The sequence below is a fragment of the Camelus dromedarius genome, chromosome 7 (genome assembly GCF_036321535.1).
Source record: "Camelus dromedarius isolate mCamDro1 chromosome 7, mCamDro1.pat, whole genome shotgun sequence".
NCBI lineage: Eukaryota > Metazoa > Chordata > Mammalia > Artiodactyla > Camelidae > Camelus > Camelus dromedarius.
Window position 1 is genome coordinate 3,864,709 of NC_087442.1, and position 136,367 is coordinate 4,001,075.

Below are 136,367 nucleotides of genomic sequence, written 5' to 3' on the forward strand. Positions count from 1 at the left end.
CCATCTTAATGACTAGAAACCAAGGGAAGGGATGCTGTGAGCTTGCCAAGCTATCAGAAAAGACAATTCTCTCTCTCTTCTTCTCCCTGCCTGCCCTTGGGACCCAGCCACAATATTTGTAGGAAGCTTGGACCACATGGAGCATGTTCCAACCAAGAGTTCCACTCAAGATCTCAGTCAAAATCCAGCATCAATGAACAGATACATGAATGAGTCAGTGAGCGAGTCCTCAGAAGAACCCAGCCCTGGGCTTCAAGCCCCACCAGCCGTTGCCTCACGGGGTGAACGCCAGCTACCCCGCTGAGTCCCTGCACCCACTGCAGATTTATGAGCCAAATATATGTGCATTTTTTAAGCCACTTAAGTTTGGGGGTAATTTGTTCCATGCCCAGAGTAAATGGAATAATATGGAAGCTGGAGACCAAGACTGGCAAAAGTAGTTCAAATGGGCGGGGCCAAGGGGCCACACAGAACAAGCTGGAGGGCAAACCAGTTATGAAGCCAATCCCGATTCTGAAAGATCGCAAGGTCATGAAGACCCTCCTGTCTCTCCAGCTGTAGGAAAAATCGTTCTCATGATGGAAATCCACTTTCATAATCAATGGCTGCCTCTACTGTGGTCAAGAACACTGTATGTCTCCAATGTTAAGTTCTTCTTTAAGGATTAAATATTCAGGTTATTCCCAAGGCAAGGATTACAGAATTAGGTCATCACTGTACCACAGTTCTCTCTCTTAAGTTCCCAGTGACAGCTCCATCTGCCTGACCCACAGTAGCTCAAATTCAACCTGTAAGAACAAGCTCATCTTCCTACTCTGTAACTGTTATGTCAAGATGCTTCTGTAGCCTCACAGTAATCACAAAATTAACAGACCCAAAAGTTAAAGAGAAAGGAATTACAGCCTACCACTACAAAAAAAATTATCACCAAATAACAATGGTAGACAGCAAAAAAGAAAGAATAAAATTTAAAAACTATAAAATAACAAAAAACGACAACATAACGCCATTTGCAGCAACATGGATGTCCCTGGAGAATGTCATTGTAAGTGAAGTAAGCCAGAAAGAGAAAGAAAAATACCATATGAGATCGCTCATATGTGGAATCTAAAAAAAAAGAACATAAATACAAAACAGAAACAGACTCATAGACATAGAATACAAACTTGTGGTTGCCAAGGGGGAGGAGGGTGGGGGTGGGAAGGGACAGACTGAGAGTTCAAAATTTGTAGATACTGACAGACAAATGCAGAATAGATAAACAAGATTATACTGTATAGCACAGGGAAATATATATAAGATCTTGTGGTAGCTCACAGCAAAAAAGATATGACAATGAATATATATATGTTCATGTATAACTGAAAAATTGTTCTCTACACTGGAATTTGACACAACATAGTAAACTGACAACAACTCAATGAAAAAATGTTAAAAAATAAATTAATTTTAAAAAACTATAAAATAATCAGAAAACAATTAACAAAATGGTAATAATAAGGCCTTACCTATAAATAATTACTTTAAATATAAATGGATTAATTCTCCAATCAAAAGACATAGAGCAGCTGAATGGATTAAAAAAAAAAAAAAAACAGATCCAAATATACGCTCCCTGTAAGAGACTCACTTTAACATTAGGGAGTTTCTACATGAAAGTAAAGGGATGGGAAAGGTGTTCCATGCAAATGGAAACCACAAGAGAGCAGAGGTGGCTGTACTTATATCAGACAAAATAGACTTTAAGTCCAAAACTGTCACAAGGACAGAGAAGGTCATTATTTAATGACAAAGAGGTCAATTTACCAAAAAGGTATAAAATGGTTAATATATCAGCACCCAACATTGGCACATACTTCTACCAAAAGATATATCCAAGAATACATCACAGCTTAATTTATAAAGTCCAAAAACTGGAAACAATTCAACTGTCCACTAACAGTAGAGTGGATTTTAAATACTGTGGTATAATTATCCACTGGAACAGTACACAGCAATGAAAAATGAACTACTCCACATCTGTGGACTTACTGCACTGACATGATGATGGGTCAAAGATGGCAACACACAAAAGTTGCACACAGAATGACACAACTTATAGGAGCTTCGACCACAGGTGTAGCTGATCAGCGTTGATGGACTTCGGAAAGCTGGTTACCCCTGGTTCACGGATGTGCAGGAAGGAGCCAAACTGACCTAGGAAGCAGCAGCTGGGCACCTGCTGGGAGCTGGAAGCATTCGCTATCCCCACCTCAGAGTGGTGCTGCCCACATGTAAAACAGGGTGAAAATTCATCAGCTTGTCCACCAAAGGTTTGTGCCCTTTCTGTATGTATGTTATACCTCAATATACATTTCTAACACTTAAATCTTGTCAATTTAGAACATCACTTGGGCTTAATAATAGCACAAACTCAAATTCAGACAAATCTAGGTACCAAAATTGCACAGCCGTACATGTTTGTAAAGTGTGACTCAGATGATGCAGGACAGATTCACATTTTTTAAAAATTGCATTGAAACCACAACAAAAAATTTAATTGTTTTATACAATTCATGGCGCCCCGAGAATATAACACACGCTACCAGGATCTGTGTTCTCCAGTTTAGAAATGTTTAATATATTACGGGGAAATTTGAGTGTAATGAGAATTTTGCATTTGTTTGTTTGCAATTTTGTCCACAAGAAACATTCAGTGAGTACAGAAATCCGCTCCCAGCTTAAACAAGCCCCACAGGAACACACACACACACACACACACCACGAGGCTCCCCCAGCTCCTGTAGGCACTGTGTGTGATAAGCCCCACTCATCCACATCAGGTGAACTTTCCTTCAACTTCAGACAAACCTCTTTTCATCACTTCACCGTGATTCACAAGCGGCAATCTTTCTGACATTCATATCCGCAAGCCAAACCCCGAGCTTTTCCACAGTAAAGTGCCATCTTTATTGCGGTGTTTATGTATTTCTTACCCATTTAACGTGTGTACAACTGAGCTACTGTTTTTTATTAGATGCCGGTATTTGTTTTATAATGTCGCTGATGAAATTCTTCAGCGTTGTTCCCCTAACCCATTTTTCATCTGTGCCCCATGGCTCTTACTGCATGGTTTTGCATAGTAGGGTAGTTTTTAGGAACACACAGATCACCTTATAGCAGAACTGACTCTGTGGATTCTGGGGATGAACTGGGGGTGTGAGGTGAATGGAGCTTCCACTTTTTATTATATGCATCTGTGTTATACGGGTAAAATAAAAAACAAGCCAAAAGAAGCTGAGAAGTAAGGGGCAAAGGAGCAGAGCCTCCAAGAAACACGGATCATCAGACTGTGAAGTCACCAGCATCCCTGAGGGGTGCATCGTGACAGCCCTGTGATTTTGGAGAACTCCCATGGGTTCAGAAAATGGTGTGTAAGATCCTCCACTTAAGGTGGGGAGGGCACAGCTCAGTGGTAGAGCATGTGCTTAGCACGCACGAGGTCCTGGGTTCAATCCCTGCTACCTCCATTAAAAAAAACAATTAAATAAATAAAACTAATTACCTCCTCCCCCCAAAAAAAAACTAAAATAAAAAATCCTCCTCTTAGAAACTAACACCCATCAGTGTATCACAGGGTCTGTGACACCTCCAGCAAAAACTCACGTTGGAGTTTCTAAAACACACACGACCGCGGGCCTTCTTCCTGGTGTGGCACCCCTTATACCCCTGGGATAGAATACAGCCAACCCGAAAATAAAATCTGCCCTCTTGCTATCAGAGCAATGAATGAAACAAAGAGGCTAAAAATATAAGGAGAATATACTTCGATGGAATTACGAGGAGAAGAGGGAAGTGGCCAAGGAAGTGAAACCTCGTAGGGATGTTTCCAAACGGGGATCTTCACCTTTGACCTTCCAGAAGTTACTTGTTGGCTCCACTGGACCACACATGGAGGAAGTTTCCCCCGAATCCGACTCAGGCTGGTGCCCCTTCACCTGGAGCACCTCTTGGCACATTCGTGACTTGAGATCGCCTTACACTTGCTGTCAAATCAAAACGTCTTTCCCACTGACCTGAGGATTCTTTGTCACATCTGTGCTCACTGAATTGACATGCATTTTTCCTAGACAAATGTCCTCCAGGATCTCGGTCTCAGACCGTGTCACAAACCGATGCTCCGCGATTCTTCCTAACGCTTAATGAAATGATCAGCCTTGATAAGGAAACAGTAAACAGAATATTTTAAATGAAGCCTGCAGACTGAGCGGCATTCAGCCTGGTTGGTGTGACTCACCAAGGCCTGTCCTCACCGAGAGCAAAGTAGGCAGTGGCTCTCAGCGCAGCCAGACCAGCCGGTAATGTGGTCCGCCTCTCCTGGGGGTGCCCTTCCTCTGCCTCGAGGGGTGAACTAGCCAGAGGCTCCAGCCTTTCCAGAAGCTGAAGATATGCTTTAAACCCCACTATTAAAGCACGCGGGAATCTTCCTCTATGCTCTTAGCTTAAGGACTTAGGGGTCTGGTTGAACCTTCCCTGAGGGGGAAAAGGTGTTCGTGGGTGGGAAATCTCACCATCGGCAACCTCAGGCCACCTTAAACGGTTCCTTTTAAGAGAACACACCCAACCGGCAACAAATGCTATTCATTCCCAAACCTAACAATTAAAAGGGAAAGAAATTCTGTACCCAGAGGCCCGATGGGAAATGGGCTCTCTAGCTGTGCCAAGCAATTCTGGGGAAACCTGGCTTAGGTGGTGGCACTTCCGGAAGCTATGCCCAAAACCCTTACCTCCCAAGGTCACCAGAACCTGGTCTCCATCGCAGACCTTTTGCACACGTGGTGAGTCCCACCATGAGGGTCCACAGGAGGGACAACTTTATCCTCCTCCGCCTACACCTGTCGACCCAAGGCCACAGGTCGTGCTCAGCAGGCGTCAAGTCAATGTTTACAAAATAAATGAACAAAGAAAGCTTCATAAGCCCGCCACCATGTTCTTTCCAATGGTACCATTTATTATTCCAATGGGAAAAAATATGGTCCCTTCTTTGCAGTTTCCTTAATTAAACGTAACCAGACTGAAAACAGGGCGTACCTTGGAGAGCAAGTCAGGCGGGGAATTCTTTTGATTTTGATCTCTAAACCCCACAGGAAACCATGTGTGGTTGACAAGGAGGCAGGAGGGGCCGTTGCCATTGACAAATCCTCTGGCTTCATTCACATCAAGGTTGGATCCCAGCTCTGATGTCTCTACGTTTGTGACCTTGGGAAATTCACCTGCATCCTTTGAGCCTCAGTCTCCTCCTCTACTGAATGAGAGTAATCTGCGTACCTTCCCCCCGGGCTGGTGTGAGGGCGGAACGGGTTGCAGGTGTGCGTAGGCAGGGACAGGCCCCGTGCATGGGAAGGTCTCGGTGCCGGTCAGTTACTGTCAGTAAGTGTCAAATTTCTGAATGAGTGACGCGCTCTCCCACGCGCCTCCAGTGGTCAGGGTTTTTACCACAGCAGTTAGACTTTCTCCACGTTATTGTACTATTTCCCAGAAAAGAAATGACATGCTCAAAATAAAAATTATTATTCTGTTCACAATGTTCCAGGACATTGTTCTAAGGGAGTTGTAAATATTCTTTTTCATCTTCAAACAACCTGAGGAGATAAGTCTCACTATGATCCTCACCTTACAGATGAAGAATCCTGAGAACAGAGACACTGAGTAATCTGCCCAAGGTCACACAGCTAATAAGCAGCACAGACTCAAACCCAGACAGTCCAGCCACAGAGTCCACGTTAAGCACCGTCTACGGTAGCTCTCAGTGACTTCGGTGATTTATTCGAAGGATCTGACTGTTAACTTATCCCACTCATAAAAGACATTTTGATTTTGTTCTTATTACTCAGAAAAAGAGGCATATTATTTTCAGGCATCAGCCAGACCATTAGAAAATAGTCCATCTGTTTGTGCCTCAATCCAGTCAGGAAATAGCAAAAAGAAATTTAAGAAAGGGGGAAAAAAAGCACTCAAAATGTTTGATTGCCAAGAATTCTACACGGCTTAAGAAAGCCTCCGGCTGAAAATAATCTTTGGATCTAATCTTCAATTACAAAGGGATAAATTAAACTCCCCCCAGCCTGCAATGAGACTCAAAAGTATCCCCACTTGCCCCGTTATTTTTCAGTCTGTTTAACTGAAAACAAACCAAAAACGTACGAGAAAAGCATTCCAAACGTCGTTGTGTTGTGAAATACAACTGCATCTTGAGAGCGATGTTTCTTCCATCTAAATACTTCAAAAAAGCATTCTCTTTCTCTGCCAGGCCACCTCAGAGCAGGGGAGAGGGGTCTCCGGACTCCCAATGTCCAGGTCGGGCGCCATGCAAAACTGGACAGGATGAGGGTTCTGGAGCACCGAGCAAGGCCAGGCGTTGGTTATTCTTGGGATCCACAACCACAATTCTAAAGATGCGTCCATTCAGGGGATAACGTGGGGAGCCGAGGGGCCAGGAATGGGGGCCCATACAGTGCAAGAACAGGTGAGGGAGAAGGGAAGACAGGAATGAAGCCTCAGATAGAACGTCCAGAGTCCATGACAACCAGGTGGGAGCGTGCAGTCACTCATTAGAAATGAGACTCGTTAATACATATAATGTTCCGCATATTCAATAGCTTGTAACAACCTTTAATGGAAAGGAATATGAAAGCGAATGTATGTATGTACATGCATGACTGGGACACTGCTGTGCACCAGAAACTGACACATTGTGACTGACTGCACTTCACTAAAGAAAGAACACGTTATGTTCTAGATGCAGAGCTAGGAAATGGTTCGATCAACAAGCCAGTGGCGGAGATAAGGACAGAACGTTGATAAGGATTCAGAAAACCTGAAGGTTACTGAAAGCTCAGTCACTGAGAGAATGTTTCCCCAAAGCCCGGAGTCCGGGGCAGGGCAGGCAGCGACGGGGAGGAGGGCCGAGCCCCTCGCGCGGGCGGCGCTGCGGCTTGTCGGGTCTGCGGTCAGTGTCCTGCCTTGTTCCTCCCGCCGGACTTGCCCCCCAGACTGAGGCTCGCTGGGCGCCCACCCAGAGCCTGCACGCTGCAGACGTACTGTCAGCCCCGGACGATGGACGGGGCGAGGGGTGGGCGGAGAAACGAACTTGCCAGCCAAGGCGTGAAAGAAACCAGTCAAGGGAGTAAGACAGGAAGTCGGGTCCAGGGTATCAGGAAACGGTCAGTTACCACCGGGCTGCAGTGAGCAGACCTGATACTGCAATGTTTAGCAGTGCTTGACTCATGATAAAAGCCAGGAGTGAAGATGGTGGCACAAGGAGCACCGGTGGAGGTGGTGGCGGCAATAATATTGACAGCGGTACTGGTGGTAGCGGTAGCGGCAGCCTGATAGTGGTGGTGGCGTCGGAACTAGGGGTGGCAGTCACGGTAGTGGTGGTGGTAGTGACAGTAGTAATGTATGGGAGATTATAGCTCTTAGAAACTGAACGCCCCCTCGCCAAACAACCCAACAAGCACACTCCCGGGCATTTATCCCACTCACACACACACCAAAAACACTCATACACAAACGTTCACAGCAGTTTCATTCATAACAAAAGCGAAAAATGAAATGTCTTTCAGTGGGTGAATGGTTAGACAAACTCTGGACCACCCACACCATCAAATACCACTCAGCAATCAAAAGGACCCAGCCTGATACACACAGCAGCCTGGACAGACCTCGCGTTTGGTGAAAGCTGCCAGTCTCAGTAGATCGCATCTGTTTGATTCCATTGACGTAACATTCTCAAGGTGACAAAAGTATGAAGACGAAGACTGCATTACCGGTTGCCAGGGCACAGGGACAGGGAGTGTGGGGGGCAGGGGGTGGAAGGGGTGCACATAAGAGGACCCCCACAATCGATCGCCTTTGTATTGATGGAATATTGACTTTGGTGGAGATTATGCGAATTTACACATGGGGTAAAAATGCACAGAACTGTGCACAGGACACACACAAATGAGGGAATGAAAAAGTGCTGAGTTCTTGGATGCAATGCAGTCTTGTCGGGAACTTCTGCCTCCCCACTGACAAAAGGACTGCACTCAGCAGGGTGTCTGATGGCACCTGAAATGCAGCTAGACCAGGAGGACAAAAGAAAAGAAAAAAAAAAACCTAGGCTGATTTCAAGCCCCAGCAGAAAATGTATTTTAAAGTGAAAAGGGTATGTGTTTAAAGAGATGCTAAGAAGCTACTATACAGAGGGGGAAAGATTTATTTTAAGTCAGCTATGTATATATGACACTACAAAAGACCATTGAAACTGAGAAAAAAATGTAATGATTTTGTTGGAGAGCCATTTAAGTGCCTCTGCTGAGTTGAAACTTTTACTTCAGTTCCAGATCAAAGCCAAAATTGTCACTGCTTCTTGTTTTTAGGTGAAATTTCCGCCCTGTGGTTGGCTGGCCAGCATCAGTAACCAGATTCCTGCCATGACTCACTCTGAAAGCTTCCTTACCCAGGACAAAGGGAGCAATCCAATGACACGAAATGACACAAAATGCTAGGCTGATGGAACGTCTGGGGGAAGCCCTCACGGCCAGCACAATTCTCCCAGGAGATGGAGATGTAGCTGCAAGATCCAAACACGTCTGCAGCCCAGCTGCAGTCTGGGGTCATCCAGGGGCCGTTAACCGCTTGGGATTAAATATTAATATGAACAGCCTCCATTCTGTAGTCGGCTGGTACTTTCAGGGCAGCAGCAATAACGCCAATGACCTTCCTATTTTAGAAAATGAGCCACAGGAATAACGAGGACATGAGGACTCACTCTCCATCCCTCCACTCCCAAAATGAAGTGAGCTGCACTCTTCCCGGAGGCGTGGCCACCCCTCCATCAAAACAAAACTTGCACCAGACAAAGTCAAACAGGTAAAGAAGAATTTATGCAAGACTGCTGCAACAGAGGAGCGAGAACAGAACTCAGCTCCGTCTGAGCTCAACTCTGCTGAAACAAAGGGCAGGAAGGGTTTTAAGAGTTGGAGCCAAAGAGCCATCATAGACCATCTGCTTACCGATTGTCTTCACCCAAAAGGAAAGTGTACTCCTCATTGCTTCGTGACAGGAGGCAGTTCTACAACCTGGAGCAAGCTGCCCAGGGAGGTAAGGGCTCCACTTGCCATGGAAACCGAAGACGGGGGTGCTGTCTCCCCTGGTGCGCACATTTCAAAGAGACGGCTCCGGGTCCGTGAGAAAGACAGTCCTGGGTTGTAAAACAAGCAAGAGGCTTTGGAAAGACTTGTATCTCAGACAGGAAGAGAGAATTTACAATTACAAAAGAACTGACAAATACAAGTCCCCAGGCAAATGCTCTATGAAAGGGAGGTCAGGGGCTGAGGATCGGGAAGAAAGTGCCCAGAGTGCAGCCGTCTGGGCCGCCTCTGCACCCCCTGCCTCTCCAGGCCGGCAGGCGTCAGGCAGCCAGGCGGGGGGGGGGGGGGGGGGGGGGGTGAGCGGTGTCGCCCGGCGCCGTGCCCACCTCTGCTATCCCGCCGCGCGTGGCCCACTGGCCTTGACCGCTGAGCTCCTGCTGCCCGCAGAGCCGCCTAATGAGAAAGGGTTCGGGAGTCAATGATTTTCCTTCCCGGGCCTCCTTCCGCATCGCCTTTTTCCTTCTGATGGTGGGCTGAGCAGCAGGGAGAGACTATTACGCACTAGGTTTGTTAGTGCTTCAGGCAAATGCCAAGAAGATACGAGCCCTTCCTTCCAGGCAGACTCCAACTGCAATTTCTACCGATATTTTTTATTCTGCTCTGAATTTAAACAACTGGTTTTTCCCCTCTTCTCATCACTTTCCCATGAATGTTTCTCTGTACTTTCGTTTATTGTGCACCCCACCCCCTGCCCTCCACGTTCTGCCCCTGTTTGCCTGATCTTCCAAGACCCGCCTCAAGTTCCAGTGGACTCAGGAGCCTCCCAGTACCCCGTCTGCTCGTGGCCAGTTCCAGTCTCTCTTCCAGGACCGACTCACCCCGCACTTCTCCACCCCTTGGAAGGGTGATCTGCAACTGAAAGGAAGGAAGCAAGATCATGAAAGGCAGAAAGCAGAGGTGATGTCTGTAGTCAAATCTGGCGTGGAAGCCACATGTCAGCGTGCACACACCGCGCGCACACACCCGCACACGCCCGAGTCACCTCTATCCTCTGATGCACCTGCCAATCTCAGGCCCCTCCCCAGAGCCACGCTCTCCAGGGCTCATCCAGCCCAGATTTGGAATTCCTGTTTTACCGTCAGAAACCCATGCTTTGCTCCCGGGGGCAGGGACGGGGTGGGTCTTCAGAGAGCCAGGACACCTCCCGCAAGCTCCCCGGGGGCAGTTCAAAAGAGTCCTAAGACCGAGTCAGAGGGACGGAGGTGCTCAGGAACGGCATGGGCACAGCAGGGCTGGGAGGGGAGTGAGTCAGGAGCCAGCAGGCCAGAGTGTGTCCGTGCGCACACGCGCTGCATGTGGGCTTGGATGTGGGTGCACATGGGATTATATGCACATATGCAGGTAGGCTTAGGGGTGTGTGCGTGTGTGTGTACGTATGTGTGTATGTGTGTGCATTGTGTGTGCATGCATGTGTGTGTACGTGTGTGTGTGTGTGCATATGTGCATGTGTGGTCATGGGTGTCTGCTTGCACATGAGTGTGAGCGACCAGGAGAGAAGAAGAGGGAAACATCTGCCCAGAAACCAATTGTCTGAAAGCAGTTTGTCAAAGGCAGGTTGGTCAACATGGCTGCACATCTCCGTCCTGAGTCTTGCCAGGGCACGATTCTGCCACAGCCTCCTTCAGGAGAGGTTTGGCGTGACCCCACCATCCAGAGGGAGGACCCCGACCGAGCGGGCTCCAAGGGCCTCACCCCACATCTGTGCAGATGGGAAGCCTGCAAGTTAAAGACACATTTGGAAAACAAAAATTAAATTTGCCTAGAAGATGGCCTTGTACGGGGAAGAAACATACACACACACACACACACACACACACACACACACACACACACACATAAAGCACCCCTCACAAAAAGCAAGGTCTTTGCTCATTAGCTAACACACCCAGGAGTACTGTTTTGCTTAAGAATCTGTATTAAATGCAAAAACACTGTTAACACCGGCCAACGAGAGGTCACGGCGCTCTGCAAGTCAAGTGAACAATGGCCTCTTCGTGCGCGACTGGAGAAGAGGAAATTGCTACAAGAAGCATTTTCTCAGTGAATTCTTCTACATGAAATCATTGACAACACGTCCAGCTTTTTCCTTCAAACATCCATCTCATCCATGTGCTTGGGAAAATATTCTCAGCCTGCTCAACTTCGGCCAGCAGCAAAGCAATTATTTATTTTAACATTTGCATTGAAATCAGATGGTATTAAAATTCATCAAGGCGCGATCACTGATATTACAAAACTGAGGGCGACGCTACCCCAGCCCGGCTCTTTGAAGCAATCTATCCTGCAAATAAGGAGGCAGCCTGCGGTCAGCACAAATGATAGCTGACTTCATCGCATCTGCCATTTACGTATGATTGCAACACCGTTAAAGGGAAAACTCCCAGTAGGAGGGCTTTCTATCAACACTGAGGACAACCTCAGGCAACAGTGGGCCAGGAAAAGCTCCCTGTGCTTTACGGCCGCGGTGTCCGTTTCCTTAGATTGCATGCCTTCCTGAAATTCTAGAGAAAATGGCAGCGTGCAGTTTCTACAGCCTTGCTTACGACACCCAAGTGCTTCCAGCACCAACCGAGTGAGGTCTGGCAGCACCAGAGAGCTTCAGCTGCAAGAGGTCCTCACTATTCTTCGGCAAAGTGACAGTTTCTGGAACCTGCCAGGGTCCAGGAGCCCTCTATATCCGAGGGAGCGCTCCCCAGGTGAACTTTCATTAGTGGCGAAGTGTAATCCCCAGGTAAGTCAAAGAGGATGACGATTTCTCTTCCAGGGCTTGAATCCATACCCCCAGCAGCTCCCAGAGAGCCAATGATTTATATTTATTGTTTAATTGCTTCTATTTCATTTCAGCCACAGAAGAGCCTTTCAGAAGAGGGAAGGCAGCCCGGCTCTTGTGGGTCAGAAGGCAGTTTGGAATGCAGCGGTGGGTGTGCTGCTTTGTCAGATAAAGGCCCCCGGGCGGCTCCGGTGGGAGCGCTCGGGCTGCGTGTGTACCCAGCGGGCACTCGGCTCTGCCTCCAGCCACACACCGCTCCAGCAACTTCTGTTTCCTGTCCAGCACGCTCACCGGACCAGACCAGGGAGGACGCGATAAGGGTTTCATTAAGACGACCAGTGTTGTTTCCTTTGGTGGGCCACAGTTACGACACCCAAAATGAGGAGAGGCACTCGGGCAGAGCAAGCCTCCAGACCCACCTTGGGGGGCGCCATGGGGTTTGGGCTCTGCCTCCTGGAAGGTCCCATTTCCACTTGTCCTTACAGACCCAGCTTAGCGGGCAGCAGGCCTGCTCGGCGCGGAAAGGAGACTCTGCCCTGCGCAGTGATGGCAGGACAGAACCAGGAGTCAAATGTCCCAGCTTCCCACCGTGGGCTCCTTGTCCAGGGCCAGAGCTAGAAAAATAAGCTCTCATTTCTCAGACCCGACTCACTGGGATTCATGACTGCGGCCTTTAATTGGGGCTGTAAAAATCCTAACATTAATTTCAAAGTTAAATACAAAACTTGGCTTTGAGTTTTCTGAAAGTTACAAGTATAATATAATAAAGAAAGAAATTTCCTAACAAATAGAGCAAAATTGCAGGATGTATATTTAGTGAATGTTTTAATTATAATAATTAACTTTTATTATGTTAATATATGACTTACATTACAATAAATATATAATAATTAACATGTTTATCTAATTTAATCAAACAGACTATTTCTGAATATTAGAAGGAGCAGTTAATCCGCAATAAGCCAAAATCAAATACAAATCATCGTTAATGACTCATTCATTCATTAAAACAGAGCCTTGGAGTCTGCTGACAATACATGATATTTTGCTAATCTCACTAGTGTTTTGTGTAAACCAAAGGTGATACGATGGTTTAAATGAAAACTGGAATGGAATACTACTCAGCTATTAAAAAAGAATGAAATGTTGCCGTTTGCAACAACATGGATGGACCTGGAGTGTATCGTGCTAAGTGAAGTTAGGTCGGGCAGAGAAAGACAAACACTGTCTGTTATCACTTATGGGTGGAATCTAAACAATAACACAAACTAATGACTATAACAAAAAGGAAGAAAAATACCATATGAGATCACTCATATGTGGAACCAAAAAAAAAAAAAAAGAACATAAATACAAAACAGAAACAGACTCATAGACATAGAATACAAACTTGTGGTTGCCAAGGGGGAGGGGTGGGAAGGAACAGACTGGGAGTTCAAAATTTGTAGATACTGACAGGCATATGCAAAATAGATAAACAAGATTATACTGTACAGCACAGGGAAATGTATATAAGATCTTGCAGTAGCTCACAGCGAAAAAAATACGACAATGAATGTATGTATGTTCATGTATAACTGAAAAGCTGTGCTCTGCACTGGAAATTGACACAACATTGTAAAATGACTATAGCTCAATAAAAAAAATGTTAAAAAAAAAAAAAGACTCACAGATATAGAGAACAAACTAATGGTTACCAGCGGGGAGAAGGGGAGGGGAGGGGCAGGATAGGGGGAGGGGCTAAGAGAAACCACTCTGTGCAAAATGAATCAGCCGCAGGCACAGCACCCCCTGAGCTCAGCGCAGCGGGTGGGGCCAGTGTTTTTTAACAACTATACATGGAGTATAATCTCTACAAATTCTGAATCACAGTGCTGTGCACCTAAAACTAATACTGTAAATCAACTACACCTCAATTTAAAAGTGGACACTGTTACTCAGACTGCGGGGATTCCTTCTGGCTGCACCCCAGTTGGTCTCAAAAATGCATCTCAACGACGTTCACGTCTACATCTCTCTAGAGGGTGATGTTCCTCCGGGAACCTATCAGGCAGTCAGACACGCACGCGTGCAGGGAGGGCAGAAACAGTGGCAGAGATTCTCCCCAGTTCTCCACCGAACCACCTGTGCCTGGGGATCAAGGAGCAGCTCGGGGGGATGGAGAGAGCAGTGGTTCTCAGGAGTGGGGCCGGTCCCCTGGGTCCACCTTGCCAGGAGAAACTTTCACACAGGATGAAGGATTTGCGGACAGTGGGAGGACTTCGATACAAGGGAAGGATGAGGGGTCCTCATGTTACGGAAATGACAGGCCAGCCAAGAAACAAGCACCACTCGGAGGGTTGGAGTACTCAGATGTCTTACGCCGGCGGGCTCAGAGGGGCTTCTGCTCCGAAGCTCTGAGCACCTTCAAGACGTGCACATGAGGTTTTATAGGGTTAATTACAAGTTTGGGGCTATTAGCCAATAAGGCTCAAACAACAAAAAGCAAGGAATCAGTACACTGGAGCTTGTCAACTTGGAACAGATCACGTTACTGACACTTGTTGAGCTTGGATTTACGAGTTAGCTTGTTAGCCCAGTAAACTGACACTAAACTTCAGATTTACGAGTTAGCCCGGCAGAACTTAGATCAGTAAACCGACACTTATCACACTTAGATTTGTGACTTAGCTCGTTAGCCCAGCTGGGCTTTTCCTTCACACTCAGACGGCAGCAAAGGGAATCAGGCACCGTTGGGGCAACGATGGAGTGAATGCTCAGAGTGTTCCTGAGCCGTCCTCACACCCAGAACGACGCTGCAGGTGCCTTTTAACAAAAGACGTAAACACAAGGGAATCATTAAAATAGGTGAAAGGACAAAATCTACCCAATGAAGATGAAAGAGTAAGATAACTTTACCAGAAAACCCAGGCCTAGGAAATCTATTAAAATTAAATGCAGACGTTGGCTCTGAGTCAGCTGACATATTCTACCTCCATTAAATACAAAGAAATCAGGCCGGTGGGTGGACTGAAGCCACACTGAGAATGAGCTGCTCTGGCACTTCCTCCCCAGCCCAGTGACAGTCATCACGAGGACCAGCTGGTCCCCGGCATCCACGCCCCATCCACCCTTCCCCACGTCTGGGGCATCCCGGCCGGGGTCCTGGCTGTGATTTCGACTGCCGGCCCTTGGTTCTCAGCACCGGGCAGTTGGCTGGTTGCTCAGACCAGCAAGTAGATGATACAGGCCGGATACATCTGCTCAGAATCACAGCCCCAGGAGGAAGCAGGGAGCAAGTCTTGCAGCTGAGGAGAGAGACCCCAGTCCACTGGTCCTCGGTATTCCAGATTTATGATGATCGTGTGAAACCCATCGATTACGAGGATGGCAGGGGAGAATGATACTGACAAGAGGCAACACAAGAAACGTTCAAGAGGTGCCGCCCCGACCTGGAACTGCCCGAGGTCTGGCTGGGGAGCCTCAGCCCACCCAACTCCCCCTCCTGACGGCGAGAGGCCACCGTTCCCCTGGACCCTCTTGAAAGCATAAACTGCTCTCTTGCAGGTTTCCTGGGGTGGTTTCCCCCGGCCCGTCTCTGGATCTTCGGCTCCACATGATAACTCCTCATAAAGCTCCCTGTTCGGCTGAAATTACATCCACTCCTGTATTTCACGTTTATGCCTCATCTTCCAACGTGCTCCTCCAGCACTCTGCACCCTGAGAGTGGCCGCTTTCCCAGTTCATCTCCCCGGCGCATTTACCATTGGAGGCTCCAACTTCTCCCCTCCTCGGCCCATTTCCTAACACTTCACAGGCCTTTTCCCAGGAGGGCTTGAAAGCAGTGAAATTATTCAGGCACTCGGGCAACGGTTATGAGGCATCTGCCCTGTGCACACAGAGCTACAGCGGATCTGTGCCGGTGCCAGGACGACCTGCCTCCCGTGTCTCCAGCCCCCCGTTTTGGTGTCCCTTCCTCTGCCTGGTCCCGCCCCTCCCCACACCCTCTGTCGGAGTCCTCTCGGGCTGCGATGACAGAATTCCAGCCCGGGGGGCTAGAAATAACAGGAAAGGACGCCTCACCGTCTGGGGGCTGGAAGTCCAGGATCAAGGCACCAGCAGCTTTGGCATCTGGCGAGAACCTGGCTCTTGGTTCACAGGCAGACGTCTCGCATTGTCCTTGCGTGGTGGAAGGTTGCTCAGCTGGGTCTCTTCTATTGGGGCACTAATCCCATTCGTGGGGGCCCCACCCTCATGACCTAATCACCTCCCAAGGGCTCCATCTCCAAATACCATCACTTTGGGGGTTAGGTTTCAACACACGAATTTGGAGAGGGTAGCAGAGCTCAGTGGTAAAGCGTGTGCTTAGCATGCATGAGGTCCCAGTTCAGTCCTCAGTCCCACCATTAAAAAATAAATAAATAAACCTAATTACCACCCCCCACAAAACAAAACAAAGCAACATACGAATTTGGGGGGACACAAACATTCCAGCCCTAGCACCCACCTTGCTTCTCCACAGATGTTCAGTGCCCTCGTGGTCTCCCTGCCCACCTTCTTCTAGCAGAATCTGCTCTCAGGAAAACACTCAATTCCACCCTTTTCTCCTTTCCCTGGGGGTGCATGGTGGCTCCTGCCCTCCCAATGTGTGGACCTAGGCATCTAGACAGACTGGAGAGAGCTGGTCCAGCCTTTCACGTGGCCTCCTCGCCCCGCCTGGCTACCCTGCCCCTAGACCCAGCCCTGCAGAACCTCGAGTCTGCCTGCACAGAAACGTGGACAGTGGAGAGATGAGACATCTTTAGCCAAAAGTGTGTGTCTGCTAGACTCAAGAGGGAGGGGATCAGGGCTTGAATAACAGAAGAGACAGCACAGTCAGCTTCCAAAATGAGCACAGAATGTAAAAATCACCAACCGCCAAATGACCCTCTAAAACTCGTTAAAGCAGCACCATATTCAACATCGGTGTATCCTCTCCCACAAAATGCAACACAGTCCTGCCCCCACGTCTTCCCTGAGAACCAGGGGAAGTGGTGGCTGCTGTCACAGCCACGCCAGTGTGTCTGGGGGCTGGAGAATCCCACTCCCTGGGGGTCTCACATCATAGCAGGTGGACGGGAGTTAGGCATCTGGGCCCCGCAGTTGCACCGGCCACACCCAGGCCACCTCCAGGCACACATGCATTGAGGGGGAATCGCGCCACAGCTGAGTTGCCCCCGAACCCGCACGGCCCCTGCCGGCTAGCGGCCCTGCGGGTGTGGGAGGGCTGACGGCTCTCCCTGCCTCACTCACGCTCAGAACTCTTCGTCTCAGAGTGGGAATCCCAGCCTCGGACACTGGAAGACGCCCCCCTGGAATTCAATGTCACCTTTAACCATCTGGGGGATTAAACCTGAACATTTGGTCGGCATGTCTGTCATCCGAAAAGCGCCCTCAGCATTTGAGTTCTACATGGCATATCTGTATGTGTGAGCCCACCTGCAAATTCCAGAGGAAGGGCTCTTTGAGTATGTCTTGGACCCAGGGCACATCTTTGACCAAGCCTGGCAGGGCCAGGCCACACGGTCCAGTCCCAGCGGGAGAGGCACACTTCATTAGATGGGAGGTGGGCATTCAAAACAGAAGCTCGAGGTCAGAATGGAAAGTATTAATGTTCCCAACGATGTCTTCTCCTGAACAGATCAGATATTTCCTCTTCAACGGCACCATCAGGCCAGTTCCTGCTTTCTTCCTTCTGCTGGTTCGTGGATAAAATCTGCCCTGCTGCCCTCTCTGTGGCTTTGCCCCCAGCGAGGGCCCTGCCTGCCCTGGGTCTCCTTGGCACTTGTCTGCTGGGTGGAAAGGGAGCTTTAGGAGGTGAGCCCACGAAGAGGGTATCCTCCCGTGACCAGAAGGGTGACGAGATGGAGCGCCGCCTCGCCTCTCTGTCATTCATCCTCGGCGCAGATGAGATGTCATGGGAGCGTATGAGTGCTAAATCAGTTTTATTGGCCATATGATTTGATTGATCCTGTTAGACCTGACAAGAAATCAATAGGAAAAAAATAAATGTACCTTCCTGGAATGGGCTTCCCACCTGAAGGTAAAAGAACAGTCTCACAACCATGGAGGCAGATCCAGGAAGCAGTCTTGGTAAAACATCGCCAGGCCCGTGGCCCTGGGAAGAGGCTCCTCTCTGACCTCCAGACCCAGAAGGAAGTGAAGAAGGAGGCAGGTGGAACAGGCCGAGTCAATTCAGGGGCGTCGCCACCAGGCCACCCGCAGGGCTTCAGAAAAGATGAATTGTGTGCCCAGACGCCCCCAGGCTCTGGCCACAAACACGCGCAGACAATAACAAAGCCAAGACGGTCACAGGAGAGGAGCCACTGGGGAGGCGGCCACGTCGGGGGTCATGGTGACCTGACATGATAAAAAGAGGGGGATGGCCTTGGGTCCAAACCATCCTGACTCGGCCGTTCTCTGCCTGGGGGAGCTTAAGCCTGTAACCTCCCTTCCCTGACCGTCAAAGTGCTTGTCTGTAAACAGGGGCCGTAGGACCTGCCACACCAGATGACGCAGAAGTTGGCACGAGGCTGACACGAACAGGACATGAAGGCAGCCTCACCGCCCTGCGCACCTGTGGGCACAACGCAGGCACCTTACCTCCGTCCACCGCCAGCCATAGGGCGAACCAGTGCTGGCCCCACACAAAGGCAGACGGACGCAGTGGAAGAACCCAGGCTGCAGACCCAGGCTCACCTGTGGATTCTAACAACGCAACAAGCTGTGACGTCCTTGATTTCCTGTCTATAACGTGACCCTGCGCCAGGAGCACTCGCAGTGCTGTGCCAGCCAGCGCCAGCTGCCGTAAAAGAGCATCACGAACCAGGTGGCTTAGACACAGAAATATACCTTCCCACAGCGCTGGAAACTCACGTCCGAGACAAGGAGCTGGCCAGCCTGGGTGCTGGTGAGGCTCTCCTCGTGGCTTGCACATGGCAGCCTTCTCACTGTGTCCTCACGTGGTGGACAGAGAGCCAGCCTGCTCCCGTCTGTTCTTACAAGGCCACTACTCCTGTCAGGGCAGGGTCCCCACCCTTTTGACTCATTTATTCTTAATTCTGCAAAGGCTGTATCTCTAAAAACAGCAGGTGGTGAGGCTTCAATGTATGGATTCAGGGGGAACGCAATCCAATCCATAGCAAGTACTTAATAGAAAATACAGATCCCTGGGCCCCATCCAGGTCTACAGAATCAGAGGCTTTGGGGTGGGACCCAGCACGCTGCACATCTGGCAAGTCTCTCTTCCCCATGCCAGGTGGCAACCCTGCGCAGTTTGATTTTGAGAACTGCCAGGTACGTCACGGGCAGGCTGGGGCCACTCTGTCACTTGCTCACAGAGCAGTGGAGCTCTTTCAAAGAGGGACTGAATTACCAAAGGGTCCTCTGTCAGCCCCGATTTGCCAGCAGTCCATACGTGAGTGGCTTCAAGTGTTCTGCCCCCACTTCCAACCGCAGATGAGCCTCCTGACGTGGCTACCAGGGTAGCCTCTGAGGGTTTTGGGAATAAAAGTCAGAGGGAAAGTGACGGGGTGTATAGCTCAGTGGTAGAGTGTGTGCTTAGCATGCACAAGGTCCTAGGTTCAATCCTCAGTACCTCCATTTAGGAAAAAAATTTTTTTAAGTCAGAGGGAGCTTTTAGAGACCCTGTAGTTTCAGAGGAGGTGGAGGGGAAGAAATTGAACAGCAAGCATGGTTCAGACAGGCGAAGCCCAGAACAAGCCAAAGGCATCGCCAGCCTGCCTCTGTGGCAGACCCCCGTCACCCCTACGACCACTCCACAAAGCCTGGGCCAGCCCCACAGCAGCCCCCATAACCACAGGGTGGGAGGCTGGCTCTGGGGCTGCCTCTTCCGTTTCTCTGGAGGAGAGCTGCCCTGGCTTGTGCTCGCAGGTTGTTGAGTGACTTACAGATGGGAGCTGCCTCCTCCTCCCACGACCAGCCTCCCATGAGGTCCCGGAGAGCCAGGCCCGCCCACCGCAGCCCGCCTGTTCTAACTGCACTTCCCAGACCATAGGATGGATTTAATTTTCGGTCCATGCGCTCCATCACAAAGATACTCTTCACTAGGTGACAATGTATTTCAGGCAAGGGGCAGTCGCCCATTTAGTTTACTAGCGCTGTAGGTGAAGTCAGGGGCCGCGGGCCTGGGCGAGGCGGTGAGGTGTCAGACACAGTGTGTCTTCTGTCTGGCTCAGCAGGTGATGCATTTGAGGCAGGGGTGAATCTGGTTTAGCATGTGATCTATTTCTATTTCCAGCCATAATTATGTTTTAATGTGTGATATATCCTTTTTTGTATGAGGTGCATTAAATCCCTGATAACCATGTACTTACCTCACCGCGTTAGGTATGCACACAGCCATTAATACACATTCCGACATTTAATGCATCCACTTTGCCACGCCACAGATCCCTGACTCTTTCTGAAGTTGAGAGCTGAATGGCACCTCATAAAACACCACTTCATTAAGAATCAACAGGAATAAGCCAACCAGAAACATTTTTTATTGATGAAGGTGGAACAGAGAACTACCAAGTTCACTCGTCACTTCGCACAGGGGAACGAGACAATGAAGTCCTTCCTGGGGGATTCGGTGCATCAGGAAAGCACTTCGTCTTGTCGGGGGTAGTGCAGCCAAGAGAACGCACAGCCCGACATGAATCACTGCCGAGGACAACCTCGCCCAGTGAACGCGCCGTCTCAGCAGCTGGCGGTGACTTTGTGTCAAAGGCCTTGACGTTTCCATTCCTGAGCAGCCTCCTGCACTCCAGTCCCTTCTGGAAGCCCTGGAACACGGGCTGTGGGGCCTCCAGAATGCTCCGTGCCCCATCACAGCTTCCCGGCTTCCCTGGGAGGAGGCTGCGATGGCGTCTCAGTGAGGGCCACCAGTTAGGCGTGAAAACCTGGGCCGGGACGGGTGTGGCACTGGGCACAGGAGGAGCTTCCGGCTCCACAAAGCCTGGGCCAGCCCCACAGGAGCCCCGGGGCACGCGGGGTGCTGCAGAGTTGCCCCACCGGGCCTCCGGGCCAGACTCTGTACCCCGTCCACAACTGGGCGTCGGAGGCGGCCGCCCAGGACGGCAGAAGGGCTTCACAGCTGATGCAGCTCTGTGCCTGAGACAGGTCCTGATGGCCTCCCAGCATCTGGGGCTGCAGGCCCCTCTCCGAAGAGGGACAGAGCGGCCACCTCCACACCCCCTACAGAATACATACCAGCTCCACTCCCCCTAATGAGCCTGCCTCTAGAACGTTCTCCAGCAGTGCCCACTGGTTGACCTTAGAATCTACCAGCAGAACACTGCAAGTTCCCTCCAAGCAGGTGGGATCAGACCAAGGCCAAGCTGAGCTCTCCCGCCTGCTCCCCAGGAACTCAGCGCTCCCGGGCACCCTGGGCCTGCCTGGCGGCAAAGAAAGATCCGCAGCCTCTCAGGAGGCATGAAGGAAGAGCTCCTGGGGAAGCAAGCGCCCCCTTTGCAGAGATGGGGGGCCCCGGGGGGTGGGGAGCTGGCCTTCCACGTGGGGTCGCCTGAACCTTCATCCTTCCCTGGAGCTCTCGCATCTTGCAGCAGGAAGAGACAGAAACCCGTCCTCCTTTAAAGGCCCTCAGGCCAGCCTCCTCCAGCAGCCCCGTTAGCACCTGAGCCCCACAGCTCTCAGTTGTGGGGTTGCCTGTGTGCGGTGGGGTGTGGGCACCTCCCTGGCCTCCACACCCCCAGATAGCACCCCCCACCCAGTCGAGACAACCAAAAACATCTCCAGACATGGCCAGATGTCCCAGGGAGGCAAAACTGTCCTTGGTTGAGAACCACTGCTTTAGGCTAATTGTTAGCAAATGGAACACAACTAGAAACTGATTTTTTTAAAAATATTACTTACATAAAATATGAACCTGAAAATAACCAAGCTAAAAGTTGAGATTTACACTCTCAGAACCTCATTCAAGTCCTCCAAGAACTGTGCAGCCCCCAAGCAGCCCTGTTCTGGGGCAGCTGCCGTTCAGCTCCGGCCGGCGTGGCCTCGCGGGACCCCTCCTCCCCACTCCATCTCCCCGCACAGGACCAGCAATTTCGACTCACCATCACCATTGGGAAATGCCCACCACCCAGTTCTTTCAAAAATAAAATGAGGAGGAAGAGGAGGAGGAGAAAAGGGGAGAGGAAACTATTAGAACCGTCTCAAGGACTTTAAGGACATCTCAAAGACAAGCTGTTTTCCTCTGAGTGGCTCCTGCTCCCCATCACCATCACAAAGTAGTTTAACTTTTATGCATTCCCACCCAGTGTGAGCCCATGCCCAGGTGTAGTTTTCAATGATTACATATCAAGTACAGGCCATTTTACAGCCTGCTTGTTTTATGCAGCCTTGTGCTATGAGCATCTTCTCATGCTGCCCTGTCGTTTTAGGGTAAGTCACAACAGTCGAGCACTGTCTCAGCAGCGGTAGGTCAGTTGGGTTAAGCTCGGATTTGCTGTGATTAGAATCCATTCCAAACTATCCCAGTGTGGTCTATTCTGGGCTCACTCAAAGTCCACTGTGGGGCTGGAGACTGTCCAGGCAGCGGTCCCCGTGGATGGCTCACGCACGCACTCTGCAGCGCCCCCCACCCTGAGCATGACATCAGGGACACTGCACTGGGGGGGCCCATGGAGACCCCGCCAGCTTTACCTGCTGCCCCCCGCCCCGAGTGACACATGCCACTTCTGCTCCCAGCCCAGTGGCCAGAGCAGCTGGGAAATACCTCCTCTGTGTCCAGGAAGGGAGGGAGCCCCGGAAACACCGGGCGCCCTGACAGGGTGGGCGAGGGACCCTGAGTGAACCTTCACTCCCACTGCTGGGCTTTCCTGTCACAAGCCGGCCCTTTATGGCTCAGACCCCCAGGTCCCTCTGGGGGACTCCCGGTTTCTTAAATCCCTGATCTCAAGCTTGGCCAATCAGCATCGGCCCCGGGCGTGAAACTCAGAAGGTACAGGGTGGGGCCTAGGAGTCAGCATTCTAAAGAACTGGGGTGACTGTTCCAGCCAGGGTGGGGGCCACAACATTTAAGTCACAAGCAATTTTTCAGGCAAAGGTGATTGCTGGCCTCATGTCCAGTGTCGATGTCAGGGGCCCCCAAGCTCAGCGCTCCGGGTCCTTGCCGGAACCTGGGAAGTAATTACAAGGGGGTCTACAAATTGGTACTCAAACCAAGCCCTGGCTGAACAGCAAATACATAGTATTGATGAGGCATACAACCAGGGGGGACATGTGACACGATTGTGATTTATAAAATGCAGATGCACTGAACACATTCTCAGAGACAGAGCATACTTCTGACTCCATGAGTTGGCTCGAGATAGACTGTATCAGTCAAGGCCCCAGAAGGAAATAAATGGACACTCAAACCCAGGTGACTGAAGAGCTTAACACAAGGACTCTTAACCCACAGAAATCAGGAACCACGGAGCTGCTCTGCAGAGCTGGGGTCAGTGGAGGGCCTTCCACCGCTACAGGAGAAGGGGCGGGGAGGGGCAGTCACCAGAACCCAAGGCAGAAACACAGCTGCAGGAGACAGCAGGGCTGCAGCCAGCCGGCAGCCCCGTGGCAGCAGAAGTTGGAGACATCGGCACCGCGACCTTGTCCTCCCCCAGGCTTCCCCACTTCTCCCACCAGATGCCGCAGGGCCCGGGACCTGGGGAGTCAGGGCTCCAAGCAGATGGAGAGGGTGGAGAGCCATCTGGAGAGGCAAACAGAGACCTCCAGCACCGGCACTAAACAATACAGCTGCTGTATTAGCACCTACACACTTGTTTATGTTAAAAAGTGTCCTCATGCCCTAAAGAGTTGGGAAACACTGAGCCACCTGCCAAACCCAGGTCAGCCCCGGAGCGCTGCATGGTGACTCGGCGGGGCCATCTCCCTCAAGGAAGGCACGTTGTTTTGCGGAATTCCACTCATCACTGCTTCCTCTGACCCACCCGCTGTCACAGCACGCTGCTGTGGCCAAGATTCCCTGCCACAGAGCAAGGAGGATGTGTTCATGTTTGATCCCAGGTGCAGTCTTGAGGAAGCAGGAGTGAAGGGAAAGGGGGACTAAGGCAGGGAAGGGGAAAAACGGATAAAAGGTTGTGCTTTTCAGAGCTGGCCACATCTTCACAAAAAAAAACACACCTAGCTGCTTAGTCCTGAGAGATGTCATGGGAACGAATGCAGGGAACCTCTGCATCTTGGACCCATTTACCTGGGAATGAAGTGAAAGGGCAGGGCTCCTCACCACTCGCCTGCCCCTGCTGATCAGCTTTCTCCCACGGGGCATTTACTCCTCCCACCTCTGGCAGCCAGCAGGGAAGACGCGGTGTCTCACATGCAGCACGGCCCTTCCTCAGAGTCCTGAAGTGGGGGAAGGAACCAAACCCTCTATGGATCTGTTGGTCCCCTCCAAATGCAGGATTAGGGTCTGGGTTATCTTTAGGGGCCATTATTTAGCCTTCCACACTCTCCTGAGTTTGCAGTGAGGTTTCACTATGGGTTAAAGACCTAAATGTAACACCTAAAACCATAAAATTCCTAGGAGACAACACAGGCAGAACACTCTTTGACATAAATCATAGCAACACTTTTTGGTATCTGTCTCCTAAGGCAGAAGAAAGAAAAGCAAAACTAAACAAATGGAACCTAATTAAACATAAAAGCTTCTGCACAGCAAAGGAAACCATTGGCAAAACTAAAAGACAGCCTACTAAATGGAAGAAAATATTTGCAAATGATGTGACTGACGATGGGTTAATATCCAAACTCATACAACTCATGCAATTCAATATCAAACAACTCAAACAATTCAATGTCAAAAAAATACTCAATCAAAAAATGGGCAGAGGATCTAAATAGACATTTTTCAAAAAAGTCATAGAGATGGAATAACAGACACATGAAACGATGCTCGACATCGCTAATCATCAGAGAAATGAAAATTAAAGCTACAGTGAGATATCACCTCACACCTGTCAGAATGGCTAGCATCAGAAAGTTTACAAATAACAAATGTTGGCAGGCATGTGAAGAAAAGGGAACCCTTGTACACTTGGGAATGTAAATTGATGCAGCAGCATCAATTGGAAAGCAGTAATGGAGGTTCCTCAAAAAATTGAAAATAGAACTACCGTATGATCCAGCAGTTCCACTCCTGGTATACATCTGGAAAAAGAAATACTAATTTGAAAAAATTACATGCACCCAGTGTTCATAGCAGCATTACTTACAATAGCCAAGATATGAAAGCAATGCAAGTGTCCATCAACAGATGAATGGATAAAGAAGATGTGGTATATATGTATATAGTGAGAGAATGGAATATTACTCAGCCATAAAAAAGAATGAAATTCTTCCATTTGCAGCAACATGGGTAGACCTAGAGATTATGCTTAGTGAAATAAGTCAGGCAGGGAAAGACAAATACTGTATGATATCACTTATAGGTGGAATCTAAAAAATAAAACAAATGAATGTATATAGCAAAACAGAAACAGACTGCAGATACAGAAAACAAACTAGTGGTTACCTGTGGGGAGAGGGAGGGGCAAGATAGGGAATGGCCTTAAGAGATACAAACTATTATGTATAAAATAAATAAAAATATTTTAAATAAATTAAGTAAATAATCAACAAGAATATATTGAATATATTGCACAGGAAAATATAGCTATTAATTTGTAATAAATTTTAGTGGCATATATGCTATAAAAATACTAAATCACTATATTGAACATCTGAATCTAATATTGTAAATCAACAAATTGATTCATATTATTTATTCATTCTTGTTCAATTAATTAATTAAATTTAAAAAAATTATCACACACCTTTCTTCTGACTCTATTGAGATGATCCTATGATTTTGATTTTTTTATTCTGTTAATGTTATGAATTAGATTATTTTATTTTTCTTTAATATTCAGCCCGCCTTGCCTTCCTGGAATAACCCAGCTGATGTGTGGTGTATAACATACTGCTGGAGTCAGTTTGCTGAATCTGTGCTTAGAATAATCGCCTCTATGTTTGAGGGACAGTGGTCTGTACATCTGCCTTCTCACGTGTTCTCTCTCCGGGTGTTGGCATGAAGGTTATTGTGACCTTGAGTTGAAAAGGGTTTCCTCTCTTTCCATCCTCCAGAAGAGTTCTTATTGGAGTTATTTCTTCCATACACGTTTGGTGGAATTCTATGGTGGAGCCATCCGGGGCTGGGGCTGTTTTTGTAAGAAAGGTTTTCATTTTAACTTTCACTTCTTCAACAGTAGTGATTTATTGTTTTCTTTTCATTATTTTGTCAGTTTTTTTCTAAGAACTCCAGTGCTTCACACGCGCATTCAAGGGTACTGGTATCAGGTCTCTTCTGCCAGCAAGTAAAGCACCAGCTGTAGGCATTTGGGAGAGTCTCTTCATCGGACTGAGGAAGTGCCTTCCTTCCTTAATAGTCACTGAATGTTTTTGTCAGAAACAGATTCTGGATTTGTATCTAATGCTCTTTCTGCATCTACTAAGATGATCGTATGGTTTTTCTTTTTATATTTGTAAATACAGTGAATTGCACTGATTTGTAAATGTCAGTCTCACATTCCTGGGATAAATCCCTGTTGGCCATGATGTATTATGTATTAACATATTTTTAGATTCAAACTGCTAAAACTTCATTAAGAATATGTGCCTCTGAGTTCATTACGGATATTGGTCTGTGATTTTATTTTCTTATGTTGTCTTTTTCTGGTTTGGGTATCAATATAATACTGGCCTTAGAGAATGAATTGGAAAGTATTCTCTCCTCTTCAGTTTTCTGAGACTTTCTGTAGCATTGGTATTATGTCTTCCTTAAATTTTGATAGAATTCACCAGTAAGGCTATAGTTTTCTTTATGTGAAGGTTTTTACCTAGAAATTTAATTTTTTTAAATAGATGCTGGGCTATTCAGTATATCTACTCCTTCCTGAGTGAGTTTTGATAGTTTGTCTTGCAAGAAATTTACCCTGGGGTTCCTTCTGGATACTAGCCCAGGAGTGGGATTCCTGGGTCATACAGTAAGTCTATTCGTAGTCTTTTTGAGGAATCTCCATACTGTTTTCTACAGTGGCTGCACCAAACTGCATTCCCACCAGCAGCGAAGGAGGGTTCCCTTTTCTCCACAGCGTCTCCAGCATTTGTCATTTGTGGACTTTTGAATGATGGCCATTCTGACTGGTGTGAGGTGATACCTCACTGTAGTTTTGATTTGCATTTCTCTGATAATTAGTGATACTGAGCATTTTTTCATGTGCCTATTGGCCATCTGTGTGTCTTCATTGGAGAATTGCTTGTTTAGATCTTCTGTCCATTTTTGGATTGGGTTGTTTGTTTTTTTCTTATTAAGCCATGTGAGCTGCTTATATATTCTGGAGATCAAGCCTTTGTCAGTTTCATCTTTTGCAAAAATTTTCTCCCATTCTGCAGCTCACAGTGAAAAAGTATGCAACAAGGAACACATGCATGTTCATGTATAACTGAAAAAGTGTTTTCTACACTGGAAATTGGCACAACATTGTAAACTGACTACAACTCAATAAAATAAAATTGAAAAAAAAAAATTTACCCTGGGATGGGGGAGGGTAGAGCTCAGTGGTAAAGCACATGCTTAGCATGCACGAGGTCCTGGGTTCAATCCTCAGTACCTCTACTAAAATAAATAAATAAATACATAAGTATATAAATAAACAAACCTAATTACCTCCTCTTCCCTAAAAAACCCCCAAAAAACAAACACACACAAAAAAAGAAATGTACCCATTTTATCTAAGTTGTGTAACTTTGGGCATAAATTGTTCACAATATCCTCTTACCCTATTGTGTGGGGTATTTCTCTCTCATTCCCGACCCTGGTAATCTGGGCCTTATCTCTTTATTTCCCAATCAGTCTTGCTAGACATTTATCAGTTTGGTTGATCTGCAAGAACCAATTTGGTGTCGCTGATTTTCTCTATTGTTTATCTGCTGTTTGGTTCATTGATTGCGTTCTTATCTTTATTGTTCTCTTTCTTCTGCTTAATTTGAGTTTCCTTTGCTCTTCTTTTCCATGCTAAGAAAAATCACTGATAAAAACGTGATTTCTGCCTTCATTACACGGAAAACACTCTCCCGAGTGCCGCTTACACGTGGCTCACTCCTGTTACAGCAACATGCATTGCAGCAGAATGAAATGCACTCCCTGCCAAGGGGACAACGTTTCCTTTAAGGTCAAATTTAACAGGCTCTATGTCTGATCAGTATCACTGCATTCTCAGTGACATCCAGCCTCGCTCTTCATTAGAATATGATTTTACAGAAAACCAGGCCTGTCCTCTTAGAGTTATTAACAACGTTTGCCACAGAAAATCCAAGTCACTTACCAACTTGCTATAATTAACCCGGTAACTTTGACCTAACCGATCTCTTACGAGTAAAACTGCCTCTTTGGAAACTGAATAAATTCTCTTGCTAACTTACAAAACATCTCAGCTTCGGGTCTGGGTCTTCCTTCTTGTCAGCAACACAAGGGAAGTTCAGATAGAAGTCGGAGCGTTCATTTTGGGAAGCAAGAGGGAATCTCACCCTTCACAGAGTGCACCTTGCAAACAAGCCCCTGGGAGCGGTGTCTTGATCGGAGGGTAACACAGTCCTACACTCACTGGGCAGTTCTCATTTCAGCTTTGGGATCCTCTGGAGTCCGTGCGTGTGGACTGGCCCGCAGGACAGCAGATTCCTTGATCCCCTTTATTTTGTGGGGAAAATATCTGTAACTAAGAGACCAGGTATTTACAACTATTCAACATGTCCACTCGTTTAATTCTCAAACAACCTTACAAATTGGCGACTATTATTACCTCCTCTTGATGGGTGAGAAAGGGAGGCACAGAGGAGATGAAAAAACTTGCCAAAGATCTCTTGACCAGAAAAAGGAAAAAGCTGGAATGCGACCCTCAGCTCCACACCAGAACCCTACCTCTTAGCCAAACCACACGTTACAGATTTTCACTGTCACTTAATTTACTGTTACCATGTGTCAGTTTCTGGTGTGCAGCAGTGTCCCAGTCATGCATATATATACATATATTTGTTTTCATATTCTTTTTCATTAAAGGTTATTACAAGATATTGACACATTGTAACTGACTGTACTTCAATTTTTTTAAAAGTTATGATTACCTAAAATGGTGGGAAGCGCTACGTGGATGGGAGGAGAAGGAGGTAGGGGGATTCATCCAGGACCGCGGCTCCTGCGTGACTCTTCACGGGGAAATCGCTCAGTGTGCGGACTTCCAGGAGCACACCTGTCACGTGCAGCAAGAACCAGCTGTGTCTGCGTCTCTGTCGGGTCAGGGTCACAGCGACGGCTGCAGCCGCATGGGACAACGTGTCGGAGCAGCCGGGGTGAGCCGGCGTGGTGCAGGGCAACTGAGAGGAAGAGAAGCCAAGCCTACTCGCAGTCAGGCTGACACCTGTCTGGTCTGTCAAAGCACCAGCCTCCGAAGGTCAGTGCTGCTTCTGTCAGACGGCTAACTACCCACCTAGCGATGTCCTCGGGGGAACAGGCGACAGGTAGGTTTTGAAGAAGGCGATGGAGGGGCAGGGGCAGTGCTGGGCCGGGGCTGGGGGAACGTCAGGTTGCTAAGGGCACCAGCGTGGGCCCCTCAACATTTTACATCACTCAGAGCAGTCGAGAAACTCACATTTGGGCTGACTGCTCCCCAGAAGTGAGGGTATCCAGGAACTGTTTTGAACATGACCTCCCGGAGTACAAAAGCATTGGAGGCAGGTCCCAAGTGTGGGAGATGCACTGACCAGCGTGTAGCCCTGAGCCCAGGGCCCCGGGCAGTGTGGGTCCAGGAGCTCGAGGAAGTTCTCCCTTTCTTCAGCACAAGCCCCTCAACCCCATCCTTCCATCTGCTTCCCCACACCTGCCCACAGTTCCCTAGGCCATTTCACCCCCTCAGAGGGTGGCATGGCTGTCTCTGCTGGCCCGGTCCCCACCGCCCTGATCAGCTTGGCACCCACCTCCCCTGAGCACCTGTCCTCCCCTCCCGGCCCCGCCCCACCCTCCAGCCCTGCATCCTCCAGCCTCCTGAGAGCCTCACTGGGCTCCTAGGACAGAGACCCCCCACCCCCACGCCACCAGGCGTTCTGATGCCTTCTCCATCCCACCCCCCACTTCCAGGTCCAGATGGATCGCCCCCCTTCCCAGCTCCCCCATCACCTCCACTTCCTCCACCACACATCTGTCCCCCTCCCTCCCCAAGACTGGATGCAAACAGAGTGACTGAGACTCAGGGAACCTAGTGGCCCTTCTTAGGGACATAAATAAAATAACAAACCAGGAGAGAGGCAGAGGGAACCATCCTTTCTGGTGGCTTTAGGGGGTGGGTCTCTGAAGCCACCTTCTGAGTGGCAGCCAGGCAGTGTCGCCTGATGAAACTAGTGCTTTAACCAGGCGACCGCAGACAGACGCACGGTCACCCTTCATCTTGTTCCCGACAGGGTGAGATAGAGAAGGGACAGTCTGATGGGAGCCTCTGCCCGGGTCAGCTGTCTGCTCTCAGAGTCTCTTCTGAGACCCCAGTAGAAAACTCTAGAATCGTCTAACCCTACCAGGGAGTCGCCTTGTTTGGGGGCCAGTCAAGTAAACGCACGGTCTCGTCAGAAACTCAGACTCTGTGAGCATCTCTGAGGGTGCAAGGTGTCCCCAGAGTCCCCATGATGAATGGCGCTGGGGTGGGGGATGGAGAAACGCAGCTGATTCAGCTCCCGCATGAGGCTGGGCCTCTCCACAGCCTGGCTGGTTCGCACAGACCCAGTGCTAAGTAAACCATCCTGAAATACAGCTTGAAACCAAAACACCGTCTGCAGCTCCAAACCAGAAGGTTTGGACAAGCTTTAATTTTTAAAAACAGTTCGGATTACACGGGCAGACGGTTTCCAAAAGGAAAACAGAAAGTTTGCAAACACACTCCTGAAGCCACACGCTGCACTCCCCCTGAGGCCCACTCCCACACTCCCTCCCATGAAGGAAGTCGCCCAGTCCTCAGGGTCCTCGCTGGGGGGCGGTGGCCCAGCCCTGCAGGGCTCCCTGAGGGACACGGAGGGGAAGGCACAACACTGTTAGCATCACAGACATCAGACAGGTTTTACTTTTTGCCACTAGGAAGGACATCACTGACTCCAGGCTTGGCAGAGAAGGTTCTCTGTATTTAGGAAAGGACACAAAAGAGCTCCTGGGTCGGGCTTAAGGGCTTGGAGCAGCGCCATGGAGCACCGGGCCTCCAGCTCCCGAGAGAATTAAGGTCCCAGGAGGGAGGTCCTGACGAGGGGGGCCCCGGGGGTGTGGGTGCGTCTGTGGACAGAGGGCAGTGCAGGCCCACACTCCACGCCCGATTCTCCTCCCAAGCTCGTGGTTCTCGGTACTGACCTGTTACACTAAGCAAGCTCCACACAGCACTTGTGTGGCCTCCAGAAGCTGCTTCACTGGTGCCAATTATGTGGACTTAGACACAGATGTAAAACTAGACCAAGACAGCCTCACACGTGAGGAAGAGGGGACAGGACTTAAGCCCCTGACAGCTGCTGTGAATAGAACAGTGTCTTCCCCAAAATGCATGTGTCAGAGCCCTGATCCCCAGGACCCCTGACCCCACAGGACCCCACCATGAGATCTGGTTTGGAAATAAGGTCTTTAGAGAGCAAATCAAGTTAAAATGAGGTCATTAGGGGAACCCTAATCCCACATGGCTGGGGTCCTCATCAAAGGGGGTCATTTGAATGCAGAGACAGACATGCATACAAGACACGCAGACGTGCTCTGATGCGAAGATGAAGACATACGTCGGCAAGCTGAGGAGCGAGGCCTCAGGAGGACCAAACCCAGCCGGCACTTGGATCTGGGACTTCCGGCCTCCAGAACCAAGAGACGGCAGATCTGTGTCAGTCAAACCACTCCGTCTGTGGTAGTTTTTATGGTGGGCCCAGGGGACTGATACATGGCCTATAATAAGTCCTCAATAAAATTTGAGGATGAAACAAACCATATAATGGTAGCTACTTGGAAAACCCCCAAAAGGGACAGAAGCATCCTTCCACAACTTCTACGGAGCCCTCCGTCCTCCCTCCAGGGCGGGGGGCCAGCAGCGCCAACCGCGGGTCCCAAGCAAGGTCCCAGGCGCCCGCCTTCTCCTGCAAGACGGGCCCCCACGGCCCTCACCTGCTTACCTCCGAGCTACCACCCCTCGGGTGGGAAGCGCTGCCTGCTGGTTCTTTCTGATACGCACAGATCAGAGAGAAAAGAGACCTGTAATTGGGTTTCTCCAACATGGACAGTTTCTGCCCTGAGAAAAGCAATAGATTAGGGAGGAATGTTCCCTTTGTGTTCCAAATCAGGCAAAGAGAAGCTGGCCTTGTTTTGTCCTCAAGTCTCTAATTGCTTAAAACCAGACAGAGATGGAGAGAAGCCCTGTTTGGTGCTGGTGCGAAGCGGGCCAGGCTCTGTGTTGTGTGTGCATTCCTGGGGCGAAGCGCTGCTCAGACACCTCTAGGTCCCCACCCAGGGGCAGGGCCGAGAAGCAGAACACATTGGAAACTCTGAGCAGTGCCCTGGAAGAGCATATAGGGCCCTCCACCCACGTGAGCCAGTCTCTACATCATGGGTCTTAACATTTTCTTTCTCATTGTGATTAAAAGATGCCAAAGTACGATCTGGTCCAGAGAGCAGAGGCTGCCCCAAATATGGTGCACCCGGTGGCCATGGGCACAGCTGTGACCAGTGGATGCAGGGACAGCTCAGGAGCCCACAGGATAAGGTGGGAGTAATGCACCAGGAGGGCTGGCGGCGTTCAGGAAGGGGGAGATCCATGCAGAAAAGACGGCCTCCCAGTGTATCTTAGAGGCCTGGAGGCATTTGAACTGGCAGCGGAGCGAGCGGGGCCTCCAGCTGTCAGTGGGAGCCTGCCTTCCCACCAGATCGCTGAGGACAAGCCCGCGACACCCAAGGGTGTCAAGCAGGCAGTGCCACACGTACTGCAAAAGCCACAGCTCTGTGCCTAAGATGTGAGTGCGGCATGGAAGTCCAAAGAACATAGCCCAAGAAATTTTCTGGTTTTCACATTTCAAACCTGATACGGATTATCTGCTCTCATGAAAGAACGTCGGTGAAATCTGCTGGTCAATCTTAGACCCCCAGGAAGGTGAAGTGAAAAACACAGGAAGGATCGCAGTCCTATTCCTTGTCATCAGGGCCCTGCGGAGGGTACAGGAGGGACCCTGAGGGTGCTTGCGGGGTGACCAGCTGGTCCCTGCATGGACAAATCGTCTGCTCTTCCACCCACACTTTGTTTCCTGCCCCCGTGCTGGCCACGTGGCCTGGGAGCAGGGTCTCCGTGGAGGGTCCCCCGCCTCTGCTCCCATGTGACACATGGCAGTGCGCAGTTGTGCGGGGCTGTTCTCTGAGATGAAGGTGGTGGTGTGTTCTCAGCTCTCCTGTTGGATAAAAGCACCTTAATGAAAGAAGGTGGTTCCACTACATCATCACATCCCCTCTAACCTCTCCAGCTGAGGATAACGCCAGGCGCAGCACCCCACCTGGGCTCCCCCCCAAAATTGTTCACCTGACAGTCAAAGCCCAGCCAAATGCCATCTTTTCACTCTCACTTCTCTGAAATCCCATGGAGTTTGTAGATAGGTCAGTCAACCCTAATTACCTACTAACGTCCATAGTTTCCCTGACGCGATCACAAAACCTCCGGGGCGGAGACCGTGCCTGACATTTCCCTCCACCTCCCACCGCGCCCTGCACCGCGCTGGGCCCCCAGGCGGTCAGGGGAGCCGGCACCGCGGCCCCGAGTCCTTCAGCGCCGCGGGGGGGGGGCCCGGGGCGGGGCGGGGCGGGGCGCAGCGAGTGAAGGGTGGGCTCACACAGCGCAGCGCGAGGAGGGCCTCAGACTCACGGGGCGGATGGAGAAGGATCTGGGGAGGGAGACATCGCGGGCAGCTGGAGAGGGGAGACAGAGAGAGGGAAATTGGGGCTGGGCTCTGAGAGAGGGAGGCTCCCGGACCCCCAGCACGAGGGTTCGGTGCCATTTCAGCCCTCCTGGGTTCAGGCAAATTCCGCACAGAGAGGCTGCTGGGGAAAGGGCCAGCAGCGAGGTGCCCTTGGACCCAGGCTTGGCACTTGGCTCTGGGTTCTTGTTTCCAAAGAGCTGAGAGGGTTTTTCGGGCACATCCTCCCTGCAGGTAAAATGGCAAAACAGTTTGCTCTGTCACCCAAATTCAGATACACTTGGCTCATTTCCATTCCATGCTATGCTAAGGTTTTTAAATATCCTGGTCAGGTCAGTGCATGTCATTTGTCCTCCGTTCCTTTGGATTTCAGCTCGGAACTGACCCTGAGGATCGGTAAGGAGCTCGGGACCTTGCAGTCACAGGGTGTTCTGCACACTCCGCGGTCAGCCTGGAGCCGGAACCGCCAGGGGTCCGGGGACCAGAGCGGTCGGCGGTGCTGGGGCTCCCTCTGGTGTCTGCCTCTGGGGCAGGCAGCCTGGAAACCTGCTTCCGAGGAAGGGCACTGACCAAGGGCGTGGAGAATCCCGCAACCTCACAGGCGACGCTCCTCTCCCTGGAAACCAAAGGAGTCCGAGAGCGAAGGCGGGAGAGAGAGTTGAGGACCAGGTACCCAGCGATGGCCCATCTCAGCCGTTCGCATCCCTATCAACTTCCCCCTCCCAGCAACCCTGACAGCCAAAGTTACATCGTCCCCTTTGGGACGAGGAAGCTGAGGGTCAGAGGTTAAGAAACACACTGAGGGTCACACAACCGGTAAGCGAGCACCCAGGAATAAAATCCTGGCCCCCAGGTTTTCAGCTCAGGGCTTTTAAGCACCGTGATGTACTAATTAATGGAAGGCATGTGGGGGTTGAACCGAAAGAAAGCTTCCGGTGGTTTGGAGAAGCAGAATGTACGTGAACTTCCTGCGTGCTCCCTAATCCAGGGAAAGACGCACGCCTCTCACAAGCACGGTGAGTGTCCGGTGATGGCGTGTTTGGGAAGACATTCTGCACGGCAGAGTAACCATTCATATTTTTGTTTTCACTAATGAAAGAGATGATTTTATTGTTAAATTATAAACCAAAGACTAACGTACCCAACCAAGCAGTAATTTTACAGTTCCACCACACACACACACACACACAAACACACACACACACCTATCTTCCAAGAAATTACTCAAAACCACTAGTGAGGTCTATCTCTGCAAGCAAGGTTGCCAGATACAGCAAACAAAATTTCAGATACACAATGGATAATTTTTTAGCATAAGTATGTCCCATGCAATATTTAGGATGTGCCATAAATATTGCTTGGGACATACTTATGCTAAAAAATCATTTGTTGTTCATCAGAAGTATCCATTTAACTGGATGTCTTGTATTTTATCCGGCAACCTTATTTGAAAGTTGATGGGGCAATCTTTGTGGGCACAAAAGCAGCTTTAGGAAGCCAGGTATATGAGGAACAGAGATGGGGGGGTCCCAGAATGTGGTAGGTGTTCAGAAAAGAGAGTTAAGAGGAAACATCAACACAGACAGAGCTAGGGGGTCAGCCTGGTTCATACATAAAACAGAGCTGGACAGAGAAGTGAGGTGATGCCAGGAATGTTAGGACGCTGGTGCCCCTGCAGAGCAAGGCTTCAAGATTTGACCAGTGTGTTATTTAGCAAAGGTGGGAAGAAATGACTTTTCTATTGGTAAACATTCGTATCTCTTTATATTCAAAATAAGACATTCAATAAGCCTTGAGTGTAATCTAACATCTTACCCTATTTGGAATTGATAGCAATGAATTTTTAGTGAAATCTATTTTTGCATGAATGGGGCTAATAATTTACATTTTGTTCATTGTGTCAGGATACCAAGAAACAAGTACTATGTTTCTGGGTTATTTAAATATTGTCTAAATATATATTCTAGATCAGCGCCCCCATCAGCTTCCTGGCAAACCCATCCCTTATTTCAAATGTGAACAATACCTCGCTACGTAAAGTGTAGCTTACATTTTTGCTGGGACAAGATGCTGAAGACTGTAATAAATATGGCAGATGACCTGAGCTGCCTCTGGGTTCTTAAATGATTTGTCTGTATCCAGCTTCCTTTCTGTCACCATCCCGAATTTTAAAATAAGTAGGAGGTTTCAACTTTCATGCATGGAAAAAGGTAAGCGTATATTCCCCACTGTCCACAAAACCGTCAAAAATATCAATGAGATGCCAAATCCCCCCCACCAAATATAAGCGACAAGGGCCAGAATTATTTTATCTGAATAAGGAAAACAAAAACAAAACACTAATCCGTGGGGCTTTTCAAGTGCAAAAATTAAAATCAACATTGTTTATGCCGTATTTACGGGTCAGCAAGTCCTTGTTCAAGCTTCAGGCCCCCAAGCGGAAAAACAGAGCATGACAGCAGTAATTCACAAGTTTTTGTCACAATCAGAGGAGCTGATCACAGAAGGCCTTTAGACTCACGCCCAGCAGAGTTAGCGCTCACACCAGCCGGCGTCATCGTGATCATTCAAAAGGCACCAGATGCTGGCCGAGGGAAGGAAGATACCTGTTCCAGGTTTAAGCAACGTTCCTCCCCCTCTTTCCCAAGCTGGTTAGGCAAATAAGGAGAGCCCTCCACCCCCAGATGGCTGGTCAGTGCGGGGAGGAAGTTCACGGACGTTTCCACGAAGCGGCCCGGCGTTGACGGCGCACGGGTCACGGGCTGCTGGGTTTGGAGGAACCAGCGTCTCTGAGGACCTGAATGCGAACACTACATGGGTCTGCTAGGGCTGTCATGACACAGCACCTCAGACTGAGGGGCCTACACGGCAGAAATGTGCTTCGGAGGCCGGAAGTCCGAGACGAAGATGCGGGCAGGGCCGGCTCGTCCTGGGGCCGTGCGGGAGAGGCGGGCCCGCCCGCTCCAGCCTCTGGGGCTTGGCTGGTCATCCTTGGCTCTGCCTTCACGCCCGTGTGGCGCTTTCCCCGTGGGAAGGGCCCGTCCGAATTTCCCTCTCTCACAAGGACAGCAGTCACCGGGATTAGGGCCACCCTACTCCGGCCTGACCGCCCCTTAACTGATCATATCTGCTGATTGCATTAGGACTCCATTTCCAAGTACATTTACATTCTGAAATACCAGAATTAAGACCTCAACATACGACTTTGGGGGACACAATTCAGCCCCCAACAAATACCTGAGCAGAGCACGTGCCTCAGTTCACCATGCTCTCTGCCCGGCCACACAGCTCAGCCACACAGATGTGGGTGTCCGCAGGCCCCAGGGGGACGGGCAGTCTGCGGTTGTGCGCCGAGGACCTGGTACATTTAAATCCTCCTCCTCCTCCACTGACTCCGGCTTGGCGACACCCCAGTCAACTTCTGTGTTTGCTCGTCTATAAAAGGAGAACAAGAACTCTCGGCCCTCGGTGGATCTGAGGACACCATCAAACCGCCCGGCACGCAGCAAACACTCAGCGACGCGGGGCCTGTCCTCCGCCGGCGACGAGGGTGGGACGGATTCGTGGGTGGGCCTGGTGCGCCACCTGTGATGGCTGCTACCGTTATTGCTGGATTTTACAAAGCAGAGCACGAGACGGTGCCGATCAACAAGGCATTTATCGCAGTGCGGGAGGCGGGCAGTAAACCCAGGGGAAGGAGGGTCAGGCAGAGGCAGCGCGTGGAGAGGGGTCAGCGTCGACACCAGGGGTCCAGCAGCTGGAGCAGGATCTGTGCTGAGGAGGAAGCGATCGGAGGACGTCAAAGCTCGAGGCCATGGTCTATGTTTACACATTTTCAATGGCTGCGGGATCACATCGAGATTAAGGGGGAAGGGGGAGGGTAGAGCTCAGTGGTAGAGCACATGCCCAGCATGCACGAGGTCCTGGGTTCCATCCCCAGCACCTCCATTAAAGATAAATAAATAAATAAACCAAATTACCTACCTCCCCCCAAAACTGATAAAAATTTAATTTTTTTAAAAAAAGATTAAAAGGGAATGTTCATGAGTCTGTGCTTTAGATCTAAAAAAACCAACAGGAGCTAACAGCCCACAGCCCAAAATGTTCCTGATTTGTGAGGTGCGATGCATCCAAGACCCACTGCTCACCTCCTCCAGCCTCAGGAGCCCGTCTGTGAGTCCGGGGTCCTGGGTCCTTTTGCCAACGGTCACGTTTGCCAACAGTCACCAGCCACCAGCCACGAGGTTGCGCATCCCAGAGCATCAGATCGGTGCAGACCCAGCTCGTTACCACACGCCCCTTGACGCCCCCATCAGAGCCGCTGGGGATTTTACAAAGCAGAGCATTTATATAACATATAAATCCTCAGAAGATCCACCGAGGGCCTAGAGTTCTTCCTCCCCACGACTGGCTTTCTCTGCACATTCCCTGAGCGATTTCAAAGATGACTACTTGGGTTCACAAAGCGAGCAAGCCAGTTCCCTTGATGCCCAACGTTGCTCGAATCTGAGCCTGTGATTTGCATTTGCTTCAGAACCACCGTGAATTCCCTTCTCTGCCTTTGGCAATAAGCTCTCCGTGCAAGGTCTTCATTACTTCCTAATTGTCGGAATTTATTTGCTTCATTTTTCTTCTTAGAAAACATTTAAAAAATTAATCTCCAATCTTGGGCTGCTGTTAATTTAAAAGCTCCTCCTCATTTATTTATGGCATCATTTGTTATTTCAATCACACCTCACGACCAGCAGAGCACCACGCACGCCAGAGCATAGCACAACCACTGCTTTCTACGCCTGCGTTTGCTGGCCCTCCTTCCTGCTTAAAAACATCACCCAGTGACCGCCATCACATAATAGCTAGTTGACTTGAAGAGGACATTCCAAGAACATTGGTGCAGTGGGGTGCACGTATCTTTTCAAATTATATGCACCCCAGTGTTCACAGAGGGACTATTTATAATAGCCAAGACATGGAAGCAACCTAAATGTCCCTCAACAGATGACTGGATAAAGAAGATGTAGTATACTTATACAATGGAATACTACTTAGCCATAAAAAAGAATGAAATCATGCCATTTGCAGCAACATGGACTGACCTGGAGATGGTCATTCTAAGTGAAATAAGCCAGAAAGAGAAAGAAAAATACCATATGATGTCACTCATATGTGGAACCTAAAAAAAAAATGAGACAAATGGACTTATTTACAAAATAGAAACAGACTCTCAGACAAAGAAAACAAACTACAGTTACCAAAGGGGAAAGAGTGGGGAGGGATAAATTAAGAGTTTAGGATTAACAGATACACACTAATATATATAAAATAGATTAACTACAAGGACCTACTGTACAGCGCAGGGAACTGTATTCAATAGCTTTTGTAATAACCTAGAATGGGAAAGAATCTGAAAAAGAATATATATATGTATATGTAAAGCTGAATCACTTTGCTGTACACTTGAAACCAGCACATCAAAAATCAACCATAAATATATAATATATAAATCAACTACCTCAATAAAAATTTTTTAAAATAAAGCCCCCCCAAAAGAAAACAGTGGAGTGGGGTGGGATGGGGTAGGCATGTCCTCTTAAACCTTGAACCCACGCAGGCAGCCCTGGCTTCAAGCTGGCAGGTGCCTGCGTGGTCCACTCCCACTGCCGTATCAGCCCAGGCTGCCCTGCCTCCCTCCGGTCTCCGCATTTTATCAAGTGCAGTGGATGGTGGGGGTCATGGGAACTAGTGATGACATTTCTGCCTCGGCCACTTCCTCACTGAAGACACGCTCAGCCCAGATCTTTCCCAGCCTTGTCCATCTTTTATCCCCTTAATGTTAAACACAGCACTTTGGCATCAGAAGCCCACAAATATTTAGTTGAAAAATTAATTAGATGGGATTTAATCTGAGAACAAGTACTTGTTTTACTAGCCCACATCCACAAAGTTCCCCTAGAATTAGAACAGCAAACAGCTTCTCCCTCTAGTGCCGACGCGGAACGACAACAGTCGCAGCCTCCTCCAGGCAATTCTGCGGCCACTCCCGGGCTCGGGAGGAGAGAGCATCGCCAGCAATTACCAGAATGCCCTGAGCCTGGGAGAGCGGGCTGCTGGTCCAGCTGTGTCGGTCGGGGCTCCCCAGAGAAGCAGATCCAGTCAGAGATGTGCATGTATGTGACGGATTTGTTTTAAGCAACAGGCTCACGTGATTGCAGGGACTTGGCACATCTGAAACTTGTCGGGTCAGCTGACCACCTAGGTCAGGTAAGAGTTGGTGTTGCAGTCTTTTTCTTTTGGATTTTTTTTAATGATATGCCCACTGGATTTTTTTTTAATTTTATCTGGGGGTGGGCAATTATGTTTGTTTGTTTGTTTGTCTGTTTGTTTAATGGAGGCACTGGGGATTGAACCCAGGACCTTGTGCATGCTAAGCACACACTCTACCACTGAGCTATGTCCCACCCCCCAGCACCCCCAGTGTTACAGTCTTGAGTCTGAAATCTGCAGAGCAGCCTGGCAAGCCGGAAACCCAGGTGGGCCTTCTGTGCTCCAGGCTTGAGGCAGAATTCCTTCTTCCCTAGAAACCCTGCTTTGGCTCTTAAAGCCTTTGACTGATTGGGTGAGGCCCACCCACATTATGGAAGGTGATCTCCTTTACTTAATGCCAGCTGATTGAAGATGTTAATCACACCTACCAAATACTGTCATGGTCACATCTAGACTAGTGTTCAACCAAACAACAGGGTACCATAGCCTAGTCAGATGGACACACAAAATTAGCCATCACAGGTACTATGAATCTTCCTCTCCTGTTCCAGAAAACACCGCCTCATAATCTGCCAAAGCCTTCGTGTACCCTCAGACAAGGCTTACGCCACTCAGTTCTCAACGGTACCACTTCTTAACAGGGCATGGAATTAATGAAGTTGATGCTTGAGCAGAGAATTTAGAAGCCTTAAGGAATTTAATAACTCAACCAGAAAGGTCTCTGAAACACCTAGTGAGCATCTGGTTCACTCCTCTGCTTCCCAGCGGTCTTGAGTGCACCGTTTTTAAAGTCAGGAAAGACTCTTCCCCAGTGTCTGAGAAAGGGCACGCAGGACAGGAATTTAAAGAAAACATGGAAGTCAATATCCAATAGGCACTAATAGCTTAGTAAGCTGAAATAAATTGATTTTTCACTAAAAGCCAAAAGGCAACAAACTAAACAGGCCTTCTCCTGCTTATGGCCAGGACGCGTGGCAATGTATAGATGCAATAAGATTGAATTGGTTTTGTGGAGATGGAACAAAAGAAAAAATTACAGAACCCAGTTGCTACCCCTAATTAGAATTTCAGAGAAACAGATTACCCGCTCCCTGCTCCATCGTGTTCTGATCCTCTTGATCAAATTGTGCACACAGTCTTCCTGGTTAGTCCTCTGATGCCCCTCCCATCACGTCTGTGTGATCAGGTCACCCTTCAAGACAGCCACAGGTGGCCGGCCCGGGGTTGATGGCAGTTGGGGGCCTGTGACGTCTCGTTTGCTTAGCTTTGTCTCTCCAACTCACAGAAGTTGCCTTGGGCCTCATTTATAAAGGCTTCCCCAACCACTGGAGCCCCCATGACCTCATGTTGTGTTGCCCCTTGTGTGACCCCATGTTGGAGGCCCTGCCCCACGGCTCCTCCAGCCCTCATACCAGGCATCCTCATTAGGATGTCAGGTGGATGTCCCGTCTCTGCATCAGAATCGCAGAACAGCAACCGCATCTTAGAGCCCATTATTTTGTTCAACAAATGCTCCAAGAATGATGCTCCTTTACCCAGACATCTCCCAAATTTTAAACGCCACCACACCAACGGTGATAGTGAAGACAGCCAACAGAGCAGCTCTGCGTATTGTCTTACTTGATTCTCCCCCATCCCCGTAACAGGTGGCTTGAGTTCTCATGTTGTTAATGGCAAACTGAGTCTCATGCCTTCAGATACACAAAATGTGAATGTCCACAGGGTTCATACATTGGCTCAAACTCTCAGAATCCGAACTCTGTTCTTTCCCACGAAAGAGGAAAGAGCGAGGACTCGACCCTCCTGGAGCTCTGAGTGGGTGGGTGGGGAGGGGTCAGCATAAAAACCCCCATGTAGCAGCTTCTATTAGATTTCATAGAACTGGACGTAACCACATGTTAGCCAAGATGCGCCCTCCAGCCCTGCTCTCCTTATCCTTCTGGGAAAGGACATTTGTCATTGGTCACTTCAGTCCACTATTTCAAGATGCTAATGGCCTCAAAAGACATTGGCATTTTGTGACTTATTTCTAGTTGTAAAATTTAGAAATTTGATCAATCAAATGTTCATCCAAAAGTAATAGTGTTGGTTGCAGCCACTATGGAAAACAGTGTGGAGATTTCTTTAAAAATTTAAAATACAACTACCATATGACCCAGCAATTCCACTCCTGGGCATATATCTGAAAAGATGAAAACTCTACTTTGAAAAGATACATGCACCCCAATGTTCACAGCAGCACTATTTACAGTAGCCAAGACATGGAGGCAACTTAAATGCCCATCAACAGATGACTGGATAAAGAAGATGTGGTATATATATATAGAATGGAATACTACTCAGCCATAAAAAAGAATGAAATAATGCCATTTGCAGCAAGATAGATGGACCTGGAGATGGTCATTCTAAGTGAAGTAAATCAGACAGAGAAAGACAAATGTCATAAAATCATTTATATGTGGAATCTAAAAAAATGACACAAATGAACTTATTTACAAAAAAGAAACAGACTCATAGACACAGAAAACAAACTTCTGGCTGCAGAAGGGGAAAGGAGGGGAAAGGGATAAATTAGGAGTTTGGGATTTGCAGATACTGACTACAATATACAAAGTAGATAAACACCAGGGTCCTACTATATAGCACAGGGAACTATATTCAATATCTTATAATGACCTACAATGAAAAAGAACATATGCATATATATATATGTACAACTGAATCACTATGTTGTACACTGGAAACTAACATGATATTGTAAATCAACCATACTTCAATTTTTTTTTAATTAAGTAGTGTTTTATACCTCAAGCTTACACAATGTTGTGTGTCAATTATATCTCAATAAAGCTGGGGAAAAAAAAACAAAAATGCAACAGGTAGTAACGGTGGGGAGTGAGTGTGAGATGGGGGTGGAGGCAGCCCTCTTCTCCCTGACTCGCTGGCCCTCTCCTGGTGCACCCCATCCCACACATCCCCTCATGCTGGGATGCAAGGTGCCACCCATGACCAGGAGCTGTCTCTGCACCTCTCTGCATGACCACCCCAGTTCAGGCCAATGGAAGCAACTGCTCTGTTGCCAGAGCCTGTGAAAATGTGGGGTCCAATTTTGTAGGTCTGGGCTGGGCCTGAGCCTCAAGCATGGACTTGGGCTGTCCTAGGATGAACTGTGTCCCCAGAAAGATACGTTACAGTCCTAACCCCCGGTACCTGAGAATGTGCCCTTATTTGGAAATAGGGTCTTTGCAGATGAAATTAAGATATAAATTAAGATGAGGTCATCCCAGAGTAGGGTGGCCCTTAATCCAATATAGCAGATGTCCTTATAAGAAGAGAAGAGACACCGGTGGGGGAAGGTCACATGAAGACAGACAGACAGCAGAGGGCAGGCGGCCACGGGACGCTGAGGCGGAGGCGGGAGCGGCACAGCGGCAGCCCCAGGAAGGCCCAAGACGGACGGCCCAGGAGCCAGGAGAGGGGGCCAGGCCAGCCAGCACTCAGACCTCCGACGGCCAGCATCCAGACCTGGGGGAGAGTAAATTTCTGGGTTTTGTCATCCAGTTCGTGGCAGCTCGTGACGGCAGCCCTGGGAGACTCGTGCAGGTGCTTTCTTTTAATTTAATTTGTTTGTTCTAAATAGTAAGCAGAGGGAAGGGGGATACAAAAGGAGACTGATACTGTAAGATTACAGTGAAGGATTCTTCCAGTTACTTCCACCGCCTCACTCCTACTCTCCATGGACCAAGTCAGATGGAATTGGCCGTGTCCATGGGGAATTAAAAGCCAACACTGACCATCATTCAGCAATGAGTCCTATTCCCTGGGGTTAAGGTCAGAGAAAAGAGGTGTGGAAACCCAACGCTGCACCTTGAAGCTTCAAGACTGACTTAGGAAACAGAGTTTAAAGCCAGCGCCTGTGAAACTGCACGGCCAGGGCAGCTCTGAAGAGCTCGGCCAGGAAAGGAGGCCCTACTGTCCTGGAAGTTATCAGCACCACCCGCCTTTTTAAAAAGAAATCTATAACAATGGCTCCTTCAACTCAGCTGCGCCAGAGACTGCTCATCGCTGCCCAGCACCCAGCACTGCTCCTGCTCTTCAATAATGAAAACTGGTTCTTAGCCAGGCCCCTGCCCCTCAGCCAAATGATATCAGTTGGTTGTTGCCAGGTGACCAAGTTCTAGAAAGTGTTGGATGGTGCTTCCATGAAGTATCCTGAAAAGAGAGGAGGCGCTCTACTTTTTTTTTTTTTTTTTTTTTGGTCACTTTCTTCATCCTGCTGGCTGGAAAGTAGATGTGTCAGCTGGAGCTCCAGTCACTACTTTGGGGTGTGAGGACCAGGGCCAGGATCTAGGGCCTGCAGGCCAGAACACTGGAAGGAGCATGTATGTCCCCAAGGCCTTCATGGAAACTGAGATGCCAGGCCTGGGCAGCCCGCCTACCGGGAAAAATAAAACCTTATGCATTGAAACTACTGTTGATAACGGGGTTTTTGTCACAAGCAGTCAAAATAAATGGAGGCTTCTATTTACAAATAAAAACTCCACTTGCCCAATAAACATACGGAGAGAGAAAGAAAGGCCTCTATACTAAGTATTTTTAACCAACCTCGTCTACCCCAACAGCTTGTTTGTAGATAATTAGATTCATGAAATGGGAGTATTTCCTAACTTGCCTGACAGGAACCATTACTCCTGCTGAAGGAGAGGTCACAGAGCTACCACAAGAGCAGTCTGAGGTCCTTGCCTCTGTCTTCTCACCATTCCAGTCCTTGGATGCGTCTTACATTTTTAATCTAATGGGAAAACTGAGCCTCTGTCTTCTGCGGACCAGGGGAGTTTCTGCTCCCTGCTCACTGGGTAGTATTTTTATTCCCAAAAAGCTTTTTAAAATCTGATCCCATTAAAAATACAACTTAACCACACTTGAAACCAGCGTTTCTTTCTCCGTGTGTCCTCTGACGAAGGGGGCGCTGGGTCCAGCAATTCCTTCCCGCACTGTCGTTTCTCCTGTTCCGTCGGTCCCTTCAGTAAAGATTCCACTGTCCCTGAGCTCAGCCTCTGCTCCCGGGAGGAGCTCAGTTTGCTTTTGTTTTAACTGCTTCAGAGACAGAGTTCAGATGCACCAACAAAGGAAATAAATCAGCATAGTTAGAATCAGAGCGGTGACAAGTGAAGGCAAAGAAAGAGCTCAGGTCTGAGGAAGCCCGACATGAACTGAGCATTTCAGTTGCCCTCTCCAAGAAACAGCAGCACAAGGCACCTACTTGGGGGGACCCGTCTACCAGGGGGGACCCGTCTACCCGGGGGGACCCGTCTACCCAGGGGGGCCAGTCCATCTGGGGGGACCCATCTACCCAGGAGGACACGTCTACCCGGGGGGACCCATCTACCCGGGGGGGCCACGTCTACCCGGGGGGACACGTCTACCCAGGGGGACACGTCTACCCGGGGGGACATAGATGGTCTTTCCCAGAAGGCCTTGCAGCTGGCATTCCACATGGGCCAGGGTCTGCCTGGGCAGAAGTCAGTAGTGGGAAGGCGCAGCCCCACACCAGGAAGTCATCGCGCGCAGCACAGGGGTGCAGTCTTGTGTTTTTTCCAGCTGTAGCAGCAAGGGTGGGAGCTGCTTGGTGGGCGTGGGCCAGTGGTTCTGCATTTCTGCTTGGATTCCAGGCATTTCTCCTTGCAACCGTGCTCTGGCCCTCTGGGGGATTCTCAAACCACCAGCACTCTCGTTTCTTTCAAATCTACGTTGGTACAGCCATTATTTTATAGTAACTTTATATGGGGTATAAAATATGAAAATATTGAATCCCTCTGTTGTACACCTGAAACTAATGTTGTAAATCAATCATACTTTAATTTTAAAAATTAATTAAAATAATAAAATAAAGAAATAAAAAGCTAACTTGGATTCTGTGGTCTGTTACTAAAACCCTGATACACGGGAAACTGGAGCACGAGACCGCTGTATTTTGTAAGCAAATGCCTGCCCCATTCCTTCGGGAATTCAGTACTAAACCTAAATATTATTCTTCAAGCTTCCCGCAGCTGGATCTTATTTACATTTGAAAGCCTCAAGAGCAGAAGCAAGCCGCGACACAGGTACTTCTTAAAAATCCCCTTCCAACCTAACTCTGCTGAAATAACTTACCGTGTTTTCAGTGTATCCCACCTGCAGCCTACCTACAAGCTTTGCAAGTGGAATGCGAGAGCAATCAGTTCTGAAGGATGGTCTCAATTCAGCCAAACTCTAACATTTATCAATAGAAGCCTCTTTGGGGGACGGGGCGGTGGGGGGGACAATCTTGTGAAACTAAAAAGGTAGATAAATGTTGTTTGAATTGATCAATAGTCTATAAAAGCTCTTGCCTGAACTCTGTGGACACAGCTGCTCCTGAAACCCTGCCCTTGCTCCCCTCCTTGGAGAGTCTCCCGCTGTAAACGACGCCCACGGACTGTGACCACAGCCAAGTGTGCTGAGCATATACTCGTGACACATTCTCACAGAGTTTTTAATTCTTCACTTTCTTACTCGTCTGACACAAACACAAGTTTAAGCTGGATAACGGGTTTGTACTTGACTAGAAGGAAGATGAAATTAGATGGAGAAGCCAAGTGTGCCCGTCCGTCCTCGCTCCTGATGCAGGGTCTGACCCACTGCCGCACGGTCTACGCACCACCCTGGTCTCCACCCCGGGTTAGAATCACCAGGCTAGAGGACACATTGTACATCTCTCCAGGGTCCAGAGTAATTTGGACATCGTGAACAAACACTAAATATTTTTTAATAAACAAATGAAAAAGAAAGAAGGGCCCTGCAAGTAATTATAATTTTCATTTGACCAAAAAGGGAGCCGGGACATGGACCTGCCTCACAGCCATTCACGATAAAAGGAGATGCGCTGCTTCGGGCCGACGTTCAGCCAAGGTGGACACACCAGGGGTTAAGCCCCACTGGGAGACGGAACGAAGCCCAGGTGTGCACTGAGCGCCACAAGGCAACTTGTCACCCATTACACTTACACGTGGTGGCCGCTCATAGAGCAGCTTTATTTATTTAAAAATCAAACTAAACTCCCTGTTTCCAGTCTGAGCACGACCGCTTCCTTTCACTTACCGGGGGGATGCTCCGTCCCAACCAGACCTTTGGAGAACAGAGGCTCCATCTTTCCAAGAGCCCGTGCCAACCAGTTACTGCACAGAGAATCCCAGCAGCCACACCTCTTACGCACCACAGCTGACCTGACGTCTTCCCCGGTGCTCGCCCAGTGCTTCCAGCAGGTGCTCCACACCCAGTGCCCTCCCCCCTCAATCCCCCTCCTCCCCCCGCACCCACACTTCCCGCAGGGGCAGCCTGGCGGGAGTAAGCCCAGCCACGCTGCACCCCTCACTGCCCATCCCGCGCTCCGCTGCTCACGCTCATCGGGAAGGGGCATTAGAGGAATTGCCCACGTTCCTGGAAACGTGCAGAATTAAACCCGCGGGGACATCTCTGACCAGGGGGACAGGAGCCACAGATTAACGCCTTGTCCATTCCCCCTCTGCCAGTGATTCTGAGATGCGATCACACAGCTCCCTGGTGGTCCTGCAGGATACAGGAACTGCTGACCCTGTGCTGGCCACCAGATGACCCCTCCTAGTACTGCTCCTCGGCTCCTCCTGCCGTGCCCCTGTCCCCGTGGCCACATCCACGATCAAGTTCTGCACTTAGGCCTTTGTCTCAGGCTCTGCTTTCTGTGGGTCCCAGGCTGCCCCACATGCAGCCACTGCGGCACGGACACTGGGTACCATGGCTGACGTAAGGGAACCGGGGGCCTGTGACTTGTGGGGCCCAGCTCCAGAAGGATCACGTGCGCCAAGCAGATTCCTGAGAATTTTTGGAATTTTGAGCTAACAGTTTAGTCAACAGTAAGTGCGTGCGGTAACGTTTTACTATTTTAGATGACCCAGCATCTGGGCCCCTCCTCCTGATCGTACCCTGGTTTTCAGATACCCAACCCTCCCTCAACCAGCTCAGGAGTCTTGGAGGAAGCAGATCAACTCCCTCAGCTACAAAGGTGGGCCCGCTAGGGTTAGTCCCTGGCCATGGCAGTCAACTTGGAGATGGGCCATAGAAGAGTGATTTCTGGGACTTCTGGGTGATGGAACTTGAGCTGGCTGCACTTGAACACTAAAGGAGAGATGGCCTCTCTTCCTGATGGCGTGGAGTGTGGATATGACACCCGGAACTGCAGCAGCCATTTTGTGGCCACAGGGAGTCCAGCCTGAGGATGGAAAAAGCAGAGCCCTGAGACCCTCATCAGCTGAGGTTTTGACGCTGCTGGTCACCCTCTGCCACCCACAGGTCAGAAGACACTCTGGAGCTGGCTCTCCTCCTGGCCGCTCATGGACAGGCCTGAACTCCCAGGGCTCAGAGTCCTCCCACATGGTATGCAACCATGGGACCTTTGTGAGCCCCTGGTGTGCAGCAGTGCCAAGTCACCCCCAGGGCAGGGGACTCAGCCAAAGGGTAAGGGCGTCGCCAAGTTCCCAACACAGAAGCCCACCCCCTGTCCTGTGCCATCCAAGGGGACTGACGCTTAGAAGACTGACAGCTGCTTTCGTCAGACACACGCCCGTCCCTGCTCAAGAGAAATCAGGGTGAGGCCAGGAAGGCGGGGCTGGGACGGTGGGTGTACCCAGACCTCGGGTGAGATGTGCTGCTGTGAGTCACAGAGGGCGACAGCCTGGTCTTCCTGGAACCAGGCAGGGTGAGCTTTCCTTCTTCCTGTGGCAAAGACATCCGGATTCACTCACTCTTTTCCTAGACTTTTGCTTCCAAAGAGCTTCTCAGTCGGCCCTTCCTCCGAGGCTCATGTGGTTGGTACTGACAACAGGTGTTCAGGGGTCTCATCATGGGTTGAAATGCCTGCCCCCCAAAACCCATGTGTTGAAGTCCTCCCCCGTCCGGTGCCTCAGAACACGACCTTCTTTGGAAACGGGGCCACTGCAGATGAAGTCAGCTGAGACGAGGCCACAGCAGAGAGGGGCAGGTCCCTGGTCGGATATGACTGGTGTCCTTATAAAGAGGGGAGCGCTGGGCACAGACAGGCCAGAGGGAGAAGGCCCTGACCCCGGACTCCTGACCCCCAGACTGTGAGACACTGGATGTCGGCTGCTTTAAGCCGCACTCTTTGTGGAAGCTGGTCTCAGCAGCCCCAGGAGCTGGCACAGGTCTCCTCAGCTGTTTTCAAGGGTTCACTGCGTCGTCACAACCCTCCAGAGAGAGCGGAGGAGCTTCACCACGTCCATTCCCAGGCCACCTGAGGCCCAGGGACGTGAAGTGACTCCCGGGGACCCCGGAGCACCCAGGAGCAGGGTGGGGGTCAGAGGGCGGGGATCAGAGGGCAGGGGTCAGAGCTCAGGCACCACGTCTGAAGTCTGATGTTCTTTTCACACCCCGTGAGGCTGTAACTGAGGACCCACCGTCTTCTAAGGAAAAATATGGTAGAAACGCTGCACAGGTTTTATGGACATAAAGTCGCAGCAGCCGGGACTCAGGACTGGGGAAGCCAACATTTGTGTTCGGGGAATGGAAAAATGCAGACCGGCCCATCCACACATTGTTCAAATTTTCATTTTTCCAATTGAGAGATTAAATACATGAATAGACAACAGCCAGACCGCAGGTGACCACCCGTCTCACCCGCATCTTGCAGTGCCAGCCTGGAAGCCAAACCACAGGGACAGCAACCGGCCCCAAAGAGCCAGGACCTGGTCAGTATCGGGCAGCTTCCCTCATTTCTGCCCCCACTGCCGGCCTAGGACAGGTCCCCTAAGCAGCCGCCCCGCCCCTCAGTGCCCGCAGCTCCACCAGGGCACCCCGGCCCCCTTCCCCGCGACGGGGCCGCCCTGGCCCCCTGCCCACCTCCGCGTCCCCCCGCGCACCAGCGATGCTCAGGGGACGTGGCCTCTGCCTGCTCTCACCTGCTTCTTCCCTTCTTTCCACACAACGAAGCTGTACCTTCTTCCCTACAAATTAGTTTCCCCAAAACCAAAAGGAAAGCGGTTTTCATTTTCAATTGGCCTCTGCCTCCTCCAGGAGAGATGCTGCCACGAAGCCAAACAGGGAGGGCAGGCAGGGGGACAGTCGAGTCTGCCCTGGGGACTTGAGTCCCGAATCGAGACGACGTCCGGTAGGAAATGACCTCTAGAAACCCTCTGCCCTAAACAAAAATGCAAGGCCCACTAACACTACTAAAATGAACAAAAATTATTTCCTCTTTAAGAAAGCGTACCACCCCCGACCCCGAAAGAAAAAAATGTTCCCAAAAGCACAGCTCAGGCCGGAGGTGAAAATGAAGGGAAAGCCGGGGCTCTGACAGGGAGTCCGCACGGCACCATGTCGTTACGTTCACCGCACTCACGAACGGCATCTGTTTCCCCTGAAAACAGAAGCCGACGTCCCAGCGACCACCGCACTACCAGCCCCCACCCAGTCACACCGGCGTCTCTCAGTCCGCTCCCGTCAGGCCTTTTGTTCATAACTGAAATCAAATTCCAAGAGACAGAAATTACGTCCTTGCGGAAAACCTGCGGAAATGCAGCCTGAAGAGGGCGACGCACTGAATGTGCGCCCACCTTCGACGGCAGGGACGCGCGTAAGAAAGGGAGCGTTTCCGGAAAAGGCGCCAAACGGCCAGTTTTATTAACTAAAATTTTTTCTGCAAAGTATTAACACACTCTCTGGAACTTAAATTTTCCTTGATTTTTTATCACCAATGACCATCAGAAGCACAATGATCATTTCTCTTCAGTTCATAGTAAAATAAACGTAATTACTTCAAAGTAAAAAAAAAAAAAAATCCTTTTTAGAGACCTCAGCTTCTGTCACTTAAGCCAGCCTACCAAGCGCAAGACGAGAGACAGCCTCCATCAGCAATCTCAGGCGAAGGCGGCCCTCCCGGGGGTCCCAGGAGGCCGGGTGCCCCAGACTCTGTCCTCCGGACCACTGGGGCCGAGAGGTGCTACCGTTTCAGGGGCTGCGGGGTAGACACGAATCTGCTTTTCACTTCTCTGCTGTGACACACACTCAGAAGCTGCTGTTTGCATTAAGCCACAGTTCACTTACGAGCAGGACTGAGCACTTTCTGTTGGTCTCCAGGGGGTCACTGGTTCGAGTCCTGTGTAATCCAGCAAGCTTGACACTGTGTGGTGGACAGACTGGACCTGAGGTCACCATCAGTCACTTCTCACCGTGTGTCACCAAGAGGACCTGGGCATGGCAGGGCGGGGGGGTGGGGGAGGTGAAGTGGTTGGCCTAAAGGTCTGTAGCTTTGTCTGCCCCACAAATCCATCTCTAATATTGGGGAGAGAACACCATGTCCATTTCCTGTTCTGGTCAAACTGGCAACAGGCATCTCCTCTGGCTAAGGATTGAATGGGTATAATTCCAGTATTGACAGCCCAGGGCTTTCTAGAGTAGCCCACTGGAATGGCAGAGTTTAAGATTTAAGAAAAAATATATATGCTTAAAAATGTATATACCTTTGTATGAATGTATCAGTGATTTTTCTAAGAAAAAAAACAAAAGCCCTGAAAACCTAACCAGAGTGTGGTTATTAAGCCCTACTGACATCATGATTGCATCTCCAAGCAGCTAATTCCCTAATGTCTCGTTGTGAAATCAGGCACCTCCTTTACTACGCCACGAATCTAACAACTTCTCAGGGTGCTGGCAACAACAAACTTAGTACCCATATTACGATGAGTGGTTTGGTGATTACCACTAAATTACAGAGGACGCTCCCTCCTGGAAACGACGCTGTCTACAGGCTCAGCACGAGTGCTGTCAGCTCTTCTAAAGTTACTCAACTGTAACTCAACCCAGATGTGAACGGCGTATCTCCCGAAAGTTGATGGTGCTATAATCTTTGCCATTAGGGGACGTTTAAGTTACACACACTGTTGTAACAACATTCCCAAACTCTAATTCAGAGCACTGTAATTGTATCACACAATGATGTTTTGATTACCTATAAAGTTTAATTTATCACAGATATAAGAGCTAATGAACAAATGGTAAAACGTATCAATTCAGCTCAAGAAAATGCATAATCAGAAATGCGGGTTCAGTTTACTCTCCTAATTAAGATGAGACATGCCAGTGGAAAATACCAATTAGTCATTTGCACCTTTATAGCTCACAAGCCCCCTTCTCCTGGCAGCTTATTTCTAATTACTATTCAGAGCCCCTTCTCTACACTGTGTTGTATCCTAAGTTCTTCTTTAGTGAACACCACTGATTATGGACACATTTCAGGAGCTCTTTTCCACAAAAAAACTAAAGCACAGTGCTAAGAAGAAAGAAGAACACTTACTACTTCTAAATTCAGCTGGGGAAATTGCCTTTCGGTTTTAAAACTGAAAACTAACTGCACTCACTGGCCATGTATTCTACTATACTAACCCCCTAAAGCCCACTCCCCACCTGCACCTGAAGGCCGCAGTACCTGGCTGCTCTGATTTCTGGGGCCCTCCTCACACTGCTTGTGAGCCTTGCCCGCTGTTTTGCAGGGTAAGGCACAACCTTTCTCCAGCTCTTCCCCGGGGGTCTGTGTGGTGGACAGTGTTCCTAAGAGAAAGCTCCGGAGCGGCCCTCACGTCCCGCCGACTTCCCCCCTCCTCCCCACATCTGCTCAGACTCTAGAGAAAAGGTGTAGCTCTTGGCTGAAACTTCCAGGCACGGCTGCGCAAGCTGATCACCCAGTCCTCTGTGTAGGACTTCTTTCCGTGCCTGAGGACTTCGTGCCCCAGAGAAAGAGCACATCTCTGCACCCAGCCCCGCCTTGGAGGCCCTTACCCCATGCTCCCTTCCACTCCAGGCACGCGGGGCGTTTAACTGCCATTTCAACCCCCTTCTGGAAGGCCTCACCCTCCACCTGGCGGGGGTCCATGCACTCTTGTGGTCTCAGCTGACCATCACCTGCTGGAGAAGCCATGACACCATCCCCCTGCTCACCCACAGCCTCACCAGGGCCCCATGGTATGTCTCAGTGCACCCCACGTCTCTACCACCTGCTAACATCCAGCTCTCCCCCTAGAAAGGAAACCACTCGGACTGTCAGACCAGGGCTCACAGGCGCTTAGCAAATGTGTGTTGGTAGAATGGGGACTTCACACGGTACCCAGAACCCAGCAAGCATTCAACAAATGATGGCTTTTACTAGTTTAAAAAAACAAAAACCTGAGACAATCACATAAACCCAGAGGGTGTGGGTCTACAGACTACAGTCTGGGAGGTGCCGCGAGAGCCGGACCACAGCCTGGTACCCGGGGTCCTTCACATCACAATGTCCCCATCACCTCCGATCTCATCTTCCAGACACTCATCTTCTGAGTCACCCAGTAACACAGGATCCTAGTGGCGCATATCCCCACCACCTCAGTAGGTGAAGGGAAGGACATGGAAAGTGACTGACACTAACAAGGACCAGTAACAAGCCCACGCCGGACGCCGGAGTCCGAAGGCAGGACTTCAGGCACCGGTTCTCTGCTCATCCCCGAGCTCAGCCACGCTGTGTCGTGAACAAGGGACACAGAGTGCACCCGTCAGAACCCCTTCCTATCTGGTCACCACAGCCAAATAAACTAGAAGCACGAGGAACATTACTCAAGGCCAAAGTATGTCTGATGGAAAACTATTAATAATTTACCTGCAGTAAGTGTTAGGATAGCCAGGAGTGAATTAAATGGAGATCTGATCAATTCTTACTGCCGATCTGACCGTTTAATATTGAAAACAGAACCAATCCTGTATCATTTAAATTTCACTTGACATCATAAACTCTTAGGTTTGTAACTTTTAATTTTTAGTAATTTATAGCTATACTCATTTCATTAAAAAAATTTCTGAAAGTCTCGGTAGCAGATACTATTGGCTTACATATTTATATATATGATTGTACATACACACGTACGACCAAAAATGAAGCCACATCCCAAGCGAAACACAAAAGGGTAAAAAACTAAGAAGTCAGCCTGCAGAGAACAAACAGCTGCTTAATCATGAGACATAACACAGGGCAGAAAGAACGGATATTTTAACATTAGAAAAGTCCTGTGGGAGGGTATGGCTCAGTGGCAGTGTGCTCAGCACGCAGAAGGTCCTGGGTTCAATCCCCAGTACCTCCACTAAAAATAAATAAATACACGAACTTAATTACCTCCCCACCAAACCGAAGAAGAAGAAAGAATCCTCCCATGATACCAACGTCAAACTGTAGTTTTTTCTCCTTCTGAACAACATTTCTTTCCACCTGACCAAGTGCAATTGATGTAATCGCCAGTTCGAACCCCACACAATTCTTCTGCCCGTCAATCTATATTTCTATTTAAGAAGCCTGACAGTTACTTTTAAAAGAAACATTGTGGAATATTCTTCAATTAAGTAAAGAATTGTTTAATAGATAAATAATCTTAATGGGGCTCTCTCGTGGTTTTAAATAAGCTGTGCACTTAATTAACCTTGCAAACTTGCTTGGCACAATCATACTTTTTACGAATGAGATAGAATAAAAACGGAATTAATCACAAAATTATCGGTACCTCAGTCACACCAGAGCTCATCATTCATGTTAGTTAAGCTGGAGAATGAACTGCCTAATACTACCATAAAATACACTTATGTCTTCGAGATTTCTACATTGTCATTTCCGCCACTGGGCCCTCTCGTCAGCTGCACTGCAGACGGTAACACGGTGTGGGGGGGGGGGCTGGATGTGCTGCAGCACTGCCCACCCACCTTCCAGGTACACAGAACATCTACTGATGCCACAACTTAAGAGCTAGATTTCTTTTTTTTTTTTTTTTTCAGAAACCTACTAAGTTTTTAACAGCTTTATTGAGATGTAACTCACACACCACAAAATTCACCCATTTAGTTCATATAATTCAGTGGCTTTTAGTGTGTTCACAGAGTTGTGCAACCCTCATTACAATCAATTTCGGACACTTTACTCACCCCAGAATGAAACCCCATACCTACTGGTAGTTACTCATTTCCTCCCAACCTTCCCCCGCCTCCAGCCCTCCCCCAGGCCATCACTGATCTATTTGATATTGTTGCCGCAAAACCGGCCTCTGCACCCCAAAAGCCAGACTGAGACCCGGAGGCAGAGTTTCGGGAGAAAAAGAACAGCTTTGTTGCTTTGCCAGGCAGAGGGGAGTCGCCGCAGGCAAATGCCTCAGGGACTGTGAATCCATCTCGGGCTTGGGGTCTTGAGGTTTTACAGAAAAACTGGAAAAACTGGAACAGAAAAGGTGACTAACAATCAGGGTGCTGTTACCTTCCTCTCAACCTCAGTGAATCTTTCTGACGTCAGGCGGGAAGTCCAGAGGGTCTGTCCATTCTTCCGAGATTACCGGCCCATTACCTCCTTCCTGGAGCACAGCGTCTGGGCTAAAACTACTGAATGTCAGGAGAAAGTCTGGGGGTGTTTAGAGCAAAAGCAGTAAGGGAGAGAGAGCAAATCACAGGACTTCTTAGTCAGGAACAATCAGCAAGCAGGGTTAGCATCGGGGGGCTGGTCTGCTTCCTGCTCCTTCACTGTAGGAGCTAGATTCTACATCATTAAAAATCTTAAGGCAATGATACTCACCATCTCAGACACCCCAAACCCCGCTGTCATCTAAGGTTACCCAGACACACAACACTGCTCAGCACGCAGCACACACAGTCTGGAAAAAACCAGGTATGCAGTCCTCGTGTGAGCAGAAATCTAGCTCAGTATTCAGTGGGCACCCATCACGTGCCAGGCGCTGCAAAGGTCCTAGAGGCTCAGCAGTCAGTCTCCTGTTTGCAAGAGCCTCAGTACGGTGAGGGGTCGCTGTTGTCTCTCTATGTCCACAGGAGTGACTGCAAGTGCTCACTTTAGATCAAATAACGACTTCCCTGCCTCCTAGCTGTGTGATCTTGAGCGCATTATTAAGTCTCTTAGAGCCACAGGTCCCTATCTGGAAAATGGGGGGATGACAGTAATGCCAATTTCTTAGGCTGTTGGGATTAAACAAGGTCACGCGCAGTCAGCACTCGGCAAAGGTTCCCACACGCTCCGCCGGCAGCCACTCCCCACACGGACACAGCAGTTTGGCAACTAGATCACAGTCTCACACTCATCTCCAAGGCCCCATCCACACCCAGAAGCTGCCAGCACCACCAACCGAGCCAACACTCTCATCTCAAAATTCCCTAAATTCTTCGATTCCAATGAATTCGACCTGTACACAACGCCCACTTCAGTGATCCTGTTGACTGAGAAGGGCGCCCCCTCTGAGATCTTCCCTATGACCCCACCTCCCAACCTCCAGTCCTCTCTTCCTTTGACTCCCACCCTACCAGGACTTCTCAGACACTTCAAGGACAGAGAAGCCCAGGACACTTGCCCTGTCACCACACTTGCCTGGCAAAACCCCAGCCCGAGGAGGTCAACTCATGGCTTCCTTCGCTCGTCCCCCGGGCTGCACGGATGCTCCACGGGAGGGGGTCCCCCAGCCACGTGGATCTGTCCCACTGCAGCTCCTGGTGCTGCCCGGGCTTCTCCTCCCTCTGCTCGCCTCTGGGCCACATCACGTCCCGCCTCCGCCAGGACCTCGACCTTCAACCTCCCTCGCGTGTTCCTTCCCGTACCCTTCACACGTGTGGGAAGAAACCCTAAGCCTCCGAGCTTTAGCCCAGCCGAGGCTAGAAGACTAGTGAACGCAGAGCGGGAGCCCGGAGGAGCAGTGGCGGAGCTCCCGGGGTAAACCCTGAGGGGTCCCCACAGGTGGACAGCAGCCCTGCACCAGCTCCACATCTCGTGAGAAGTCACCAGGTGCCCTCCCAGCAGAGCGTCCCTGCGCACTCTCGTCATCACAGAGCTGAGCTGGTGTCTCTGGCTGTCAAACAGCATGAAGCAACTCATACTACTTAAAAGTTTACCAGTCCTGAAGCTACTGACTTGGAATTTTAGAATGTGTTTTGTGAAGAGTGTGCCTTTGCTGGAATGTTTTTTGTAGAAAACTGTCCCCTGAGAGTTGTGAGCGTTTTCACCACGGAGGGTCTGACCCACCAGTTCGGGCAGCACTTCAGGCATCGCCGCCGCGTGAGCCGCTGCTCAGTCTGGAGGAAGCGTGCGCGTGGGTTTCCTTACGGTCACTCACATGTAAGCGTTTCTCCTCTTTACAGAATGACTAACGCACACTGCAGAATCACGTCTCATTTCTACACATAGTCTCTGGCAGGTTTATTGAGAAAACAAAAAAAATATGACTCCCTTCTACTAACAGCACTAGGGCCATAGCAATTCTCGGGCAGATAAGGAAACAGAGAAAAAGAAATCGTTTGCTTAAGGAACAGTTAGAATTCAGAGACAGATCTTTCAGATTCAAAAGCCCTTCCTTCCGCTCCCCGGGGATTCCAGGCCCAGCTGCAGACTGGCATCACCTACGGGGTGAGAAACAGACAGTGAAACACAAAGGCCGTCTCTAGTCCCGCCCACCCCCCCGCTTCTGACGCACTGATGGGGACGGCTCTCAGCTCACACCAGCCACGTTCCCTTGTGTCACTCTGTCCCATCAATTCTGTGTTAAAACAAGACCCTCGGATGAAGATCCTGCAAGATGAGAGACAAAAATACAGTCTCGAACATAATCTTATCCAGACAAGGGCCACGGAAGGTTTAGAAGTTCTGTGGTTGAAGAACGGGTTACATTAGTTGCAGTTTAGCCAATGCTGGGAACACTGGACCCCTGACACGGGGTCACTGGAGGAGCTGCTGCAAACAGCAGGTGAGCATGCTGCTCAGAAGCTCAGGGCTGGTACCAGCACACAGGAGCACGTCACTGGGCATCTGCGGGAAATGCACCTGCTGACCGAGTCCCCCACAGTGTAGAAACAAGGCGTGAGCACAGAGCACAGTGAGGCTGGGGAGGCCCAGGGCCCCGTGGGGAGCCTGGGAGGAACCCCCACAGGTCCTGGGGTCCCTGAGCAGAAGAGGAAGACGGCGAGCGCGGTGCAGAGGGAACTACTCTTGCTAACGCGTGGAGGACAAACTGATGGCCGAGCGTGTGTGACACCGCGGCTGGAAGGCCAGGAGGAAGCAGAACAGTCCCGGGACCCTGAGTAGCGCAAACCCCAGAGGGAAAGCAGAGACAAGTCTGTTTGGACAAAAGAAAAACCAAGGGGTCTGAGACTCTCCACCGAGGTGCTAGTGGGTCTGGGGACACTGACCATCAGGAAAAAGGGTGACCCCAGGCACAGGAAGCTCAGGTTTTACCATACTGAGAGGAGGGTTTACTTTTCCCAAACTTCCTCCTAACCTTAAATATGACCAAATGTTTCTTTACAAAGGCAAATTTTCAGGGGGATAGGGGTAAACTTCAGGGGTAGACCATGTGCTCAGCATGCACAGGTCCTGGGTTCAACCTCCAGTACCTCCATCAAAAATAATTAGAAGAAAAAAAAATTAAAACCAAAGGCAGATTTTGAGAGTAAAATATACTTTATATCTTAGAAGAAATACCATAATAACAGTTTAAAAAGTATTACAAGAAGAATGGGATAAAACTGAATCTCTTAATTTAGCAAATGACCTTTGGACCCAGCAATCTACTCAGTCAGAGTAGTTACTGGAAGCTTAAAGTCATGAATTCTGAATCCCTAGGAAGGGAGGCTGGACACCACTAGGCTCCCCCAGCTCCCCCAGCTCCCCCACAGCACTTCCAGCGCAGGCGGGCACTCCTCGCCACTCCAGGAGACTTCCTCCGACAGACCTGGTGTCAACCATCAAGTCCACACCGATGTGCAACAAACGCCACTATTCTTTCATCGTTTGGGCATGAAGGGGGAAACCAAAGACCACCACAGCACAACAGGAAATCTTCATAAAGAGTCTAACTGCTTTTATTACAATGTAGTAGTTCATCCAACTCACCAACGGCAAACCGGCAAACTGGCATCTTCTATAAAACAGTTCCAGAAAGTTCGAACAAGAAAAGGAAAAGACACATTGTCTGTAATAATTCTCATACAATGCTGCTTAGTGTTTAAACTTCGGATCACGCTGGTAAGTGTGATCACTTCCTAGCAAACATGTGGCAAAGACATTTGCTCTGTTTTGTCTGCCTACAAGCATCAGGACATGCCTCACAATTAGTAATGTTTTGTTACAACTTCCAGGACACCGAGATCTACTCGTGCTCAGACCGGCCAGTTGTACCAAATACCATAAATACAAAATGACTGGAAATATAAACATCAATTTGTATTTCAAGTTTGTAACATTTTATTTACAAAAATAGTCTGGGAGGAAAAGGGTTCGCAGCCCCATACTCTGCCCTGGGGGAGGGGGACGGTACTATTTTGCGCCACATTCTAGGTTTTTTCCTAACAATTTTGAGAGTCGGGGTTGAATTCTTTCTGAATTGTACTTGTGAACTAGAAGCTCCGGGGGAGGCGGCCGCGGGGGGCGGGCGGGCGGGCATGGAACAGGGCACGGAGATGGCTTTTACTGAACGGACTCCAGGCGCCTCATGCACTGGGCGGCGACACGAGCACGCTCTGACACCAACACCACACGCACTATGTACAGGACCGCGGCGTCTCCGGTCAGGAAGGACACTTGGCGCCGATGCGACACTCCCAGACGGTGGTGTCCACGCCGACGCTAGGACATGACCCCGAAGACGGGGCTGTGGCGGCAGACGCTGGGGCCGTGCTCCTCGTAGTCCTTCTTGGTGTGGCACACCTGGAAGAACTCGGGCTGCGGAGGCGACAACCAGAGGGAGAGTGACCGCGCCGGGAGCGGACGGGACTAAACCCCGAGTGAGCAAATGGCTCTCCTGACCCAAACCCCTTCTCCACCCGGCCTGCCACAAACTCTGACCTCTCCAAGGACCTCAACTACTTAACAGGAGTTGACTTCATTTTTTAAAAATTTATACAGTCTCTCCTTGTGCTTGCCCAAAATTAGTGGTTCGTTAGCTAGTCACAAATTGGAGGAGAAAAATTTCTAATTACTTGGAAAAAGCACTAGAATTAACGACTAATGCAAGATGTTTGGGTTATTTCCGGTTCCCTCATCCGTATTACCTGTAACCCCTAACTGGCAGGGGGTGCGATGTAAAGGATAACTGAAATATCTTTCCTATCTGGCAGAATTAAGTGTGCGGCTGTTTAGAGCCACACCAGTCGGCACACACACAGCCTAACCTGCGTGCAGGTGGCACACACATGACAACAGGGCAGCCGGGACAAGCACTCACGGTCGAAGCGAGCATGGAGCCCCCGAACCACACAGCGTAGCGCTGCATGTGGTGCGTTACCACCTGGACCTCCACGGGCTTCGGCTGGAAGAGGAAGAGGTGCGGGTTTACTCACCAGCGCGGACGGATGGACGGACAGACGCGTCCGACACCTTTCTGCGGACAGGAGGCACCCCTCCCACCCTGAGGTCTAAGCATCCCTGCTCTGTGGCGGCATCAGCCCTGCTCTGCCTCCAGAGGAAGCTTCTCAGCTGATCCTGCTGCCAAACCCCCCTGCCCCGGGCCCAGCCATGCACAGAACAAAGTACAGAAGTCAAGGGTTACCAGGGGGTGGGTGTAGCTCACGTGGTACCCAGCATACCTCCACCAGTACCTCCACCAAAAGAAATAAATAGATATACCTAATTATCTACCCCCTAAAAAAAAAAATTAAAACAACAGAAGTCAAGGGTTACCTTTACCTAGAGGCATTTTAAAAAGTAAAACATCCAAGTAACTAATTCAACTGATTATTTTTTACTAAACAAATGAGATGTCTTAGCATTTAGAGATAATTCAAAAAAAAAAAAAAAACTAGATGTCCTTAAAATATTATAAGAAATTACATTTTGCCAACAGTGTGATTCCACCAGGTGAGTCGGACGTGCAGGTTTGCTGCCACTCACCTTTCACGAGGCCCAGCCTCGCTTAGAGCTCGAGGAGAATCAGCAGCTAGTTAAGAATGGTCATCTTGGAGGAACACATGCAGCTCTGCTGACATGAGCCATTTTAGTTTAATAAGGATGTTTCCAAAGGACAGTCACGATCCTCTGGGTAAACTGACTCCCTCTCCCGGGATACTGGTCGTTACCCACAAGCTGCCCTCCCAAAGGGCAGAGAGACTGCTGGCACATCAGTCCTCACTGCACACCGGGGACGAGTGCAGGCAACGAGCCTCTGGACGCAGTTTCACAGGGTGGCTGAGAAAGAGCTTCAGGCCCCTTGTGCTCCACGCCACCCAGCCGAGCGAGGCCCCTGCAGCTCTGGGCGGGAGGAAGCGGGGCAGCTGGGCGCAGAGGCCCACCTGAGAGCCTGCCCCCACCCCCGGGCCCTAACCTTTATTCTGCCGCCACTGAGCTCCTCGCTGAGTTTCAGTCTGGCGTCCACCACCCTCTTTAGATCTCTCTGCAGTCGGCGTCCAAAATCCCTGAACATTGTCGAGCCTCCAGAAAGAACGACGTTCTAAAAGACACAAAGCAGAGTTTCCTGTTCCGGGGTCCCACCCACAACAAAAGCCCCACACGCCCAACCACTGGTCTGAACAACACACTTCAACCTACACGGAGAGATAATAACCGAAGCAAGGTTAATGCTATCAAAGCATAAACTGTATTTTTTTTCTTGAGTCACAAATTCTTCAATCAGTGCTTTTCCTCAATTGTAACCAAGTGAAAGCATAGAGCAAGTCTGCTCCCACGTGCTCCCTCTGGACAGTGCGAAGCTCTGCAAGGTCCAGGAGGCCAAAACAAACTGTATAAATCGACAAATGAGTTGTTATAATAAAAATCTAAGGCCAAACACTTGATCTTTTAACTGTTTTGCCTTAGTGATCACTGGGGGCAGCCTTCCAACCCACCCCCAGGCCTTACCAGCAGGGCTTGCTGGGGGTTGGGGGAGGGGGCACGTCCGAGTGAGCGGGGACACCCCTGCCGCCCGACCCTCCACCCCGCTGAGACGCGAGACGCGGCCCAGCGGCCACGCGGGAGCCAGTGTGTGGACGGTGTGGGGGAGCTGCATAACCCTCTCACCAGCCTCTGGTGAGAGGTAAAGCCACATCTTCCAGGCTGCAGGATATTACTTAGGATGATGAAAGTGAAGTTAAGTGTATTCTGACTTCACCTTCTTACAGAAAATATGACTTGAGAAAACCAGAGAAGAAAATCGAGCAACTCTTCACAGAGCCAAGAAAGCTCTCCTTCGAGCCCCCCCCGGCAGCCTGGAGCCCCCTGACTGCCCGGGTCAGGACTCCTCCGGGAAGCTGTGTCTGTGTCTGAACGGTAAATCCCTCACCAAGCCTGCGGGTCTGGGGAAACACGCCTCCTGGCCCCAGTGACCAGGTGACAGGTGAGCAGATGAGAAGGGTCCTCCCCAGCCTCCTACTGCCCCTCCCAGCCAGCGCTGAGCAGGAAGGGACCGTCCTCCTTCCTTGTGAACCCCCCACTCAGACTCGGGATTAGCAGGTGACATCGGGGGAGCAGAAAGGCAGCAGGACCATGAGGACCCAGTGATGCTGTGTCCACTGGGGACCCACGCCCCACCCCCCAGTGTCTGCAGGGAGCAGTTTCACCTCCGTGACCTGCTGACTGTGGGTCAAGTGGAACAAGCTCTCCAGCTGCGGAGCTGGAGACACGTGTCGGCGCCGGAGCCTCCACAAGGCCTCCGGCGGGACAAACGTGTCCCACTGTCTCCGAGAGTCTCAAGCGCAGCCTGTTTTAAGGCAGGCTCTGGGCTTGGTCTTTAGGGCCGGGAACGGAGGGTGGGTCTGAGCTAAACCTTCCCTGGCTCTTCCCAGCGGGGGAGGCTCCGCGGGTGCCCAGAGCCCCGACCGACAGCCTGCGGCTGCCCCCACCCAGGAAAGCAGCGCTACCCACGAGAGCCCCCAGAACGTCTAATGGCAGAAAAGCACCCGGGGAAGGCCGCCTGCCACCAGGACCGGGCGCGCACCCGCATGCCCGTTCCCTGTGTACCGACCTGTCTGCTGCCACCCGTCCCGGCTCTCCAGGGAGGGTCTCCCACCAACACCCCTCCCCACGCTGACCACCAGGCATCTATCACTTCTTAACTGCAAACCTAGATCTTTCAGGTAGCATCCTGCCCCAGGACCAACGCCACGGATAATCACCGCCACACCGCCGCCGGCGGAGAAACATCTCAGAAATAACAAGCGAGGGTTCGGTGCCTGTCAGAGTCCAGGGGCCGCGCACGGCTGCTGCAGTTATGAAAGCACCCCCTCAGGGCACCCCACTCACTGACTGCATCCTCGCATCCTGACAGGGCCGGCGGGAAGGTGGGCAGCACCAAGCCCCTGGCAGGTCAGACGGCCATCTTAAATAAGGTAAAACAAGGTGCTCCCATCCCTGTCTTCTTGAAGACAGGTCTCTTCACCTGGTAACACCTGCACATAAACTGCATACCTGTTTGCTCCTAAAAATCACAATTTAAATGCATCCTCGTCATCGTATCTTAAAAGAAGCCTCAGAAAACAAGTCTCAACTTCATAAACTTGTATTAATACAAAACCTTTCTCTAATCTTTCACTGCCATTCCAATTCTGTCACCTGCTCCAGGAACATTCTTTACAGCATCTTTCTCTCCGGCCCAGGACACAGTCTTGGGTCAGTTATTGCAATTATTGTCATATCTCTGTAATGGGTTTTTTAATTAGAAATTAATTCACCAGAGTATGAAAATGAATGTTCATCATGATACTTCAGAAGCACTGCAAGATCTTGAGTTGCCTTCGAAGACATAACATACAAGGTTCACTTTTTTCATTCATTCACACAATAAAAACAGTGCTGTGTACATGGTAAAACAATTACAGACAAAACTGCCAAGGTACTTCAGCAGGGAAAGATGCTGAACAATTAGCATCCGTGGCGGGATGAACATTTACTTACTGCCTTACTTCACACACACAACTTAACTCAATATGGATCATAAGTTTAAACGTACAGGCTAAAACTTACAGAACTTCCAGAAGAAGATATTTTCTTAAAATCTTCATGACTCTGACATAGGCAAAGGTGTCTTTGATAGGATACAAAAAGCATGAACCATAAAAATAAAAATGGATACACTGGACTTCATAAAATGAAAACTGTTCTTCAAAAGATATCACTAAGAAAATGAAAAGACGAGCCACAGACTAGGAAAAAGCACTTACACACCTAACGAAGGACTTTGTCCAGAATATAAAAAGTACCCTTACAACTCAGTAAGATAAAGAAGCCAACAAAATATGGGTGAAAGATTCAGAGACATGTCACAAAAGAAGACACAAAGTGACCACTACGTGCCTGACAAGACAGTCAACAGCATTTGCAATCAGGACCATACAAATTACAGCCATTACACACCAACTTCAGGTTAAAATATGAACAAATGAAATTCTTGTACATCGTTGGTGGGGGTGAAAATGGTATGACCACTGTGGGAAAAGTTCAGGAGTTCTAACTAAGTCAGACACACACTTGCCATAGGACAAAGCAACTGCGTGCCTAAGTACCCACCCAAGGGAATAAAACATATACCCACACAGACTGTACCCAAATGTTCACAGCAGGTTTTCTGAAGCAGCCAAAAACTGGAAACAGCCCACATTCCCATCAGTGGGCACACTGGCAACTCCACACTGCAGACACCACTCGGCACTAGAGAGGAATGAACTACGTCACCGGCAACTCGAAAACATGAACTGAGGAAAAGGAGTCAGAAACAGAGAACTCGCCGCACGAGTCCACGTCTGCGAGACTCCGGGGGTTCGTGTCTCACCTGTGCTCCCGGGAGACAGACCAGCTCCCCAGGGCTGGGGCTGAGGGCAGGGGGCCTCTCGCAGGTGACGGTTCTGTCCTGTGTCTGAGCTGTGGTGGTGGCTACATGGCTTTGTAAATGTGTCAAAGCTCTTCAAACTGTACACTTAAAGCGGATGCGGTTTATTGTATGTAATTATATCTCAAAGCTGCATTTTTAAAACAGGGCGATATAACAAAGTGGTGGAGGGAGGGCTACTTTGAGTTGAGGCCTCACTGAAGAGGCTGCAGGAGCTGAGACTTGGCAGGAAGGAAGCTGGACGAGGGGCCCCCTGCACATTCACTTCCAGGCGACAGCGTGGAGTCCCCAAGGCTCTCCCGCCTGACGTGTGCCACCTGCAGGCAGAAGTGAGCTCAGAGCAAGACCATCCAAATTTATCCTCACATTTCACACATTAACTTCTACCAGCTGCTACAGACAAGGAAGCCGCAGCTAGCGTGGGTGCACCCAGCGGGCACCGTCCACGCGGACAAGGCAGTCAGCGGCCCGCGGCCAGCAGCACACACGGACATAACATCTCCTGCCCGGCCCTAACCAGGCGGGCTGCCGGCCAGAACGAGCCCCTGTACTCTGCTCGGCTGCTGCTTCCAAGTGAGAGCACCCAGACTATTCTCATCCCTGAATCCCTGACTCAGCCTAGAATCCTAGCCTCCCCCAGACGTGGGCTCTGTTTGCAGAACTCCAGCCTCCAGGGTAGAAAGTGCGGACGTGGGTGGGCATGGCCTAAGGTGACCAGCCCTGGGGGAAGGCTGGTCAGAGGAGAGGGCCGCCTGGCTGGAACGCGATGCATTTATCTTCCTATTTATATTTAAAAAAAAACAAAGGAGAAAGATAGTCAAAGTAATAAGAGGTGACTGCTATTCTTCTTATTAAAGATTTTAGTACTTCTCAAATTTTCTAAATGCATTTTAAGCTGGAAATAATAATCTCTGCTCATCTGTAGAGTCTCAATTTTCTACCCTAACACTGTGTTTTTTAGGTTGCAGTCCTCCGGCCTGCCGGATGGCCACGGACCCTTATTTGCACAGCACACCTTCCACTCAGCGCGGTGGTCCGCTGTGTTAACTGGATCTGTTGACAGACCTCAGCAGTTACGGCAGGACCTTACCCTGCTGCCTAAATGTTTATTCCATGATGCCAAATAAAAGCCTCAACTGTACATCCTCTCTCCAAATGGAAAGGCCCTGTCCTTACACTAGTAAAAGGAGATCCCAGCACCTAGATCATCATAAATCTACACGTCACCTGTTAGTCACTTGGCACTTAGGTCAGAAAGATCAAGTCTATATTAATAATAAGTTCATTTAATTAACACCTTAGATGGTACTAAAAATAACAAAAATCCCCGATCCTGTAATGCTAAGTAGAGTTTGTGCCAGAGGCTCTATTCTTACTCTCAACCCAGTTTGGCAGACACACAGTGCCCCCTAGCCGCCGCCCTGCGTACTTCCCCACTTCCCTAGTCAACTGGGGGCGAGTAAAATGCCCACAGCGAGGCCTCGACCCCAACCACTCGCTGCAGGTTAAAATGACAGCTCGGTCAGAAGCTCCGGGCAACCGTCCCTCAACTGCGTTCTTGAAAGGCTACCTCTCCTTAGGGACAAGAGTTCTTTTTACCCTCAAACTGAACTCAGAGACTGCAATCCCACCAAAATCTGAACAAACCTGTTTCAAAACCATGGACGGTGCGGCACCCACACTGTCCTAGGGGATGCCCACGTGACGCTCGTGGCCTCGGGGCTGCGAGGCCTCATCTCAGCATCACCTGACGCGGCTGATGGCAGCTGTCTTCCCTTGACTCCGGAGCGTTACTTCTCTTCTTTCTTCAGCCCCTCCCTCCTGCTCCCACGGTGGTCAATCTTCTGTGTCAGCTTGGCCTGGCCGGGGCACCCAGCGATCTGAGGTGCTGCGGGGAAGGCACTCTGCAGGTGTGGTTAACATCAAGGAAAGAGGACCCTCCGTAACATGATGGAGCCTCATCCGAGGAGCGCAAGGCCTTAGGAGCAAAACTCAAGTGTTCCCAGAGCAGAGGAGTCACCTCAAGCCTGCCGCGTCAGCTCCTGCCTGGGCCTGCTGCCTGCTGGCCGCCCTGTGAACCTGGGACTTGCCAGACAGACCACCTCCTTAAAATGAGTCTGAGACAGAGAGCAAGTAACAGCGACCGGCTGCTCTCTGGAGAACCCTGACACGGTCCCTCTGGTCTCCCTGCTGCCGCCCCCTGAAATCCGGCTTCCTTGGTTCTGCCCACGGCCCTCCTGCCTTCTCAGCGGCACGTGCTCCTGCGGACCTTTCACTTCCTCCAGAACACTGACGGTCCCCAAAAGTCTGGCCCGATCTTCTCCCAGCCTCCAGAAGCCAGACCTCATCCCTGACGCCTCCTCGAAGGCCCTCCTTTCTCCCGCACTTCCTTTCTCAGTAAACGACACCCCTCCTCCTAGACATGCAGAGACCTGAGCCTCTCAAAGCTCATCAAGGGTCTGCGAACCCCTCAGGGCCTCTCTCTCCATCCACACCACACTCCGTATCACTGCCACCTCCCAACACGGGCACCGTGCGGCCTCGCCCACAGGACCCAGCGGCCTTCACCCGGATCTCCCTGGCTCCAACCCACTCCCTCTGGTGCAGCTCAAGCACTGTCCTAAAACCTAAGTCAGATTACACAGCCTCCTGCATAAAACCCTCAACACACTTAGGATGAAGTCCAACTCCACGCAAGGCCCCTCCAGAACGTGCCACTTCTCCCCAGAGCCCTTTTAAACCACAGCTCTCATCGCCCCCTCCCTATGGGCCCTGCAGAATCGGGCCCCTGTGTACAGCCAGGCTCATTTTCAAACGTTAGGTCCAAGGATGCTGGGGTCCTTCCAGATTCGCAGACGCTCTGGCCTCCTCCACCTGGTCCTGCAAGCAGTCCCTCCTCTGACCAGACCGCCCTCCCAACTCCCGTGCGCACTCCCGGCGCTGACCAGGAAGTCACGGCAGCCTCGGGGCTGGGAGGGGCCGGAGCCGTCCCACTAGCACATACACAGCCAGGGAAGTTCGCATCCCATGAAGGGACTCTCAGTGCGGCTCTTCAGTCATACAGTCACGCTGCAGGGCCTCCCCAGCCACACATGTCCAGGGGCGACTGTGCTAAGTGACAACAGGCTTCGGAAAGCCCCCCGACCTGGCGAGCCAGTGTTCAGGGTCCACATCACCCTGAACCCCACCCTCACCCCCAGTAACACAAAGACCCCTGTCTCCCCTCCCAAGACACGACGGTTTCCAGGAACCTCGGCAGGTAGCATCAAATAAGAGCTATGGGGTATGAACCGGAGTCAGGGCTGAACGGGCAGAGTTCTTAACCCTCTCTGTCCACCACCCCGCCCCGAACTACCTTCTGCTCCATTCACATGTGACTTCACTCAGGATTTCACCTGAATAAAGGGCCTATTTTGAAAAGGGCTGAAAAAAACAATGACATCTTAAAATATGTATTTTTCTCTCTCAAGTACTAAGGATATTTTAACTCATTCAACATTGAAAATAAAAATTTTATATATATAGCTCATTTACTCTGCAACACGCTTCTCTGATTTTAAAGGTATTAACATAATTATAACATATCTACCCAATTCAAGCAATCTGTTACAGAAAAGTCATCCCTTGAACTATACCAAGATGTATTCACATCTGCTTTACAAACACAATGAATAAAAATGTTTTACCAATCTCCAACCCACTGCTAGAGCAGGTTTAAACATTTATTGCTGGCCCCACCCTCCCGCCTGGATTTGTTTCCCACCACGTCCAGTGCCCTGGGGCTCCACCCACAGCAGGTTTCTCAACACCTGCCCGCCCCCACCCGTCTACACAATGCTCCTGCACTTGCCCCGCCTCCCCCCTTTTCTCTGCAGGCCACGCCCCAGACTCAGCCCAGTGCCACCCTCCCCAGGCTCTTGCTCACTACCTCTCACTAGATGCCATCTGCCCCTTCTTTCAGTCACCGTCACTTGCATAATTCACTTAAATGACATTTCGCTTGTGGTGGTTCCCCTCAGAATTATTTCGATATTATTTTAGTTCTTAGTAAGACAAGAACCATCTCTCACACGTACTTAAATCCTCTAATTGAACAACAATAGTGTCTTGTATTTAGTAGACACCCAGATATCTGATAAACAGAATTCAGGAACAGAAGACACCAGTCGCATTACAAAGCACCCAAAACTGGCTTTGCTCTCAAGGAAAGCATGAAAGTTACTCAACGCTGACTACCCCCAGAGTGAGCTAGTTGCTCACAGTGGTTCTCAATGTGGCTGCACACTGCATCAAGAGGGGAGCTTTTCAAATCCAGATGCCCGGCCCAATTATATCAGAATCTCTGGGGGGTGCAACGTGGGGGGACTCAGCTCCTGGGGTGATGCCCACAGCCAGCCAGGGCTGAAAGCTGGTTTCAAGCAGCACCTGCTGCCTGCAAAGACTTGGCCTCCTGGATAAATCACAGGCCTCCAGGACTCGGCTCTCACACACTAGCATCCTCCAGACCCAACCTCCATCACACTTGGAAACTGAACAGAAAAAAGCAGCACATGAACACCCTTATCTACAGACCAGACTCAAATAAAAATTAGATTATGACTACTTTTGTCTAAAAAATTGTTTTGCTTTTTTAAAAAGTCTGAATTTTCAAAGTCGCGTTTTATTCTCCACCACCTTTTTCTCGTCAATGAGCCTGAGTAAAGTGTTCAATGACCAGGAAGATCTCAGGTGTTGTCAGTAGGACCTAAAGCAGGCCTCCTCCTACTCGCTCATCAAAAGAAAACCGACCTATGGTTCCCACCACCGAGCCTGGAAAGCAGGCTGTTACCTGGCAAGTGAGCTCGCAGAAAGGGGTGTTTTGGGGCCTCAATATTAAATTCATTCACTCATCAAGCCCCTGTTTTGGAAACAAGACTAAACAGTGCACACTTGTTCCTTGCTTTCACAGACAAGAAGAACACAGCTAATGTTAAGTGAGATTTAAGAAGCAGGGACAGGACATGTGCTGCACTAAACTCTAATACTCCAGTCTGCCTTTGGTTTCCCTTCCTTGCACATTTTATTGGAGGAGAGAGATGTTTAATTAAGGTTATGTACCAATAAAAACAGAATTATAATTTGTTTTCACTGATCAAAGTTGTCTATATAGGAAAATGTTTTCCAGTAATTAAAATAACATTTGTTGACTATAAAATTTCAAGTAATTTTAAAACACAGAAAGTAGAAAGTAAGAGTTATCCATCTCATGCCCAGAGATATTTTATTTTAAGGAGTTTAGCATGTATCATTTAAAACTTTTTCTTACATACATACATATACACACACACACACACACACACACACACATACACACATACATACACACACACACATACATACACACATACATACACACACACACACATACAAACTATATTTCTAAGTAAGATGAAATAATACTATGTGTAAATTTTACAACTTGCTTTTTCTTTAACAATATATACTGTAGACATCTTTTCATTTGAATGTACACTGATTTACCTCATTCTTTTTAAAGGCTGCATAGTATTCTACTGTCCAGATGAAACAAGCTGTATCAAGCCCTCTCTACTGAGCCCGGGCCTCTACTCCCTAAGGTTCGGGTCCCTGCGTCTGAGGAGGGGAGACGCGGTCCGGGGGGAAGAGCAGGACGCGCAGGCAGAGGTGAGCTGCCGGGGAAGCAGGGTCAGCTGACTGCCACTTTCTGCCCCAACCCCCAACTCCGGCTGTCAGCAACAGGTCCTTCATCCTACAATTAAATGAACTGGCTTTTTCTCCTTTCAAGTTTCAAAATTCTCTATGCTCAAAGAATTTTGGAAAAATATTACATGAGCATTTTCTGACAGTTCATTTCAGGCTCCGCCTTCTCTCTGGCAACAACACATCCAGCATGAATCTAAATACGCACGAAGCAAGGCCAGTGAATTCACGGAAAGCAGGAGGGGAAGGAGCCCCTTGACCTTTCAGTCAATATGGAGGGTTAAAATTGCCCAACTTAAAATACAGCTGGGCAAATAAGAGTAAGAGATACCAGAATTTTTAAATTAAATAATTCTGGTTAACTGAGTCATATTGCCAAACATTTAAGTCATCCCCATTGCAAGAAAAATACTTTACCAGGACGCTGGCCTTTAACAAATCCTGTAAGACAGAAGTCAAACAGGACTGCCTGCAGATTGATATTAACAATCTATTATTCTCAGAATGCTGGGCCTTTAATTCCAGAATGAAACCCAAGCACCTTACCCAAGCAGCTTATACCTTATACAGCGGACGACGGACATCGATGGGACAGTTCTGTATTACTTCGTCAACAACATCTGAGATGGACTCCATAAAATCCGGGTTGGCAAACTGAATTTTATACAAACATAAAAGAAACATTACACATTCCTCTCAACAAGTTTTTTAAAAAGTCACTTTAACAAATATAGAATTTACTATGCCTTTAAAACTGTCACATTGGAAAGAATATGTCAAATGAATCCAAGTGACTCTGTGCATGTAGTGATGGTGACATGTCCCCTCAAGAGATATGTGTGGATTTAGTGAGGGAAAAACACCAAATAGTAACAAAGACAGACCAGCCCTGCATCAGAATACACAGTGACTCACACGATGTATGCGACGGGCAGTGAAAAATACTGAGCAGATAATGAGCGTATCAAGTATAGACACCAATGTCATGAAAAAGTTAACCAGGATGTAAGAAAAAAACCTAGGCAGCGACTCACACTGTGAATCTGAGCTAGAAGACTGGGAAGGGGGAAGGGGGGTGGCTTCCAAGGTGAAACAATCAATATGGTAACAATCGTGTTATTGAGTAAAAAGTCTTAAATCCAATTCCATTAAGTGAAATAAGCTACAGTATAAATAACTCGATTACAAAATTCTGAAATGTGCTTTAAAAATCACGGAAAGGGCTAATGTGCTCGAGGGAAGAAGGGACCATGCAGCTGTTTGCTGGACGGGGCTGGTTCGTGTCCAGCTGAAGACTCACAGGCACAGGGAATGGGCGCCGTGCTAGCAGACAGTCAGGCGTACGCTGTGTGCCATTTGCCTAAACAAACGGTCATTCGCATCGAAGAACAGGCAGCGGTTTGTACTTACCTATTAAATGTAAACTGAATGAGGCAGAAAAATATACCAAAATATAAATAAAATCCATTTTATTTAAACCTTAAAATGTTGCCTCTTAACTACTGCTTTTGCAAAAGCAGTAATAATTCTTTGTGACCACTCGTTAAACTGATGATACCTGTAATTCCTCTTTCCGAGGCTGCCCTTGGACAGAAGCTTTAACTAACTTGCAGCAGGGAGCACAGCAGGACCTGCTGGCCTGGGTTACAGCTGGAACGAGGACGGGCCGTCGTGAGCGACGGAAGGTTACACGCTATCCACTCTTACCCAGAGGCAAGTTCCATTCGGTCCGTGAGATTAACTAGTTCCCATGCTAGTGTAAGATGAATTTCAACTCCATTATCTTCTATTGCTCTTAAAGCTTCTTCCTAACCACTCTCGGTTTAACCAACCATTAACTGTTTAACAGATAACCAGACCCAAAGAGGGGCACGCTGAAACACCCAGTCAAGCAGGTGGACCAAGCAGGGGCCGGAACAGCCACAGAGGCTGCAGCCTGCATCCGGGGGGTCCTCCCTGAAAGGCGGCCACCCCGCTCAGGAGCCCCACAGAGAACCACTCTTGCACACACAAGGTGGCAGCATCGCCCCACACACGTCATTCTTCGCATACTCAGAAAGCAAACATCTTACCTCTGGGTGAAAGAAAATTTCAGGGCCCAGGAACCTTTCGTAGCCAACATCTATAACGAACTTCTTCTGGTTGATGGCATTGATCCCTGTGTACTGTTTGATCCACTTCCGCGGATCTATGTCATACTTGGCAAACTCCTTGACTATATCAGGGCAAATGTAACAGTACTTCTCCTGCAGACATACACACAGAGATGTCACCAGGCATTAGCCACCACCCAGTCTGCCCTCCGGCAAACACCCAGTAACTCCAGCACCACACACCCCCGACATCAGTCCTGCCCACGGCCACAACTCCAGAGGACACGCACCGAGCTCAGAGACATCTCACGACTACACTCTGGCTGCGTAAATCTGCTTTCTTTCCAGCTCTGCAGTTAGTCCCAGCCTCACTCTGTCACATGTTGCTGCTACTATCTGAGATGATGTTTAACGGTGTCTACTAAGTCCCTCATCTCCATCTCCTCTCTCCTTACTCCTCGTAGGCCCCCACGTGGCGCCTGCCCAGGCACTCGCTGCCATCCACCGGGACCCGCAAACCCGCGCCACAGCCCAAGCCGCTGAAGGCGGCAGATCTGGCCCTGTGCTCACCACGGCCGATCGGCAGGTGGTTAGCCTGCTGTGCGGTCAGACACAGTGTGCTCAGCAGCTCCACAACAGATAGCTACTGAGTACCTAGGCATGCGGGACGCACAAGTGAACAAACACACACAGACCCCTGTCCAGCAGCCCTTACACTGGCTGAGAGTCAGAGTAAGCAACGACTATGATGAATAAGTAAATGACACTGCACTCTGTAAGGTGCCAGGTACCATGGACCAAAGAAAAGGCCGACTCTGGCAGGATGGAGCTGCCACACGTCAGGGCACGAGAACCCACTCGGCGCCAGCCCCAGCCTGAATGTGCAAACAGTTTCCTCAGCTGGTGATGATTGATGGAGGGTCTTTGGGTCAATCATCTGTCCTTAGAGCTAACCTCCCAAGAGCAGCAGGTGGCCCCTGGGTACCAGATTCTGAAAGTCAGCTTCCTGTGGGCCAGGTGGGCTTTGTTCACTGCCTGCACTGTGTCAGGCCCATAGCTGGAGCTCAGGAGGACCTCTGAAGGCATTTTCACGATGCTAAGTTTAAAGTTTCTTAGAATCCCTGAAATAGACCCTAACACCATCCTTGGCATACTCTGCAGAACTGCAAGACTGACGAGCCAGACTTGCTGCACACCCGAGCTCACTGACGACTGAGTGAGTCAGTCCATACAGCTTCAAATCTACCAGGCTGGGGGCAGAAACAGTAAGTTGTCCCGAGAGGCCAGCTCAATGTCTCACGGCATCTCAAGGGCTTAACTAAAGGCAGGCAGTGCCTCCACAGAGTTGACAGCGTGCAGCAGGTCAGCCCCAAGTCATGGAACACCGCTGTCCCTGCTGCCAGGGCCCACGCGGCCGCAGGCCCGCTCCTGCCCACGGGGTAACGAGACACAGGGGTAACTCTGACCCACTCCCAGGATCTCTTCTGCTACAGAGAGAAGTGGGGCGAGAACTAACCGACAGCAGGGTCGGGGCAGCTGGCCTGCGGGGACCACGAGGAGCCCTTTCACTCCTGACCTTCGAGGCTGAGCGATAAACCGTCACGGCCCGAACTGGCCAGCCCTGGCTCAAGGTCAGAGACGGACCCCAGGGAGCCAGTGAGGAAGGCAAAGGCCACCGCGAGGACCAGGAGAGCAGCCTCCCTAACGGTCAGCACACTCAGGGCCCCACTCGCCCACACGCCCCCAACGGTTGGGAGCTAGAGACTCCAAGGCACACTGGTGACAGGGGTGGGGTGGCCAGGGAACTTGGGTCAAATATCCAAATTTCTTTCCTTGAAGAAAGGCAAGGAAAAGAAGAGGGGAAGTTCTGGGAAATATTTTAATCTAAAAAGAAAGTCTTATACTTCTGTAAACCTTCCCCCAGAGGGAAAGGACTGACTCCCATGGGCCGTCCAGGACTGCACACCAAGCTCTGAGGTGCTCCAGCCCTGGAAACTCTAGTCCTGGGCGCACCCGGGCAGCCGGCCACCCTACTCTCAGGAGCCCTGACCCACACCAGTGCACCTGTCCTAAAAACACCTCTGTGTCCACCAGGAGAGTCGTGCAAAACATGGGAGTCCCCCTGGATGCTATCTTTCCTTCAACCAGCCCGTTACTGGGTGCACGGGTGGGAGGGAAGAGGGGAGGCTAACCTCCCTTAAACTCCCCTGCAGCTCAGAAACTGTGTGTTCAAGGGCACACGTCACCTCCCATGTTTAAATTCTTCTCCAAAAACAAAATCTTTCCTCTTCATCTGTATAATAATTATCCTTGTGTTACTAAGAATCTCTTGCATTTTGATTAAAAACAAAAACAAAACAGTAATTTGATCTGATTCTGCAACCTGAAAAGAAAGTTCCTTTAAAAAGGGTCTGTCAACTGCCACCTACAGAGCAATACAAAGACCAAACTGATGGGTCAGGTCAAGTGGGCATTTTAAATAAGGACCAATGAGCCATTTTCCTCCTAATCTTACTGATTTAATTTTGGAGCTTCCTGTAACTTCTCCAGCATGGTAACGAGAGTCTAGAAAACACAGGTGGACTCTGTTTAATGATTCACCCGAGAACAGCGTCACTCTGGGCAGTAACCCTCAGGGTACAGGGCCACACACTGCAAGTGATGGAAATGAGTCTGAATTCTGGCTGGCCGCACAGGGCTCCCACAGCCACTGCTGCTGCTGTCTGTTCCTGACCGAGAAATGAAGCCTGGAGGGAGAGGTGGAAGACACATCGGCTAATTAGAGGTTCTGTCTAATCAGGCTCCAATTAAATGACACTGTACTACGTACGATGCTCAACAGCGGATATCAAGCTCCTCTCACTTACAGGCGGAACCTCCACAAGCATCCGTGTTCAGAGAAGAGACTAAGCTTTCAGCCCCTAGTTCAAGTGGTAAACAGACGGAGACCCACATTCTTGGGGGGGGGGGGGCAGGGGCGGGGGAGCAGGGGTGGCAGCCGCGAGGGGAAGTGTGCAAACACCGTTTCTCTCTCACCCCCAAACCGGCCCGTTTCCCGTCTGTTTTTACCTTAATGGCCTTTGCGGTCTCCAGTGATTGCTCAGGAGGGATTCCCACCTCCCTCTCCCTTAGCAGCTGTTGAATGAAATACGTAATATCTCTACCTGCAATCGGGATGTGTTTGATGCAGCTTCCAATTACATAACCTTCCGCCTGGGGGGAGAGAGAGGCAGAAGCGTGTGAGTACCTCCAGGAGGGAAGTGCTCCCTGGACTCTGAGTCAGTCTCCTGCCTCCACCCGCCCCGGCAGTACAAGCGGTACTGAATCCCCACTCTGCGCAAAGCTCGGGACTGGGGGGCCTTTAAAATGACCGCACGTGCAATTCCGTTAGGAGAACATGAGACGCTCTGTAAGCAACCAAAGTGACCTTTCCAGCAGGAATGTGAAGAGAAAACCACAGAAGGCAGTTAATGTCCAAAATGCTGCTGTCTGTCAGAACAATGGGTCATTTTTTGTCCCTCTAACAAAAAGGAAAAAGTTTTAACTATTAATTTTTAAACCAACTACAAATCAGCTTGCATTTAAAAGTCAGCATTCTGGTTAGCATGTGGGACTCAGAGTCTAACAACCTGGACTCAAATCCTGGTTCCCCATCTGTGGGCGGAGTGACCACGGCCACGCCCGTTAACATGAACGTTTCAGCCTCGGCATCTTCACCCATCACGTGGGGCGAGTGGGTGCACAGAACAGACCCAGTGACAGGCAGCGGGTCAAGCACACAGCACAGTTCGGGCACGCAGTAAGGACTCAACAACCGGTCCACTCACTCTACCAAGAGCTGCACTTGGGAGGAACAGTCCTGGCGAGTTCCCCTCAACCCTCTGCTATGTGAGACCCGTGCTGGCGGGAGTTCAGATCAGCTCACCCGGGCTGGCGGGTGACCATGCTGCCGGCCATCGCCAGCGGGGCGGGGCCAGGAGCTCACGTGCGGCCTGGAGGCGGGACTCAGCACGCAGGCCACAGGCTGGGAAGGTCCGGCTCGCACTCGTCGGAGCGGACGGTCCGAGTGGACAGCGCCCGCAGCTGCACCGGGTAGAGGAGGCGCTCCGAGCTCGCTGACGGCACCGGCTGCTTGTCACAAGCTCCCGGAGACAGACGGCTGGAGCAAACCCCCATCCGTCTGCCGGATGTGTCAGCTCCACCGAGTACGAGCACAGACACAGGCACCAGTGAGGCTGCAAGAACAAGTGACTGAACTCCTCTTACTCCTCCCGAGGCGCCCAACTTCTAGAAGTGAGAGAGCATGTGGCCTTTCTGAGGAGCCCAAGCCAATTGTAAAATATTTAAGATCGAGATAAAAGATATGCACACATTATTAAAATCAAAAACTTAAACTCATAAGAACAGCAGCTCTCGCAAACAAAAACTACTCGTAATTTCCACACAGCATACATTACATATAACATTTTCTAAAACTAATTCAACCCGTGTTAAGTATCAGCTTCATCACAGATTAAATGTATTGAACAACCCACACAGCCAACAACAGGAGAACAAGGAAGTGAACTGTGCTGTCCCCACACGATGGGCTGTTAGGTAGCTACTAAATATTTTTTCACAGAGCGTTTAACAACAAAAAACACACCAGGGATAAATCAATACGCAAAATGCAACTTCAGGGGCACACTGTACAAGGAGAACACGAAATCAGGTGGAGGGAATCCCAACTGTGCTTAAAACGTGTACCGTGCGTCTAAGAGAAAGAGCTCAGAAGACTGTGCCACCAAAAGGTGTGACATGGTCCTCTGGGGGGGTGCGGGTCACTTTATTTTCTTCTTTACATTTCTCTATTCTATCTAAATTTTGTACAATAAATGTACTTTTTATAATTACGGGAAAAAACTGCACTAAGAAACAGGTAAAAATTTGAACAACGTTCTCTATGGGCCTGCACGCAGCGTGAAACTTGTTTCAGACGCACGAGGGAGGCCAGGAAGCAGGCCCAAGGGCGCCGGCCCTGACCTCGGCCTGCACTGACCTCCAAGGGTGACCTCAGAGAGGAGCCAGGCCGGACCACACAGCAGGTGGCACCAACATGCCGCACACTCACGAGGCGGAAGTGCTCCGAGACTGGCTGAAGGGGCCTCTAGCACAGAGCACGCTCTGTAGGCCTTCTGCCCCTCCTCACCACCGGGCAAAGGGCACACTGGCTGGGGCGCCAGGACAGAGGGGAAGGATTTGGCTTTTTTCCTCCTGTCTGTAGACACATCAGCCTCCCCCTGCAGTGATTTCTGACCTTGGAGGAATTAAAGCACCAGTGAATTAGCACATCACGCCTGCAACGTCCTGAAATAAAATGGTGACTGTTTTTTCAATTGAAGTAAATGAATTGTTTTTAAAAACCTTAGTTTGCATTTTTTTATTGAAGTCTTAGTTGATTTACAAAATTGTGTTAGTTTCCAGTGTATAGCACAGTGATTCAGTTATTGCATTTTTAAAAGGAGCTTAACACACACACACAAACCTGTATTTGCACAAAAGATACTTGTAATACATAAAACAACAAATGTCAGTATCAGGGCTTGCCTCTGGGAAGGGACCTGGAGGAGGAAGAGCAGGAGGACGGGCAGGTCGGACTTCCCACTGCAACCCCCCTTCAGACAGCTTCAATTAATTTTCAAAAAAAACAAACTTTAAATAATTCATTTAACTACTCCATTGGACCAAAAGAAAAATATAGTGTCTCTTGAAGCCTGAATTAGGAAATCACTTCTGTAATATTTTGAAAATTAAAAAACAAAAAAGCGATGTCACAGAGCATCCTGCAAGTCAAGATGAACAATCTCTCCTTCTTGGCTCTTAAATTAATTTAAAAAAACAAGAAGCAACTCCTGTCCAGGCTGATCTTGTCACAAAACACAGAATCACCCCCTAAGTGGTCGTGCACCACACCCATTGATATCCAGGTAACAGTTCACAATGGAGCCAGGAAGACCCTTCTAGCGAAGCAACACCGGGGCCCAGCAGAGCCCAGAGACATCAGACAACTGCCGACCCCCGAATGCACAAATCTGCTACCATGAATTTCCAACTGCCAGCACCACAGACACTGGACATCTTCCACTTTCTCACCTACCTGGGTTTAAACACTCTTGTTGTTACCTTTGCTAAGTACGGGTATGTCTTCAAAAGTGGTGCTTTAATTAACAGAAGGGTTTTTTTCCTTTCATCGCTTCCTTCACCTCAAATTAGGTTAGGCCCATAGAGAGAGCAGCACTGGGTGCCCCGCTTACCACCGGGATAGCGTGGGTGACCCCATCGCCGCTGTCAATGACGATTCCTGTTAACGTGCGTTCGCCAACTTGTCGCGATGTCCAGGACGCAGCTAAGGCCAGCACTGCCTGCACAAAAGCCACGGAGACCGTCAGCACAGGAAAGGCTCTCAAGTGTTCCGCCTGCCTGTCCTCAGGTTCGAGCAATGAGCCCTTTCTTTCTTACTGAGTCTGAGTGACCCTTCCCTACCCTCCATCTTCCCCCAAAATTCAAATTCCAAAATGGACAACATGCAAATTTGGTGCACTTAATCTGGAGGAGTCAACTTCTCAGTAAGACAAATCAAAGCTTTGCAAAGAAAACCCAGTGAGGAAGGAATTTTATTGTGGAATCAGGAGGTTTTAATTTCTAACCCACTGGTTCCCAGTGTGGGTCTACAGACGGGTTGCAATAAGACTACTTGTGGAGAGTTTAAAAAGACAGAATACTGGGCCTGACACCCAGAAATTCTCATCTGGCAGGACCAGGACAGTGGTTCTCAACCAGGGGCAGTTTTGCCCCCAAGGAGCATCTGGCAACATCTGGTGCCATTTCTGGCCATCACACTTGGGGGAGGGGAGACTGGTGGTGGTGCTTCCCCTGGCGGGTCAAGACCAGAGATGCCACTAGACATCCCACAACATACAGCTCAGTACCTGCCCCTCCCCCAAGGGACTGCCCGATCCAAAGTGCTGAGGCTGGAAACCCATGATCTGAGATGAAGTCTGAGAATGTGTACTTTGAAAACACACTTTCAAGGAGACCTTGCTGCACAGACCACTTTGAGAACCACTGGGCCAGCGTTTCCTAAAGTGTCTCCTAGTCCATGGAACAGAAACAGCCTAGGGGAGGGCAAAGATTTCTGGTTAAATTTGGAAGTGGTGGAATAAACAGAGTTCTAATGCAGGCATTCTCAGAGCCTTTAAGATACTGCTATGTAACATGAATCACCACACAGAGGCCACAGCATGTAGTATCTTCCAAGTTAATTGTCTATGCAACTCTTCCTTCTCTTTTTTCTTACAAGGAAGGGAACAGCATATAAAGAAAACATTTTGGGAAACAATTTTTTCATTTATTCCCCCAAATTTCAGTCAATTCCCTTATACAGAGTGGCAGATACATTACATCTAAAACCAACAAAAACCCCCACAAAGAACAAGCAGCTTCAGAGGAAGTTCTGAGAGCTCACAGAACCACAGGAGCCCAGATCTGTAAGGGGGAGCCCTCAAAAGGCATTTGTTTTGTTTTTTAACAGATTCTATAGTATCTTTTCTTCTTTATGATCAGAAGTAAAAGAAGCCAAAGAACCACACCCACGTCTCGATCTCGTCTCCCCGAGGATACCTGAGATTTTAATGCATGTAAACAGACAGAAGTTGGACAAACTACACCAGCAGTAAAAATACAAATCACAGAACTTGCTCTGTACGCTGTTTGAGCTCGGACCTGCATGGGACGTGCTCGGGTGCACCTGAGCCCTTGAGGGCGTGGGGAAGGAAAACCACACCACACGATCTTGTAACAGAGGCCTCTAGAAGCACCATTTCTTCCACATTAGACAACTGAGGTCACTTGAGAATCACAAAAATCACTTTGTCCTTACCTGAACTGCAATGTAGAGTCCCGGTACATTAAATGATTCAAACATAATTTCTGCAAGATATTCTCTATTTTCTGGTGTATTCAGGGGAGGTTCTGTCTGTAAGAAAACATTCACTACATTTAGTGTTCACCCAAATTTCATGTAATTACATCAGAACCACAAAAAAAGTTAATCTAAAAGCATGTTCATTAAGATGCTGTACAACTCCCTAATAAGACAGAGCACACCCAGAGTGACTGATTAAAGGACATTTTGGCTGTGGGGTTTAAAAGCTTTGAGAGAGCAAAGCCTCTCTAAACACTTCTGCTCTTACTAATCCCCTCAAAGCAAGAACAAGTTACAGAGAAGGAGGCTCCACCTCGGCCAACAGGACACCCAGACACCCTGGAACTGACGAGACCTGCCGCGAGCTGCGCCCACCGAGACCAGACGAGTGAGGACACGGAAAGGGAACACCAGTGGCTTCAGATCCCAGACGATGCCCAGTTCTCCAAAGAAGAGCAAAAGCAGGGAGCCCTTGCTTGGCACCAGAGCAGCCTGAGCTGCGCAGCCGCGGGAGCCTCGCCCCCAGGCGGCAAGGGGAGGCAGCGCTCCCCTGCCGTGAGCCGCGCCGGGCGGCCGGCACTCGCGCCCGCAGCCAGTCCGGGCGGAGCACCCCTCACGCAGAGACAAGGAAGGAACACAGAGACCAGCCAAACACCACATAAAAACACTCAAAGAAACAGAGAGGGGAGAGGGAAACCAGGAAGAACAAGTGGTGGATAAAAAACACGCACCCAGAAAAATATGTAAATAAAGCAGATGAAAATCATGACATAGATATTTGAATTTTTTGAAATGTCTATTGAAAACAGTAACTATTATCAAATGGGAGGAAATTAACAGGATTACAGAAAGATAGAAATAAATAACCTGCTTTTTGTCATTCAGCAATACGTTGTGAACGTTTTTCCATGTCAATAAATATGGATTTACATCACATATTTAAGCTGTTAAAAAAAAAAAAAGAAAAAAACAAAGAAAGAAAGAAGAATAAATAAAAATTATCTGGGCCTTTTTACAAAAAAATTCCACATTACCCTTTGTTATATACTGAGCTGTGTCTCCCAAAATTCTTACGCTGAAGCCTCAACTCCCAGGTGACTGCGTTTGTAGACGAAGACCCTAGGAGGGTAATGCAGGTTCAGTGAGGTCACAGGACAGCACTAACGTCTCTGCAGGAAAAGGCAGAGGCACCAGGGAGCTCCCTCACTCACATACAGAGCAAGGGCCACACGAGGACCCGGTGAGAAGGAGGCCGTCTGTCCGCAAGCCAGAAGAGCAGTCTCACCAGAAGCCGACCCTGGCGGCACCTGGATCTCAGACCTAAAGCCCCCAGAACCATGAGAAAACAAATGTCTGTGTTGAAGCCACTCAGCCTTGGTGTTTCGTTATGCTCAGGGAGCAGGGTAACATACCCTTAAAGCAGGAAAAGGACAGCCTGTCTCGGCCATCAGCACAGCTACACGCGAACACTGGGACAACGGGGCCACACGTAGAGTCTTCTGGCAGGAAAATACGACCCAAGAATTCTACATCTGGCCACACTGCCAATCAAGTGTGTTGCAAAAACAAAGTATCTTTAAATATACAACAACTTGAGAGAATTCGTTCCTATGGACCCTTCACGAATTAACCATCAGACAATAAGCTTTAGCCAAACAATAAGAATGCACAAAGCACAGCCAAAGACTTACAGTGAGCAAGTAGTCCATTTAAGACGTAGGAATAAAGATTTTTCATTTCTGGGAAAATCTATAGCTATAGAACAGAATGCAAACATTATAAATTAAAATAGAAGAAACAGTATCAAGTTGAGAGGCACAGATGGAAAGCAGGAAAATATAAAGACACTGATACCCTTGTGTTATGGAATCAAAAGATACTGTTTTATTGGTAGAGCAGCAGAGACATCAGTACACATAAAGTTATAAACGTAAATATCAGAGTAAGTTCACTAACATAAATAATCCAAAGCAGGTGACAGAAGGAGGGAGGAGGAGGTAAGAAACATGGAAATGTACCACCTTGGTCACTAAGCACACTAGGAAGTAATCATCCCTAAACAAATACAGGCAAACATCTTATACAAAAGTATATTTACGTTAAAACATGTTTTTAAAAATACCAAGTATCAGAAAGAATATGCACTCAATAAAAACCAAAGAGAAAACTAAGCCTGAGTTTTAAAATATTCATACGTAAATAAAACACACTAAAACCAGAAAGCACAGCGCCCAGTAAAGCAGCTGGGGCCACACACACCCGCCACACAGCCCAGGCCACGCCAGCATGGGCAACGGGAGAGCTCCAAGTCTGATCTGCCCAGCCACACCCCGCCTTCGATTTTACCAAGTTTGGAAAGTGATTTCCTCTCTCTGTGCATAATTAGCACTGACCTCATAAGAGTCTAAACAAAGTGCTCAGGGCAGCACCCAGCACGGGGAACGTACTCAGCGACAGTGCGCTGTCATTACTAAAATCACCAGAGCAAACCAGTGAGCAAACTCACCTACTGAAGAGAAAGCCTCTGAGCTAAGACCATGAGACAAATCACATCCCGTTGTCTAGGCAAGGGACGTCTAAAACAGGGTGCCTTGGAGAGGCGTGCAGTCAGCACAGCTTCCAAGACCAGAAACAACGTAACTGCCCATCACCAGAACTGATGACACAGATTAGGCCACATCCACAAAATGCAACACTTTGCAGCAATTAAAAAGGATGGCAGTGTGCCTGCGGGTATGAAACAATCTCTACTACAAACTTGTTACATGAAAAGAGGCCTCTCCACACCTACACATTCTTCAGTATGGTTTATTTAAAAAAAAAAAAAGGTGTATGGGGGAGAGAAATGAAGAGCTGTTTATGGACACAAAGTTTCAATTTTGCAAGATGGAAAAGTTCTAGAGGCCTGTTACACCACAACATGAATGTAGGTAACATTACTGAATGATACATTTAAAAAATGTGTTAAGAGGGTAAATTTCATACATTTTAAACTACAATTTCTAAAAATTTTAAAGTAAAAACCAAAGTGCACAATAGTATGTCTATTTTGTTACCATTTTATGAAACAAGTTTATGTATAATCCACACGCCTGCTCACAACTGTTGCTGGTTAAGTACCAGTAAAGCTGGTCTCCTCCGGGAAGGGGATCTGGAAGGCAACACAGAGGTGGGAAGGAGACACTCTTGCACTGGAAATCCTTCTGCACCTTTTGAATTCTGTGCTGTGTGTATGTTATCTCTTCAAGCAAATAATCAAATCTGGCTACTGACTAGCTAGGGGCTTTAGTTTATACTCCTGTCTAATGCAAAGCTCAAACGTAGTGCCCCAAGTAAGTTTTAATTACTGTAATTAGAATCAATACATTGCCTGAATGGGAGAGAGAAAGCAATCTTAAGACACAGGCAAGAAATAATAAAGTCATCAAAAGCAGACTGTAAATAAGGGATCTAAAAGTCACTTAACAACACATTACCTATCTTAATGTGCCTACCTCAAGGGGCTGAGATCCAATTAGTTAATACCTGAAAGTACCCAGTACACAGTAAGCGCTGTGTTAGCAATTACTATTTCAGATTTTTTTAGATTTCTTTCATTTAAAGCACATGAAGAATAGCTGCAGATTCCAAGAGTTAGGTGACAATGTATCTCCTTAAGGTACCTCCCATCAATCTGCAAAACAGGCCTAGTAACTACCTACCCCACGGCTGTCTGTGGGGTTAAATAGTGAGTGAATTCATGCAAATACTTGGCGGGGAGAGGGTTGGGCACATAGCAAGTGCCGATGTATCAACAACCAACTATGATACCAACAATGTATCTCAGACCAGAAGAAATTACATGTGTTAACTCCAGAGACCTACAGTCTTTTCTTACCTTGAAGAGGAATCCAAGAACCTTAATAAGGTAATTTTATAAACATAACATTTAAACTGATTAGAGGAGGGGGAAAGGATGAAGAGAGGAAGGCTAGAAAGGTACGCAAAGTGGGAGCATAGCCAGGGAATGTTTCCTGCCTGCCTGGTTTGAAGCAAAAAGTGAGCCCACAGAAGACATTCCCAACAAGAAGTGGATGAGCCCTGGCTCTGGACTCTTCCTGGGCTTAATTTCAGTGTCAAGTGATGTTCCAAATAAATTCCAGATTGGTGAAAACTATATATAAACATCAAAGGAAAACAGGTTTACTTACATAAAAATTTACAATTACAGATGTTCAAAAACATAACCTACCAAAAAATCAAGTGAGAAAAAAGTATCTGCTTCTGACAAAAACTTCTTCTCTGTTACATGAAAGAGTTCACACTATGAACAGATTGTGGTCATGCATACAACAGAATATTATTCAGCCCTAAAAAAGGAAGGAAATTCTGACACATGCTACAATGTGGCTGAACCTTGAAGACATTATACCAAGTGAAATAAGCCAGTCACAAAAGGACTAATACTGGATGATTCCACTTACATGAGGACCCAGGATAGTTACAGTCACAGAGACAAAGGGGGATGGTGGGGGGCCGGGGCTGGGCGAGAGGGAAAGGGAGTTATTCTTTAGTGGGGACAGAGTTTCAGTTTGGAAGATGAAGAAGTTCCTGAGATGGATGGTGGTGATGGCTGCACAACAATGCCAATGTACTGAACTCACCAAACTGTACATTCAGAAATGGTTAAAATGGTAAATTTTATGGTATGTACATTTTATCACAAAAGAAAAATTAAAGTTAAAAAAAAAGTTCAAAGAAATCATAGCAATAATAAAAGCAATGAAACACTGATATGTACAAAACCCAGGACATGAATAGGCAATTCACAAAAGAGGAAATACAACTAATAATACATGAAAAAATGTCTAAGGTCAAAGTTATTAAAAATGCAAATTAAAAAATCAAATAATCAAAAATGATGTTAATCAATGCTGACAAGACTTCAAATAATGTATCCTCTTATACATTGAAGATTTCAGTGTGAAATGGTATGCCAGAGATTCAAAATTATTAATATACCTGGACCCCCAAATGATAAATATAATTATTATATTTTTAATACAAAATGCTCTAAATATAGAAAAAACTGCAAAGATTACTTTATGTTATTTCTTACAAAATCAAGAAATTAGAAACAAAAGTAAACATCTAAAAATAGTGGGACTGCAAAACAGAGAGTAAACAGCCACTGGATACATGATTGTATGGCCATTAAAATGGGGATTATGAAAACCATGCAAGAAAGTGAGGGGAGGGGCTGGAGGACACAATATTGGATGCAAAATCATGTAACAGCATGAGTGAAAAGGTTAAATGTTGCTATACTTAATGTTAATATTTACATTAGTGGGATAGGAGTGTACATAGGCCCACAGACATCTTCCAAATTTTCTAAATCACACTTAGAGTCCTTTAATAAGAAAAAAAAAAAAATCTTTACAAGAGCTGTGGCACCCCTGGTTACAGCCTGTGTGCGAGGGCCACAGAAACTCCCGGCACAACTTCCTGGCTTACTTCTCCACAGGCGGAGAAGCTAACAAGCAAGGTGGCAGCCTAGGGCAGGAACTGCGGCACATCCTGGTGTGGCTTTTCCCTGGCCTGTTGGCTCCGTGACATGGACGACACTTTCCATATCCAACCACAGTTGTGAAGACAGCTGAAATCTTGTTCTGCCACTGGCTTCATACCGGTAGTCACATCATTATGGCAGGCACTGCAAGTTCCCTACCCAGTATCTATTCTGCCTTAATGACAGACCACTGATCAATCACAGGCCCAGAAAACAGCATTTCCCAGACTTCCTGATGGACAGGGATGGCTAAGTAAGTTCTGGCCAATAAGAAGCAAAAGTTGATGGATGTGTCTTTCCTAGAAAGGTTGAAGGTAGACTCATGTAGTAGACCTCCTTCTGCTCTTAACCCCTTCTTTCCTGGAATACAGAGGTGATGACTAGAGCTGCAGCAGCTAACCTGTGATCTAAGGCAATCTTAGAATGGAAGCCATATGCTAAAGATACTAGAGCATAGAGATCCCTAATGGCACGAGGAAGCTGGCATACCAGCACTGCCCTCCCTACTACAAATGTCTTTAAGAAAAATAAAACCCTTAACTTGCTTAAACCACTGATTTTTACATTTTAGTACTTGCTGCCAAACAATTCACCATCTGTGAAAATTTTACATTAAAATCTATACACTTCCATTTAAGAGAATGTTTACAATAAAATTAGGTTCTCATGGTTCCTGAATCAAATTCAGCATTATTAATGGCATATTCTTATGGGTTCTCAGAACCATAATCATAAATCTATGTTTTCCTCAATCCTCCATTTCTTCTATGTTTACCACCAGTAATTGTTCCTTTAGAGGACTAATTTAAATAAAATCTTCCCAAACCATTATTTATATATAACAAGCTCTAAATTGGAAATATCAAGTTTTTCTTATTTTTTTAAATATTGAAGCATACGATTAAAACTTTAAATGAATGCAAGTTACATAAGCATTTTTATTCATAACAATTGTAAAATATCAACTAGTATTAATTCAAAAATGAATAATTAATCAACACCATAAAGACCAATCCATATTTTTAGATAAAGACAGCAAACTGAACACATGCACTCAGTATTGCTCCAGTCCCAAGCCTCTCCGTAACTGCAGTAAAGAAACATTTTTAAAAACATAAATCCTCGAGGAAGGGCAAGTAGGAGCGGAGATGACAATACACTGAAAACGGGAAGCACACGGGCCAGCAGTAGCAGACCCAGCAGCGCCAAGGAAGCCCAGCTCCGCGCCGGCCAGCGCTAGTGCGCCGGGCGGAGCAGGTCTGAGCCGCCCACGCGAACCAGGGAGTTGCTGTGGTAAGCCGGGACAAGCCACACGTCATGGCGAATTTTATGTGTCAGCTTGACTGGGCTAAGGGATACCCAGAGAGCTGGTAAACCATTCTTTCTGGGGTGTCTGAGAAGGTGTCTCTGGAAGAGCTTAGCATGCAGTAGACCGAGTAAAGAGACCCGACCTCACCAATGTGGGTGGGCAGCACACAGGCCACTGAGGACCCGAATGCAACAGAAGGACGAAGGAAGGGGGCTCCTCCGTCCCCGAGCTGGGACGTCCACCTCTCCTGCTCTGGGCGGACGGCGGAGCTCCTGGTCCCCGGCATCCTTGGGCAGCACTGCTGCTTGCTCTTCCTCCCCTGATTCACAGTCAGAAAGTTTGCAAACCTCCTCTACAGTTACAATTCAATTTCCCCTCCAGAGCACTGCAGTTCTTTAAAACACATGATTTTGTTTTGAACTCTGGGCAATTCGGTCTTAGAGAAAAGAGTGTGGCTCCCGTTTGCTATCTGCTCAGTCCACATGACCAACATGAGTTGAGTCTCTGAAACTTCTTGAAAAACATGAGCCGTTCTGAGCTCATCCCCACCACGGATGTGCAGACGTGTCACGGCCGTCAGAAGGGACAATTTCATGGGCTACTGAGGGAACTTTAACTTAAAACTTAGACTGTTTCACACCAAGAAGCCATTAGCTGATGTAGTGATTCAGTAAATGTCTTCAGTGAACTTCTGGACGTGGCCATAAATCCCTGTACCTGCTTCACTCTCCTTTAATTATCCCATTAACTGATGACTAAGGGCAAAGGCCTGAGAGAAACCCACCCGTCTCATAACTTCCTCTGTCACATCACGCAGCAGACCCACCTGCTAACTTCAAAGTACAATCCGTGTAACACAATATTTTCTTATGTTTAATGTAATAAACTTGATTATTTTTGAACATTCATTCCAGATACTCATTTTTGGCACAGGACTTGAACTTTCCCATGCTCACACCAAACACCCCATTCCCTCCCAGCAATTGGTTTCATCATACTGGGCTGTATATGTCAGCTAGAGCAGAAAACATTTCTGGCAGAAAAAACTTCCTGCAGGCTGTGTCCTGGTGGTTGCATTTGCCCCACAGGCCTATGACCCGGGGTCCCTCTGAGCGGAGTGGGCTGGGGCGGCAGAGGGAGGCAGCTGGGCCCCGTGCCCATGCCTGGAGTCCTACCCACAGGTAGTTACGTGAAGTGCGAGAGAAGGAAAACGCCAAGTGTGGCAGGTGGGAGCCTGTGACTTGTTTTGGCCATAAAGACAAAGCCACTCAGACACACTGTCCGCTTCCTGGCTCTGTGTATTTTACATAAACCATTGTAGATACAGAGGAGAGAAAACACACAGTGGCCCGTAAAACACAGTACTTGGATGTGGCAATTTCAAGTTGTGAAGATACAGCCAGAAAAAAAGATCAGAGCACTTTCAAGGACTTGATTTAATAGACACTAAATATATAGATTCCACTAACTACCGTTAACAGTCTTGTAGTTAACATATTTTAAGCCAGATAATTCTAAAGAACACTCCATATTTAACATTAGAAAGAATTATATAATTGGATCAGGGACCATTTGACAATGCACTAGCATGGAAAAAATCCAAAGCTCAATTATGTAGCTTTTAATGTGCAGCTTATGTTACATGCAATTGCTCTCCGTAAAGCAAGTGTTTTGCGCATGCAATTAATTTTAACCTAACTTAAAAAGAACATTTCGTGGGAGGACACGTGATGTTGAGTAGAACAATGAGAACAGACGCCACAACCAAGAGACACTTTTCATTTCTCTGTAATGTTTTACTTCATCTGAGCAAGATCCATCTAGTCCACAATATCAGGGCCCATAACTCAGCTCACTTACCCTCCTGGGGCCAGGTGATGAGACGCGGGCCCCTCACCAGCTCCCGGAGAGAATCCTGACCCATCTAAACGTACCGAGGTAATTCCATTCCCCTGGCTAGGGCCCACGCTGGGCGCGGGTGGACAGGGCCAATCTGCCGGGAAGTTTCTGAGGAAGGGAGTCTTAATTTAAACTCCAAACACAAATACACCAAGAGGCGGTACCGGAACTTGGGCGGCCACCCTGGGGCCTAAGGGGAACCAGCACCAGAGCCCAAACGAGTGTGTTAGGCTGGGTCCTCGCCGCCGTCTCCGAGCTGCTGAAATAACCAGCCCTGAGCGGCCCAACGCTGGCCTGCCTGTTTCGTGAGATAATAAGCCCTTTATGGTTTTGGACATTTTGGTTGAGCCTTCTGTTATTTGCACGAAAAGCACTCCAACTCATACAAAGAGCTTTGGCGGGAATTAAAGACTCCCCAGGGAAGAGTATCTTGGGTTTAAAATCTAAGCAGCCTGGAATTTGCAGGGCTGTTCCCTCTCATCCCAGTTACTCACCATCAAAAAGTGATGGTCCTCAGGTTCAGCTCGGAGATACTTAAAAATCACTTGTTCCATGAACCTCTCCATTAGATCCCAGTCTTCAATTATTCCATGTCTTATCGGCCACTAAAGCAAGAGAAACCAAACTATGTCAAGCTTTAGTTCACATCAGTAAGAGCAGCAGTTCAAAAGCACTGGCCAGGAAGAGACCGAGTTATCAGAGAAAACAGGCCCTTTGCATGGAGTGAATGTTAATTTATTAAAGAAACAACAGGCACTTCACCAGAAGGATTAAGTTATATTATTGTTTATAGTCTATTCCACGCCTCTAAGTACAAAGTGTCATCTTAACAATGGTAACAGGTGGAAAAGCACAGCTAAGCCACGGTACCGTTCCATCTGGAGTCTGGGGGTTTTTAGAACAAACGTCTAGTGAAGTAACTTTAGTGCTCCTTTTTAATTAATCACTCTGCAGCTCTTCTCCATCTGACCAGTCAGTGAGTCAGCCTGCAGTTTTCCACAGGAGCAGGTCTTGCTCTTGCACGAAGCCCAGCGTTCCCGGAGTCAATCCTGCATTCCGGGGCTTTGTAAATTCACTTGATTTCCCACATAGAAAATACCTTGTTCAACTAACACAACACTGTAAACCAACTATATTTCAATTTTGAAAAATACCCCATTCAAAAACAACAAAAAATCCTCTTTTCCAACATAAGAATAAAATACACAGCTCACAAGCACAATTGCTACGAAATCTACCATTTTGCATTATTCATCCTACTGCTCTGTCCTTGGTGATACACTTACAGAAGCAAATCCCGGTGGGGAGCTTACCTTTGTGGCATACGTGGGTTTATCTATGGCTTCATCCCCAATGAAAAAGTCCAGGTCGTCAACTCCCCTCAGCACCCTCCTTTGGGCTTGGTCGACCACCTTTGCCGACTCTCTGATGGCAATACCTTAGGAAGAACAGCACAAAGACTTCTGTCACCATCCACACTCATTTCAAGGATCAAGGAAGGATAATATAGCCCCTGTGTATGTACAAGTACATCATCAATATCAGGGTCTTATTTGGAGTTGAGTGTGTTCACAGAAAAGACACTATCACAGAGCACATAAAGTAATACAGAAACATTTCTTATGTTCCAGTATTATTTTCAGCATGGCACAAAGGGACTTAGCTGGTCTGCTTTTAATACTGACAAAAGCTGCATTACTAAATTTCTCAGTTTCATTTGAAAAAAATCCCTCAGGATAGTGAAGTGAAGTGTCCGTGGAGCACATATCAATCAGTTCTGAATTTTAAAACACAATGTAGAAGGAGACAAAATTAAAAATATAACACAAAAGAAGAAAGTAAACTGAAAAATGCTCATACACTCTCAAGTCACTTTAATAAAAATCTGTGTCATGTAGATTTAAAGTATATTTTTAGTCTTTTTACAAAACCCACTAAAAGAAAAAACTAAGAGGTTGCTGACTAATATCTGCAAAAAGAAAAATTCAATAACCAAACTGTACTATGTAAAAATATTAATGGCTTTATGATACATTATTTTACTAAGAGCTTAACTGTGATATTTAGGAATACACTTACAGTAAATAATCATATGAAACTTCACTCTAGAATTTAACATCTAATGAAATGTGGAAAGCTTTACAAAGATTCGATTTTCCATTTAAATTCCTAACCCCTGGTCATACTCTGAGTTCCCATAAATTCATCTTCATCAAATTTATTGCAAAACAAATTAGTAAACACATACAATTATTTTTAAAAATAGATTATTTGTAGTCCCCAATTTATTAGAAATGAAGAATAGCAACAAAGCTATGGGAGCAAATTTTAATCCTTTTTCTCAGAAAGGCATCTTGAAGTAACAGCCTGAAAAGGTGGGAAAAAAAAAAGAGGTACAGGACAGAAATCACTTTGCTCACAACCTTTTCTGACTCCAACTCACAGCCACATTTAGCCCAGAAGCTTTCAACTTACAGAAGGTGGCACAAATCTAAAGGACAGAATTTCTGCAGAACTCACGCAGCAGGCGTGAAGCGGAAATGCTGGGGGCGGTGCCCAGAGAAAGCATCCAGGTCAGAAGCAGTGGGCATGTCAGGACCATGAGGCTGAGAATGGGGCTGGGAAGGTCAGGAGGGCCAAAACGTACTAAGGCAATCTGCAGAACAAATGCACCCATCTCTGAACACAGACCACGCCACGGAGTGGCACGCCGACAGGCACCGCGCAGGATCATCTGATGCACAGTTAGCACTTCAGAAGGCCCCCGGTGAGATGGCCTGTGGCAGACCTCAAAAATCTTCACACAGCCTATCAGTGCAAGTGCCGACTCCACCCTCTGCGCAAGGACAGGCTAAATTATGCGTGAATTTAGAATTAAACTGCCAAGTCAACATGAAAGACTGCAAAGAGGCAAAGGCAAAAAGGTTCTTTAATTCATGACATTACTCAACTTTACCAAGAATTTGAGGGCAATATATCTACTCAAAAGAAAAATCACCATCTTAAAGAAAAAAGTGCTAACTTAGTGAGAATGAAACTAGCTCACTCAAAAATCTCAATGACAACGAAGTAAACCTCATCTTTCCTAAAAGGTAGATCCAAGTACTCTGACCCCAAATCACAGCAGACCTGTGTTTCAGTGGCCCTGAGAACTAACAACAACAAAGCATGCAAAGAATGCTTCCGTTAACTGTTACGTGGAAGCAACTAAGCCCATGAAAGAGAACGAAGGTATAGAGACCTTATACTCAAAATCCTTTGTCGACACCTGGGAAAAGCAAGCTGTGGACCCAAGAGCCCTTGTGAACATGATGGAGAACCAAGTCTAGGAGAGTAGCTGTGACAAGTATCTCTGAATATTTATGGAGTATACATATGACTCATTATAGAATGAAGACTGAAGTCACCAGCAGCTGTTTCCAACACACCTCGGCTTACACAGGACCCTGACTCAGGTGTACACAGAAAACACAAGAAATGTGCAGAAGACACTAAGATGGAAGGGACAGTAAATATACCAGGTAACTAACAGGACCAACACCTAAACAGTGCAAATGGTCACACACACGCGGCCTCTCCAGGCACTGGAACAGCATGAGGCCACGAAAAATGATGAAGTAGTTCTTCATGTATGACTCCAGAAGGTTCACTAAAATGGAGTGTTACGAGAAAAAAAGCAGGATGCGACACAGCGCATGCAGTACACCACCACAGCAAAAACATGTCTGTGTGTGTCTGCTGGTGTACGCAGCGCTACCTCAGAAAGGAGCACGAGAAATCAGAAATGCTGTCGCCACCTAAGGGGGGAAACGGGTGGAGGAAAGCTAATTCTCACTGAAACTTCCTTCTATACCATTCAGTTTGCCTGTCACATGAATGGATCAACTATTCAAAATTAATTAAATCTGGACTTCTGCTCCTGGAAAGACGGATAAACAGACTCTCCCCCGCTCCTCCCGCTAAGCACAGCTAAAACCCCTAGACTTTATATTTGAAAGAAACATGAAAAACGCTGAGAGGGGAAGAGAAGGCGGCAGACTGGCCAGCGACCAGGACCCGAGGAACTACACGGTGGTGACTTCTCGAGTTTTTCTTCTGTCTCATGTATCCCACACTAGGTGCCAGGGAAGCCATCAACCCAGAAACACCAATGGAAGCAAACAAAAAAAGTCCCCAGAATGCCTGCTGTCTACAGCCAAAGGAGATGAGGGGACAGTGAAAGCACAGAAAACTTAAACAGTAACTGCCAGACTCCAGCCAAACATTACAGAAAAACAAGCCCCCCCTGCAGTGTAGACACCACATGGGGAGCCAGGACTTCCATCCCCTCCACCGCCTCCCTGTCGGGGCTCTGACAGGAGGCCCAAGTGGGAAGTCAGGGCTTCCACCACTGACAGCAGGCACCCCCTGCCCTCCCAGCTGGATGGCGCCTGCAGAGGCCTTGGGGGGAGGCCTGAACTCCGGACCACAATCAGCAGTAACGTGGAGCCCCTTCCCAAGTAAGGGTCAACAAGGCCCAAAGTAAAATCTGAGCTTCAGTTCCTAACTGGCAATATCCCCCTTTCCCTGCTGGAGCAATCACAGAAATGACTCACTAAAACATAAGACATAAATAAGACCTGGAATCTCGTAATATAACACCCAAAATGTCCAGCATTCAGTAACAAAAAATCTCTCACCATAGCAAGAACCAGGAACACCTCAACAGAAACGAGAAAAGGTGACTGACAGATACGAGCGCCGGCACGACAGAGGGCGCAGAACTGCCAAACGAGACTCAGGAAGCCATCACAGAACGCTTCCGTGAGCAACCACAAACACACCTGAAACAAGGGAGAAACAGAAGACAGTCAGCAAAGAAACACAAAGTCACGGCAAAGGTAAGAGACCACATGGGAGTTCCAGAACCAAAAAACATAATCCCTGAAATAAAAATCTCAGTACATGGGCTCAATAGCAGAAAGGACAGAGGAATCACTGAACTTGAAGACAGAACAACCGAAATCACCCAACCTGAACAACACAGAGAAAACGGACTGAAACCAAATGAACAGGGCCTCAGGGACATACGGGCTGGATATTAACAGATCTAACATTCATGCATTCTCAGTCCCGGAGAGGAGACAGAGGTAGGGCTGGAAAAGCATTCAAAGAAATAATGGCTAAAATTTTGCCAAATTTGGCACAAAAAAAAAAAAAGAAGGAAAGAAACCTATAGATTCAAGACTGAACAAACTCCAAACAGGATCTTAACTCAAATCCACACTGACATATTATAGTCAAAACTAAAACTAAAAACTAAAAACCAAAGAAAAAATTCTGAATGCCTCCAGCAAATTTCTCACCAGAAATCAGGGAGCCCAGGAGGAAGCTGTGTATTTTTCAAGTGTGGAGAGAACTGCTCACTCGGAATTCTGTATTTAGCAAAAATATCCTTCAAAAATGAAGAGCAAACCAACTAACTGTTACACATACAACAGATAAACAACAAGGTCCTCCTGTACAGCACAGGGAGTTCACTATCTTGCAATGGCCTATATATTTAAAGCTGAGTCACTCTGCGGCACACCAGAAACTAACCCATCATAGATGGGCTATACCTCAATAAAAGAAATTTTTTTTACCGTAAGTATGTATTTTTACTGAAGGTATAGTCAGTTTATAATGTTGTCAATAAAAAATGTTTGGAAAGAGCAAATCAAGACATTCTCAGATGAACAAAAACTAACAGAATTTGTCAACCAACTATCTACTCTAAAAGAATGGATGAAACAGAGAGGAAATGATAAAAGAAGGGATCCTGGAACATCAGGAAGGAAGAACAAGAAAAAGAGTACAAACATGGAGAATTACATTTCCTTCTCCTCCTGTGTTTGCTAAACTTTGTTTGGTAGTTGAAGCAAAAATTATGATGCTGATGTGCTTCTCAGTGTGTGCAGAGGAAACATCTGTATGACTATTACAGCAAACTGGTAAGTGTTGACACCAGCAGACTAAGAAAAGTTACGTATATATAATGTAATAGAGCAATCACTTAAAAAGATACACAACGAGGTATAGCACAGGGAACTATACTCAATGTCTTGTAGTAACCTATAATGAAAAAGAATACGAAGATGAATATACCTGTATGACTGAACTATTATGCTGTACACCAGAAATTGACACATTGTAAACTGACTCAACTTCAATTTAAAAAAAAAAAAAAGATACACAAAGAGAAGCACTCAAAAACACCACAGATAAGTCAAAATGAAGTTCTAAAACATGCTCAAGTAATCCACAGGAAGTTAGGTAAAACAAAACAAAGAGCTGAAAAACAGAACAAACAGAAAAAGCACTAACCGATAATCACAATAAATCTAAGTGGTCTAAACACACCAGTTAAAAGACAGATGCTGGCAGAGTGAATTTAAAAACATGACCGAACTTTGTATTGTCTGTAAGAAACTCTCTTCAAATTTAACAATATCTAGGCATACCTGTTTTACTACACTTCATTTCACTGACTTTTTTTTTTTTTACAAATTGAAGGTTTGTGGCAACCCGGGATTAAGCAAATCTATCAGCGCCACTTTTCCAATAGCATTTGCTCACTTTGTGTCTCTGTGTCACATTCCGGTAATTTTCACAGTATTTCAAACTTCTTCATTATTATTATATTCGTTATGGAGATCTGTGATCAGAGATCTTTGATGTTACTCCCATGACTTGCTGAAGGCTCAGGTGACAGCATTTCTTAGCAACAAAGTATTTTTAAATTAAGGTACATACATTGTTTTTTTAGACATAACACTACTGCACACTTAATAGACAACAGCACAGTATAAACATAACTTTTAAATGGACTGGGAAACCAAAATTTCATATGACTGGCTTTCTTGTGATACTTGCTTTATTGCAGTGGTCTGGAACCAAACCTACAACATCTCCAAGGTATGCCTGTATGTAGGTTAAAACTACAAAGATGGAAAAAGATATTCCACATAAACATTAATCAAAGAAAGTATGAGTGGCCACATTGCTATCAGAAAAAGCAAACTTTATAGCAAAGAAAGTTACCACTAACAGAGAGGGACGTCAAATAATGATCAAGGGTCAATCCACCAAGAAGACAGAGCAATTCTGAATGTGTACGTACCAAAGAAGAGTGCTGAAAAATACACGAAGCAAGAACTGAAAGGAGAAACAGACAAGTCCACAATTATAGCTGCAGACTTCAACACCTTCTCTCAACAACTGATGGCACAAGCAGAAAGAAACTCAGCAAGAATACAGAATTCAATAGCACTGTCAACCTACAGGATCCAACCAACGCGAAGAGAGCTCTCCACCCAACAAGCAGAACACACACTGCTTTCAAGTGCACATGGGACCAAAATAACCCTAATACTGGACCATAATACAAGGCTCAACAAGCTTAAAGAACTGAAACCATACAGACTATGCTTTTGGACTACAATGGAATTAACCCAGAAATCAACAGATGGGTAACGAGAAGACTCCCCCGAACACTTGGAAACTAAACAACACAGTTCTGAATAATCTGAGGATCAAAGAGGAAGGCTCAGGGCAACTAAAACTACATGAACAGGATGAAATGAAAATACAAAATATTAAAATGTGTGGAACGTAACTAAAGCAGTGCCAAGAGGAAAAAATTTAGAAAACAGAAGTCTCAAATCAATAATCTAAGTTCCCACCTTAAGAACTAGAAGAGAAAAATAAACCCAAAGCAAGCAAATGAAAGGAAATAAAGAGTAGAAACTACTGAAATGTAAAACAAAAAATAGAGAAAATTCAACAAATCAAGAAGCCAATTCATCAAAAGTTAAAACTTTTGCTCAGCAAACGACCCTGTGAAGAAGATGAAAGACAAACTACGTGATGGGAGAAATTACCTGCAAACCACACATCTGACAAAGGACTCATATCTAATACATACCAAGAACTCTCAAAATAACAAAATTATAGAGATGGAAACAGGTGAGTGGGTGTCAGAGGTCAGGATCGGTGGAGGGGAGGCGGGTGTGTGTAATTATAAAGAAATAACACGGGAAGATCTTTGTGGCGATGAGATAGTTCTGTATCTTGACTGCACTGGTGGTTACAGGAGTCCACACACAGGATGAAATGACGGAGAACTGCACTTACATTGTACTGATGTCAAACTCCTGGTTATGATGTTGTACTATAATTGTGTAAAATGTAACTTTTGGAGGAAACAGGAAGAAGGGCACATAGAACTCTCTTAACTCTCTGTACAACTTCCTGTGACTCGATAATTATTTCAAAATAAAATATTTTAAAGACAAAATAGTTTGTAAATGATTTAAACAAATTAAAAAATAAAACACCTCAGTTAGCTGTAATGATGAATCAAAACTAACGAGAGTAAATCAATAAAGAACATTGTAAAAGTTCTGAAGATATTTTAAAATAGAATGTGTGTAACCAGAAGAGAGAGGATATTCTGCAAGTGCTAAAAAGTCATCTGAGGGCAATCTAAGGAAGATTATCAGGGACTGTATCTCTAAGAAAGATTATATCTAAAGATTTAGATATAAATTCTGGATCTTAAGAACACCTGTTACAGCAGTTGACAATAATAATTTTTAAAATAAAAATATCCAGTATATTTCCCCAAAAAAGTCATATGTTTTACTAAACCATCACAGAATAAATAATTCCTAACTTACATAAACTGTTTCAAAGAACAGAAAAAGAAAGCTAACAAACTTATTTTACAAAGCCAGTAAAATTCTGATATACAAACTAGACAAAACTAGTACAAGAAAGGAAAATTATCTCACTTTTGAACATTGATACAAAAATCTCAAATAAGTATTTGCAAATATAATTTAGCACGTACTTAATATTTCATAACCAAGTACGGTTTACCTCAAGAATGAAATAAAAGACTGTTCAATATCTGAAAATATATCAATGTATGATATGAGCTTAATTATCAAAACCATATAATCACCTCAGCAGATATACAAAAAGCCTTAAATGTCAACATCTATTCATAATAAAAAAATTTTTAAAAACCTCTTAGTAAACTAGGAATACAAGGGCACAGTATTAACCTGAAAAAAGCATTTCCACAAAAACCTACAGTAATCACTAGTGAAACACTAAAATCATTCTTTTTAAAGTCAGAAAGACAAAAGCACCTGCTACCCCCAAGTTCTAGCCAATGCAGCCAGGCCAAAAAAAAAAAAAAAGTACTGGCATGAAAAGAGACAAAATAACCATTATCTGCAGTTAACACAATAGTACAATAGTTTGCATAGAAAACATAAAAGAATCTGCAAGCTATTAAAACAAGTAAGACAGGGCACAAGACTTAGATTCAAAAACAACTTTAAAAATTCAGTAGCATTCCTACTACGCTGGCAATAACTAATTAGAAAATTAAATTTAAAAAAAAAATTCACAACAGCAACAAAAACATAAAGGTACCTAAAAACAAAGGTACCAAAAGGTACGTATGAGCTTTTTGAAGAATATTGCAAAATACTACCAAAAAGCATAAGAAACATGAATAAATAATAAAACATATACCATATTCATGGATAGGAAAATTCAATTCATGAAGATACCAAGTTTTTCCCCAATTAATCTACAAAATTAATGTGTCTCTAACCTAAATCTGATTATAATTTTTCATGGACCTTAAACTGATTCTAAAATTTATAATAAAGATTAAGGGCCTAAGAATAGCCAAGGCTATTCTGAGAAATAAAAAGCAGGAGGAACCAGATCTACCAGATATAAAGACACACGCTAAAGTAACAGTATTTAAGATAGTGTAAATTTGGAATAGAGTTGTTTTTTTTAATACATGAATGAAACAAAATAAAAACACCAGAAATATTCCCAACCATATACGGTAACTCAGCATGACTGCTGAGGCACTCTTCAATAAATGGTGCTGGGGCAACTCGCCTTGCATTTGGAAAACAAGTAAAATGATCTCTCTCACACCATATTTAAAAAAATAAACTTAAACTTTTCTTAGAAGAAAATACAGAAAGTCTTTATGACTTTGGAATATAACCGCGTTGTTTAAATAGAAACAAAGTATAAAAAGGTAAGACTATAAAACTAGACTGCATGAAATTTTTTAACTTCTGGATTTAAAAAATCATTTTAAAAAGATGTCATAGAATAGAAGATATTTACAAGAAATTAGTATTCAGAGTATGCAAAGAGTTCCTGTAACTCCACAAAAAAGACAAAAAATGCAATAGAAAAATGGGCAAAGATATGAACAGACAATGAAAGGTGCTCAACCCTCCTAGTAATCAGAGGAATGCAAACTTATAAAATGAGACATCGTTTTACACTTACTAGACTGGTGAAAATCTAAGTCAAACAAAATCAGTCATTGTCAATGATGTGCAGAACCAGAGACTCATCCACAGATGATGGGCGTTAAGTCCCTACAAGCACTGGGAAGGGCAACCTGGCAACAGCTGATAAGGCTCACAAGGTGCACCCTGAACGATGAAAACAATCGCATTTCTCATTGTTCTCTTGGGAAACGAGCACATGTGGATAAGATACTTACGACACCATTTTGTATAAGCAGAGAAAATTGGAAAATGCCCAAATATTATAGATTCACATATTATAATTCTGATCTGGAGCTGTATATATCAACACTGATACATCTTAAAAACAGAATACTGAGGGTTTTAAAACACATGCAGAAAGTTACATACAGTATGATATCGTTCTGAAAATGTTTAAATTCACAAAACAGCACTACATATTGTCACTTGTATCTTGTATCTGTAATGAAAGGATGAGGGGTGGACGGATACAGGAAACATCCAGCAGAGGAGGGAACACTGGGGAAGCAGGAAAGGCCTGGAGAAGAAAATAGAGGGCTGGCACTCAGTCTGATGTGTGCTTGTATTCACGTATTTACCAGGAGCAATGATGTTAACATGTGTTTATTCTGGGTGGTGGGTACATGGGTCTTTGTTATATTATTATATTTTTCTTTTTCTCTTTTGGCCAAAATAAAGATTTTAAATACATCTATTTAATTAAAAAGCAGAAACATCTCTGGGCTCAATCTCTGTCTCCAGCCTATCCCTTTCCCCAGAGCAGCAGACCTTCTACCCAGTTGCCTGCTTCACCCCTGAAGTCTTCAAACATGGAACATCTAAAATGTGCTTACTTTCTCCTGACCCCTCCTGCCCCCCAACACCCTCCTTCTGTGGATGTGATCACCACATATATGCACTCCTCTGCCTGAAACTCCTCAGTGACTCTCAATACACTCCAATAATTTAAAGGAAAAAAAAGGAGGGGGCAAGTAGAGAAAACCTTTCTTCAAATAATTAAGCAAATTGTGCACAGAAGCCCCAGTAAATTAGACACAAGCAGGGCTGCCCTGGAATAGGAGGACAGGGCTCGGAGCTTCTCTGGTCTGGGACAAGGCCCCCGAGGGAGCCTCAGAAATAACCTGAAAACTTCTGGTATGCAAAATACAGTGAAAATTCTTCAAGATGACAGTTTAAAGTCCCTCAGCGCCTGGCCCTTCCCCCCATTCCCAACCAGACCTCCTGCCACCCTCTGCTGGGAGGTGTGACTTCGGCCTGTGCACTCCGGGTGTTCCTCCCCTCTGCACCCACCAGAATCAGAAAGCCTTGTTCCAGACTCACCACACATCCACACACATACACAAAAGCTCCACCTTTTCTCTTTGGAAGCCACTTGGCATCTTGAACTTCACCTTGTGAACGGAGGCTCTGTAACCAGAAAAACGGTTCAGCTCCCAGGACTAAAACAAGCAGCAGGCCACCTGCCCAAGGGAACCAGGGCCATCCACCTGTCCCAACACATCCACTTCTGCCCAAACACCTCACACTCCCTCCTGGGGCTTCTCCAGCTCTTGAAACACATTCAGCCAACAATAGAGCTCTTCTTTCACTCCCACCTCCTTGACATTTTCCTTTCTAGCTTCTGCCACCGCTAAGGTTCTGACAGCACCCATCTGAGAGCTGCCGTGCCTCTGACAGTGAGTGAGATCCTGCTAATAACGGGCTTCAATCCCCATCTCTACTAAGGCTGACAGGTTAACGGGGGCAGCCACGTGAACGCTGCTGGCAGGTTTATTAAAGCAAAAGGTGCAAGGTCAGCCTTTCAGAGCTGCTACACTGTGAAAACAGGGTTAAATCTAATCCGCTTTGAAAATCAGAAAGTCCAATTTATCAATTCAGCACAGAACGATCAAGTTCTGTGGCATTCACAATAAATAATAAAATTCACGAAAGACTGATCTATCCCACAGAATGCCAATTGTTTTGGACTGAACTGTGTCCCCTCAAAATTCGTATGTTGAAGTCCTAACCCCCCATGTGACTATATCTGGAGATGGGGCCTCTAAGGAAGTAATACAGGTCAAATGAGGTGATAAGGATGGGGCCTTAATTCATGGGACTGGTGTCCTTCTAAGACGAGGGAGAGACACCAGAGGTCTCTCGCTCCCAGCCACGCACAGGAAGAAGGGCCACGTGAGGACACAGCAAGAAGGCACCACCTGCAAGCCCAGGAGAGAGGCCTCGCCAGAAGCCAGTCCCAATGGCACTTTGATCTTGTGCTGAAGTTAATTTCCGTGCTGACGATGTCCAGTCTACCGTGCTTCGTCATGGCAGCCCTAGCGAACTGACACGCCAAATCACGGACTCAAAATGAGGAAGCAGAAGACCAGCCACGCCTACTAGCAAGGGCACTGCATCACGGTAACAAAACAGATCTAGGAAAGCAAATCCACGACCAGCTATCCAGCAAGCAAGGCACTGGAACAAGGACAATCAGATATCCTCAAGGAAGCTGGAGTACAACTTCTGGTGATCCGAATGCCCACACCCACCTTTGGTCTCCCCTCGAATAAATACTAACTAATAGCTCAGCCCCCCACCCACCCACCTCAGCGCCCACGTTCCACGCTGGTCACGAGAGCCTGTTATCCAACCGCCCCGACCCCGAAACAGCTTACAGTTTCTAAGCACAACTAATCTTACAAGTGCTACATTTTAAGAGGCAGAATTTCACTTCACTCTTGACTGATACACCTTACTCTCTGGTAAACTGTCTCCAAATAATAACCCAGAATTTAATTTCAGAGAAGAATACTACGCTGTGGACAACCGACCTGACCCTGGGGTCTCCTGTGAATAAAGAGTGGGCAGGACGCACTCTTCCCAAAATGTCAGGACGTTTCTTCCTTTATCATGCTCTACTGACTAAAATTTAAACAAAAACAGAACATTTTTGAACGCAATAAAACAGTCATCAGGTCTCTCATTTCAAAAAAAAAAAAAAAGGTCTTTTGATAGAATGAATACAATACAGTGAGTACAACAGACATTCAGTCCACCAAGGTGCTAAGTTAATAAAACTGTGCTCGCTTAAAATTACAAATTAACCTTCAGGAACCAGATTTACATCTTCCAAGCAGCTCAGACATTTACGACTGCATGAAGGCCCCTGCCAACCACCCAAGCTGAAACTCCAGTGACTGTGACAAAGGACTGTATCAGAAGAGAACCAAAGGAATAGAAAGTGGGGGTTTTTCTGGGTAACAGCCACAGCCAACAGAAATACTCGGGAACCAGATGTCAAATAACTCCCCAGTAACCAGAACAATCCTCTAAAAGAAGATGGCAAGTAAATTAATATGCCTTGAAAAACAGAATTAGAATGCTTATAACAATTTTGAGAAACACAATCCTTTATAAAGCGAGGGTGGAGCTTTACTTACATGAAGGAATAATGAACTGTGGCTCAGTGTTGCCTGCGTAGCCAAGCTTGGTATACCTAAAAGCACAAAGTCATCAACACATGTTTAGACAATAATACTCTCCTCTATATTCCATTAATGTCTTTTAATATAAGCTCTCCAAGTCCTAAAATATCAAGTCTCAAAATATTCCCTTGAAATTAAAAAAAAAAACAAGACCTTGTGATGACTGACAATCAAACACTAGTTTCAGGTAAGCAAGCAGTTACAAAAACGTAAAATATTACGCTTGTTTCTACTGGAAAAGTTCTTGCACATATATTAACACATAAATTGCATCTGTGTATCCCTAATCATTTTAAGTGCTTTTATACTCTTAATTTTTACAGAAACCCTGCAAAGAAAGTAAATATTATCCATGTTTTGCAAATGAGAAAACTGAGGCACTGAAAAGTTAACTAAGTTGCCCAAAGCCAAACAGCTAACGAACAGAGAAAGAACCAAAATCTAAATATGCAGGCTCTAATTTCAGAGCTGGCTCTCAGAGAAGTGTACTTACTTCCCAAACTTCATGAACTTTTTAGGGGGGTTAGGAAATTATTATATAATTTTCTTAAAATGTCATAGCATATGTCTAGAAAAGCTACTGCCACTCCTGAGAATATCTGACAGAAGCATCTCTTAACATCTCATTTCAAAACGAGCCCATTTTCTGTCAAGATACTCCGCACGATGGATTCCAAAAGTCTTAGCTAAAATGAATGCCAAAATACTACTATCTGTTCCAAAAGCATTTGCTAATCTCCTAAATGAAAAAAAAAAAAAAAAAGGGCGGGGGAGGGGGACCACCACTCAACCATCTGCCGGAAACGCAAACCTGGAAGGACTCTGAGCCCCGCTCCCCCTGCAGGCCCACTGGGGCGAGCCGCCGGGCTGGACAGGCAGCCAGCATTCTGCACTGCTGCTCACAAGGAACAGCACAGCCTGGCAGTGCTAAGAGGGACGTTATTAATTCATTCCATTTTACACGTAATTTCAAGATGCTTGATACTAAATTTTTTCAATGTGATTAATATATTCCAAATTCTAATAAATTAACGTTATGATTTTTAAATGTATTTTACCATATGCTGATTTTACTATTTTTGAACACATAGTAAATAAATAAGGTTTAGGGAGGCAAAAAAAAAAAAAAAGAAAAGCAAGTCAGCGCCGCTTACATCGTGCATTACTGCTCAGTCTCCAAGGACTTAAGGACTCGGTGTCGCAAGAGCTCGGGCAAGGCCAGGCCCCGAGACCCTTCAGGCCCTACAAGGAGTTTCTAAAAGGCAAGACCCATCCAAGGGCACTCCCAAGTTCTACCAGAGCACACAAACCAAGTGAATCCAAGTCCACAACTCCAGAGCTTGGCAGACCCACAGGGAGGGCCCAAACTCAGAGCCCAGGGGCTTTCCAGAAGGCAGGCAACATACACCGAACTTTAAAACTTACAGATCATCCCAACTGAACCATTTTTCTGGAAGTATACTTCAAACAACAAACATAAACTGAACTACTGACCCAAGGCTAGAGAAGCCAGAGAAGCCAACAAGTAGGCCAGAAGTCACTAAAAGCATCACACCCAAGTCCATGCTCTTAAAAGGCCACATCACCATGGGGCGTGATGACGGGGCCCTTCCACACACCCCCAAAATTATGCTCCTTGTACTTAAGTAAATCCACCTTCCCCCATGGTTATGAGTTGCAGGATGATCTGAATTGGGTCCTTTTTCTTGACTGTGTCTCCAACCCTGGCATGGTCTGGCCTGGGGCAGACACCCCACAAACACCTGCTGAGTAAGTTCCTCCCCGTGTAGAAAAGGCAATCGCTGTCGAGCTGCTGGGGGAGGAGCCAGTGCTGGAAACGGGGATGCTGACAGTCAGAAAAACAACTTGATGGGACCAGAAAAGGCCAAAGACATAGTCTAATGCCATCTCTCATTTACATTTGTTTTTGTGTAACAGGGTTACTCTAAAAAAAAGAAACAAAGAAACCCCGAAGCAACACAGCTAACCTCCTCAAACAACACAGGTTTGAACTGTGCAGGTCCACTTACGTGCAGATTTTTTTCAATAAACAGACAAATAGGTGTGTAGCAGATCGTGTGCAAGGCTTGTATTGAAATGGATAACCTATCCTCACACAAGCATAAGGTGAGTGATTTTTTAATATAAAATTAATAGTCTCTTGGTCTTCTTATTGTTTTATAACTTGCCTTTCGAAGAGTTACATTACCGCACAGTGTGCCCCTCTCCTCCAGTAACTGGAGAAGGGCAGATCAGTCTACCATCACAGGTGAGCGGCGGTGTTTGAAACGTAGTAACGTCTCCAATACTGTTCTGTGAACATGACTGGACTACTATACGCCACAGAAACTGTATAATGATTCACTCATTAGTGTGCAGGCAAGACTACCAAGAAGCCATCATACCGATCACACCAGGCTTCCGTCATCTCTCTGCTTCCTCATTATCAATGCACGAATTGCGCTGTGAATAAGCAGGAATTTCTTTCTCACATAATCTTTTCACTTTTGATGTCTACTGTCAGTAATACATGTAACAGCTACCGTGTTTTGCATAAGAGAATATTGATGAGGTACTGACAGGTGGGTCATCCTGTAAACAGGTGATGTAAACCTATGGCATCCAGAAACAAACGACAGGACAGCGCAAGTGTGTTTTCTCTTCCTTATCATGTTCTTAACAACATTTTCCTTTCTGAGCTTACTTTAAGAGTACAGGACATAAAACACATACAAAGTATGTGTTAATCAACCGTTTATGTTTTCAGTAAGGCTTCTAGTCAACAGTAGGCTATCAGTAGTTAAGTTTAGGGGGAATCAAAAGTTATATGTGAATTTTTGACTGTGGGGAGGGGGTTGGTGTCCCTAACTCCAGTGTTGTCAAAGGGTCAACTGTACAGTAAAATGTTAACATTTATTAAAATCAGGTGCTAAGTACCCCTCATGTCTATCATATTACTTCCTGTATTTCTGCAAGGCCATAGTGTATTGTACTGGTTGAGACCACGCACTCTAGCTCCAGACTGCCTGAGTTCAAACCTAAGCTCTGTTATTTGCCAAATGTGTAACTCTGGGCAAGTGACATTACCTCACTGTATCTGTTTGTCTGTAAAAAGATGGTCATAATACAACTTACTTTCTAGGCTGGGTGAGTTAATACAGTAAATACACGAACAGACAGAATGAGCACTACAATAGTGCTGTCTGTATGTTTTAGGGTTTTTTACTATTATTTTTCTGTATGTTTGAAATATTTCCTAATTTAAATTTTGGGGGAAAAAAACAGTATGTTCTGTGTCCCCAGTCATACTGTTCAGTCTGCTGTGCCCACTCACACAGACACACTGATCTGTGAAGTGGTGGAGACAAAGTGTACCAGTGGTGAAACTAAAGACACCAGATGCCCTTCAACAGCTGTCTCATCTTCAGCCCCAAGTTCTACGCCCTGAAGCCACAAACAATGGCCCACAGCAGCCAGAGACGGGAGCACTTTTTGGGCCAAAGCTCTAAAATTCAACTATATACTGATGGTGCCACCGCCACATGCCACTCGGCAACGGCTGCGAGGGCACTGTTCAGATGCTGAAGTCACCGCGTTCTCCGCGAATCGCAGGAGGCCTTCTGTCACAGAGCCACGTGGGCACCCCCTGCAGCAATTCCATTAAGCAAACAATGGTTTTCACAACTGAGGCAAACTAACACTAAGATGTATCGGTATTTGTATCTATTAACCACTTACTGTGAGGCCTTCACTCCCATTCTAGCAAAACCGAAACCATTAAAAACACTGGCAAGAGCACAAACTCCTCAGGTCATGCTAGGGTAATTTACCGTCTTTAAGTTTTCCTGCACTATTTTTTACATAACATCAAATACACTTGCGGTTTTTGTACTTTGAACAATCACAAGGTAATGAACATCTAACGAGACTTTTTCCAAGAGACATTCACATTTAAAATTTTAACAGAACCTTCATTAATACAGGCTCAAGTGGAACCTCAATGAGAACCTCCTAAATAGGACACCATGAATGAAACTGGCAGTGCTCCTCCTGAAAGTCTCTCCTAGGAGGTCCCCCCCAATGCTGGATTGGCCTTCCCCCAAGAGACGATCTTATAATAGCTCAGCTACACCAAGAACAGAACCCCAAAAATCAAGAAAACACAACTCTTAAAAATGAAAAGTGTCCAGAACACCATTTATGCAAACAAAAAACATTTCCAGCCAGTTCACTAGCTAGAAACTACATAGCAGGCATGTATGAGGATGCTGAGAGGGAGAGGAGGGTAAACCACCCTGGTCCTCAAAATGTTCTTCAAAATGTCCACCTGTTAGAAACATGACTTCAGATCAAGTTTTTCATGGTGGCACGGCCTGTGCCACCTGGCAGGCAAGTTTAAGATCATCTGGGTAGGCATCTAGGAAGAAGGTACCAAGCTTGGCTGATCAGATCACCTGGGAAACTTCTAAAAATACAGCTTCCCAGGGCCTGCCCCAGAATCACAGAGCAGGAGCCTGGGCATCTGCACTTTAAACATCCCCTGTCCCCTCCCCCCTCAACCAGGGTTCTGATGACCAGCCAGCCTGGGATCACTGACTAAACTATGCTACATGCACATTACATTTTTACATAACGCAAGCTCCCCATTCTCAGGCCCACGTTCCAACGAACCGTCTCCCACCCACCACATCATCAAACAAAACGCACTCTTGGTGCTGAAGCATCGCAGCGGTCTCAGGCTCAGGACAAAGGACTCACACCTACCTATTCTGCCTTACTATTCAGAGCACTGTGTGTTTAGGTATTCAATGAAAAAAATGTGGGAAATGCTTTTCAATTCAAACTGTTTATGTAATTAAGATGTGGTGAAAAAAAATCTAGTAGCAGTGAAAAAACAGGCTCAAAACAGAAACATTTAATCCTTAGGAAGAGATAATAAGGGGAAAAAAATCTCTCAAATCAAGACATAATGAAAAACTAGCAGCAGTCCTACTGAAGTCAGAATTAAGCCAAGGACACCCGCCACCGTTATTCTCATTTAACATTGTTTTGGAAGAACCAGGTAATACAAACCACAAAGAACTAAATAAAAGGTACAGTACTGGGAAGGAGGAGACAAAATTTACTTGTAAATTTTAATTATAAACCTGGGATACCTAAGGACATTAAGTGAAAAACTAAAAGCAACAGGGTGTTCAGTAAGATGGCCAGTTACTCAATGAAGAGACAAAAAAATCAGCAACCTTCCTACCAAACAGTAACAAGGGAGAACACATACTGGGTGAGAAGATGCCATTCACAATGGCAACCACAGGGAACAACACCGCCCACGGGAACAAATCAGGATGAGAGGAACTCTCGGTTTACAAGGAGACACGTAAATGGAGACACACCTTGCTCACATAGGAAGGAGGGTCGATAGCTTTAAAAGGAACATCACCTATCACTAAAGTCACCTATAAATGGAACAGAAAGCCATTCAAAACCTGGCCCAACACTGAGGAAGGTGGTAGTAAATTACACCCAGGTATTAGTAAAAGGCTGAAGTCTCATTACAAAAGGAGGTTTCATTATCTATTAACACCGTGAATGCAAACATCCCATTATCCAGCTTTAAATGCATACACCCTACTGTCCAAATAGTGCATTTCTAGGAATTTATGCCACATAAGCCCTGTTACATGTATAAACAGGTATGCACAAAAAAATGTTCTCTACAACATTACAACAGCAATACAACAAAAAAACTGGAAACACAGATGCCATTCCACAGAAGATAGACTGAGTAAGTTATACTGCGATCGTTAAATAAAATGTATACAACCATCCAAAACGGAGCAGACTCATGTTACTGGCCACACACAGATAAACAACATGACTTGAAAACAGTTGCAAAACAGTATCTACTTATAATGTCAGGGAGCTAACGGGGCCCACGATGCTGGGTTCAAAACGCAGCACTAGTTACGCGACTTTTGGCAAGTAGATAACCCTCCCTGCTTCAGTCTCGTCACTGGTACAAGCTCATCAACGAGCATTCCCGCCTCAGCACTAAATATTACCTTTGCTGGACAGTATCTCCTAATTCAAAAAAGTAAAAGGATTTCGTTTGTCAGTAATTTTATTTTATGACTGAATGTTATTTGATATGTAATGGTGACATGCGTTTCTCCCAAGAATTGTCCTTAGGTAATTTTTCTTCTAGAGTTTTAGTGTCTTATCAATTTGTATAAACTCTCACATACCAAGGATATTAATGCTTGCCCATCTATATTACTAGTTTTTCCCGGTTTGTATACCTTCAGTTATACATTTCCTTAAATATAATTGTTTAAACAACTTAGGTGACCAAATCTACCAATTATTTTCCTGAACAATTTCCATTGCAGTCTCTACTCTGAAAGTCCCTCCCCTATACTAAAATTTCACGTTGTTTCTCTTCCAGTTCTGTGTATATCTGATTTATCTGGTACATGGAGAGATACATCAATCAGATTTTCCCAAACCCATGTACATAAAGAATCAAAATCAATGAGTTTCACATTAAAAGGCTTTGGTTTCTTGCTTGTTTATTTGAACACTACCTTCCCAAAGGACAGCCAGCATGGTGGAGACAAGCATCATTCTCAAAAACACACACAAACTTTGCTTACAGATTGCCAGCCACGTTCTCAAACTCAGCGCCACCTTCCATGCATCCCATCCTGGGAACTTTCCTCATGGAAATCAGGACAGACAGAAATATGGAAACAGAATCAACAGCTGCATAAAGCAATACCAAGAGTTACAACTCTGCCTTTAGCCAAATGTGTTCTTACATTCAAACTGCACAGCACCATAAAAAGGTGTCTATGAGAAGTCTCAATCCCATTCCCACACCCATCTACCCCACTTCTGCCTTCCACCCACCTATTCTGTGCATCCCTTTAATGCCTCTTTTTTTAAGTACAATATATCCTTGTTTGCCCCATTTTAAAAGGTCCTTCTTTTTGCCTCTTGTTAAAGGCCACTCTCTCCCCACAGCAGTAACTGTCGGCTGGGAGGAGGATTAACCTGACTGTCAACGCCACATACTTATGTAGAGCTGAAATTCCTCCTACAGCCATGTGTCTAGAGCAGAAGGTGACAATAGAAGCTCAATTAATTTATATTCGAACGTGGAAATGTCACATCTTGAACAGTGTTTTTCAAACTGTATCCTGCAGGGAAGTTCTTTTGATTGAGACCCCTTATGAGGTCCAGTCTCAAACTGCAAATTTCAACCAGAATAATTCTACTCCCCCCTAAGATTTTCCCAGTTAAAAAATAAAAGTGACTACACTGTCCTAGAAAGCAATTTGGTAAAACTAATGATAGAGTTCTAAACAACACACACTCCCCACACCGTACACTGTAAATTACTATATGATTAAGTTCTTCAAACACTCCCTCGGGTGTCATATAGAAAAGGGTAGTCTCTGTTTACAGGACACAGAGTTAAATATGTAAGTTCAAATTTATTCATTATTTTATCTAAATCTAATCCTTTCTTCTTTTTGTCTATTTGATCTGTAAATTTCACATGACCCAATACACTTGTCCATTTCTTCTTCTACAGGCAGCATTTTTTGCTCTGTGTCTGGTACATACAGGATCATAGGTGTGGCCTCTGACTTCCAAGGTGAAATGGTGTACTAAACATATGATCTAATTTCACTCTGTCCCGAAGCCCCACTAAAACCAAAGCAGAATGATTTTAAGATGTATAAACGACAACAATAGGGAGAAAAAAAGAGGAGGCAACAGCAAATTTTTGGCCCTGAATAACAATGAGTCAGTGGGAAGTGGCTGCAGAGATGTAAGGAAACCAGCAGGGGAAGCTGAGAACCAGCCCAGCACAGACCCCAGGTCCCAAAGGGCCGCACAGGCCCCTGTGGACAGACGGGACTGAAAGGGCCTAGGTGAGACAGCCCACTCCTGCCCCACACGGCCAGGCAGCCGCTCTTCCCTGACCCCAGCGCTCTCCGCACACGGACTCTGGAGAGTGTAACACAAAGGGTCTTTGGACTCTAAGTCCCCCAGCACGAGTGAGCCCTGGAACTGTTCTGAAAATAAAGGGGTTACTTGACTGAGTAAAGAGCTGATGGCAGAGACACACCCTCCCACAGCTTCTCTGCCCACCACTTGGCTCTCAGACACTAGCACCCAGACCCCAACCTCCAAGCAGAGGAGGAAACTGGGGAAACTGAGCAGCTCAAGAGGGAAGATCTGAAGATCATTAGACCAAGAGATTACCCAACAACTTGCCCACATCAACCCTGGTGAAGTTTAAAATCAATCAGCCAAATCTACACATGCACAGTCTAATACGCTTTTTAATTCTCTGAATTTTAATCATGCGCAGACAGCCAGAAGTGACCATCATCAGAGGAAAGCCTCTACCATGAAACACAGGGATGAAAACAGGCAAATCAAAATGTCAACTTGGAGGAAACAAACACTGTAGGGAGAAACTCCACCAACACCACCTCCAAAAAGCAAACCAAAAAAACCCACTATAATCAATATCCTATAAGAAGATATTACATCCAAGAAACAAAAACAAGATGCTATGAAAGAAAAAAGAAAAAAAAAACACTTAGAAAACAAAAAAGAGCTCTTGGAAATTAAAAATCCAAAGTAAAAAATTTTTTAAAAACTAAAGAGAAGGATGAGAAACATCTTATAAGTTAAAAAAAAAAAAAGATAAAATGATGTAAAATAAAAGGTTTAAAAAAATCAGAGAAACAGCCCAAGAACTCAGCTCGTGAATAACAGGAGTTCCAGAAAAAGAAAACACAAACACAAACAAAATAATTCAAAAGTATTATCCAAAATTCAAAGAATCCAGTTTTCAGACTGAAGGAGTTCACCAAATACCCAGCACAACGGAGGAAAACAGACCCAGTTCAAGGTACACTTTTGTAAAATTGCAGAAACCAGTGACAGAGGGAAAATTCTACAAGCTTCCAGAACGTGGGGAGGAAGGGGAGTCAAAGTCATTTATAAAGACTTCAGATTTCTCAGCAGCAAAACCAGGAGCAAGAAAACAAAGGATCAGTGTCTCCAAAACTCTGAAAGAAAATTACTTACAACTCCAAATATTATATCCAATGATCAACCAAGTGAGGGATTAAAGAAAAAATACCTTCCAACAAGCAAGGAATACAAAGAAATTTACCTCCCACACATCCCTTCTCAGAGAGCAACTGGAGGATGCTCTCTACCAAAACAAAGGAGAAAACCAAAAAAAAGAAGAGGGGCTATTAAAAAAAAATACGAGAGAGGCTAGTCAAGCCCCACAGTGACGATGGAAGGAGACCCCAGCATGACAGACATGCACCAGTCAGACGGGATGTGAGATTCAGGATTCAGGCACGTCAAAGGCACTCACCAAGACGTCTTGTACCACTGAGTCACCCTTTCAACCTAATAAAGTTACGTTCTGAAGGACCACCAGCACAGGGAGTAAAGCAGGCAACAGGAAGAAATGTGATTTGGGAAACAAAGGCTCAATCCAAGAGAAAAGCAAACACCCAGAAGACTGCAAAGGGAGCCCCAGGTTGCACAGCAGACCTTTCTGGAAAGCAACAAGCCCAAATAGAACACAGGTTTGCAAAAGGGATGTCTCTAAAAGCAAAGTGGCTCTGACAGGGTCTCTAATGTGACTGACCTTGTGGAAAACTGTACTGAGAGACTGGCTACTTGAAAATATAGAAAATAATTAGCAATGATACAAAGAAAGCAAAAGAAATGAACAAATAAGGTAATCATTAACTTCAGTAAAAACAAGTAATTATGACACTCTTCAATGAATAAGTATATCAGCATAGGCCAATCATGTAAACAATGATCACAGACACAACTGGAAAATATAATAATATATCTCTATTAGGAGATCTGGAAAGGAAAAACAGAGAAGGCAGTGTAACATTTAGATCTTCATCTAACAATAGTAAATCAACAGACACTGAAAAATTGAGAGTCAAAAGATACACCGATTTGTATATTATTTAGAAATACTAAAGTCTATAAATGTCAGAAGGTCTAGAAAAAATGTTGAAAGTTGGGGGAGGGTATAGCTCAGTGGGAGAGTGTGTGCTTAGTATGCACAAAGTCCTGGGATCAGTCCCCAGTACCTCCATTAAAAATAAATAAGGGGGGGAGGGTATAGCTCAAGTGGTAGAGTGCATGCTTAGCATGCACAAGGTCCTGGGTTCAATCCCTAGTACCTCCTCTAAAAATAAAGAAAGAAACCTAGTTACCTTCCTCCCCCTGCCCAAAAAAACGAACAGATAAATTTTTAAATAGATAAATAAAGAAACAAACATAATTCCCCCCTGAAAAAAAAATTTTAAGTTGAAAGTCATTGTTTCTGGGAAAGGACAGAGAAAAGCAGGGAGAACTCACCCTCTGTGTTTTCATATAAGCCTCTCAGCACTATTTGACTTTTTAAATTAGTGCACATGTTACTTTGATAAAATCAGATTTTTTAAATGAACCACTTGCTCCGTTTAAAGCCTTTTGCATTGCATTCAAATAATACTCCTGCTTTCTTTTAGTTTGCATCTGTTGGCATATTTTTATTTTTTGACAAAGTAGAATTCAGACTAAAAAAAACACTTCATAATGCTAAAGCAACAACTCAGGAGAAGATACAAGTTATTAATATCTAGGCACTCAAGGCAGCAATAACTTTCATAAAGCAAGAAGAAATAAACAAGAAACACACCAATGAGAGGAGCACTTAACACACCGTTCTCAAAGACAGTAAGTGGACAAAATAACTGGAAGACCTAAATAACATCATTAATAAGATAACTCATATAGATATATGCTGAACTCTGAACACACCCGTCCAGACCACACCTCTTTTCAAGCACATACAGAATGTTAACAAAATTGACCATATCTTGGCCTCAGTCTAAAGAGGACACAAGCAGCACCCTTTTCATAATGTAATAAAACTAGAAATTAAAAACAAAATCAGAAACAAAAAGCCCCTTTCACCTAAAAATTTTAAAGCATAGTAGTATAGAAATACTGAGGTGAGGGAAATTCAGAAGAAAAATACAGAAATTCGTTGAAAATGATAATGAGATATTACATCCATACCCCTGTGTAAGGAATACATATAGCTAAAGACAGACCAGCCAAAATTTTGCAGGATTAAATTCCTTTTCAATATAAGGGAAAATTAAAGTGAATTTAATACCCAGTCCAAAAGTTTTAAAAAAGGAAAGAAAAAAAGCTAAAAGGAAAAAATTAATGAGTCAAAAAACAGAAAAACAATAGAACTGGTAAGTAACCCCAAAGCTTATCCTTTGAAAACAAGATCCATAAAACAGACAAGTCATTAGATGAGCCATGAAGGAAAATGGACGAAAACAAAGTGGATAATTTAAGTGATACAGGGGAAAATGACCATGAAAACAGAGATTTTTAAAAATTATGAGGCTACCATATACATATATTTAAATAATCTAGATGAAATAGAATTTTTTTAGACAAATGCAACATACCAAAACTGGCTCCACTCGCAATGGGAAGTCTAAACAGACTTAGAGAAATACAGAACAGCAGGACTCTCCTCTCAAGAAAGGACTGAGCTCAGGCAGCCTCCCTGGGGAAGCCCCACCAAGACCTTACAACTTGCGTAAGCTCAGTATTACCCAAACTATTCCAGAGCACAGCAAAAGATAGAAAGTGTCTTCGTTTGTTTTATGAAGACAGTGTAACACTGATCCCAAAATCTGACAAAGAATGCATCAAAAAACTAAACAATAACTCATACTAATACTGATGTGAAAATCTAAATAAAATATTAACAGAATCTACCTACACATCGAAAAGTAATGCATCATGATCAAGTAGGGATTTATTCCAGATGCAAGAGCGGTTCAATATTAGGAAATCCACCATATTCCACTGAATATTCCACTAAATATTTCTATTCCGCTATTCCACTAGAGTAAGGAACAAAAGGATAATACCCACTAACTCCACTTCTATTTAACTTTATTTAGAGGCAATGCCACGGCAGTGTTTCCAAAAAAAAAAAAAAAAAAAAAAAGGCAATTAGAGCTCCCAGAAATGGGAAGGAAGAGGAAAAACGATCTCTGTTTGCCAGTGACAAAATTCTGTATCTGGAAAGCTGTAAAGATCAAGGGAAAAATTCATACAAACAATAAGAGCACTTTGTAAAGCAGCAGATTAGAAAATTAACACAGAAATTAATAGCTTTAATATATTCAAGAAAAACAAAATGTAACAAAAGAAAAGATACCATTCACAGTAGCAAAAAAAGAAAATCACATAACTAGGTGTAAATCTGACAAGAAATCAACCTGCAGTAAACACAATATCCCAACAAGACACAAAAAAGACTTCAACTGATGGAAAGAATATACCATATGCTTCAGTGGGAAGACAATATCATATATCTAATTGTCCTCACTAACTTTTGAGTTTAATACAACCCAAATAAAAATGCCATCAAGTAAGTTTCCCCCTAGAACTAAAGAAGCTGATTATAAAGTTTGTTTGGAGAAACAAAAAGCAAGAATAGATTGGGAAACCCTCAAAAATAAAATGAGGTTGGCAGGGAAGACCAGCCCCATCAGATATTAAGTCATTCTAAAGCCCCAGTAATTAAAACTCTGTGGTGCTGTCAAATGAACAGATTCATGCCAAACAAAATCCAGAAATAAACACAACTGCACAGACGAACTTAGTGCACAATAAAGTCGGTATCTTCAAGCACTGAGGTCTTTTCATAAGCAATGCTGAGATAAATGAGAGAGCCAAAAGGAGAAAAGGCAGAGTGGGCTCTTATTCCAGCATAAATTCCAAGTGGATGAGCGATTTAAATGAAAAAATAAAACCATTAAATAAATATATATATATAATTTTATATATATATATAAAAATCTGGGGATGAGGGGAAAAAACATGTCTTAACTATGATTCAAAATCCAAAAACAATAAGGAAAACATAAATAAATCTGATTGCTTTAAAAAAATCTTTGCATGGCAAAAGACTAATGCTACACAGGGAAAGTGTATTTGCAACATGTATCATAAAGGGTTAACACCTCTATGCACAGAAAAGAGGTAACAGGCTATGACTGCTTTCCTTTCAAAGGTCTGCTTATAAGCCTGGCCTCTGGCTGGCATCTGGGATTTCAGGAGGGTCCCCACCATTCCCCTAGTGCTAAGAATGGTTCACTGTGCTTAAACCGTGCAAATACATTTCTGCTGAACACCTGCTTTCCTTCTGGGACTCTGGAATCTGGGTATGTGCCAGGTCGAAGGAGTCATGACCAGCCCCCAATAAAAACTCAGACACCAGACACCGAGTCTCTAAGGGAGCTTCCCCAGTAAACCATGCTTCACACGTGCCATCACTACTGGATGCTGAGTAAGCATGTCTGTGTGACTCTCCACTGAGAAAAGGACCCTGGAAGCTTGCTCCTGGTTTCCTGCAGGCTCCGCCTCATGTGCCTTTTCCCTTGGCTGTTCTGCTTTGTACCTTCTCACTACAGTCCCGTGATTGTTCCCAGCGAATCACTGAACCTGGGGATGGTCTGTGGGACCCTTAACACATCCCAAAACAAAAAGATTCTAAAAATAAAGAAGCAGAAGACCAAAAACCCACAGAAAAATGGGATAAAGATGAAGAGGCAGAAAACAGAAATGCAAATGCCTCTTAATCATATGAAAAGATGCTCATCTTCCCATATAATAATATAAAAATTCAAATTAAAACTACAATAAGGTATCATTTCCTACCTTATAGACTGGTAAAAAATCAAAAATTTGGCAACAGACTCTGTTGGTGAGTCTGTAAAAAGAAACAGGCACTCTCAGACATTGCTGATGTAGACACACAACTGAGTGGGATTTGACACCGTCCAGCAAAATTCCATATGCACTCACCCTTTGACCCAGAAATCCTACTTCTGGAAACCTATCTCAGAGATACTCCCACAAAACATACAAAAAGACGTCTGCACTGCACAGGCTGTGTTGCAGTCTTTCGATAATAACAAAGTGCTCAAAAAAATGATGGGGACACATCAAAAGAACACCAGGAACAGCCTGAATGGGCTTCTGGACAATCTGGACAAATTTAAGCATCAAAACAAATAATGGCAATAAGAAATAATAATCCATGGAATACAGTAAGAATGACATAATTCTTTGGACAAAATAACCCATACAGACAATAATGCATGAAAGTTTAAGGAAGAACAGGGTATTGACATAATCTCCTATCTCGCCACAAATGACATTAATTACAAAGGGGAAAACAGCACACAGTGGAGAAATCTAGTGGACATCACCGTCCAGTTGAACTTCATCAACTGTCTTAAGCCTTCTGACATGAATAAGTTCTGGGGTTCTAATGAACAGCACACTGACTACCGTTAACAGTACTGTATCACATACCTGAAAGTTGACAGGACAACTGGATCTTAAACGTTCTCACCACAAAAAAGGAAAAGGTAATTATGTGGTGTGATGGAGGTGTTGGTAACGCTACTACGATAATCATTTTGTGATACGTAAACGTACCAAATCAACACATGATAACCTTGAACTTTTGCAATGTTATATGTCAATTATATCTCAGTAAAGCTGGGGGAGAGGCCTTCTTAGTGATGCACAAAGCAGCTTTGGTGGTACTTCTGTGGTTCTCGTGACAAAAATGCACACCCAGTATCTATCCTAAGGCAACCCCAGATGAGCCTGAATTGAGGAGCATTATCCGTAACAAATGGCTGCCAAAAATGCCACTGTCTTGAAAGACAGAAAAAGGCTAAGGAACTGGTCCAGTGAGACCAAAAAGACATGATGACAAGCAACCAGTGTATGGTGCTGGACGAGGGAGGAGAGCTGAGTGTCCGTGAGACATAATGGGACCATTCATGGGTTCCAGACGGCATCTTAGATAACACTGCTGTATAAATGTTACATTTCCTGGTTTTGATTGTTGGCCAATGATTACATGAAAGAAAGTCCTTGTTCTCACAAAGTATACACTGAAGTATCTTGGTATAAAATGGCATGCTGCCTGCAACTTACAAACAGTTCAGAAAAATAATAATGTATATGGATACACAGAGAACAACAAAGCAAATGTTAATAGTAAACTGGATGAAAATTATATAGCAGTTTTTTTGGTACTCTTCTTGCAGCGTTTCAGTAATTCAAAATTTTTTCAAAATAAGTTTAAAAAATACAAAAAATATTTAAAAATACAAAAAGCACAGTTAAGTGAAACTCATATCTGTGAGATATTCTCTGAACACTATTCTGCATAAACGAAGCTTTTCCTCTGGATCAAGCAGAGCCTTGGTCCTTATTATCCTGGCCCCCAGCACACCTGTGCTCACTGAGGTGGCCCCAGGTTTATTAGAGGATGCCAGGATACTAGGAAGAAATTCATTTGCTATAAAAAAAAAATTGTTTAGTACATTGTCTACTAAACCATTAATGTCTACCATGCATAATTCAATGTGAAATTTTCTTTTAGAATTTGGTACGAGAAAAAGCTTTTTCACCTACGAAACAGGTATTTCTCTCCCTTTCTTAAAATGAAAATCACATGACCATGACTCTCCTGTAATTTTCTCAGACAGGAAGACTAAGGCCAAAGGTAAGGCGGGACGGCTGCACCACCGACCTGTAGTTAAGGGTGACTCCCCAGGCCCATTCTCTTCCGTGGTCCTAGTTATTTTTATCTGCATTTTACCCCCTTTTTATCTTACTTTGAGGTAAAAGTCAATCCAAAAGCCATGTTAGCTCTACGGGAAATATAAGAACTACTAAAATGCTCAAGTAAATGTAGGCTCTCCCAGACTGCTCTTCTGGCCATACACTGGACCCTGGGAATTCATGAGTAACCACGGCTGTTTCCATGACAAAATATGTCCATGTGAAACCCACTGGGAAGATTCCTGGCCACTGTTTCCAACTCTCGACACCAAAGCCTGAAGCCTGAAGACAGTAATATAAATTTGGGCCTTAAAACAATGATAACCTGAAGTTGCATCTCCAAGTGAAATATCACCTACCTCAAAAGGTCAAAACTGAGCACCACATTTTAGATATTTATAGCAAGAAGGATGAGTAAGGTCCTCAGCTTACTAATATTAAAGGTATGACAAACTCTGTGGGCACATTTTATTGCTTCTACTAAGAAATGCTTTGTGTTTCAATAGTTTTACAAGACCAAAACCACAAAAACAAAAATTGCACATGCAAATGTGAGAAGGAAAATTATTTCACCTGTTTCCTTCACTCTTGACACAACCTAGCCTCAGGTAGATGTGGGGTGAATACTAGATCATGCATGGGAGGAGAGGATGGATAAGGAAGTCAACAACTGAGGGGTGTTAATATCAATACTGGTTTCTGGCTTGGGTTTTGGGTAGCGAAACAACCTTCTAAAATAAAGAGCCACAAAACTTCTGGTACAAGGCGTATTTCAAAAAGGAAAATTAGTACAAGCCAAGAGGCAGTTTTTTCCAGCCTGTAACCACTACTGGTGGCTCCAGCAGCAAAAGGAAAGAAGGATCAGTAGGAGATGGACTAGCAAATTAAAGAAGACACCCCCACAAGGTTGTCAAGGAAACCGAATCAAGTGCATTTCTCTAGAGAAAAGAATCAAGACTAAGGTGAACATGCCATGGAATATTTTGCGGAAAAAATGATTAAAATCCCACCTTGAAAAATCTTTAAGAAGCTAAATTTATTTCCAGGCTATTTGATGAAGTACTTCATCTACCACGCAAGCAGGCAAGCCTGAATTTCTAAACTACCAGCTAGATGGATGCACTGAGCACCTTCCAAAAACCAGCTAAGCTCGGGCCACTAAAAGTACAGGACACCTTCTAAGGTCACTTTTGCATATATTAACACCACCAAAAGAAGCAATCACACCCAAAATGTAAAAGGGGTGGGGGAAGAACTATCCCACAAACCGGATTTCCCAAATTTAGACTTTGTTTTTCAAACTGGAGCCGTTTTAACATTTTTTTAAGTGAAAAGGCAACTCTACGCAAACTAAAACAGCAGCTTAGCCTGAGTGGGCCATTCAGTACTGGAAAAGAGCAGAGCGGGCTGGAAAAAGGTGCCAACATGGTAGATGAAAGTGAAAACCTCTACAAGTAAGCGATAAAGAATAACCAGCAAGGAGAACTGACATGCGCCTGGGGACCCAAAACGAGGGCCACTTCTAAGAATGTGAGAAGGCAGGGGTACGGTTAGGTAGGGGGAGAGCAAGTAACGTCAGGGGGGTCCGCCGCCAACGGCCCGAAAGCGGGCATCCCAGGGAGGCTGCGAGCCCAGGGAGTCCCCGCGGGCCGCTCGAGAGGAGAGGTGGGAGGCGAGGCGAGGCGAGGCGAGCCGGGCCCGCCGGGCCCCCGGCTCTCTCCCCACCAAGGTGAGCGAGCCGTGCGTGGCCCCTGCGGGCGTGGACGGGAGGGACGGGGCGGGGAGCGGGGCCGGCCGCCGCCCCCTGCACAGGTGTGCCCGGGGCGGGCCGCCGCCAGGTGACGTGAGGGCGAGGGCGGGCGGCGGGCAGGTGCTCGGCCCCCGGGGCCGGAGCGGGGCCGCGCGGGAGCGGGGTGGGCGCCCGCGGCTCTTACCCGGTGCCGCAGTCCACCACGCAGGGAGGCAGGGAGCCCGCCATGCTCGGCACGCGCGCCGCTCGGCCCACGCGGGCGGCCCGGGAGGCCCCGCAGCGGTCCGCTCGCCGGCCGCTCGCCGCGCTCGCCCCGCGCCGCCCGCTCCCGGGGGTCTCCGCAGCGCCGCCGCGGAAGCCCGGATGCTCGCGGCCGCCCACGTGACGCCGCGCCCGGCCGGCCAATCACGGCGCGGGCACGCAGCGTCCTCGCCCCGCCCCCCGGCCGCCATCTTTAGTGCTGGCAGTGGGGTCTCGTTGCCCATATATCCAACCTGGCCCCTGAGGAGATTGCGGGCTATTTTTAACTGACTTACCGTGAACGTGACCCCATTTCCAAGGCCTGGCTCCTTCTCATCCTGTAAGTCTCCGCTCAAATGTCACCTTCTTAAGGAATTTGTCTCTGATCACCCACCAGGTGCCTTCCCTGCACCATACTCCCTATCTCAAGATCTATTACTTACGTTCACATTTGGAGCAAATGTGTACCATATATATATTTCATTGTAGTCGGTCCCCCTCGCCAGACTATAGGCTCCACTAGGATGGGCTCCTGTCTGTCCAACCATTGATGACTGGATGCGTAGCACAGTACTCGGTGCATTCGTGGGAAGCACCCAAATGCTTTTTGAATGAATAAAGAAAAAAAAAATCACCATCAGAATTATTATACCTACCAGAACACTGCATAATTTCTTGTATAGAAGAAAAACCTACAAAACAAATGCATGGCCTGCCTTAAGGAATGAATGGCCTTCGATTGGGTTAATACCCCACCAAGATCATTATGGAAAATATTTTCAAGTATCAAAGATGAAATGGTCGTCCAAAAGTCCTTACTGGAACCCAGGACCAAAGTAGGTAAGCACTTACCTACCAAGTTATGAAGACAGTGAAAGTCCCACTTGCTCCCTCTTCTCTGCCCTACCATAAATTCCTGCCTTCATTTTTTAGGAGGTTTCTGGAGATTTAGTTCCATGTAGTTTAACTGGTATTTAAAGCATTTTTAAACTGTTTTTTCCCCAGGAGAAGTAATAAATTAGTTGATCGTGCTAGGTAAACCATGATCATTCTTTTTTTTTTTTTTTTTAAATCTATTTAGGTCAAATAAGGCCTAGACCTAGAAATTGATCAAGGGAACTGGGAAGAGAGGTGGAAGTTGGGAGGAAAAGGAAAGCTCAGGAGTGTGCAGGAATCCCAGCATAGGACCCCAAGGCTGGGAGCAAAGGCCCACTTGCCTCCTTGTGTTTTGCCAGAGCCCGGCCAGGTCCCACTTTTTCATGGCCTTCATTAGAATGTTGTAGATAAACTCTAGACTGAAGACTGTCAGCACCGCCACGTCTTTTATTTTCATTCGTTTAGTGCGTGTTTGTCAAGTGCCTGCTGTAAGATAGGACTTAGATTAGCTTGGCCATGAAACAGTAAGTGGGACACTCACAGTCTCGGCCCCCAAGACTTTAGAGCCTCGTGAGAAGGAGCAACAGGAAACATTCTTTTTATGGCTGAGTAGTATTCCATTATATAAATACATCATACCTTCTTTATCCAGTCATCTGTTGATGGACATTTAGGTTACTTCCATGTCTTGGCTATTGTAAATAGTGCTACTGTGAACATTGAGGTGCATGTACCTTTTCAAATTAGAGTTCCTTCCAGATACATACCCAGGGGTGGGATTGCTGGTCATATGGTAACTCTATTTTTAGTTTTTTAAGGAATCTCTATACTGTTTTCCATAATGGCTGCACCAAATTACATTCCCACCAACAGTGTAGGAGGGTTCCCTTTTCTCCACATCCTCTCCAGCATTTATCGTTTGTGGGCTTTTGAACGATGGCCATTCTGACTAGCGTGAGGTGATACCTTATTGTAGTTCTGATTTGCATTTCTCTGATAATTAGCAATATTGAGCATCTTTTCATGTGCCTATTGGCCATCTGGATGTCTTCGTTAGAGAAATGTCTGTTTAGGTCTTCTACCCATCCAGGGGCATGGGATTTGATTACACTGATTACCCCACCTCCTACCCATCTCCTTGTGCTTCCTTCTTTATGTCTTTAGTCATGGGAGCTCTCTTCCAGTAGGTTCCATCTTTTTATCGATGGTTGTTCTGCAGTTAGTCATGATTCTGCTGTGTTTGTGAGAGCTGGTGAGCCCTGGCTCCTTCTACTCTGCCATCTTGGCTGCCAGCCACTGTCTTAGTGGATTAGGGCCCATTCTAAGGACCTCATCTTCCCTTGATTCATCTGCAAAGGCCTTGTTTCCAAATAAGATCACATTCGCAGGCACCAGGGGTGAGGACTCCAACCTGTTTTTTGGTGGGGGGGACACAATTCAACTCATAACACTAGCCTAAGCCTAAGCCAAAAGCAATCATTGGTAAGGGAACTGATGCCCTTTGATTGACTTAGGCTATTAAAGACCACACCCCTGAGCTGGAGACGGGCCTCGTGTCCTCAGAAGCACACGGCTCCCAACACCTGACAGGAGTAGGATTTGGTGAGCGGTAAGGGAAATGACAACAAATAATAGTTTTTGCCTCACCTCAGTCATAATTTTCCTAATTAAACCGTATGTTCTCACTCATTCTTGGCCTTTTCACTCCTCTAGCCCCTGCTTGGAATTGTCATTTAGATAACTATTCCTTGCTGACCCAGCTGAGATCTGTCCCCCTCGGAAGCTTTCCCCCAACTTCAAGGAAGAGTAATCAGTCTCTGCTCTGGGCTTGCAGAGGGCCTCACACATCTGTCCACATCTCCACTGACCTGATGGCCTCAAAATCACCCTACTTCCACAGCCCTTGGTAGAGCAGGAGCTCCAGAGTAGAACCGTGTCTGATACAATTTTCTATCTCCAGTTCCTCAGACACTTCTGACATTTTGTAGCTACTCAATGAAAGGTAATGGAGTAAATGAAAATCATAAGGCAATTTTGTTATCATCAAAAGCAAATAAAAGCAAATGTTCTGTATAATTTCTGGGTTGGAATTTTTACTGGTTTTTTTTTTCTGTATATTACAACATATTCCTCTGCATTGTTCTTCTTAGATCGTAAACTCCTATAGATCAGAGCCTGACGGCATCCGTTTTGACAAAGGGCAAAGCGCCCACAGAGAAACAAACCTCCCATTCTGTACAAAGCACTTCAAGTACAGTCTCTATTAATTATATTGTTAAGGTTTGCTCCCTCCAGTACACTATGCAAAATTCTACAGACTCCTTGTAATGAGAGGAATGTCTTAATCGGTTTTCTGTGGCAGGAAGAGGCGTCTCTTTATTGGGTTTCTACCCGACAATGACCCGCCCCCCAACCCTCCCTCCCCCTACCCCACCTTCCTGCCAACAGGCAGAGGCAAGGAAATGGGAATGCTTCCTGTTGAGAATTCAACATCTCTTCTTGGCAGGTGATGTGACTGTTTCATAACTGCTCTCCTGACTGCTGCATTACCCAGCTCCACTCTCAAATGAACTTTTAATAAACATCTTTTGATGCTGGCTACAATGCATTTTTACACACATGAAGACAACTTAAAAACCAAATAATCAGGGCTTCTAGAGATTGTCGATCTAATGCCATTTAGCCAGTGAGTACTTGGACAATATGGTCTTGATCTCCTGATTTGACTAGTTGTGCTGGGCCAAGAAGGAGAAAGAACACAAAAAGTAAAGGCTGTCTTGCAAACCTGCCTGCCCAGCAGCAGTGTGAGCCCTATGTTGCAGAACTGCAGGAAGGAGCGATCTGTGTGTTCTCTGTTGCCATGAGGATGCAAATAGAGAAAGGAGGACCCAAAAAGTAGGGCCCGTTCCTTTGAAAGTAGCTGGCATTCTCCCTTAAGAGGAAAAGCTTGTCACTGCACTCAATGGACCTCCCAGAGGTCTTGGCAATTGTGGGAGAGAATGGTCCAAGCTGGAGCTGATGGGCTGGAGAGTTTCAGACAGTTTGATAACAGACCTCAAACCACAGGGTCGGTAGGGAGATCACCTAGAGCTCTGAACTTACTCAGATCAGCTGTGCTGTTTCTGCCTCTGCGCATGGCGATTACTCCAGCTGCAAAGCTTGTCCTCCGCCACCCCCTCCAGCTCTTCTCACCCTCCTCCAGCACCGTTCATTCAGTCGCTCCACTTCCCCTGTGTCTACAGCCTTGCTATTTATCCTCCTGTCACTCTTGCGGAACTACTCCAGATCTTTCCGCTGGCCAGCCTGTCTCCATGCTCCGCCTGTCCAAGACATCTCGGGTGCATTACACTGCTAGGAGAGGCGATGTGGCAAAACACAGAAAGTTTGCACATCCTGTCAGTCTCCTGTCCCCACAACCTTCAGTGGCTCCCTATTGTCATGGAATTTGATCCAAACCCTCATTATGGCATTCAAGGTCCTCCATGGTCTGCTCCTACGTCATCGTTCTAATCTCATGTCATGCGGCGCCCCTGACACAGCTGGACACAGCAGACCACAGGCCAAACTCTTGGTATTGTCAGGTCTTCATGCAGACCCTTCAGTCTATAACATTCTTCTCTGCCTCTCCCATCCTCTCCATCCTTCAAGATTCCACTCAAGCTCATTCTTCCTTCCAATTTCAATGTCATTTTAATAAGATCTTCTGTTCTACCAAACAGTATCATGGTTTTATTTGTAACTCTTTCCGATCCAACTCTTATGGAGAGCTGAATTACAATAATACCTTTGTTTACAAAGCATTTTCACCCCATCACACATTTAATCTTCATAACAGCCCCATGAGGTGGGTATTATAAAAACTGTTCTTAATCAAATAAGTGAAGCTCCTACTTTTCAAATGAGGATATATTAAAAGTTTCCTTTCATTTGGGACACCTTCTTCAGGCCCTCTTGAGAAAACAGGAAAATGCTCAAGTGTTGAAAGCCAGCATCTGGTACGCTGAGGCACACTGTACGCCCGAGCCAGGAGGAGTCTGGGCAGTCGATCCTTCAGACTAACTTGCTCCTTTGATTATTTCAGATACACTTTGAAATGTTTGAGCTCTCCACCTCAAATGTTTTCTACTTCTAGTAACAAACACTTATGAACTTCCATGAGGCAGGCACTGTATGTTCTAGAGACTGAGGAGTATCCAATAAAAATCTAATTTTTTTGCTGATGGGAATGAAATTGCTGAGTAGTGTAATTGGACGCCAAGCAATCTGGACAGAGCGTACTGCCAAGAGCTAAGTCCAAATGTTTCCTGCCATTGTGCAATCTCACAAGCAACAGGTTTTGGAGGTGTTGCCTTCCCAAGGGCAACTTACTGATGTTGATTCTGGAGCACTTTTTCGAAGCATCACAGCGGGAACTCATGTAACTGTAACAGCATGTGCAGGGAAACTCAAAGAATTTCCACCTGAACAGCGACAGGTAGGAGGGTAGGGAGTAAGGAGCCATGGCTGCCAAGTTTGAGTCTTTTCATCCAGCTGAAACTCTGTTTGCAACAGTGTGTATCTGAAAACTGGGTACACAATTACGGTGTTTCTGTGTCTTCTTGTGTTTGCTTACTTACCAGGGTTCAAGACGAACTCTAAGCAAGAGCAGTTTGCAGAAAAACATTTGGTCACTGCGTTCCCAATAATTATAACTGATAACAAATAGCTATCAGTGAAGATAAAATTTATACTGTATTCTTAATCCAGATATTTTTAGTTGTATTAGTTTTTTTTTATTAGAGTCTAGTCGGTTTACAGTGTTGTGGTAATTTCCGGTGTACAGCATGGTGATTCGGTTGTACATATATATTCCTTTTCGTATTATTTTTCATTATAGGTTATTACAAGGTACTGAATATAGTTCCCTGTGCCATAGAGTAGAAACTTGTTATTTATCTGTTTTATATGCAGTAGTTAGTATCTACAAATTCCAAATTCCCAGTTTATCCCTCCACCCCCACCAAACTTCCCCCCCTCCCCCTGCTGGTAACCATAAGTTTTTTTTTCCTATGTCTGTGAATGTGTTTCTGTTTTGTAAATAAGTTCATTTGTATTCTTTTTCAGGTTCCATGTATAAGTGATATCACACAGTATTTTTCTTTTTCTTTCTGGCTTACCTCACATAGAATGATGATCTCCAGGTCCATCTATGTTGCTGCAAATGGCATTATTTTATTCCTTTTAATGGCTGAGTAGTATTCCACTGTATATAGGTACCACAACTTCTTTATCCAGTCATCTATCAATGGACATTTAGGTTGTTTCCAGGTCTTGGCTATTGTAAATAGTGCTTCTATGAACATTGGGGTGCATGTATCTTTTTGAATTAGAGTTTTCTCTGGATATATGCCCAGGAGTGGGATTGCTGGATCCTATGGTAAGTCTGTTTTTAGTTTTTGAAGGAAGCTCCATAGTGTTTTCTACAGTGGCTGCACCAAACTGCATTCCCACCAGCAGTGTAGGAGGGTTTCCTTTTCTCCACAGTCTCTCCAGCATTTATTTTCATTGTATTAGTGTATACCAACCAAAAAAAGTATGAAATTAATGTTACTTGTTTATTAGAGTATGGAAAGAGCCTAAATTTTGAAGTCTTTGACACTGTGTCCAAATTCTGTCTCAGAAACTTAAATATGCTTCTTCATGAGTTATTTAATATCCCTAGGGTGGGTGGCTGTAGCTCAGTGGTAGAGCATGTGTTTAGCATGCATGAGGTCCTGGGTTCAGTCTCCAGTACTTACACACACATACACACACACACACACACACACTCAAAACAACCCTCTAAGCTTCAGTTTCCTTATCTGTAAGGAAGCATTTTTCTGAGTTTTAAAGTTAGCTTATAAAAATACCAAGCAGCGAAATGTGGAAAGTGTTCAGTACCATCACTGATTCTCAGTGGCTGCTTCCCCTGATTAGTAATTCTCTTAACCTTAGATTTGTGTGGCCACAATCATGCAGCTCTGTCTGGCTATCTGGATTATACCTAAGGGATTAAAAAAAAAGGCAGGGGTCAGGAGGGGGGTAGCTGACACAGACCTGTCCTCACTATTACTTGAGATTTGAGACTTTTTTCCATTAAGGGAGATGAGCTATACTGAATCGCTCATACCCTCTTACCATCTCTCCTTGGTGACCAAGGACACTTCATTGTCATGGTACTAAAGATTTTTGATTTGGAGCTAAATAGCTTATATTGGTAAAAGGTGCAGGCTTTGAAGCCAAACTGCCTGGGTTCGGATTTTAGCTCTGACTTTATTCATTTAGTAGTAAGTACTTTCTAGATGCTGGCGTGGGGCTGAGAGCCTGGGGTCTAAAGATGAACACCTGTGAGGCGGGTAGAGGAGGCGATATGTGTATATATACATGACAGTCTCTCAACATGCAAGTACAGAGTGGGGACATTGTAGGGGCTGCCGAGGAGAGAATAACTAATTCTGATCAGGAGAACGAGGACAAGCTCCACAGAGGGAGGAACATTTAAAAATAAAAGAACGGAAAGTGGGAAAAGAAGAACCGCACTTGCAAAGGCACAGAGGCTTATTTCAGGAAATGACTAGACCAGTGTGAGCTGACGTAGGCTGTGTTGGTGGAGACGAAGTTAGAAAGAAGAATTTGAAATCCAGTTGGGGAAAACCTTCAGCACTAGTCTATGACATTTGGAGTTTATTCTGGGCAATAAATATCCAAAGATTTTTCAGGAGGAAATTGTGTGTGTGTGTGTGTGTGTGTGTGTGTGTGTGTGGCTGGCTGGCTGGCTGGCTGGCTGGCTGGCTGGAGGGACAAGGGAAAATGAAATTGAATGCAAGGAAATTAACTAGGGAACCAATGAGGTAGTTCAAATACAGGGTCATGATGGCAATAGGAATAGAAAAGACATTGCAGTGGTAGAAATATAGAAATAAAAGGTCCAAGGACCAGTGGATTTTTTTTTTAAGTGAGGAAGAGAAAGACAAAATAACTGCTGTATTTAGCTTGGATGGCTCCATGCATCGTAAAGCCATGAACTGAGATGAAAAAAGGACCAGCAGTTTCCCTTTGAGGCAGTTCTAGGACATACAGGGAAAGATGCTCAAGGAGCAGTTGGAAATGCTGGTCTGGAGCTAAGCAGGGAGGGCAGGCACCCTTCACTGCTCCAGTACCATAAAAAGGACGTAACTAATTCTCTGTTATGTTTGGAAGGGGCAGGGTAGGTCACTGGGTTATTCATCTTTGTCTGCATCTATGACGCAGGGATATAGAAATGTCAAAACTCTTCCCGCTGCACCGCAAGGCTCCTCTCTCCAGTTATCTGCCCAGCTCCTTCAGCTGTCATATCTTTGGCTTGCATCCCAGATCCAGTTATTCGGTTCCATTGTCTCCATAAATTTATTTGTGCTTGTCAGATTGTGTGTCCTGATTTGGGCTTGGACAACGCGAGTACCTTAGTCATCAGTTGTCCATAACCCTGCACACTCTGCCCCCGGTCTGCAGACACTTCTTCTGTTCTGCAAACACATTGACAATTCCTGACTTTGGCACTGAACAAACACATACCCCATCAGAGGTCCCAGTTTCTACCAGAGTCTGTCTATCTGACAACTATTTTTTTTTTTTAATCCAGGGGCTCTCAGAAAAACTGATTTTACAAATGGAAGAAGGAAAGAGGTGAGGAGGAAAACAAGATGGATTAAGAGAGAAGCCCCCAGGTGGAACTTCCAGGTAAAGCTGGTCTGCCTCAAAGGCCCTTCAGTGGTAAAGGCGCTAGGTGAGAAAGCAGATAGGGGAGCAACTAGCCAGGTCTGAAGAGCACTTCATTCTCTAAACAGCGCTGTAAGAAGGGCGCTGATAGTGCCCCAGGGCTACAGATTCCACGATTGCTCTCTGTGTCTGTTTCACTGCCTGAAACTCTAGATTCCATTTCTTTAAAAAATGCAAACAACTCTGGGAAGGTTAAGGAGTTTAGGACTTTCACATAGCATCATAAATTAGCAGCTGCTTTCCTGAGCCAGCTACTGAGGGAACGGGAGATTGGATGCAGGACACAGAGGACAAGGCTGGAGGGGAGAAGAGGACTGTTTATTTTTTAAGGCTTGGACAACTGCCAGGGGCACTGAATATTTAATTACTACTGCAGGAAGAGGGTAACACTGAAGCAGAAAACCTCCCATAGAAAAGGGGCTTAAGGCAGCTTGAGGGCTCTTGGACTTCATCCCCCAAGGAGAGCATCCCTGGGGTAGAGCAGACGGTGCCCTGCCCCCCCCCATCCTGCAGCGCCTCCTGCAAATCTAAGTCCATACTCTGCCAGCGACACAGTAAGAGTCTTCATGGGTAATTAAATAGAATGTCTAATATTCTTTATGTGGCAATATGTTCTAATTCAAACAACCGAATGTACAAGAAACTTTTGCAACTCCATCCATGTTTAAGTCGGAAGCTGACTAATAAGAAAAACAGGTAACTTTTTTAAACACTTACTAATCACGGGTAATTGTGTTTACTCCCTGCCATCGTGCTGGGGGACTGCTGCTGTTGTCACCATGCTCATTCTGTAGAGAGGGATGCAGCTTCAGAAGCCAGGATTCAAGGCAGCAAAACGAGGCACTCCTTAGGCAGGACACTCGAGTCCAGTGGCCGTCATTGTTATCCTTCTGTAAAGGAGAAAGTGTTGTCAGTCAGCGCGACAGTTCTGGGCACTATCTTCACAGGAGGCGGGGGGAGCCATGACTAAAGGTGGAGATCTTAAAACAACATAAATGTCCGTCGACAGATGCCTGGATAAAGAAGTTGTGGTATATTTGTATTGTGGAATACTACTCAGCTATAAAAAAGAATAAAATAAAGCCATTTGCAGCAACATGGATGGACTGGGGAATGTCACTGTAAGTGAAGTAAGCCAGAAAGAGAAAGAAAAATACCATATGATACCACTTGTGTGGAATTTTTATTAAAAAAAAAAAGACACAAATGAACTTATTTACAAAACAGAAACAGCCTCACAGACATAGAGAACAAACTTATGGTTACCAGGGTGGGGTGGGGGTGGGGATGGATAAAATGGGAGTTCAAGATTTGCAAATATTAACTACTACATATAAAATGGATAAACAAAAAGTTTCTTCTGTATATAGCATAGGGAACTATATTCAATATCTTAAGGAAAAAAAAAGGTGGAGCCAAGTGGACAGGGGTTCAAATTCTGAGTCTGTCACTTATAATCTGAGTGACCCTAGACCAGTTTCCCATTCTGCCTGAGATATTCCTCTGTAAAACGGGGGAAACAAGGCTGAGGATGTAGCCATGGTGTGAAAGTTAGACCAGCTGACAGAAATTGTGCCTGAAACTTAATAAGCGTTCAGTCCATGGCAGCAGCGCCTCTGTCTGCCATCCCTGCCTTGGTGGCAGATATGTAAGCTCTGGGGTGGGCATCTGGAAGTACAGAATACTGAACAGGAAACTGCAAGGATCTCACCAAAACGGTAGAGCCTGATACTGCCTTCTAGATCTTCTCTGGATTCTTACACAGAATTTCCCCCCAAGTAACGACAGGCAGGCAAATGATCAGAAGCATTTCCACTCAGCCTCTAGCAGTGGCTGGCCTCAAAGTGATGTGGTTATATTTATAACCCTCATGGGGATTACCTACAGTTGACAAAAGAGAAAAATTATGCAAGTTCTCAAGCTAGATCGGTTGAGCCATTGAGATCAATCACTAGGCTGAAAAAAAAACCCAAAAACAAACAAAAAAACCACACAGCCACCTCTTGTGTTTGGCTTTGCTATTTTGTCTTTGGGATAGAAGGCACTGGAATATAAGGGGAGAAACACAAAAGATTACAAAATATTCCAGAAACCTTTCCATGGATTTGTACGGTTACCTACACTGGTCGTAAATGGCTCAGGCAGCAAGCCCGGCAGTCTTGGACAAGTTACCTAACCTCTAGCTTCAGGTTCCTCATCTGTGACTCTGGAATATTGAAATCCTGTCTTGGCAGAGTTGGAAAAGTCAAATGATCAGCAAACATTTCACAGCTCCCTCATCTGTTCTTCCAGCACACCTGTGCTCCGCTCCTGGGGCGCGACGGCAAACAAAAACCGGCCACACTCTCTCGCACAGTTTATTGCCTCTCTAGGAGGGAGGGTTGCACGTGTGTGAAAAAAGGGAGGGAAAGATCTTTCTCGGGAGTGGAATCCATGGAGAGGAGTAAGACTGTTAAGGATGCAGTAGAAACTCAGGTTTTTCATCAAGTCTACCTTGTTTGAAACTAAACTTTCTGAACCTGTGAAGATGGCTCTGTCATCACTTTATAGACGAGGGAGCCATGTCCCAGAGAGGTTAAGAAGCTGCCCAAGAGCATAAGGCTGGTAAGCAGCAGAGTCAGAATTCAAATGTGTCCCTCCGATCCCACACTTCACAATGCAAATGCCCTTAGGGAACATAAGCCTGTTGAACTATTATCTCTCTCCAGAAATATCTTTGCATTTTTCCAGGTTTTTTTGACATTAATGACTAAAGTGTTCGATCCAACTGTGGAGACTCAGGGTCATACATCATCGCACCAAGGCAAGCTGGGGTCATACACACACACACACACACGTCTTGTTATGTCTATGTGCTACCACATTAATATTATTCTAAAACATACACAAAAATAAAAATGTAGAAGAATAAAATAAACAATATTTTAAATAATTCTCATTTTAGTTTGTCTATTAATGGAACAGAACACACTTTATTTTATGATGGATTGTGCCGTATTATATCACAAGATTTTTTTTTTTTAAGTGGAGGTACTGGGGATTGAATGAACGCAGGACCTTGCACCTGCTAAGCACACACTCCACCACTGAACTATACCCACCTTCAATTTCACAAAGCCTTGATTTAACACTGGGATACAGTTACTCAAAGCCTGATACCACACCCCTGAGAAAGCTACTTCACCAAAGCCAGGAACTGGAGAGCTCAACCTTAAACTCACAGATTCTTTGGGCTACTCTGTGGGGAAGTAACCAAGGGACCTGTGTGTGGCATAAATATGTTCAGGGTCATTCCCCATCTCTTTACAAAGCTTTTGTGAAGATCACACAATTTAAGATCATACAATGGGGTAGGGGGAGATACAGCTCAGTGGTAGAGTGTGTGCTTAACATGCACGAGGTCCTGGGTTCAATCCTCAGTACTTCCACTGAAAAATAAGCCTAATTACCTCTCCCCACAAAAAAATGTTTTTTTAAAAAAAGATAATACAATATATGCATAAAGCCACTTAACCCCATGCACACAAACTGCATGTAAACTACCAACTTCACGGTGGGCAGAGAGCGAGGGAGTGTGGAGGGACTGTGTCAGCCCCTTGGAGCATCCACTCTTTTTCATTTTCCATCAGTGACACATGACCAGCTAAGGCACTGACCTGTGTCCACCAGGCTCCTAGGTATTAGCAAAGTTTTGTTTTGTGTCTGTTATATAAAAAGTAGATACAATCAGAATTCTTTGTTTCCCCTGCAACCTCATGTGTTTTCTTACATATACCCAGTTCAGAGATCAGTGCTTCAGGGAGGTGACAAGCACTCTGCAGGTTGTGAAGGCCCCATGCGCCCAGCCTCAGGCTTGTAACCCAGCAGGTGCCCCAAGCAGATGCCGAAACCCAAGCCCTAACTGTAGTGACCCAGTTGGGTCCTGGGTCCCAGGTTCCAGATTCCAGGCATGATGGCCACTAAACAAAGTCCTTACTCCACCCACTGAGGGTAAAGGGAAACCTAATCATTTTTTGTTTTGTTTTGTTTTGTTTTCTCATTAACTCAGTGGTTAGGCAGGACCAAACTGAAAGGCTACAGGTGTTCAATTCTGCAGTTGGATGGGGCCATTTATAGGCAGCAACTTACAATACCAAGTCACCAAGAAAACCATTTGGAATACTCTTGGTTTCAGGAGATGGGACATTCAGCAAAACACATGGCCTCCCTATATCTGAACTACCTTGTCTGTGAAATGAAGAGGTTAAACCAGGTGATCCTTGCCCCCAAATCTTTTAATTCTATGAAATAAAAAGGAAACCAATATGAGTTACCTCTGGAAATTCATAAATTTCATTTGCTCCTTTGTAATCTTTTATTTTTTAAAAAAAAAGCTAAGAGAAAATGTTTAATACTTTTCTACAATAAGGATTACAGAATCTGTACCCTTGAGTTCCAGCTGTATCTCAGACAGGATTCAGAATTTTTGGACTTGGAATCAGAGCACGTATAGACCATCGCATCACATCAGCGGGATCCAGAGCAGCATGCTGTAATCAGTTACATTAGTGTTTCTGCAGTGAAACATAGGCCTTCTCACAATAAGCAGGATAAAGACGAAAAATAGTGTTACAGTGGTTCAAGTTTTACAGCCAAAAAGTTTGCCACATACTTCACAAAAATCCTTCTGTTTTCAGACCTCTTTTGAACTTCAGAATTGCTTCAAGGGATTGCAGACACGAGGTGTGTCCTCACTCGTGCTAGCCCCTAGGTAGTCATTTTTCATGTGTGGTGTAAATCAACCTAATATTAGTAAGTTCCAAATACTTCACAACCTTCTAGTACTTGGATTATTCAGAACTTAAATGCCAAAATTCACACCCTTTCTAAGTTCTTCCAGTAATAAATCACTATTGCAGAAGAAAATTAGGATTGGTCTAATTTGATCCTTTTCAAAACCAAGACTTGAGATTTTTGCAATCGGCTTTCTGAACATTTTCAGGATTAAAATTAAGAGGACTGGACCGTAATCTCCAGTTACACTCTTTCTCCTCGCTTCCTAAATAAAGGCGGTGCGTTTATCAGAACCAACTCCTCCCTCTTTGGATTCCTAATAACTAGTGTCCTTCAGTGTCTCCCACTCTGCAAGTCCCCGGCATGAAGCCGCCTGCAGAAATTCAGCATGTCAGCATCATCCCACTCAGATGGAGCAAAGACGACCTGGAGAAAATGTGGACAAAGATGTTCAAGAACTGTCTAGTCCTCTTTTTCTGGGAGAAACCTTCCCATAATTCCTGGCTTCATGGCTGCCTGTAAATAGTGAGCAAGGAGAGGAGGTCTTGGCGCCAACATCCCCTTCGACCAGGAATGTGCTTGGACATCTACAGTCCACAGCTTACCTTCCATTATCCACACGGAACGGGGGGGAACACGCATTTTAACTGACCAATTATGATAACCATCTTTTCTCAAGGTGAGCTAGGTTAATTTTCCACTCCTTTTACTGTATTTTCTCAGCTCACCTTCAAGTGGAAATTCTAATGATTTTAAACTCTCACCCCTTTGTCTGGCTCTTAAGAGGAAAAGAAGTGAGAAGCCCGAATCAGCTTTCAAGTCAAAATGTGGAACCATCAAGGGACCATTTCCCCCTTTGCTTTATGACACCATGACCTCTAGAACAAAGATACGTACTCAGAGGCATTACATATATTTAATATATGTTTATATATTTTTTATATTTTTAGCCACTGCTGTGTTATTCAAAATATAAAACTTAAATATGCTCCATGAAGATCAAAATATCGCATGTCTTTTGCTTCACTGTATCTTGCCATTAAAAACAGTCGCACCATTGGTGAAGAAAATTAAAAGGGATTGACAAGGCTTGTTCTTGTAATTGTGCTTTATAATTGATTGATTGATTGCTGTCAGCCATCAATATCACTCTACTGTCGGTCAATGTCTTAGAAGGATAAATGGAAAATTGGAAGATTTGATTAGTTACTATGAATACTCACAAAGATATAAGTAAATTTCAGCTAAAATAGTAGAATGTTGCCTTAATTGAAGGTGCACCATCAATTGCTGCTTTAAATTAAGTGTTTAGAAAATTGAGTGAGTGAAAAAAAAAAGATACCTTATAACTGAAGAAGAAAGGTAAGTGCACGTTCCTGCAACGTGCCGAACGTTTATTATAGCGCCTTATCCCCAGCTGTAATCACTAGTGGAAAGTGAGCCCAACTACATCCTCCTGGAGAAACCCTCGATGAGCTTTCACCCCTTTGTGGCTTTGAGAGGACACGTCACCCACCTTTTGATCCTATCTCCAAGTTTTGGGTAACTTTAAATAGTTCCCCCTGCTGTGAATACAAGTAATAGCTGAAGATTATTTTTGATGACAAGCAAAGGCTGGCCTCCTTCTCTTTGTTCTGATTGTTACACGGTTGCACCAAGAGTGTTGTATTAATTTGTCAAGTGCAACTCTCAAAATAGCCACGGATTAGAGTAATTATTCTGCTATTTAATTT

At 46.3% G+C, this 136,367-nt stretch overlaps 1 protein-coding gene and 1 long non-coding RNA gene across 6 annotated transcripts; both read right to left on the reverse strand.

The window, feature by feature from the left end:
* Nucleotides 1-35,866: 35,866 nt before the first annotated feature.
* On the reverse strand, nt 35,867-39,425 carry LOC116154112 (uncharacterized). Its single transcript, XR_004137996.2, has 3 exons — nt 39,081-39,425; nt 38,133-38,305; nt 35,867-37,758 (listed from the first exon to the last, which is right to left on the reverse strand). It is a non-coding gene; the product is annotated as an uncharacterized LOC116154112 (long non-coding RNA).
* Nucleotides 39,426-59,145: 19,720 nt separating this feature from the next.
* Nucleotides 59,146-121,296, reverse strand: ACTR3B (actin related protein 3B). Of its 5 annotated transcripts, XM_064487180.1 has the most exons (12): nt 121,154-121,296; nt 103,437-103,492; nt 90,967-91,091; nt 90,148-90,258; nt 80,850-80,945; nt 79,225-79,332; nt 76,001-76,144; nt 72,911-73,084; nt 71,400-71,492; nt 61,626-61,751; nt 60,531-60,614; nt 59,146-60,028 (listed from the first exon to the last, which is right to left on the reverse strand). In XM_064487180.1, exons 1-12 carry the CDS (start codon nt 121,195-121,197, stop codon nt 59,933-59,935), a joined length of 1,257 nt encoding a protein of 418 aa, XP_064343250.1. In that variant the 5' UTR covers nt 121,198-121,296; the 3' UTR covers nt 59,146-59,932. The 5 variants fall into 5 exon arrangements, with proteins under 5 accessions (XP_064343250.1, XP_031311617.2, XP_064343253.1 ...); XM_031455757.2 differs by having other exon boundaries at nt 59,146-60,614; XM_064487183.1 differs by lacking the exon at nt 60,531-60,614 and having other exon boundaries at nt 121,154-121,285.
* Between the last annotated feature and the right edge of the window lie 15,071 nt (nt 121,297-136,367).

Bases quoted from the DNA above. Each gene is read 5' to 3' on its own strand.
- ACTR3B (XM_031455757.2), bottom strand. From the start codon at position 121,197: ATGGCGGGCTCCCTGCCTCCCTGCGTGGTGGACTGCGGCACCGG. The intron at 91,092-103,436 runs GTAAGTAAAGCT...GTTCTTCCTAAG, and splicing joins ACAGTTCATTATTCCTTCAT to GTATTGCCATCAGAGAGTCG. The intron at 61,752-71,399 runs GTATAAGCTGCT...TGTGTCTTTTAG, and splicing joins TCCGTCGTCCGCTGTATAAG to AACGTCGTTCTTTCTGGAGG.